The 144,179-nt window shown below is 39.7% G+C and overlaps 6 protein-coding genes across 7 annotated transcripts; 4 read left to right on the top strand and 2 right to left on the bottom strand.

The window, feature by feature from the left end:
* The first annotated feature begins 49,382 nt into the window (after positions 1–49,382).
* On the top strand, positions 49,383–81,342 carry LOC111218889 (potassium voltage-gated channel subfamily H member 7-like). The gene is made up of 16 exons (XM_022741373.1): positions 49,383–49,458; positions 49,835–50,065; positions 59,331–59,486; positions 64,153–64,593; positions 65,848–66,059; positions 67,896–68,321; positions 70,277–70,676; positions 70,955–71,154; positions 71,331–71,333; positions 72,899–73,151; positions 75,371–75,576; positions 75,738–75,825; positions 75,993–76,154; positions 77,804–77,960; positions 80,247–80,427; positions 81,013–81,342. Exons 1-16 carry the CDS (start codon positions 49,383–49,385, stop codon positions 81,340–81,342), a joined length of 3,522 nt encoding a protein of 1,173 aa, XP_022597094.1.
* Positions 81,343–84,825: 3,483 nt separating this feature from the next.
* On the top strand, positions 84,826–95,572 carry ifih1 (interferon induced with helicase C domain 1). 2 transcript variants are annotated; one of them, XM_022740751.1, is made up of 16 exons: positions 84,826–85,389; positions 85,771–85,948; positions 86,189–86,332; positions 86,939–87,004; positions 88,812–89,020; positions 89,709–89,919; positions 90,987–91,204; positions 91,722–91,823; positions 91,934–92,057; positions 92,150–92,365; positions 92,908–93,164; positions 93,257–93,406; positions 93,509–93,670; positions 93,753–93,946; positions 94,077–94,170; positions 94,679–95,572. In XM_022740751.1, exons 1-16 carry the CDS (start codon positions 84,955–84,957, stop codon positions 94,874–94,876), a joined length of 2,958 nt encoding a protein of 985 aa, XP_022596472.1. In that variant the 5' UTR covers positions 84,826–84,954; the 3' UTR covers positions 94,877–95,572. The 2 variants fall into 2 exon arrangements, with proteins under 2 accessions (XP_022596472.1, XP_022596473.1); XM_022740752.1 differs by having other exon boundaries at positions 88,815–89,020; positions 94,679–95,571.
* Positions 95,573–95,827: 255 nt separating this feature from the next.
* Positions 95,828–105,345, top strand: LOC111218472 (dipeptidyl peptidase 4-like). The gene is made up of 26 exons (XM_022740798.1): positions 95,828–96,068; positions 96,340–96,421; positions 96,795–96,884; positions 97,001–97,095; positions 97,216–97,290; positions 97,434–97,486; positions 97,686–97,758; positions 98,016–98,136; positions 99,200–99,354; positions 99,592–99,689; positions 99,814–99,943; positions 100,103–100,141; positions 100,239–100,337; positions 100,440–100,510; positions 100,599–100,652; positions 100,938–101,062; positions 101,361–101,411; positions 102,088–102,186; positions 102,689–102,758; positions 102,852–103,046; positions 103,193–103,247; positions 103,348–103,447; positions 104,219–104,277; positions 104,376–104,448; positions 104,622–104,695; positions 104,883–105,345. Exons 1-26 carry the CDS (start codon positions 96,066–96,068, stop codon positions 104,982–104,984), a joined length of 2,241 nt encoding a protein of 746 aa, XP_022596519.1. The 5' UTR covers positions 95,828–96,065; the 3' UTR covers positions 104,985–105,345.
* A 481-nt stretch (positions 105,346–105,826) lies between these two features.
* On the top strand, positions 105,827–107,456 carry gcg (glucagon). The gene is made up of 4 exons (XM_022741059.1): positions 105,827–105,846; positions 105,990–106,095; positions 106,860–107,015; positions 107,191–107,456. The coding sequence occupies exons 2-4, from the start codon at positions 106,001–106,003 to the stop codon at positions 107,309–107,311; spliced, it is 372 nt and encodes a 123-aa protein (XP_022596780.1). The 5' UTR covers positions 105,827–105,846; positions 105,990–106,000; the 3' UTR covers positions 107,312–107,456.
* Positions 107,457–108,893: 1,437 nt separating this feature from the next.
* On the bottom strand, positions 108,894–132,955 carry slc4a10 (solute carrier family 4 member 10). Its single transcript, XM_022741206.1, has 26 exons — positions 132,743–132,955; positions 131,551–131,592; positions 125,286–125,367; positions 122,997–123,149; positions 122,727–122,865; positions 122,115–122,275; positions 121,851–122,036; positions 120,487–120,572; positions 118,821–118,978; positions 118,554–118,641; positions 117,767–117,913; positions 117,541–117,644; positions 116,407–116,581; positions 116,093–116,226; positions 115,546–115,791; positions 115,280–115,385; positions 114,691–114,852; positions 114,312–114,425; positions 114,052–114,213; positions 113,669–113,920; positions 113,450–113,518; positions 112,339–112,512; positions 111,556–111,675; positions 111,400–111,464; positions 111,171–111,283; positions 108,894–110,022 (listed from the first exon to the last, which is right to left on the bottom strand). The coding sequence occupies exons 1-25, from the start codon at positions 132,788–132,790 to the stop codon at positions 111,208–111,210; spliced, it is 3,249 nt and encodes a 1,082-aa protein (XP_022596927.1). The 5' UTR covers positions 132,791–132,955; the 3' UTR covers positions 108,894–110,022; positions 111,171–111,207.
* A 2,763-nt stretch (positions 132,956–135,718) lies between these two features.
* tbr1 (T-box, brain 1) lies at positions 135,719–139,795 on the bottom strand. Its single transcript, XM_022740861.1, has 6 exons — positions 139,104–139,795; positions 138,652–138,806; positions 138,338–138,459; positions 137,906–138,064; positions 137,529–137,590; positions 135,719–136,857 (listed from the first exon to the last, which is right to left on the bottom strand). The coding sequence occupies exons 1-6, from the start codon at positions 139,793–139,795 to the stop codon at positions 136,014–136,016; spliced, it is 2,034 nt and encodes a 677-aa protein (XP_022596582.1). The 3' UTR covers positions 135,719–136,013.
* Between the last annotated feature and the right edge of the window lie 4,384 nt (positions 139,796–144,179).

Here is a 144,179-nt window from a genome sequence, read left to right as displayed (position 1 = left end):
TTTTTTTCTTTTTTTTTTTTTACTGTCTCCCAAACAGTGAAACAGAGCACAGTGTAACACAAGGCACATGGATGAAAAGTTACTGTACATTTGTATGTTTTTTAATTTTCATCCGAGCTACACAGTAAAAAGACGTACAGCAAGATCTGACATGAGGAAAACTATTCTACACTTGTGTGTATATTTAACGTGCTGTAGATGTTATCATTAAAAATAGTCATTCATTATTGAGGGTGATGTGATGAAAGGGCCTACAGTCACAAACAACACTTGAGCAGAACCTTTGATAAGCACATCGAGTCTCACAGTGATGCTGACTCAGTCACTTGAATCGCTTTTTTTTTCAGAATCTGTCAGTATTCCTGTAATTACATTTGTTGAGAAACTGCTTAAGCTTTTGATTCCATCCTTATGTAGTTTTATAGTCTGGCATTCTTTATAACCATTTCTACCTCATTACTACATATTGTACATGTAGTACTTATGTCCTGTCATTTTGAATGTCATTACATTTGTGGATAAAAAGTTAAAACAACAACAATAAAAAAAAAAAATAATAAAAAGTTAAAAAAAAAAGTGAATAAATAAAAGCTTGCCCTTGAATCTGAGCAGTCTACCTCAAAAAGACTGTCTTTACACTGTCAAGTACAAGTCAAAGAAAAAAAATGAGGCACCTTGAGGGCAAACATGAAGTTAACCTGCACATACTGGCATACAGTTTATTTACAATTCCACCTTTTCATCGAATTGTTGTGGACTGTGTAGGTCTTCTACAAGGTCTCCAATGCAAATTCATTTCCTGAAAAGTAACAAATTGCTTTAATCTTTTGTGAATTGTTGTAGTGCGCATGTTAATGTGTATGTATGTGCACTTGCAATTCTACATGCAAGTATGAGGGGGTAACATTATGATATGAAGAATTTGATTTTTCACTTTTCATATACATGTACAGAGAATAAACTTGCACATAGCTGTATGTATTGTACATTTGCTAATGATATACAGCATACATACGAAAATGCACCACATACATGTTTATATGTGTGTATGTATTGCCATACTTACAGTACAGTCGATTTAAATGTATTTTAATTTCAAGGTACATAAAGGTTATTGAAATACTGAATAAAGATGTTTTCCTTTTTTTCCTGAAAACTGGATGCATTTTGTACCTTTACTTGATTAAATTTGCGTTGGTGTGATTGATTTAAGCCTGTGCTATTTCCATTCTCAGCTATTTCTTGTGCAAAACAATGTTCAATATGTGACAACTTAAATCAGAATTTCTCTATTTCACTGGTGTTTAGCGAAAACACAGGAATGGTAATTGAGTTTTCAGCAGTTTACAGAGGCTGAATTAAAGGCTTACTTTTTATTGCACTCCTCCCACTATATACCTCTTATGATCCATAATATTTTATAAATCCTTACTGGCTGCTTTTTGTTAGAAAATGAACAGCTATGCTTGAAAAAAATCCTCTTTCATGGTATCATTAAGTAGTATATGCGTGGGAAGTTTATGTGCAATTCATATTCATGAGAAAAGACACTGCATATTGTATCAGTGTTGACGATTCTCTTTTTTTCTATCCTGCAAATATGTCAATATCAGATGTAGTGGGTGCAGTTTATCCTCAAATCTAACATATTTCTATTAGTTTACGACTGTAAACATGAGGTGAATAACACTGGTATCACATTTTAAAAAAAAAAGTGGAATACATTTTGTACATGTATTATGTTATTTATGCCAATAGCTGAGGGGAAATATCCATTCTTTGCACTGTGAATTGTAAACAAAACAAAGCTTTCATTTCTATGAAGTCTTTCTAAATAAAGACTTGTACATGAGTTGTACATGTTGTGGAGTAAAATTAACCAATTCACAAAAGCTAAGGGGTGTGAAAAAGGTAATTTCTTATATCAGCGCATTGTGTGTGTCTGAATACTCTCTCTCATAAGCACTGATAAGCATGTCAAGGCGAGAACACCAACACTTAAAAACACTGCACTCTCCCATGGAGAACTGTCCTTGGAGGATGGAATTGTTCACTAGAAAAATGGTCTTATTCAGTATGGGTATTATGATGAAGCACATTACCTGACAAATGATGTCTCCAGGAAAAGAAGTGTAATCAAATCAAGTTCATTCTAAACAATTCATCTTTTAATTAAAAACAAAAAGTTATAAAAATACTATTTTAACATTTCTGATAAAAAAAAAAACGAAAAAAACTCTAACCCTATTTTACTCCACCACTGAAGCTGTAACCACATCCATATTATTATTTTAGCCTTGTGTTAAACAACAAAGCAGAAGAAATGAAGCCTGTGTCTGTGTGAACATGCTGTGTTCTATTAACTTTAAGAAAAACTCATAAACGCATGAATCAATTGTCGCTTTTCAGGCTCTTTGTGTGCATTAGTATTTGCTAAACTTAAACCAATCCGACAAACTGCTGAATGCTAGATCCAGACGCTACAAGGAGGTAAGTATATAAACAATTTATATATCTGTGATGACAATTGAATCCATTTTCCACAGTAAGTTGTAGCCACCACCCAGTGCGCCCTTAAACTGAGTCTCTACAGCCGTGCTTCTCCTTAATATTGTTTCTTTAGCAGGCTGTCCCTTTCACAGCATAAAATGTGACTGGTGTGGGTTGTTTGATAAACAGATCAAAACACTAACTGCATGTGCGTGTGCATGCTTTGTTTTCATGTTTACCACTTCACAGTGTCTGTCTTGGGCTTGTGCCACAGCAGCATGTCTGTCATAAGAGAGAGCCAGTGTATATCTATCTATGTCTGTGTCGATATACTGTAGATGTGTACAGTACACATCCTTTTCTCCACCCTGCTGTCTCCTGCTGTCTCTGAAATTCTAGCAGCAAACACGCTCTTTGTTTCTTTCCACTGAATTTTTAAACAAGAGCCATTTGACCGGGAGGAAAAAAAAAAACAAAAAAAAAACAATCAGGACTGATAAGAGAAAAATAAAGTTGAGTCAAACAAATTACACTCAACTTATTAGTGGCTATTTTGTAAATATCAAAGATCCACTTGTCCCAGTGTTCTGTGCTTCATTTGCATTCTGATGAAACTGGAGTGGATGTGTGTGAACTCGGAGGTTATCTGTGGAGCTGCAGCGCTGAGCAGTCGAATCAGACAGCTCCGCAACCACATGGCTCAAGAGGATGAGCCACGGACCTCTCTCAAATCACTTCCTTCATAACAATTAAAATATGCAAAGTGATAATTTTCCTTAAGTAGCCTTAAATGTGCAATCTATTTAAATGTGAGGGAAATTGCCTAAAGCTTGCGGCGTCTGTGTGTGTGTATGTGTGTATGTGTGTGTGTGTGTGTGTGTGTGTGTGTGTGTGTGTGTGTGTGTGTGTATGTGTGGGGGTGGTGGGGTGGGGGATAAATTATGCAAATAACAGAAAGAACTCTTGAAAGCCTAATTTTTCTGTAATAAGCATACTGTTTCATTTAATTTTTTGCCTCTTATTAAAAGTGACAGTTCTTTTGCTCTGTCTGATGGCTATATCTGACACAAGCCCATGGAACTGACTGCTAGACTAAATGGTAAAGCATTTTTGTAGCTTTTAGATGATGGTTACATTCACAAAGTAATTATGCACTAGAGAGTCCAGAAATAAGGTTTAATTACACAGTAATCGCTTCTGATGGACACTAGGAAGTGTGAGCACTGCCAGACTGCAATCCATCAATGACAAACCTCTGGCCAGTTTTAATTCCTCCTCATTTGCATCATAACCTCGGCACCAAGTTGCACAAATGCTGTTAAATGTTAATAGGACCTGTCTCTCTTCTCAAAATGAATGCTTAAGCCATTTCAATTCTCCTTTTCTCTCTATCTCTTTCTTTCACTCCCTCTCTCTCACCCTCTTTCCCTCATAACACACACACACACACACACACACACTATCTCACACAGTCCATATCTCCTCTCTCTCGCCTCAATTCTCACATTCTCATGAGTCTTCACATAAATAGCCCCTCTTCAGAAGAGAAGCTGAGCACAGGAGACGGTGCACGGTCACTGCTGTGCTAATTGGGAGCAACATGTAAAGTTTTATCTCTTGAGTGCTAACAAACCATACAGACAAGTATAATTCCTTGCCGTATGTGTGTGTGTGTGTGTGTGTGTGTGTGTGTGTGTGTGTGTGTGTGTGCGCGTCTCTGGGCACAACTGAGATAGAATGTCTGAGTGTGTCTCGCTCACGCATTCACACATTCACACAGCTTCCAGAGCTTAAAGGTTTGTTCACACTATGTGAGGGAAGGCCCTCGAGTTATCCCCATCCTAGGGGACTGGACAAAATTATGTTTTTATTAATTGAAAATTGTTATTGGTGCAGAAGACACATTTCTGCTCCTCTTCAGACTTTCATAAGGTCGATTAGAGCCAGGATGTCTCATTATCAGCCAGTCTCTGTCATATATCAAGTATAGCTCTTATTATACATGGGACATCCCAGTGTACTACAGTGTATTTCAAATACACATGACAGCTTGCCAGAGGTGGACATTAGACCCAATAGACCACCTGTGTAAACAGAGTGCACTATGTTTATTTATTGTAATAACATGGAAAACAGCACATTTTGTACTTTACAGATCCCTCTGCAATATCAAACCCACCATATACTCTTAGATACTTATGATGACCTTGTTAATCCCCAGGCATTCAAAGCAATTTTATCTTGATCTAGAAAATAATGAGATGTATGGAAACAAAGAAAAAAAAAAAACATTTTCGTAAGTCAAACTGTGACCCATGAATATAATTAGCATGTGGATCTCTTAAGCATGATTTCCAGTGTTTTTTCTATCAAATTTTTAACTAAGATGAATGAATACTTTTAGAGACATCCGAAATTTACAGTAATCACCGAGAACCATTATCACTTCTCTAGCACGATGCAGGAATATTATTGGAGAGAGAATAAGGTTTAAAAATATTCTTCTGTTGTTTTAAGAACTTTCTCCAGTACATATTATTAACCAGCATTTGAAAACCCTAAAGTGCTGTTCCCATTGTTCCTAAAGCGTGATCTACAATCTGTATCTGAAGCTGCAGCTACATGTGTCTGTCTGTTCTATGTAGTCAGCTAATCCATCCCAGTCACACCATTTTATGCCTCAGCTCAATTGGTTTTATGATGGTTAATGGTGAAAGTATCTTCATACTACAGGTAATATTATGTAAATGTTTCTATTTACAATATATAGTATAATAGAGATATTTTACAATATCAAAATACAGTATTTATCTATAATTAAGGTTTTAAAAGTAAAAGTAGGCTACTTTTGCAAAATAGCACCAGCAATGAGTGTTGGTATATTGTATGTATCATGTGTTCGATATATACTGTATGTTATTCCAGTGTTATTATAGATTCATTAATGTGTAAGTAGCATTTTAACATTATCAAAACGAAGCAAATTGAAACAACTTTGGTAGTTTGAATGTAAAAAATGCATCATATTTCATAAACTCACCATACGTTTTATGTTTAAATGTTTTTTCTTAGTCTCACATTTATGTTCCTTTTAGATTCACATTGTTGTTATAAAAGTGGCGGCCATTTTCACATTCGACCACATACATATATGGAAGGCACCTAGCTCAGAAAAACTTGAGAGGAAATCTGACGACTTTGCCGTTCAACTCATCAGTGACCACAAGAAATTCACAGACAGCACCCGAGACATTCCCAACTGTCTCCCTCTTCAGCCGTCACAGAGAGAACAAGCCGCCTGACTCCGAGTGTAGAGGTCAACATTTTCAGATGCAACCACCAAAGTGAGGAAATATGTGCTGGAATCACCTGTAGTTTATAGCAGTGTTTAATAGTGTTGCGGCAGCGGGAGAGATGTCTCCTCTCTCTCAGCATACACTGGGCTCGATAACAAGCTGGCCCCCTGCAACAGTGTGATCACGTCTAAATGTCGCCAGGTCAGTGCCGTCAACTATCCACTTCCTATGTTTATAACAAATTCTGGGTTGTGCACTGTAATATGGCTTTACAAATGCAGTACACTCGTGTGTGTGATCTCCACGATTCAGATAATTCCATGTCACATTTTCGCAAAGTGGCCAAAGTGGTATAGTTACCATTACTGTGTGATCTCCTTTGGAAAATGATGGGATCACTGAGTATTCCTGTAACAGCAGGGCCAGTGCTGCAGTATTAAGTCAATGGGATGGCAGTCAATAGGGAGGGGGGGTTTTTTTGTCTGTCTTTTATACATTAAATAATAATGATATCACACTTAAATTGGCATAAATTCTCTTTCTTTTAAGGTGTTGAATAGTCAATTAATGTATTAATTGTATTAATTAATGTCTCTAAATTGAGACGTAACATCACAAGTGACCTAAAAGTCTGATCATTTCTTTTCTTAACATCTTAATTACTGTTATGAAATCTCCAACTAATTGTAATATTTGGAGCTTTTATGTGCTGCTGGTCACCACAAATTTAAACACTTCAATGAGGTGACCAATAGGGTGGAATTAATTAGCATTTTCACAGTTTTACAATTTCTTTACTTAAAAGTTGACTGGCGGATCTCTTTAGTCCGCCTTAACCCCTGGCGGGGAACAAGTGGAGCTAATGGGGAGCAAAGACAGTGGAGTGCATGTCCGATAGCCGCACATCCTCCAGTCAAGGCAATCATGGGAAACACAGAACGTCACTCTTTCAATTTCATCCTTTCCACTGTTCAAGCCGCCCTCTATAACGTCATTATCTCCAGCAGATCTGCAGGGTCCTCTGACAGGGCCATGTTATCCAGACACCGGGGAAATGCAAATTGATTTCATATCAGCCATGGCATTTTTAAGGCCTCCACATGTTACATAGACTGTCATTTCAAGCAAAGATATGAAAATCAGAGGGAAATGTCAAACTGTGGAGGGACTATATTATACGCAGTGTGTTGTTTAGTCTGATCACCAGCTCACGGAACAAGATACTTCTTAATGCCACGTTGTCAGTAGAGTATTTAAGAGGTTTCTATAACTGTTATGCTCAGTTCTAGTTTTAGGACTCAAAAAGGCAGAACACAGGCAATAAGACAAGGCTTAGTTAAAAAGTAGTTTTTATTTTCACTTAAGCTGAAGAGTTGTGGCAGGTCTGTTGAAGCAGAGATAAAGTTGAGCTTGTGGTGATTGTGGGAGGGGGGGCGGGGGGTCTGGCCAGAGTAGGAGCTGGAGCAGAGGTGGATTTTGCATGAGGCGCGATCAAATGGCGAGGGTTTGCAGGTGTTGGAGTCGTCATGCGTTGAAACAGACAGGACGAGGCAGGTGAAGCAAAGCCACGGCTGGAGAGCAGAAGCTGGTGGCGGTCTGATTCTGGTGAGACAAAAGGGGAGCGGAGCTGGGCGAGGGGAAGCAGCAGAGCTTCCAGGGAGTTGTTCCTGAGGTATAGGCAGCCGCAGACCTGGTGATGACTGCAGAGCAGCACCAGGCTTAAAATACAGGAGAGGCTTGATGGAGTTGATGAGATGATGAGCAGCAGGTGTGAGAGTCGAGTTGGCGGGAACAGAGACCAGGAATCCACGCCCAGTAGGACACACGCACTCTCACACACACACACACACACACACACACACACACACACACACACACACACACACACACACACACACACACACATACACACAAACAGGGAGAGAGACAAACTGGGAACAAACACAACACACCAGGGAGGGGGAAACCAGAGGAAAAGGGAAGAGGAACCTGCCTAAACATAACAATTACACTTCTGATCCATAAAGGTGTAGATTGATTTTTCACATCAGAATAAAACTAGACCAACAGGAATATGCATGATTAATGTAATGCAACAGCAGCTTACAAGAGGACAGATGCTGAGAAGTGATTAATTTGAGTGACACCTTTAAAATGGATCTCACAGGCATGTTATTAAAGCTGCTATATAATCAATATTTTTATGTTAACAAAGAATCACATGGCTACTTGAGCGTGAAAGGGCTCGCTCCTAGTGACTAACCCACACAGAATTAACACCTGACTCTGCAGTCGTCCTCAGCTTTACAGAGATGTTAGCATCTCCGAGCTCATTGTTTTTGATTTCCAGCTTAACTGTTTTGGTTCACAATCACTGCTCTCGTGGTGTCGGAAATGACAGTAGCTGCAGGATAAAACATTCTACAAACTGAGTGTACGCCACTTGCGTCGCACCAAACATCAAAGTTAATGGCTAGCTGGTGAGTAAGGTGGAGCAAGCAGGCAAACATTTCTCTCAGGAGCTGGTGGAGACCAAAAACAGAGCTAAAAGGAGAGTTAATTTTGGAATAACATTCATCAGGTGACCAGAACACACCGTCAAATGAATGCTAATGTTGCTCTGTATTTGCGGGACGTGCAAACGGGCAACTGTAAGCTGACAAGTTTGCCATATCAACTTAAAAACATTTAATATGTCAGTGTAAGACTTTGAAACCAATAAAGATACTAGCAAATAAGTGTAGCCTGCTCTAATAACTATAAATTGCTGTTGTCTACAATAATTCAACACAGGCTTTGGAGAATAACCTATTTAAGGTACACAAATACTGTCAGGTGAAAATATATAGACTGAGAGGGAGAGGAGGAGGAGAAGAAAGAGTGGAAAACAGATGGCTAAAGATGAAGGTCAAAACCAATTGAGATGTTTGTCAAAATTTGATGACATAAGCAATCTGTAAGCTGTTATTGCACCCAAGCTCTCGGTCTAGAGAAACATATTGAAATTACAAAAAAACACTGCAGCTGCCAGCACACTGCCAGGAATGATTGCCCCGAGTGTTTTTTTCTTGCATTGCCTCTCTCTTTCTGTCCCTTAACCCCCCCCCCCCCCCCTTCACACGCATGGCTGCCTGCCAGATGTGAAGAGAGGCATATCTGGATTTAATGATATTACAAATGGCTTCCTTTATGCTCAATAATAACTCAATTTTGATTGATACACAACTGTCAGCACCTTATCTTGATACAAATAGAGTTGTCTGTCATCCAGTATTGAGTCATCAATTTTAGCCGGTGATGAGGCTTGTTTGCCGCACCTAATCATCTGTCTCGTTGGGAAGCCTCTGAGGCTGATCAGATAGCACTTGTAAATACTCACAGCAACAACCATCACAACACAAGCTTTCAGGGAAAATTGAGTGGGCCCCATTATGCTTGGACTCTTAGCAATGTCCGAGATTTCTTTGTACATAAAGCAAAGCCTGGAATAAATCACACAGTACACCCACATTTCTATTGATTAAAGCCATTCCCATGCCTGCATCTGCTGAATTGTCCACAGAATAAAGAGCAGCTTTATATTTTGTCCTGTCAAAATGTTAGGTCATTCCATCAAGGCCAGCCAGTTCCATACAATAGCACAGTAAGTCTTCTGTTGAAAAACACCAAGAGGCTGAGAATGAATTCTTGTATTTTCTGCAATAGGAACCTGCTAGGAAAAAAGTGTCCTTTATTTTGACCACTAGATATTATAGCTTAGTGCTGTGTGTAAATACTGCATGTTCTGTACAATGAGTAGACAAATATAGACTAATTAAAATTGCTCTAGGGCAACACTTTAGTTTTAATCCCCCTATTTAGCACCCATAAGCTGTGTGTAAACATTTGATAAGTGTTTTATAACACACTATAATGCAGTTGTAAGTAGATATGTATACTTATATGTATACTTATTCATGTATTTGTCAACAACTATAACTCCTGTGGGCTCCCGTAAGTAGAGACTAGGCAAATAAACAAATATATGACAATGGATGTATGTCCTCACACAAGATGTATTTTATTTGCTGACCAATACTATACATTAATAAACACTTATAATGTCCTTATAGCTCCATACAACTACATTTTTTACATTCTTCATTGATTTTTTTGTGTACTGCATAGAAATCCTAAATAAGAGGATAATATTTTTGTAAAGAAATAATGAGACAATACAGTTGTAGACGTAACAATAGTTGGTTTAAAAGTGATTTTCCATCCATCTATAACCACTTATTATTATTACTTGTTATTACTTGACAGTTACTATAACATGGGTACATATTATCACGTGAGTAAATGTATCTTAATCAGACTGATGACAAGTGCTGCCTGGCTTCTCTAAACACTGTCTCGCATTTTTACTGCATCCTATACAATTATCCTGATGAGAACTTGAAAGACCTCTGTTAATGTGGGAGTGTGAGAAGGCCTGTAGCCTATAGACCCCTGCTTTCATTCATCTCACTAACATCAGGGAGCTCAAGCTTGGCGTCACTCAAAGCTTTTTTCCTTTGAAATTCCCCAGGCAGACCCACAAATTAAGCTCACTTCTGTTTGACCAAAGATGAGACCAGCCCTGAAGTAAGACAGCTTTCCCTCCCTTTTCTCACAAGAGTTTGCAATCTATCCCTTAGAACTCCACAGACCTATAAATCTCTTGAAAATCTCTCCATTCATTGTGAGCCCGCTATAAAGAAGCATATGGAAAATTCCTTCTGTCGAAATTTCAGTCACGATCTGACAGCAAAGGACAAACACGGTTTGCTTATAAATGTCGAGAGTGCAGTAGCAACAATATGTCTTACTTTTAAAGCGTTTTCTTTAAACTATTAATAGAACTGTAGCTGTAAACATATCTCGATGCTGAATGTTGATAAAAAGTATAGAAATAATGATCACAATTTTTGAACAGAAAACGTTGCTTGCTCGCTTGCCTTTAGGATGTAAACACGTAGGTCTGCTTGCTTGAGTATGGTACTGAAAATGTGGCATTTTAATCCATAAATGTAAATAGCCTGCTCCCTCATTTGTAATGATAATATATTGTTTGGATGAAGCTTGATTTCCAAGGAGGAAAAAAAAAACACTTTTTATATAAGCTGGTGGGTAGAATTTATTGATTGAGGATTCATGCAGCTTGCAAATAAATATTCATTATAAAGTATGATTTTGAAATCGAAAACTTGCACGGATTTGTTTTTTTTTTCTGTTTTTTTTTTCAGTTGCATCCATATTGCATTTTTGTGGTTTGAAAGAACCACTGTGGTAAGGTTACGTCCTCTGACAGCAGCTGGGTATGTGTGCCCACAAGTTAAAACTCCCCAACTTGGAGGACATCTCATGACAAGCAATCACTCTTAATAGGATTCTTCTCCTCCAGAAAGATTCACAAGGAAAGATTATCTGAATCTATTCTGAGCACATTCAAAGGCAAGGGACCATGCACTCCCCTTGCGAGTTCATTATCATTCTCAGGTTATCCCAGGCCCAGTGAATCTGGAACGCAAATGAATTAGTGAGAATTAAGAAGTCTCTGTGGTCTGAAACCTCTCCAAATCTCCTCCAAGATGAAAGGTACATAGCAATGGCTTATGCACAGTCGCTCTCCTCGCCTGAGCCCCCACGGTAGTGCTATATCTCCAGACCCACCACGGGACACTCCCGGCCCCCCGCTCCACCCCTCACACACACACACACACACACACACACACACCACCACCACCACCACCACCACCACCACCACCTCCTCCTTTTAGAAAATGGAAATGGTATGGGCAGTTAATGTTGCCTAACATCGGCTGACCGCAGGTTTTGTCGTGAGGGAGAAGTTGAGCAGGGCTGCAGGACTGAAGCTGCCATCACTGGCGATTAATTACAGCACTGTGGTGCTGGCACTTCGGCATGGTTGATCCCTCTGCAGGCAGGGCTCCCTCTCATCTCAGCCTCTCTGTAGCCTTCAAAGGGCTCTCCACTGCCTGTAAGACTGAACCTAGGCCAGGTAAGAAAGATGCCATGGCTCCATTGTGCCTGTACTTCACATATTTCAATGGGACTTCAGTCGCAGCCTGTGTCAGTATCACTCCCCCATTGTCCAGTGATTTATCGTGGACAGTTCTTGTGTCATAACAAAGGTGATGATAGCTTAGGTATTAAAAAATAATGTAAAGAATAGATATATAATAATGATAATTTTGTAGCATGCAGTATAAGATGTGACTTTATGGGTTTTTGAGAAAAAAAAAAAATGTCCCCATGTGTCCCCCCCCACACCAGATTCCTACATGTGCTTCGCGACCATTTTCTCTCTGACAAAACAGATGAAATATAGTAATGGTCTGTCTGTGCTCAGTATTTTTCCCTCCTTCCCTACCCGTCAGGCTGGGCCTTTGTAACAGACTGCAGAGTCTGCCTCTCTCCCTCAGCTCATTCAGCATCACACCCTGCCCTTGTGCTGGACATCAAATGACCAGCTCACCCCCTGAGGAGCTCTCAAGTTTCTTCATTTCAGCAGCCGCCTGGCTCTCCCCTGGTCAGCAGCCGGCCACGCAGGGAGAGGGGACATCTGCCTGTCTGAGGATAAGGGACAGGCTGGCTCACTATCCGTCTGTCAGCCCCTCAGACTGGACCCCTCACGTCACTGCTCCACTCCCTCCTTGTTATTCTGCAGAGAACGCAGGGATCTGATATGTGGCATTGTTTGTGCCATACTGGTCAGAAAGACAGAGGGGACTGAGGCTAATGCACTGTAGGCATGATCTGCAACAGAAAATATCGCCGTTTGGCACAAGCTGCTTATAACACAAAACCCTGCGAGCACATTGTTAGAGGAAATTTATCATAAATTTAATCTGTGTGACAGCATACTGAAACCAGAAATATTCCAGCCACAAATTAAAGTCATAAGTATTAAAAATTCTTGAGTAGTAGTATGCAACAGATCATCTTTTCTAGGCTGATGTAAACATGCTCCATTAGTGATTATTCCATAATGATTATCTCTATCTAATTACATGCGGTTTTCTCCATCCTGTTCCATCAAAGAAAGGAAGGGCCAGCGATCAATAGAGATATATTTGCATAAAAATCTATTTCACCGTAACTGAAAGATCAGGACTGAGCTCCCTGGATAAAGATGCCTTTGGCCTTCTCTCCTGTATAACCTGCAAAGTAATTTGTTTGCTTCCTAAACTTAATATTTGTTCTCTTCCTCCACTGATTTATAAATGGGGTTAGAGTGCAATAGCATGTGGCTAAAGGAAGTGAGGAGTCTCACTGAAATCATGTACAAATGTTAATTACCACTCAAGCTGGTAACCTGCTGCTTGAGTTTCTGTTTAATTGGATTTTATAGAAACTATTTGAACACATCCATGTAAAAGTTCTACAAGTGGTGAATCTCTACATTTACTACAAATCATTATATTTCCCCAGTTTTAGCGTGTTCATTCGTGCCCGGCTATTACCAAAGCAAAAACAGAACAATGGTGTAGAATCTGACACCCTGGTGCACAGACAGAAGCAGTGTACTGTAAATGATCCTGTGCGTTTGACTGCTGGCCAGCAGCCACATCTATATGAGCAGTGGAGGACCACTCCGAAGAGCCCACACCTCCTGGACCGAGCCGGAGGTGAAGGAGAGAGTATCACACTCTCCTTGTCAGCTGCAAGGGTAATTACTGCTGGCTGAAATTACTCAACATTTGTTTATTAGCTCCCCAGAGCACACTGTAAATAGATTGTCTGTTATAGTCCGATCACATTAAAACACTGTGCCGCATGAAGCCCCCCCACCACCACCACCACCACCACCACCGCTACCACCACCACCTCCTGTTTGCTGTGAGCCAGCCTGCTGCTCACTTATTGAACAGCTAGAACCAAGGAGCCATGTTAAATGTGATTGTTTTCCATTAGCTACATCCTGTCTAATACCTCACTTGTGCGTTGCAATTACTGAATTCTGCCATGCAACATAACCTTCATTAGCTGACTGGAGAGTCCTGCAGCTCCAATAGCCCCCTCACCATTTTTCATTTTTGTTTTTTTTTTATTCATGAGTGGGGAGTGTTTTAATTCAATATTGATTTCTACATAGACACTCTGTGCCTTTGCTTTGTGTACAGCATGTTTACCATGCTTTAAGTGTATGCAGTGATCGAACAGAAAAAAAAAAAAAAAAAAAAATTCAGCAGGCCGTGTCTTTCCTTGTATTCATCGTGCTGGTTGGTTCCTGTCAAAGATGACATTCTGAAACATTTGACCCACTAAAAATGAATTCTTGGCCAGAGCCCAGTGACAGTGGAGAGCAATTCATTCCCTGAAAATGTAAGGAGATAAAAAGCAGAGGCATGCAATGGTCCTGTCAAAAGAAAAAGGTAGAGAGAGTGAGAGAGAGAGAGAGAGAGAGAGAGAGAGAGAGAGAGAGAGAGAGTGGGAGGTGGAAAAAAGGAGAGAAATGGAGTATATTAATGTGAATGAAAAATGTGAATGAAATTCATATTCACGGCTGCCTGCACATAAAATCCTTTCACACAGTTTGAAACATTACACCAAATAACTCATCTCCAGACAACGCTGGAACACTTTGGTGATAATAGCCCAAATGTTGTTCCATAGACAGAGACATTTGTAACAGAGATATTTAGCTGTAAAATGAACTAAAACAGCATGCTTTGTGTGCCTGTGACAGGTAGAGCACGGCTCCCTGGGAACCAGAGTAATAAAACGCTCTCTCTCTGTGGCATCCTCCCTTTTCCTCTAATGTTACCCTAATAAAAGCAACCGCTGAGGTGACTGCGCACAAATAAAGGCCTAAAGCTGCTGGACATCTATCCCAGCCCCCTGGAGCCACATTACACACACCTAATGGCCACTCGAAGCTTCATTAGGATATTAATTCTCCACGTTTCTGAAGTGATTCCATCCGTAATGTGACAGTATCTGGCTGCTAGCAAGACAACTTGTTGTTATTGTTGTCCCACTCCCTCCATTCCACTCATTTCATCCTCCACACTCACACTCCACCCCCTTCCTTCTCTTAGCATATTGTTATTCTTATAGTGCCACTGTCTCGGTTTTTTTTCTGGGGAAGAGAAATCTGATAATACTGGGTGTCCTTTGAGATGGAGGCCAATGGAACAGCTCTGAGCACTGCCAAAAGCATAGCTCCATCTGACCAGGGGAGCAGATGGTCAGGTCCACCCCGGGTCTGGGAAACAAGCAGCAACGCAAAACATTAGATGTCATTTTGCATTTTTAAATACATATCACCTCCTCCCACCTGCAGGATGTCAGAGTCCAATAGCCACAGCCAGCAGTCATGCGGAGTGAATGTGGCAATAATAGATTTGTTTCTAAACCACACATGGAAAAATTCAACCAGAGATAAAATGAGGACAGCACAGACAAGCACCTTTAAAGACTTACCAGTAACATTAACATACACTGCTCTTATATCTGCTAACAACTGCATTATAATGCGTTATAAACCACTTATTAATTGGTTGTATGGTGCTCATAAATGCTTAACAGGGCAGGGTTAAAAAGTGTAAAATATATACATGAATTAATGATTTATATATGTATGAATGAATAATTGTAAATAGTTCAATTCATTTTAATTGACATTCTTCCCAATTCATACTAATATGTTAATTTTCTTTGTTTGATATTGTTTGTTTTGAGTAAAAGCAGTGTGATTAATTACATGTGGTTAGTTTAGACTCTTGTGTTTTTAGTGTGTTTAGATTAGTCTGTTAATGGATTAGTTGACTGACAGCGAAACAATCAACAATTTGGCATTCAAGTGACTGTTTCGCATTAATCAAGGAAAAATACTGTTTTATGTGATTGTAAATGGACTATCTTTGAGTTTTGGACGGTTCATCATTGTTTTTCCGCATTTCTTTTAACAATCCCATGAAGTAAATTGTTAATCAGTTCATCCGTAGTTGCAGCCCCAGTGATACTGTAGTTGGTACAGCTCACACACAGCTGGGCTAATTCAACGGAAAAACACATTCTCCGTTACAAGAATTTCATCCCGTCACTGCTTTCACACCAATTAAACCTTGAACCTAAAACCTCTCCATCAGTGTGATTCTATCACTTCTGTGCTCTCATCCTATATCTTGAAATAACACAGCAGTTTCTTGGAGAATATCAAAGTAGGGGGAGGGGGAGGGTGGGGGTTGAATTAGGAATATTTAAAATGCAAAAAAAAAAAGAAGAAGAAGAAAAAAAAATTCCTCTCTTGTTTCAAAGGCTGCAGTATCAGAAGGTTCGGGGGTTGGTGGGAGAGGGCTACTCATCTTTGTCGGTGAAGAATCCCATTCATCCCAACAAGGCTCCTGAAGATACAACTGAAGTGTAGGATTCTGACACTTCTGAAGTGAAATGATAATTGGCTTTAAAGAGTAAGGAGGGAAAAGAGAGAAGAGATGAAAGATAAAAAGGTTGGAACTAAAGAGAACATTAGGATGGTGAGAGGGAAAAGCAAGCCACAGACCAGCCACATAAATAGTCATGAAATGAGAACTTTCTGCTTTGTATTGAAGTTAAGAAAGAAACATTCAGCGAGAGGCCATCAGGCCAGACTAAATAATCCTTGACTGAGCCTCCCATTCTGAATCCCATATTAGCTGCCCAGATTTTAATGTAAATATGCCATTACGCTGTCATTACAGTGATCAGACTGCATGGCTTACAGGTCAGCCCAGCCACTGTTAATTTTGCAGGCAAAAGCTTTTTTTCTGTCTTTTGAAATGTTAATAACTTTCTATTAGTTAATGTAGCGTGACTAAAATTCAAATTAGACATAATTTATTTTAATATCTGTGACTAGCTTGTCTGACCATTTAGCAATGGTCTCCCGCTGAATACAACACTCTAAATTGTGGTAATTTGCATTAGATGGTTGAGGCACGCCTTGTCTCACTGTTGTGCCGTTGTGAAGTCAAGGATGATTCATTTTTGCTCCTTGAGGTACAAGTATCCAGAATTAAATAATGCCATCCGTCACATTTAATGCAGGCTCCTTTGTGAGGCTGTAATTCCAGCAGTTGTTTAAAATGGGACATTGTTAAGATTTATTTTAGGTTTCAGAGCCGCTGACCATCAAATATAACAGGAACAGCTGACCTCTTTTGGTACAATATTGATGCTTGTATGGCTGGATTAACCTGTTCGGGGGCCCATGGACAAACAGTTGCTGTTGGGCCCCTGTTGACCCTCAACCTACCTCCCTTTGTGCATTGTGTTTGTACCCTTTTGACTCCAAAGTCCCATCAAGTACAGTGCACACAGCACACAGTTCGTACATGGCAGCTGCCAGCTTCAATATATAACCAGAGACCCAGAAAACATTGACTGCTCGTATGACAGAATAATACTTCCAGGCCCCAAATCTTCTCAGTGTCAGTTAGGTTGAAGTATTTTTTATCAAATAAAACTTTATTTTGGAACATACAACAAAGGGTCTTAATACTAGATTTTGATACAGTACCCTAAGAAAGTGCAACAAGTTAAGCTAATGACGCAAGATCCATTAGTATTAATATTGATTTGCTTGATGAAGAATTAATGAAATCACCAAAGCCAATTTACTCACAATGAATCTGGGATTTCTGTGGCCCCTGGTGGTCTGGGGCCCTTAAATTACCCACTTTGTTGATAATCCTTCCTTTAAAAGTCACTGTGATGTCATTCATCATCTATTTTGTAGGGGTTTCTCTTTGTATGTTCTATTTATTGTTATTCACTACTTATTTTGTACAAGGTTAAAATATTTTCATGCACAAAGCGCTTTATGGTTCTCTAAACAGCATACCATCTAACAAAATTACACGCGCCATTTCCTTGTACTTTGAAGTTTGTCCATGTGTACTGTGAAGGCTGATGTTAAGTGGTCTACATCACACCTTTTTCTCAGTCCCTTCATCGTGCTATTATAAATGATTAGCACTGTTGCTGTGTCTGTTTGACTTAGAGACAAGGTCACTGGTCCGAATGTGCCAACTTGTTTCGGGCACTTTTTCCTCCTACAGTGTCAAATCATAGTAACAGTTTTACTGTTTTACCATGTTTCAGATCACATTCGACACACAGGCAATTTCAGTACACCTTATTATTGTATATTGCAGCTCCTGCAACCTTCATGTTGTAAAAACATGCTTTTAACAACATACACAAATATATATATAAGCTGTGCTAAACTGCAGTTTAGATAAATCAAGCTAATTGGTAATCAGTCATGCTGATGGAAAATACTGTCAAAGAGGGGAAGAATTACTGTCGCTGATTAGCACTGTTAACATGCACAGGAAATGGATATGGGTTAAATATAAAAAGGTTAAGAGGCACAAAAACACACTACAGCACCCACCTAACACACACATAGCCATGCTTACAAAATCATGCAATTAGAGTGCACCTGAAATTTTCATTATATTTCATGACACTACATAGAGAATTTTTAAGTTTTAAAATATTCAATTAAGAATCTGTTACACAGCAAAGTCAAAACTTGCCCACGAACAACTGCTCATTATCTGCACAATACTTTTATTTCATTTATTTGAGTTTTGCTTGTGCCAAGAGTTAAGGTGACAAGTCACATAGGAAAAAAAAAAAAAAAAAAAAGGAAGCAAGTTATCATTGGAAATGTCAGCACAGGTTTCAATTAATCAGATTTTCTCATTCACTTTCATGAAATGTTTCCAGTGGTTGATGGTGGCACTCCAAATCCAGACGGTGCCGAAAGTGGTTGAGGAGGATAGGAGAAGCCCAGCTGATTGGAAACATCTGGGTGATTGTAGGGAGCACTCCCACATCATCCAGCGCTGGCTGAGATTTGACAGTGCCCTCTGAAGTGACAGCTTTGACCTCAGCCAGTGTGCATGCGTGCAGCTGCCAGAGACCAGTCTGGCTGAAAAAGAGGACAGAGCCAGACGCTCTAGGCACTGGATGGTACTGCTGCTTTTGATGGGAGTTCTGTTGACAGCCAGCGTTTCAGTACGGGTAAAATACAACCAGCTTGTTGATGCATTTGGTACCAAAAAAAAAAAAAAAAAAAAAAAGTGGCAATGCAGCAGCTTTTCAGAATATTTGGGGCACATTGGTGAGATGTATGCCATAACATGTTTTCTTTATGATAAGCTGCGCAGTGTGTTTCTTGGGAGAACTACAGATATACAGTGTCACTGTGTGTAGATATCAACATGCCAAGTAGCTCCATGTCAGTGAAATATAATGTATACTTTTTTATTCAATTGTTTTGTTTTTTTTTCCATCATAGACTTGTTTTATGTTGTTTGCCAAAAAACTCCCATGCACAGAGGAAAATGCAGCTGCTTTAAATACAGTGATTTTCAGCAGATGTACATTGTTATTCCAAACAGATGTGACTGGGAGAAGCAAAAACATAAGAGAGCAGACAAAGCTTTTTTAGATCTTACCTGCCTGCAACCCACTGAAAGACTGCAAATTGTAAGTATGTTATGTATGATCTGTATCAGTTTTCCACAATTGTTGTCTTAACTTTTCTTTCGATAAATTGCATATTTAAAGGAACAATTACAAAGAGCATTTTGGTTTCCTTTTTTTTTTCCTGCAAACACTGGCATATTGAAACACATCATTAAATGTTTTAGCTCAGCATCACCACATAATGACATTAATATTAATGTTTATGGTAATGGACTTTTTTTGAAGGGGAACACTTATTCATATTTGATTCATTAATGTAATGAATGCAAAGAATGATCAGATATTATGTTCTTGTGCCCTTGATATGCAATGAGGAGTGTTAAATTCAAGATAGGTATGCCTAAGCTGTATTAATCTATGCTAGAATATAGAAGCTATAAACTCTGTGAGAAAAGACTGCAGAAAACCTACAATGTTATAGATTAAACAAAACAGAGGGAAATGGAGTTCATTTGCATCACCCTCCTCTTTTCAGAGGAGCTAAACTGCTTACCATTATTCAAAGATATCTTTTAAATAAGGCCCAAATATGCGGGTGAAACCAATTTAACGAGTGGCCACCAAAGACGTTTGTCAAATGATCTATATTGAGATTTTGACTGTGTAAGCCTCTTATCATAACTGCTATAAAACACACATCATTCTGTTTCAGGACTGAATTTCAGAGATATGAAAATACAATAAATGTGACATTTTAAAGCTTGGCTTACTTGTTAATTACAAACCCGTTTCAAATTGAACTTGGGGAACTTAATAAGTGCATATTTGTGTTGAGGAATGAGATTCACTCTGAAAAGGGAATGAGTCCTGGCTGATGTGTTCCACAAGAGATCAACCAAAGGTCTGCTATTGCAGGTCATTTGATTTAACTGCTGATCAAGTTGCATCGCAGGTGCTTTCCTTATTTAAGTGACTTACAACCTCTGCATTCCTTAAGTTTCACCCAAAAGTGAAAATTAAAATGTTTAACTTCATGTTGTGTGTGTTCTCTCTCAGCATCTGATGGAATGTGCACGAAAGGCGGCTTCAGTCAACGCAACAAAAGATTGGAGGAAAATCACATTTGCATGAAGCAGGGGACAATAAGGACAACATCACTCATGCGGAAGAGCTTAATTACCTCAAAGAAAAACAAATTAATGCATCCTCTTTAATTGTCTGCTGATAACCAAGACAGAGGGAGGAAATCACCACACACCTTGTCCAACAGCGGCTGCGTGCAGCATGATACAGCATGTGTAGGTTGTGTAAGCTAGCACATTGATTGTTGTATCTAACTCTTAACAACCAGCATCCCACCTATAACAGACGCACTCTGACACTCACCAGCACTACAGGCACCGCCCTGTCAGGAGATGGTGCAGCTATCTTTTGTGCCTTAATTACAAATTTATTCAGCATTTATTCTTGTGTCAAGTGAAACAAAAACAGTTCCTTATATATCAACAGGCCCCCGTAACAAGGCTGATATACCTGGCCAAACATCTGCTAATGAGCTGCTATGACACTGAAAAACTGATTAAAATTCACAAACGTGACGGCAAAACGCGGGAGACTCTATGTGATTGTTATGGATCAGTTATGAAAGTAGCACAGACACTAAGATACAAAATATGATTTCCTTAAATTATGGGGCAGAACAAACTGTCACTGTAAATGCCAGGAATCTAATACAGCATGTTACATTCTATACTTTGTGTCCTTACACCGACTGTGTGGCTTATTAGGCTCTCTGTCTAGCTCAGTAAACACTGCACTCTCCACACACCGCACGGTAAAGATGGATGAGCAACACTCCTCGGTTACTACAGCCACATTTATTTAGAAACAGTGGGGAGAGTTTTGGAGGTGAGGAATAATTCCAGCCAGCGGTTGGTGCCCAGTTTGAGAAAGAGGAGGAGGACCACCATGGGGCACCTGACAGTGATGAAGAGCATGGGCGCATGCTGGCAGATTCATCTTGAGCCACAATGAGAGAGAGAGGGTTTAGAGAGAGAGAAAGAGAGATAGAGGGAGATGGAGCGCGGGGAGGGAGGGCAGACAATGGCTGAACACAGGTTTAACAATAAAAACAGCATAGAGTGTCGTCTTTGAGGTTTGTTCTGCAGCAGCGAGGTGCTGTAACTCTCTTTGCAACCTGCAGGTATTCTTACACATAAGTGACACCGCTGATAAGGAAAGAGTGAGGCAGAGAGGGGAAGAGAAAGAAACAAGAAAAAAAAAAAGACTGAGAGACCTCAAGATTTCATGTGACTTACAAATTGACACAGGGCTTTCAAAACATTACCTGCTACCTGGCTGGTGTTGGTCAATTACCTGTCACTCCACCATTCTTTTTATTCCCCACTTCCTCCACTGTGTCCCCCTGTGTGGTACTGTGATAGGGTTGATGCTGATCACAGTCCCCAGCTCTCTGCGGTCCAGGCCAGCTGTCAGACAGGAGCTGAGCAGTGTGTTGGGAACCCAGGGATGTAAATGAGCGCATGCCTTTGATGACTGAAAGATGCACCCTTCTAGTTTGTATTTATGTATTCAAGCTGCCCTCTGCTGTTCGCATTCCCAATGACAGGAGATGGAACAAAAGGAAAAACGTCAAATCACATCTAACGTGCTCCTCAGTCTGACATGTGAAATCAGTAGCACAACCCTCAGCTTTCATTCATGGCCCTTTGCTTGAAAAATCCTTGCTGCTATTTGATTCACCGTGCTCTCTGTTTTTCTTTTCTTTTTCTTTTTTTCTTTTTTTCTTCATGATACATCTCTATATTCAACCTCTTCCACTGTGTGTCATGATTACATGGGTATTTATAGAGCAATCAGAGGACACGTGTGAAGGGTTATTATCACAGCTTTTTCTTACACACAAGTGACATGAGGAACGTAGATGTAAGAGATAATGGTGGTGGGCAGGAGGCGGGGAGTTGAAGCTGGTGGTGTATTTCGCTGATTATACCTGTGGATAAAACTTTGAGTTTTCCATGTAATTCATCTTCAGTGAATCCTTGCTTCCTGTCTGAGGCAGACAGATGCTTACAGTGGATGGCACAGGTTTCAAGACAGCAGAAGCAAAGACGCTGCATATGTTTTCAGTTTCATTCTTTCTTTTAATCTCTTTATTTTTGTTGATTTTTTTCTTCTTTTCTAGTGTTCTTTCACAGCGTGTTAATTCATGATAATCACTGATATGCATACTGAAAAAAACCTTTAACAACCTCTTCCGCCACCATTTGATTTACAAAGGCATCCATCTTCCCTCTTTTTTCTTTTTTTTTTTACCACATTATCTTTGACCTTACTGAATGAAAATGATGCATTTTTTTTCCTACCTGACAATTAGATTATTACTGTGATTTTCAGAAATGTGCAGGCTGAATCATAATAAGTTTCTGAAATGCAAGTGGCCCATATGCTAACTAGGGCAACATATTTCCCCTTCACATTAACATATCATCTGAATTCAGTTACCTGACACAATTGCAGAGATCAACACAGTTGATGTGTCAGCTGCATGTATGTGTTGGCTTGTAAAATCGGCTGCACTCAAAGTCAAGTGGATGTTAATGCCCCACAGACCCGTCAGTCTGATTTCCCTCATAAAGTAGCAGTGCATTTGAGCAATAGCTCTCCTTACATCTTTTAAGAGAAAATTGTGGAGTTTAACCTCCCAATATTATCTCTCCTTTTTTCTTTGTGCAGGGGACAGGCGTATATCCACAAGGAATTTGGCACAGTCCACACAGTCAAGACGCTGATAATCCCAAGTCTTTGACTACTGATAAGACGGCCAATTTAACATAATTATAAACCAGTAGTATGAATAGTAACGATTCATTAATTCAGTACATAGAGGATGATGATAATTCAAATCTAGCATTTACTCACAATTATCACTCATGATAATGATTTCATTAAATCCTGCTAGGTTTTTGGCATTATAAACATAATTGTTACACAGTAAAAAAAAAAAAAAAAAAAAAAACAGTTTAACATAATAAAATTGTGGAGTGTAAAAAAAGGATGTCTGTGCTGCATTAGAGAGGTGAGGCTGACAAATCCCTCCCTCAAAACAAATGCTGTTGACCAACACTATTATTACCTCCACACTTAATTACTTTTTGCTTTTTGGTTTAATTGCTTCAATAAAAATAATCTATAACGCTTTTTTAATTACACTTTCCGAGTGACCTATGTAAAGAGAATTTTATTATGTGCGCACAGTAATTACCCTGTCACAGTCCAGTTAGGGGCTATTGTCTGGCTATCCTTTGCATAGCTGTTACTGGCATGACCAGCATGCCTAACTACCTATTTACTGAGCTCATAACTTTTTCAGTATAGCTGCACAATATGTTACAATGTGAGCACATTTGGTGTTGTTTTGTGACAGATATCCTGAAAAGGAAAAGAAAAGCAAGAGCAACAACTCAGACACATCTGGATAATATTTGTGGGCAACAACAAGGTTTAGCTACTAATGAATTATAGAAATGAAACATATGATTTCTTAATCAGAGTAGTATTATTAGAGGTTACTGTACAGTAACTATACAATAACTGGTCCACACATTGATTTTTAATGTGGAATTTGTCAGCTCCCAGGTGTTTCTCTGCCTATAAATTAAAAGGGGTGTGTGGGTGGGAGTTGGAGGGAAAGAGGGTGTGTGTGTGTGTGTGTGTGGGGGGGGGGGGGGGGGGGGGGGTGAATGATGAAATCACTTTAATTAAATGGCTGAGGACACTGTGCAATATGTATGCTGCTAATGAGTTGCTAATACATACATAGTAATTGTGATGTTTTGTCAATCTCAGAAATGGCATGCTTACCTAAATATTATTGTGGCTCTTAATTGCTTTTAGTTCAGTTTGGTTGATCATGCAGCTCGAAAGCCACACGCAAGCTGTAAATGATTAACATCCTCTGACTGCCGCCTTGTCAGGGCGCTGCTCCATGATCCTCTTCTACTCCATGGTTGTAATTTTAGAAATCCAAATCCTTTCTTCAGCTGGCAAATGTTGGGAGCAGCACATCGTAATAAGAAGCATCATTTAACAGAAGACATTGTTTTTCTGCTGTATAGCTGCTGTTCGATGAACAAAATGAAAAGGTCTACGGGTGTTAAGACTCATAAAAGACTACAGTACATAGTATGGACAGAAAACAACAAGCAGCAAGTATCAAAGTAATCGTGTGATTATTATTGTGGCTGTACACATTCATTTGCCACCCCTCCCCCAACTGTATCACTAGAGGCCAACCCTTCCTTTGTATGGGTGGCCTTGTCAGTCCTCATCCATTTCCCAGCAGCCATAGCCTCCCAGATTCCTCCAGCTCTCACTAGTAGGTTAACGTCAGCTCCTCTTGAAATGTGTATATCCCCGAGACACAACATAAAGAGATAAATTAGCGAGGTTTGTGCTGTAGTTAATAGCTACTTTAATTATACAATCTACTCACGAGGCCACTTATCACTGTTACATTACATGCAACATAGGTGCATATACAGCATTTAGAAACTAATAACCAATATTTTTGCAACAGTGTCAACCAGGTCCCGAGTCAGTCTCCTCAGTGAGTGGAAAAACTTCTGTCTAAGAAAATTCAGTATACCCCTGTGCTGTACTGTATTTTTATCTGTGCTGTATACATACAAATATTTTGGTGCTTTTTTATGACACTATATTTTGGCAGTAACAGATCACATGTACATTGGAGTATCTAGGTCAAAATAAATATCTATAAAAAATACATTCAGCCTTGCCCTCTAAGCAAAACACAATTTACTGAGGCCTATGTTTTTCAAAAGCTCTGAGATTAACAGGCAAAAGCCAAAAAATGTTAAAACTTGCGAGAGAAATACTGTGTGAAATTCACAACACATTTACGCCACGGATCATAAGCACCATTTGAGCAGTTTAGAATATGACCCTGCTGTAACACTAGCACTGACTATGCTGAAAGCAGGCTTTCAGAGAAATTCACAGTTTCCAGCCGTACTATAGGACGGCCGCAGAAACGTAAAGCCTCACAGCAGATATATATCGTCCTCAGAATCTCGGAGCGAGGGCTGAGTGGGGAGCAGTGGGACAGCCTTGGGACCGGGGGCCTTCTTCATGCTGGCTTGCCAGAGAGCCGCCCAAAGCATGGACAATTAGAGGGGTCCCTGGTGCCTCTTTGCTCTCTGTGCGTCTGGTGGGCTGCTCTGTAAGGCACCGGGGGGCTTGAGGAACCGACTGGGCTGGCTTGGCTGGCTGGGCCAGAGGCATAGAGCTGGGGGAGGCCTGATCTCAATAATCCCTTTGCCCCAAGAGGCTGTCACACCACTCACACTGCTGGAAGCTAGAATGGAAATTGACCGAGGGCTTTCTGAAGCTTTTACCTGCTAGAAGAGCTCATCATTGTGAGACAGAGACGTACGGGGAGCTCAGTGTGGTTCAAACACAGAGACAAGCTGTTTTTATAAAATTGAACAAATGCCTTTGATTTGACATGCGGCACTGTAAAACACCCCTCTTTATATTAAGACACTCACTTGGAATTTCATACACATATGTGTAAATTAATTTTCTGCTTAAGTAGCTCTGAACTCTTCTTCATTTGTACTGCCACAGAAACAAAGAGGCATCATCAGTGGTATTTTACACCCTAGACATCTCCGCCTCTCATGAGGTCTGAGGCTCCTTTACTTAAAAGATGGAGAGGAAAAGAGCAATAACCCTGTCGCAATTCTTCTCCGCAGCCATTCTCTGCTTTCATTAATGTACAATTTCTTCATGAAATTCCCTAGACCACGGCATAATCTATTGGCCTGGTGGAGAATATATGTGCTGTAGAATCACCTTGTTGTACAACTTAAAGTGAGCTGTCCCATATGAATATGGCCACAGTCAAAACCATTGGCCTAATTAGACCGACATGCTTCTGAATGTGAGGGGAAACTTAGTGCAAATGGATAAAGGTCTTTCAGCACTGTGCCACTGGCTGTCTCAGTCCCTTAATGTATTACCACCTGCACCCGCAATCAGCACAGGAACATTTAAATGACTGCGATTCAGAGGAGACCAAGCTCCAAACTGGTGGGAAACACATGAGAGGTGATTTAAGATATTGGCTGTAATGAAGCTGACCGTTGGCAGGTCTGCTCTGAATGTGATGGGGGAAATTAGGGGCGGGAACAGGTCAGAGACGTACGTATACTGGGGGCACGGCGGCAAATGAAATGCAGAGTAGAAGTCTACAGTCCACCTTGCTGTTTACTTCGTGTCAGGTAAACATCAACCATGGTGAGCTTCGGGTGTCTGTAAAGATGATATAATCAATGTTTTGTGTTTGTTTTCCAGCAGCTAGAGTATATTGTGGTGTTCCCTTCTTATCACCTCTGACTGCTCTCTTCCCCAACATCAGCCTTCCCCTTTATAGACTCCAACACAAACACAGAAACAAACAGCCTCCCTTGAGGTTGAAAATAACATATTTCCTTCACCCTTTTTTAAGCCGAAGGAATATATTTCTTTCTTCTAAACAAGCGAGGAGTAAAATAATCAAAAGTGTCCGACAACATTAGTTTATGATGTGTGAAGGCAGAAATCTCAAGAACAAAAAGTAATGGGGGGAAGAAAAAAAGGGGCAGCCTTTAGAGCTAGAACATGAGGAGATGGAAGACAGGCAACATCTGGGTATGGCTTCTCAGACTGATGGCTGCTAACTGATCCTTGTGATTGTGATTGACAGGCACTGACCACCACTCTACTGGCCCCGGCTTCTCCACACTGCTGAGCACAGCAGGTAGTGTGAAGGCTCGCTGAGATTCCCAATAAAATGGACATTACAGGGATAAACAACAGCCGGCTTCGCAGAGGTGAATGTTGGGCACGTAGCACTCCCACTCACACACAATGTACCAGGGTTCACTGACTCTGCACTGTTTCAGGATTGCAGAATATAGAGCCACACTCAGGCAAACATCTTATTGAAAAAGTTAAAATGACCAGTGAGTTCTCGCAAGATGTGCTCGATGTTCAGTCGAACAAGAGCTCACTCAAACGGAAGAGTGAGAGGCAGACACTGTAGTGGTTAGTGTTGTACAATAACGTTGAAGATAGTGTGCATATTTACATCTATATGGAATTAGGTTAAAAAATAAAATAAATAAAAAAAGAACAGAAAAGCCGAAATGCTTCAATTTTTTTTTAAAGGTGCAGTTGTTAAAAGCATGCTTTAAATAAGTGTTTAGTGTTTGTCCTTGAAAATGCTTTCCAAATATGAAAGTATATGTATAATGTAGGTTACGTAAGTGTCGTCTTTATCCGGTAAATATTCCCACGAGCAATGAAAATAAAGGCTCAAAGCCATTTACATCCCTAATTTTCACATCCATTAAAAAGATGAATGCTTTGATACCATTGCAGTGTTTATCTGCGGTCTCCGGGGATTCATTAAAGTGAACACTCCTTTCAAAATATAATCTATTGCTTAATTAAACTTCCCAAATATGAAATTTGAACCCGCATATCTGGAGGGAAGTTACTGCTTTGTTGTTTCCTCATTTGCACAATATTTTAATGAACAAGTTGCTAAGATATATTGCCATTTGCATGTAAATAAAGCTTTTCTTCAAGCACTTAACAGCTTTGATTTGGATTATGTGGGTTTTTTTTCTTTTTGTTTTTTTTTTGTTTTGTTTTTTTTTGTGCTGGATGAACCTCCCAAGAATAAGAATTCAAGCCCACTGACTGCTTAGTAAATTTCACAGCTTCTAGCTCTGAAGCACATCATTACAATGTGTGAAATTTTAATCAGAGATGTTGTGAAGAAACAGCGATCAGCCAACGAACATAATTAATGTCCTCTGTCATAGAGATTACGATGGCAAATTTGAATGTGCAAGTGTTTTAAAGAGCAAGGGGAAATGCATTAACTAAATTACATAGCATGACGTGAATGAGCCATCATGCTTTTCTGTCAGTTTATGTATGCACAGATATCCTTTATTATATAGGATGCCATTACTTTCCTTTTAATTGAACAGTGTTTTGTTTGGCACAGGCCTACTGAACTTTTCATCAGCCATGCATAAATTTTATGCATGGCTTCCTAATGCGTGTCTCAATCAAAGCAGATTTGCAAAGAGCCAGATGCAACACATGACTTGGTGTATATTGAATATACAGTAAACTAAAGCAAGATAAGACAACAAAAAAAAATCCTTTCATGCACTCTATTTAATTTTAAATCGACAATAAATGTGTTTAAAATAGAATTTTAATGATAAGTGATCTGATAAATGTGTTAATAAAATATTTCATTGCTATATTAAGCCATGGCTTTATTGTAAGCATTGCTGTTGCCAGGACAATTTGTTTTATAATGTTCATTTGCTTATTAAAATGCAAATTGTGCATATGCTTTCATTTTCCAGTACAATAATCCCGACTCTTTATCCAATCATTAACTTAACTCAAACATCAACACTATAAAGACAAGCTGGGGTTTACAGTGTGCTGCTGCTAAGGCCAGTTGTATGCACCGAAACATGCACCCACTTGGCCTTGCGCCGACGCACGTGCGCGCGCGCACACACACACACACACACATACACACACACACACACACACACGTACAAACTTTTTCACTCTGCAACACACAGTCATACATGCACTGATATAGTTTCAAGCTCAGGCCAGAAATACTCCAAACTAAAAAAAAGTACTTCAAAACTATACTTGACTGAAGCACAATTCAGGACTCATCGTCAAGGACCAAGTTTAATGCAAATCTAGGAATATTTCTCTATTTCATTAATCCCGTAAAAATTACTTGTTTTTTTTTTTTTTTCTTTAAAATAGAGGTTATACATCCGAAGAGCACTGGCCCACAAGCTTTCTATCAGTGCAATTCAAACAAAGCTGCTCCAATACATAATCACATGCAGAGAGCTAAAGCTGCTGAGTTATCCCAGTGGTCGCATTGTATGTGTCGTTAATGTGTCGCTAATGTGTGTATAAGAGAGAGAGAGAGAGAGAGAGAGAGAGACAGAAAGAGAGAGAGAGAGATGCTGCAAGGAAAGACTGTACACCTGGCACTGTGCCCAACAGTTGCCAGGGCCTTACTCTCGTTTCTGTCACCAACGTTTGTTTCACAAGCCTCCTAATCAATTGGAATGCAGCCCCTGAAATAGAACTTGGCACCAGACTCAACTCCGCTATTGTGCCTGCTGGTCAATGCTCAGAGAATACCACCCGTCACTCATGTCACTTTCCAATTTCCCCCCCTTTAACAGGGTGAGCGGGGAGGACATTAAACAAATTTTATATTATTGGCCTGCCAGCTTGTAAGAGGAGGATTCCTACTGTACAATAATTTACTCTGGAGTTGTCTGCAGCGAGTGTTCTGCCAGGTGTGTGTCCTTTTGTGTTCAGTTGACAAGCAATGTTAATGAAATCAGAGCTGATGGCAGGGAGAATAAAGAGGGCCAGTTAGGTTGGTTAGTGAACACTCCCAGTGAGGACAACTGGAGAAACTGCATTCATTCTAATTTACTTTAGACAGCACGGAGAGGGATCAGCACCCAAGTACACTGTCATTAGTCCACTTGATACACTGTCAGGCATTGGGATGTAAATCGCTGATTTCTCTCACGATGGATAAACAGTGGATAAACAACCCCCAGCAGGAAACTTGAAGACTGATAGGCCATTGCCTCCGTGACATGCCACTGCATCAGCCTCTGCATGTTGCCATGTGTTCCCCAACTAATCAAGGGCATCCTGCTTCTCATTGTTTCCATCTTGGCCTGCCAACAGATTCATCACAGGCTGGGTTAAACAGGAATAAAAACACATTAGTGTCATGTTAGACTGATAGAGAGAAGTGCCTGGATTGGCGCTCCACAATGGTAAAAGTCTGACTGCGTATTGATTTGTGCTACATAAATCTTGTTTTCTGTCTGCGCTAGTGAATCAGTCGTGACCCCTAGGGTTAACAAACATTGTCGAGGCTTTCAGCTGGCGTGTGAGCCAACACCGCCCATGCATTGCAATAGCCATGCCCCATCTTGTCATTTCTCAGCCTGTCTGGCTTTACTAATTGCTGGCAATCAACAGACAATTTGATGGGGCTGAGAGAGGTGGTGGGTTTCTTGTGGTTTTTGGCTCTAACAAGGAGGTTTGAGGCTCCTGCAGCCAAAAACTATCAACAATGGATGTGAATTGGTCAGCAGGAGTCTGTGAGTTACAACCTGGATTAATTGGCATAAGGGGATCCAGCATGGCTAGCGCCAGATCACATTAAGCTGATGAGATTTGACTCAGTAAACTTTCACAAAGGCAAATCCCTCGTTACAGTGACTGAATGACACTATAGCATGGAAGCTCAACTACTTATCTGTTACTCCTCCACTGAATAGACATTCTTATGTTATATCAACTGCTGAACAATGTACATTCACTGGGGAAACTAAGAACAAACAGCTGGGTCTTTAACAAAAGGCTACTGTACGCTTTCTGTCAAGATGAGCTGAAAGCAACAAGGTACGCCATACGTACGTTGAGCAATATAATGACTACAGTATTTTTGCAGGTCCCTAATGGCCACTTTTTTTTTTATAAGTCATGGAAACATCAGGTGTTAAATTGTTTAATCTTTCAGTAGTATATGAAATCCATTTGTTTGTGGGCTTGGGAGATTACCATTGAGAAAGTAATTACATTATTACAGGTGCGATCATCATCATTTATCTTTCTGACATTTTAAGACTTAATAAATGCCAAACTGTTCCTCAGAGACAAGAGCTTGATCCTATGTGATGTGCAAACACTTTTAATTACAGGATCTTGAAATTCTACTGGTGTCCATCTGCAAAATTTGAAGCATAACTGAAGCTTATGACAAAACATTTTTATAACCTTGGGTATCATCCTGACAAAAGAGTTCCTGTGCTGCAATTCTGAAATGGTTTGTTTCCCTTGTATTTGACCAATCTGCCTAAACAAGTGATTAAGTTAATTCCTCATCATATTGGACACACATGGGTCCTTAGGAGACATAAATGTTCATGAGTAGAACAAGCTAACATTGATCAGCACGCCTGCTGAGAGGGAGGTCTGTGTGTGTGTGTGTGTGTGTGTGTGTGTGTGTGTGTGTGTGTGTGTGTGTGTGTGTGTGTTGGTGGGTAGGGAGGGAGAATGGAGTAAGTTAAAGAGAGAGAGGATAACAGAATTAAACAGCTAGATATAGAAAAGGGGGATGGCATGTCTCTGGAGGCCTCCACACCAGTGCTCACCCTGCTGCTAGGCACACTACACACACCAGAGACCTTATTTACCCAGCAGCCCCAGAGAGGCCTGGGCCCCAGATCTTATTTACTCAGAGCCTGGGCAACCATCAGGTGCTGAAGGGATCTGGCCAGCAGCAAAAGCAAATACCCCAGATCAAAACCAACCATGGAGGAAGAAAGGGGCGCTCAGCCAAAGTCCTGGTCAAGCACTAATGTTTACTCTTTGGTTTGAAGGGCTATGGATGGACTCCATTTGAAGAACTCCAAATTGACACCCCACCCCCGCCCCCACCCTATACCTCCTATAAATTTTTTTTTTTTTTTTTTAAAGTCTGATAGCTACCACTGTCTCATATCCATATGTCTAGAGTACCTGCGGTAATGTGGACTTTTCTCGTCTTTTAAACCAGCACTGCCACCGGTCTTCAGGATCAGACACAGTGTCGGGGGAAAGAGAGATGAAGACGGAAAAAAAAGCCCAGCTAATGACTAGCTCTTATGCATCAGTGCACTTACTAATGAGCTTCCAGGGAGAGGCTGGCAGAGCCAGAGCGAAGGCTGAGCCGGGATGTGAGAGGCCTGGGCCATCACTTCCCCGCTGTGATCCCTGCCTTCCCACTCGCAAGGAGCCCCGGATCCCAGCCACTAATGAGTGTTAGAGGGAGAGTCCAAGCTCGCGTCCACCTGCCAGCCTTCAGAGCCCAGCCTGCTGCAAGACAGTAGGGGTCAGACACATTCCTGAGCTCTTAATAATTTACATCATATTGATTTCCTCACTGTTAGACACTCTCACCTGCTCTCACTCCCACTTTCTCTCTCTGCCTCTCTCTCCCTGAAATAAGCACATTCCACCAGAGAGAGGAGTTCGAATGATACAAAAGCATGTAACTTTGCCCTGGCTCCAAACCAGTTAAATACAACATTCAATTTAAAAGACTGTGCACAATGTCTGTGTCAGTGGGGACAGTGGGCGCTCTGTGTATGTCAACTACTGGAGCATGGGCCTTGAAAATGGGAGACTTATTTTGTACTTATCGTTATGGAGTAGGTTTGCTGCACATAAAATAGCTTGCACAATGAAAGTTGAGATACAGCTTTAACTTTATTTGACATGCAATTATCCCTCATTTGCATGCTGTACCTTAACAATGTTTAAGTTTGGAAAAGGGTGGACGTCTGCACAAAGAAGTTATCAAAACCTTAAAAAAGAAGAGCCAAATCAAAAGGTACAAAAATGCAAGAATAAAAATAAATTATGCAGTTTGCATTCTGCTTAACCTCTAATCAAACTCAGAGAAGAGGACATTAGTATTCTCCCTTTGTCAATATGATGATCTGTATACTCAGTCCGTTAAATATTCATCAGCTTAGAACATAGAGTTCTCCTTACTCTGATTCATAATTCAAATGATATGAATGTTACATAGGTATGCCACCATTTCCCCCTCGCAAGCACAACTTTCTATCATCAGTGCCACACTTAAGAATGACTTTTAACACCATCCACCTCTCTTCACTGGAGACGCAGCTTCAAAGTATACTTACTCTGCTCTCTAATAGATTTCTTGCTAAGAATTTCACCAGGAAGGATTTACTTGACATTTTAATACAATTATTTACCAGTTCTATCTGTCTATCTATCTATCTATCTATCTATCTATCTATCTATCTATCTATCTATCTATCTATCTAGTATTTATCTATCTATCTATCTATCTATCCCCTTCTCTCTCCATCTGCACATCTTTGGTCAGGTTACATCTCAGGCTGTCTCTGTACTTCTCACCCTGCCTCTGGCAAGCCTAGACAGGCTTATAACCTTTTTTCTGTTCATTCCCAGTGTGGTAATCCAAGACACACTCTGCCATGGGTTTGGTCCTTCCAGTCAGGTCACTCTGAGAGCATCAGTCTGAAGCTATCCAGCATAATAACTTTAAGCTTGAAATGAGTGCCAAGTTACAATGGAACGATTGTGTGTCGTGATCCATAGCTTCTTTCGCGCATAAGAACTGAAACCTGGTACAAATGTCATGTTGTTGTTGTTTGTGGTGTGGTTTGTAGGTTATTCTGTAATATAAATGTAATTACATGTTACAGTGATCTTACATTGCAAATGATTCAAATGGAGTATCAATATAATCAAGCATTAGAGACGCCAAACAAGTGAAACTGGTTGACCACTTATTTTCTCTGAAGTCTTACTTATGTCTTGGTCAACACTGCCCTCTTCTGTTTTACACATGTTGCCAAGTGAGATTTGACAAATCACAATATCCTCTTACACATTTTTTTTTCTTAAATAACATGTGCCAGCCCGTTTATTAGAGTTGGCCATAACAATAAAGTTTGAGGACAACATCACTTACAGTAATGGAGCAGAGATCCCACACACTTAAATGCTAAACCAAATCTATTCAACACAGTCTAGACTCCAACTCACAACCTACCCTGTGCCGCCCAGCACTCTCTATGCACATGCCAATGGACACATGCACATACAATATGCATGCACAGATATACAGCATGTTTTGAGCCAATTTCCTTGACTTGAAATTCTTTGTTTATTTACTATGTTTTCCATAAAGAACCCTGTGAATTTATTTATTTTTTTTCTTTAAAGGCTTCACTTGCCCAGACTTCATTTGGCATTGGAGAGATTTATGCACACAGTAGTTTATGTGTTTAGAGCATGTGCCACCCAATTACGCCGCCACTCCCCATCACATATAACAAGACAAACTCATAATAAATGTCAAAAGACCATGAATATGTTAAAAAGAGAGTTTATTCAGTCACTTTTAATGAACATCATTATTTTTAAAAACTGTTTTCTGAGACAGATAAATTGCTAAAAACACTTAATATGCGCACCATACATAAAACATGGCTCCAGTTGTTTTGGAGGCTTTAAAATGCAATTGTCATTTGCATACATTTGGAGATTATATGAATGACCAATGTTCCCAGTGTTTCTTTTGGAAGGAGATGAGGTACAACAACAACAACAACAACAACAACAACACATACAAAAACACATCTGCATTTGTAAAACCTTTATTTGCGTAACCTGCTTTTGTTATTTAGAGGTTCTGTGAAAAGTGAAACTTCAAGTCAGGTCAAATAAATTTATATAGCCAGAAACATAAAAATCACTCTGCCAACAATCTTTACAAGATCAGGTGGAACTATTTACACCGGCTTTGAGGTGGGCTTATCTGTAGGTGAAATCATACTATAATACGTGAATCAAAACTGAAGGTAACCTTGGGGTGAGCCGGTGGCCGAGTGGTTTGGGCACACACCATTACACAGTCATTCAGTAACTTTACCGTATATGAAATAAATATCAAGGTTACGTACTCTAAACCCATTTCTATGAGAACAGGCAGAACCCTTGAACTGGCTCTGCACACAATCAGCCCCCACACATGAACTGCACTTGATTCACCTGCACAACCATCACCCACGGCTAAACAGAGGCTCTGTCAGAGCAGCTGCTGTTATTCCAATATTGCAAGCATCACAGGTCGGAGTAGGACAGTCTGAACACAGTTGTTTGAGTTCTTTACAGCAGTGCCATGATTGGTTTGTTTTGAAACTGAAGTACTTCATGGCACAGGCATTCACCTGTAGATGAGAGATCAAATAAGCCTCAAGAGTTGCAGATATTCTAACACACAAGAATCTACACGGACAGTGTAAAATGAAACATGACAGATAAGATGTAATATTTTCTTACTATAGCTCATGTAACAATTATGATATTTTGTATTGCAAATATGTCAGGGTTAGATATAAATCAATCAAACTGAGAGGTCAAACTTTACACTTCCATGGCTAAAGCACAGGATTTAGAACTTAATATGTAGGAAGTATTTCGATTTATTCATGTTAAACTGTAACAGTCATTTAGAAAATGTTATTTTATATAGGTTATAAAATAATATTTTATAATAGATAATAAGATAATATTTTGGGGCCTACCGTATATTTCAATATCTTTCCTATAACTACCTGCAGTGAGCAATTTTCCTTCCCACAATCTTGTCATATAAATATGAGGCCTCTTTATTATCATCAGATTCATTAATATTCATTAATTCATTAATAGCATGTGTTCAGCTGTCAAAAGATAAAAAACATGGCACTGCACAGTCTTCCAGCTACTTTAATTACTCTTTGTTCGCTTTTACTGTCAAAATGCTGCCCTAGCAAAAACTGGAACAGATTATGTCCTTTTAAACTGGTCACATACTGACCTTACTGTCTTACTGTTGAATTCAGTGATCATCCATAAATACACAGAGTAGAGACTGATGATCTTCCGACAGGTCAGAATATTTAGAAATCACTCTTTGGTCTCTGATTGGACTCAGACCCAGTTCAATTTCTCACTGCAGGCAGAGAAGCAGATCGTGAAAATAAAGTGCATGCATCACAGTGTCTTTTTATAAAATACAGAGTAAGATGCAGTGCTCCACTGGGTGTTGGCTTATTGATCCAGAACTAGAATACACAAGGATATAAGGTTCTCCAAGCTTTTACATGGCGATCACATGCTTGCGTCATGTGTTGTGCATGTTTCCAAAGGGGCCGGGATACAGACCAGGGTAGGAGACGCTGCATTTAAAATCTTAAATGTAACTTGCCTTGGTAACCACATGATGTCAGCACAGAGCTATTTATTTTTGCATAGACGACATTTCTAAATTTGAACAGCTTACATCCAGTTTGAAACTCTACATTGTTCATGTTCTACAGTGAGTTTTGTGTAGCCATCAAAGTTTTTTTTTTCACAACATAAATTGTCTTGTCTGATTATAAATTAGCCTATAGTTCGGTCAGTCAGCATTTGAGCTAATCCCAAGTAATTTCTATGATATTTTTGCCGGACATGTATTTGTGTAGCTGTTTGTTTTCGGGTATCTAAAAAAAAGGTTCCCCAAACTGCCAGGACATTGTAAGAGTGCAACAACTAGAACAGTTCCCCATCAGCTCAACAGCACCCCAGCGTGACTAACTCGCAGACCTCTTACATACCCAACACACACAGAGAGTGAACACAAAACAAGCAAAGTCATCAAAAACTGCTCAGTAAAATATAATTCCTATGCAGTAAAACCCACCTTTATGAAGCTTAGATCATTCAAGTCTGGTTGAACAACACAAATAATATTACATACAACACCATGCATCTCAGAAATGACCATAGGCTACACAACGCAACACCAAAATGCAGCATTATAGTGTTAATTGCACAGTTATTGCATTAGACTTTACTAGACTAGAGCTACATTAAAGCTAATGTACTATATAATGAATGAATTAAAAGTGGTGAAGGCTTCTAGAGATTTGCACCATGCCTGCTTTCATCTAAGGCATTTATACTAAGGTCACCTCCTCATTTTTCCTTGGACTTCAGAAGTCATAAACCTCTGTTTTATTTTTAGTCATTACAGATAATTGCATCTGCATGGTTTATAGTACAGTGGATGATAGTGAAGATCAAAGAGACGTATAGTACAGTACAAGGGAATATTCATTAAAAAAATGCTTAGTTGGCTAGTATTGCTGTACAAAAATAAACCTTACTCCTTTGAGGAAAGAAGCAAATATGCAAAGATACAAAGCCTCACTTGCTAGTGTAGTGGATGCATATCTCCTCAATGAAAACACAGTCTTCACTGTCTTCATAATTATACAGACTACATCCTGAACTTACTACATTGTTTTTCATATTCATCATTCAAGTATTTCTTACAGATATATAAACAGTACATATACATATACTGTATATATATATATATATATATATATATATATACAGTCTGTCTGTCCATGGTGTGTGTGTGTGTGTGTCTGGGCTGTCTGAGTGATGCATGATGGCATCTGTGTGTTAGGTAGCTTGGATGTGGAAAATGACTTTCTTTTTATTGGCTGCCCTCCAGACAGACAGAGCTGTGGAGACTATTTACAGTCAGAGTCCCTTATGTGAGCTGTGCCAGCCAGACAGCGCACAAAGAGATAGTGCTTTTTTAAAGCATAATATACATCCTCAAACTTCTCTTATCAACTATACTCCTATCAAGTATACAATGACACAAAGGGTCGTATTTGGTAACACTGAATCTTTTTATATTAGCTACCGCAACCTGTTGTTTGCAATAAAAATCAAAATCTTTTTATTTATTTATCCCCTTGGCCCGTCAAGTTATAGTGTATTTAATACCATTGAATTGACTTAATTCACAGGTAAGACAAAGTTAAACTAAAGTTATAATGAGGAAAGCACCACCATAGAACAATTGCATAAAAAGTAGCCAACAATGGAGAGGGGAGAGGGGCAGTGGCACATCCACTGGGGCACACCAGTTTCCATGGTAACATGGAAATCACAGAGGGAATAACTGAAATGAGGTAATCACTTTCATTGAGCCCTGCCAGCAGTTTGACAACAGTGGTAATAAACTGCTCCTCCTAAAACTTGTCAAGAGGGCGACGATGGCTGGCACTTCTTTCTATTTTCCCACATCTTAATGACATCTATTCTCACCCAGGAATACGGAGACGATGCTGTCACTGTGTCCTTCAAGGATATACTACTAATGATGTGATATAACCATTTTCAGCGACACAATGATCACAAACATATTCCTATTTTTTCCTCATTATCATCCAATCTGCACAGAGCAGGAAACAAAGTGAGAGGATCCAAAGTAGAAGAGACGTCTCCATATTTTGTAATTTGTCATGTGGATGAGTGAAACTGACTCATCACTATCTGCTGTCAACACAAACGCTGTTTATATCAGTGTGTAAACACAGCTAATGAGTTAGTGTCTCTGAAACTATTGTGTCTTTAGAGTCTCTTGACACTCTTAGAGATTCAGTGCTGTTTGTTGCAGCAGCGGTAGCAGAAGACATACAGCAGTTGCTGTTTATTTCATCTTAAATGATTTATCTCCAGTCGGATCAGAAGGTCAACAAAGTGATTTGGAATGGTGATCTTTTCAGTCAGCTCCACATTTTAATTGGCGACATTTTAATTATTCATAAAGGTAAAACTGTTACTTGGTGGGAAAAAGTTCAGTGACGGTGCCCTTTGCATGTCATCTGGCATTAGACCGTCCCTGAATAAATGATCTATTATAATGTTTTGCTGTAGAGAGCATAGAGAGCCATTTCCACCGGAGGAAAAAAAAAGGATACTGCTAATGACCTCAGAGGGAGACTCCAACCATTAGCAAAATATGAAAGGCTTTAAATTCGCTTCCGGTAGTTTTACATGCACCCTAATTATTTCAGAGTGTGAGTGATGATTGATGATGGCTGGTGGTAAAGTCAATTCTGATCTTAATGATCTTTCGTTCAGGTAATCTATGAGAAATTATCCTTAACTCAAACTAATATCTCCTACATGTTTATTTCATATTCTGCTTGCAAATATGTATAATCCATAAATATAATTTGCTTCCAGCTGGCTCTGTGTAAGCTTTATGTATCAGGACTAATTCTCCCTCCACTGCCAGTCTGATATACAACAGTGATGGCTCACCTACAGAAGATGCCTGGTTTTGTGATGAATCAGCATTCACAGCTTGGACAAAGGCAAATGGCAAAGCAAGCCACACAGGCGTGGTGGTTCACTGTAACAAGACTTTGTAGCCTATTTGTGGGTGGCAGCATATGGTGCTTGTGCCTGGAGACTGCAGCTGCATTCACACGGGACCTACCAATAGTTCCCTCACAGTGGTGACACAGGGGACAGATACTGCAGTATTTCTGACCTTGCAAATTAATGGAAACATGTGATGCAGGGTGGTTCAAAACAATCTTTGTGCCCAAGGCACCAGGAGAAAATAATTGTTTATGCATTCATTAATTAATTGTAAAACCATGATGCTAAATTGCGTTGATCTAGTGTTTTACAGTATGTTATTTTGAGAAACACGTTCTCAAAGCACATTTATTACCCTATGTAACAGATCTAACATTTTCAGTAGAGACCATGTGGGGCAAAGAACTGACCTCTGGCAGATTAAATGATATTGTGAGGTCACATACTAAGCCAAAAGTGCAGGGTGGCCATTTTTTTTTTTTTTTTTTGCTCTATTTTTTATCACTGAGGGCAGATGGTGGAGAATGTGTGCAGTGGCATATGGGGTAAGGAACAGCAGCAAAAGCAGCAATAGCACTCTGGTGTTTTGCACTAGTGGATTATTCTCCGAGACAGGGTGGTAATGGTTTATATGGACAATGAGTAAGCCCTGTGATTCTGCTCCATGGGCGTACATGTAGGATGGGCCAGAGTAGCAGGGACGGGAGAAGGGGTGAGAGAGAGAAAGAGAGACAGAGAGAGCTATACTGCCGTGAGACCTGGATTAGGCTCTGGACAGTGGATGCTGCTGCTGTTTTTCAGATTGCTCTAAATTCTAAGAGATTATGTGGAATGAATGAATGAATGACCGAGTGAATGAATGGCAACATGATTTGCAAAACAAACCATAGAGTATCAAGAAAGTGTCACTGCTGTAGCTCTTTGAAACTGCACATTGCACTGTGAAAAAAACAAATGTACCAATATTTATTCAAGAATTTTACTTACTTTTTAAAATTGTATGTAATTTAATAGGACAGTGTTGCTCCTTATGTAGACATTGTTTTGTTTTTTTTCCTTCACCCTCCACATTGTTGAACTCAGCTCTGAAACGGCAATCGCTAACAGAGCAGGGAGGCATTCACCTTTGTTGCTAAAAAGATGGATGCTTGCTGGCACGGACGTTTGAATCTGGGTGCTCCTTCTTCACTAAAGCACTGTCCTCACATTTGAAATCACTCAAAGCTGAAACTATTGTAACCTGACAGGCCAATTACTACTCCCGTAGCCACAAAGTGATGAATCTCATCCTCTTATTCAGTCACAGGCACATCTACCTGTCATTGACTGAAGATTTAATGCGTCTGTGCATCTTGTTTGAGTTGCAGCATTTGAGGATAAAAGAACAGGCACCATCCCATTAGACTAAATGCTCTCTTTCTATCAGCATACTAAGACCTGCGTGGTACGGGTTTGGGGTTTCACTCACTTAATTTCATTCCACATAGCTGAGTGGAGTGCAGTCTGCTCATCAGATTTCTGATCCCAACTTCTATCCTCTTTACTGTAAATTGAACAACAGTCATATCAGATATTATATTTAAACTGCCTCTGAACACCGCATCATACAGTATATGGCACTTTTAACACTCAAAAACCAAACACAACATTCAGCACATACAGTATACTTACAGTAATAACTAACAAAGAACTAAAGCTCACACCTTTGCTCTTTTTGTCTCCACTACTTGAAATGGCAACATAGCTGTGGTCAAATAAGATATCTTTATTTCAAGTGTAATTCCCATGCAAGGTGCAGATGAATTGTGAGATGAGTGAGAATGCAGATGTAGTTGTAGCTACACTATAGTATGTCTTTACCGTAGGGCACACAGCTCTCCATGGGCTATACTTTCCCTTGTGTGCAGCTCTCAGTAAGTATCACCCCTCACCCATAGCTACCCTTTGCTTTTACAAGTCAGCGTATATGCCAGTATTAATCAAGCACATTTCCAGAAGTGAGATACACACAACACACATTTCTCTCATTAGTCACAATACTGTAAGTAATAGTTTGGACTACGGGTAGTAGAATGGACAATCAATCAACTGAATTTTCATCCAAAGACGTTAAAGAAAAAAAACAACAACACGATCTTCAGACTTAATTGTTAGTGAGTAATGGCTGTCCTCTGAAAGGTTCAACTAGCTGTGTTGTGAGTAATGGATACAAGCTGCAGATTGGCTTAATGCAACAGTGATTTAATAAAGTACAGTAGACAAAGCACTGTGGCCCGGGGAGGTCTGTGTTTATGGGTACAGGAGGAGAAAAAAAAGATCATCTTGCATGTTACTTGCAAAGTAAAAAAAATTAAAAAAAATAAAATAAAAAAACTCTATTCAAGCTGACTTTAAAGTAAACTCTTTTCCCAGAGCAGTGCAAAACAAGAGAATAGATACTGCCACAAGTTTTTTCCCGGTTTTCTAAATGTAGGCCAATAAGACTGTATGAAAAAAATGAAATGCTTCACCCTAGGGCACATGCTTACAGCTCCACACAAGCTCCCAAGAAATAGGTACAGTATAAGGCAACAAAACACAAGCCAAGGTTCATTAGTATTGGACAATAGTGCCTTTTATCAGAACACATGATGATGTGGCCAGCCAATTAGAGTAAAACACAAAAATGCATCACATATTGGGATGGTAATTGGTTAAATACAAATAAATACACAAGACATCTTGATGTTCATGAAATATGTATGATCTCTTGTCGGACATAATCATGTTTGTATGTACAGTATGTAGGTGAGCTTTTGCATTATTTATGCATTTTCATTTTTCACCACCAGGCTGTTGTTGTCTTCACAGATTTGTGTGTGTGTGTGTGTGTGTGTGTGTGTGTGTGTGTGTGTGTGTGTATGTGTTTGAGAGACAAAGAACAAGCAACTACACAACAGTTGAGTAAAACGGCTTTTCCCCAGCTCCTAGAGTTTACAGAAAGTGGGACTGAAACTGCAGGACCATGGACAGCGCCTCACTCAAAACTCACCTCATCCAAATGTGAGTTTGACTTCTTTGGAAAGTTTTGTCGATCCTCCATACAAATAAACAAGACTAGGCCAATACCTAGTATATGGCTGGGCCACATATGGTCAGTGTGCAAAGATGATTTTGCCCTATTCCTAGATCAGCAATAAAATTCATGAAATTTAAACACATTTGGCATTGACCCACTTCATTTCTTTGTACAAAAGGTCAGATTTTCTTGAGTTGTATCCCTTCCATTGAAGTATGCGTTCAGATGACACTCAGGTGGATTTGATTTACTCATCAGAGGCTTGATCAAGTAACTCAATTTGTAACTCAGCCAGTGTTCACCTGTTATAAATAAGGTTGTGCCTCATGTTCCCAGTATATCATTGCTTACCAAGCAGCATTGTGACAGTAGGGAAAATGGCATCAGAACTAAGGGAAAGTATCAGAAGTCAAATTGCTATTCTAAGCAAAGAGGGACTTTCTCAGCATCAAGCTATGGCTAAACTAAGTGTTTCTCGGGGGACAGTACATGGAACTCTAAAACGCTCTGCAGAAACTGGATCACTTGTATCCAAAGCACGATCAGGCAGACCAAAAGTGACCACACCATCAGAAGATCAATACATCAAGCTCAGTTCCCTGAGAGATAGAAAAGCAACTTTATCACAGATACAGAAGTTGCTAAATAAAGAATGCAAGTCTTCAATCAGCAAAACTACTGTTAAAAGAAGGCTGTCTTGTGGCGGTCTCAGAGGAGTAGCAGTTTCTAAAACCACTTCTCAGGAGGGGAAACAAGGCCAAATGCTTGGGGCTGGCTAAGAAATACTAGCATTTCGCAGTGGATGAGTGGGAAAAAGTCCTATTTATCGAACCAAAGTTTTAGATTTGTGGCAATAACAGAAGGGTATAGTATATAAGGATACGAGAGAGATTTTTGCCTACACCTGAGTTGGACACCTGCACTGAATTGGTTACAGCCCAACCGAGGAGAAGCAACACTCCATTCTTCATGCTATGCCCTCTGGTTTGCATCTTTGTGGAGAAGGATTCCTACTGCAGCAGGATAATGACCCCAAACACACATCAGATCTTTGCAAGAACTACTGGTAGACCAAAGTGAGGGACAACACTAAAGTTTAAGTGCAGTAGGAGACCCTGGTGTAAGTTCTAAGTACAGCATCTATTCTGTAAGTGCAAAAAGATCAGTTAAAAAAGTGCACTGAAAGACACGTGAGCAGACAGATTGACCCAAGGAAGTGTTGTACATTGTAAAGAGAAGGGGTCCCAGTATTGATCCTTGGGCAACCCCTGTGGGGAGGGGATAAGATAAGGACGTTTGTCCTTGGCATGACACACTGAAGGCACATCCAGTGAGATAGGATTCAAACCAAGAACTTGCTTTCTCCAAGATGCCCATGTCGGACTGTACAAATGGTTCACCGAATCAAAGGCTGCTGATAGGTCCAACGAGTTAAGAACTAAGGACTGAGCTGACTTTAGGGTTGCTGTCACAGACAACAGAGCTGTTTCACCTGCTCCTGAAGCCCAACTGATTTGGAATGAGGGGGTCATTCTGTGAGAGGAATTTTGAGACCTGCTTGAAAACCGCAGATGACCCTGATGAAGGCCATAAGCCTAAACGCATCAGTCTAATAAAGTTCTTTATATACTGCAAGTGTTGCTGGAGTTTTGACCTCTTTAGAAGTTTTCCTTTCTCCATACTTGAAAACTGCTCTTTAGATACACTTACATAACAGTGGAAGTAGTGAGACCAGTCAATAGTTCTCCGCTTGAGCAGGGTCAAGTGAGGGCTACCTGAGCTTGCTTGAATGTGGTTGGAAATGTTCCCAAAGCCAGTGAAGCATTTATCACATGCATGAATGCTGGCACAATGGTGGGAGATTTGGCTTGAAAGAGTTTTGTGGGAATGGGGTCTAGTGCACATGTATTAGGACTATCGGTCAGAGGTTTTAAGTCATCATTCTCATACTGCCTTGCGGGTTTGCCTCAACCCAAAAACTTTACATTGGGATGACATAAGAATTATTCTTTTAGGTTCTGGAAAAGTTTTTGCAAATATAAAACCCATGTGGATTAAAAATTCATAATACAAAGAGTAATAATTGACCTTTTATGCAGTTGGGGGTGTTCTGTCAACAGTTTTACAGACATATCTTTAATAACAGTGGTCTTAACAGAAAATGCTTTTTTGGGCCATAGGGGATTTTTCTGTTCTTCTCATTTTACCAGGAGTGGACACTGAGCCAAACTGGCAGCAAGACTGAGTGGCAGTGCTGTGTCCAGCTCTATTAATACATCCATGAGGTAAAAGCAAATGGATTAATCCACAAAATTTGCTAATTAGGTGGATAACAACAGGAATAGCCACAATAATTTTCTGTATCCTGCATAAAGCACTATACAAAGTACCTTTAAATTGACATTTTTGTATATATTTATACCATTAAATAAAAGGATTACCTGTAATTGTGTTTTGCTACAGTAGTATTTAAGTCACTGAGAATCAACAGTCAGCTGATTGTTTTGGATCACCAAACCTTATGGTTGAGTCCCTGAAACTCTAATTAGGCCCTGATGAAAAACTAGGTAGTTGATTACAACACACAAGATCAGAAAGCTGAATGGATGGTCCTGCCACTATGGGCCAAAAAAGAGCAATTGAAAGTTGGATATTTTTCTCAGGATTTGGTGGACCAAACCAGTACTGAAATCAGTGAATACTGGACAAAACCTGGACTAAAATTTCACTAAATTTTGGATTTCATATGTGTGTAATTCACGGTGGTGCCTAATGCCCTAATCTGTATTTCCATCATCACCTGAATTCACCATACACTTCAGCACCATGGACATAATCTTTGAGAACCTCTTGGCAGTTGAATGTCATAACTGGCTCTTAAAGGTTCTGCACACCTAAGCAAGCATTTTAAATTATTCTGGCTGAATACACCTGTCTTTGGGTTAAAGCTTGGTGAATTATGCTGAGAACAATATAAAGTCATCAAATACTATATACTACTGATTACTTGGGTGCAATTTTGTAATATGTGTGCACCAAAAGTGAGAGGAGATGTCACTGTGTGTGTGTGTATGTGTGTGTGTGTGTGTGGGTGTGTGTGTGTGTGTGTGTGTGTGTGTGTGTGGGTGTGTGTGTGTGTGTGTGTGTGTGTGTGTGTGGGTGTGTGTGTGTGTGTGTGTGTGTGTGTGTGTGGGTGTGTGTGTGTGTGTGTGTGTGTGTGTGTGTGGGTGTGTGTGTGTGTGTGTGTGTGTGTGTGTGTGGGTGTGTGTGTGTGTGTGTGTGTGTGTGTGTGTGGGTGTGTGTGTGTGTGTGTGTGTGTGTGTGTGTGGGTGTGTGTGTGTGTGTGTGTGTGTGTGTGTGTGAGTGTGTGTGTGTGTGTGTGTGTGTATGTGTGTGTGTGATGATGATTCATTCATAAATGGCACAGATGATAGCTTAATCAACGTCATGAATCGGTGGAAGTCTGTGAAGGTTCTCAGTCATCCAGGTCATGAATATCCATGACAAGTTCAATCAGAACAACTGGACTTGTTTGTAGATACTTGAAGACGTTTCATCCCTCATCCAAGAGGCTTCCTCACTTTTGACAGACTGGTGAGGAGACCCAGGTATATAGGCTATAGTCTGTGGGGTCGTTATCAATACCATTGATGTCACTTGATTCGTCAGTGCTCCTGGCTGTTGTAACGACAGTCGTTACAGTCATTGGAATCACCTGAGGCCAAGTGTAAACAAACATTGTTTTTGCAGTCACATTAGGCCAATGCTGAATGCTTGTTAAATCTCCTGGGAGAGGATGAAAGGTCATCCAATACGTGTCTGGAATGTCTGTGAAAATCAGGAGGATCTTCAACAAGCACTGCATTTCTGTGTTTTTCAAATCGAGCAACATACTAAGACAAGAACTGGTCCATCCAAAAGACCGCAATCTAGTGTATGCAGTCCAGTGCAGTGTGGAATGTACAGATCCAACTTCTCAAGTCAAGACTCAGCAGTTTACCTACACCTGAAGTATAAGGGACACTCCTTTGATGACAACTATGTACATACTTAAAATAGGGAGGAGAGTGAAGGAGGTTATCCACGTCAAAGTAAAGAAACTGTCCCTCATCACCCTTTATCTCCCACCTACAATGTAGTCCTTTTATTCCTTTCCAGGAGAAGTATCACACTTGGCCTCAGGTAACTCCAACTACCAAGGGTGTAGGTTTGCATATGGACAGTAGGGACATGTGCCTACCAATATTTTAGGATGACAGAATTGTCCCAACCAATATTTGAGTGAACTCGTTCGCACTGTGTTGGAGGGAAGTCATATAAGATCATTCTGATGCGGACTCGGCTCTAGGCATGAGCATGTTATTGTTGTTATTTTTTTTAACCGATAATCGATCAAATAAAGTGATTTAAAAATGAGCTCTCTATGGTCCACTCTATAGTCTGACGCAATGTCCCGCCCACAGCACGATCTGATTGGTTATACGTCACGAGCAAGCGCTTATCACTCTGAAGGCTAGTGTGTACACAGACGGTCACAGACGAGGGTAGCTCCGGTTAAAGAGCGGAGGTGTGTGTTGAAGGTAAGACAGCAGACGTCACTCAAGCTGTTACAAGCATCACAATTCTCTACACTGAAGTTACAACAACACCACACTCTGATGGACAAGTTTATCTATTGGTTCAAGACACACCGAGAGAGAGCGAGATAGAGAGAGAAGCTAGCGCTAGCCGCTAAGCTAAATTAACTAGCATCTGAATAGCATGTAAACAACTGCTGAATTAATGAAAGTTGCTAAAAGGAGCAGAAAGCTCTGCGTGTTGGAGCAGAACTAGTTTAAGTTTAAATGTACAGCGGGTAGTTAGTAACTGTGATGAAGAAAACGGCAACGTTAACCGTGTTCAGACAGAGTAGCAAAAAACTTTTGGTAACAGAAACTCCAGAGACAGGAGATGAAGCACTACACCCATGACCGCACGTGAACGGCAACTAACTACTGTTGCTGAAGAGACATTTTACTACAGTAGAAGTAAAATCACTGTAAAAATGTTTTCCAATAAAAGTACAAAGTAAGTCAGTTAAAATGTACTCTGAGTAAACGTGTTAAGTAAAATTTTGAGAGGAGAGGTAAAATATGTTAAATTAACGAGCATCTTTAGGCTCAGAACAACTGCCAGGTGAATCAGTGCACAGGTGAGAACAGCACTGAGGTCAACCAATTAATCCCAGTCAGGCACTTTGCAACTATTGAGTACAACTGACAATTATATACACTCAGTTGGCAATTTATTAGAAACATCCAGCTAAAACTGATGTAGTCTAATTCAACAGTCCTGCAGTAAATCCTCCTTAATGAAGATGATAATGTTCCGTTTTTATTAAAATTGTTTTAGACAGTTGTTGATTCAACTGTATGATCATTTTTGACGAATTATGTTGTATGCCGGAACAGCAGCAGATCAGAGAAGTAGAGGAAGATGATGAGGAAACAGGTTCATAGCCAGGGTTTTAGGTGAGGTTTTGAAATCATAGTGTGACTAAATATACACTATTATGGATTAATTGTAAATTACTAAATTATACTTAATGTAACAATATTCACCTATTCTGATGTTAACCTGTAAATTATTTTAACACATGATAATATCCTAAAGTTTTAGTCTGCAGCATTAAAAAGGGGTGGCAATGATGAGACCAAATTTACGCCCTTGCTAATGACCATTAACAGCCAATACCACTGACTAACCAGAGGTTAAATCCCAGGGACTTTCAGGTAGTCAAAGCAGAAGAAGCCTCTTGAATGAGAGGTGAAGTATCTTCTTTCCTCTGAGAAACGGTGGAAGTTTGACATATGCAATGCTGGACATAAAATTCTATAGGCTACATTGTGTAGGAGCTAACCCAATCTTGCCTTCAAAATAAAATACAATATTACCGAAATGTATTATCAATTATTCAGTGAATCTTTAATTAAAAGAAAACAGAAATTTCCATTGCTTCCACAAGAGCTCATTAAAAGTATAGTTTTTTTTTTTTTTTTAAATTTTTAAAAATATTTTTTTTTTTTTTTTTAAATTTTTAAAAATATTTTTTTTTTTTTTTTTAACATTTTGAAAATATTTTTTTGTCTTTCTTGCCAAGAGGTAGATGATCAATCAGTGTCATGCCATAACCTCATGTCATGGTAAAACCATAAAAAGAGTTTTAACACTGTCTGTTTTTAATGAGATGTTAATTGGTGAGCTGGGGAAGAAGGCCAATAACCATATTTCCCTGAACGTTGCACATTTTTTTCTTTACAGTAACTCATTAACTCCTTGTTTAAGAGGCTTAAAATATTCATCAGGCTAATTTACCAGTGGAGGAAGCAAATAAAGAAGAGCTTAAATACAATTTACAGCATAATTTCAGTCATTTAGTGTAGTTATATATTATGCTTGTGTTTTTACTTTAGACTTCAAACCAGTAGGAATTATTACACATGGGTACATTTAGTGGTGTTTACACGAGTGCACTTACATAACTGGAACAACGCTTTGATTGTATGAAACTACTGCATACTGTAAATATACTACAATTTATCAGTCTTCAGTAAAAGTGCATGGTCAGTGTGGGAAAAACGAACTGTTTTTTCACACGGGGCAGCACGTTGTGGGGAATAAAATTCCAAATAAGCGCATATTCCGATAATGCTCAGTCTCGGTGCACAAGGCTGGGACTTATCTTTACCCGAGATGGAGGGAACTAAGCCCCCTGGGAGCAACGTCACTCCCCTTGGCATATCAAGCACTGTCCGCTGTATGCGCCCAACACAGCTCTACAGAGGACGTCAGGATCGCATCCATCCTCAACGCGAAATGCTTTGCGAACTGAGTCTAAGTCAAGCAATCCTCCCCGATTCCGTGCGTTTCGGCGAGGAGGCATTTACATGCTCGGGCATACAAGCGGGCTAAAGAACTCCTCGGCGAAGTAAGAAGGTCATTTAAAGTGGGAAGAGCGCTCGTGTCGAGTATGGTCTTTGCTAAAGGAAACATCACAAAGAGCCATCATCAGCTGTAACTTCGGGATTTACTTGTAAAGGCGCTTTTACCGGAGGTCGTGGGATATTCTGTGTGTAAACATGCCTGTAAGAAGAGGTCACGTTGCGCCACAAAACACATTCCTTGGAATAATAATTCGGAAATTCGAGGGTCAGAGTAAGTACGTTCATGTACATTTTCTGCTAGCAGATTCGGGAAACCTACAAAGTAAATGTTTTTACAAATAAGAACTCATTGGGGGAAATCAGTGGATACATTTATGTTTTTCCTGTAATAAAATAGTTCTTTAGGGTGACTTTCTTATAATATAAACAAAAGACAGGCTGAATTGTTGAGTTTTTTATATGCGGTGTGCTGGACAAAATCATAAGTAGACTGCTTATTTTTCTATACAACATCAGTGAAAATGTTTAAGAAGTGACAATGAACTCAATCAGCTTGATTGCTGATTGGCTTTATTCACTGTGAGGTCATGTATAGTATACCACAGCAGGCAGTAGCTACACACTGCATACTTTTTCTTCTCATGCAGACCGGAAATTTGTGATAGCCAATGCCAGGGTGGAGAACTGTGCAATCATCTACTGCAACGATGGCTTCTGTGAGATGACAGGCTTCTCCCGACCAGACATCATGCAGAAGCCGTGCACCTGTGACTTCCTCCATGGTGACCTGACTGACAAAGAGGCCATCAGCCAGGTGTCCCAGGCTGTGCTCGGGTCTGAGGAGCGCAAGGTGGAGATCACCTACTACCGTAAGGATGGTAAGTCAGTGACTCAGGGCACAAGAGTGTGGCTGTCACAGCATTCCTGTAAGCCAAGGGGAGGTCTTTTGTGACATGTTGCGCCCACTCCAGCTTCTCACTATGTCCATTTCATGAAGTGGCCTGTCAGCCAGAGGCAGTTACAAGATGTACAGCACACATTACCCCTGACAGAGAAAAACAGGAAGGGAAGCTGGCTCTAAAATAACTATTTTCTGTAAGTTTATGCTGGAGGTATTCATGTCTTATGTGAAACCTTGAGCCGCTCTAACACATCAGGAATGTTATGAATAGAGAACAAACAAACAGAACAACAAACAGCACATTGCATATAATAACCAGATCTAAACAATAATACATCATAAACATGCTTCATATTTAGTGCTACTGTTTGAAAATGGTTCCAATTATGGTAATGTGTGCAGCACAGAGGAGGTCTCACTGTCAGTGTGTCAGGTACAACAGTAAATAGCTCCATATGAGAACACTGTGAAACATAGAGGTAGAAGTAAGGGGCACATCTTTTTGGCACCTGCCTCGATTCACAGCATCATGTGCCTGGGTGACACCAAAAGAAAAAAAGGGAAAAAAAAAACTCTGCCTGCCAAAATTATGGTGCACAGCTCTTCTTGGTTTTGGATTTAATATTGAACTAGGAACAGAAATAGGATGAAGCAGTAGGTGCTAGATCAGATGATAACATGATGTACAGTGTTTGTGCTTTGATGGACACAGTGAGAGACAACGGTTGAGACAGAGCTCACCCTTGTAAAGTTGATCATGCTTTCTGACTTTAGTAACTTTAGTAGGCAGTGGATCAATCCACTAATCTGCAAAACTGCTGTATATGTGATGGGGGTACAGCTTTGCCAGCTATGCGTGAAAAATGCTCTCCCTTTAATGCTAGACTGGTGTTAGTCATGCATTTTAGACCAATCCCAGTCCTGGTATGAATGGTGTACTGCAGAGACAGCAATCCTGAGTCAGAGAGAATTAATACGATGTTACCGCTCAGTGGCATAAATCCTCAGATTGACCACCTCCTGCCACGCTCTCACATGAGCTTTTTATGGTCAGCATGACATAGCTGTATGGAGTCAGTCCGAAGGTACTCCTCTTGTAGAGCAACACAACAACAACATGCTTTTTCCCGTTTATTTTTGCACCAGTGTTTGTACCAAGAGAGGCCGTGCGTTTATTAATGCTTTGAACTCATATTATTTGCTCAGTGATAACTTCCAAGACATGTACAAAACAGCAGTGCTGTATGTAAAGAGTTTAAGCTGGGGTGGGGGGGGGGGTAATATTTTATTTAATCATAAGGAGCCAGGGTTTTAATTTTTAATTGTGAGTTTGATTAGATTCTAGGCCATGGATACATGTTTAATCTACTATCAGCAGCCATCAGCTGAGCCTCTTTTTTTCTTTTTTCTTTTTTCTTTTTTTTTTCTTGGCTAATCATGAAGAAACCAAGAGCCAGCTGCTACTCTGCTAAAATAGATTGTTATAGAAACCTGCAAGACAATTACAGAAAACACTCAAGGGTCTGTTTGTGAGAGCACAAACAGCTTGGTTCTTGACGAGCAGGATTTTTAAAGCGACTTCATTTAGTTTCCCATCCTCCCATCTTACTGTACTGCTGTACTCCATCTAAACGTCATGTGCCTGTAATGTTTAAAGCGTGGTGGATGAGCACCACAGAAAACCTTCCAACATAATCGTTGCACCCTGTCGCTTCACAATCCTCCCTGGTGTGCATCACGGCTTCAAGACACAACTCTTAATACTCCTCAGAGGAATTTATGGTGAGCATGTGTGCTCATGAATAAAGATGTCAGGGCTGACAGTGCGGTGACTGGGAATGAGCATCTTACAGGGTAAATGCATTAAACTGGTATGGAGGACACAATCCACACGCTCCCACTGCTATAGAGGAATGAAAGATTCATGGCATCCTTGAGAGCGATGGCCCTATTGATTCAAGTCGCTCTGCAAATTGAAGCTGATGGGTGGGAAGTGGATGTATTCCATGTCTCCTCTCCTAACTGTATTTCAAGTTATCACTCCTCATGCAAATCAGTTAATCCTTTGTATTAAAGCCCTCCATTTTCCATGCACCCACTGTACGTCAGAAATCACTTGGGCATGTTAAAAAAAGAACATAAAAAAAACTGGCAACCTCAGAGAGGTTGCCAGTTTTTCCTCCCTCAATTTCTCTCAGTTTTTCACTCAGGAGATGCAGTTGCTCTTAATGTTGGTTGAATTATGAGAGGCCTTAAATGACAAAGTCTAGAGGAATGACATAGTGTCATTTTGTTTTTGCTGTCCCATCAATAACTACAGTGGGAAATCTTCAAAAGTAAGGTTGGGATGTTAGGAAGCTGTGTGACATCGGGAGCAACAAAAGCTTTTACTCTTTTCACTGAAAAGGCAAAAAGTTAAGCTGCTTATGCGTATGCTTAGATATTAAAGGTAATGGAACAATGGGGACCGTGAGAGCACTGCAAAGGCACAAGGGCATGTTCTTTTCATTTTTGTGCTCCCCTCCACGTGAACGACCAAGAAGGGCCGTGTGTAAAGATACCGCACGCGAAGTCTTCCCCCAACGATGATACCTAATCAATGAGATAAATGCTTTCCCTCGATGGCTTTGTAAAGCTATCCTATTCCATGGGGTGTAATAATACTTTGTACCTGAATGAGTCTTAACAAAAGGAAGCTGACACCGTGCAGCAGAGAGAAGTTAAATGGATAATGGCTACATAACAGCGGCAGCTTAGCTAACCGTGCTGAATGATTTGGACATGTGGTATGCGTGGGTGCAGGGTTTCATAGGTGACTCCCCACAGAGGGGACCGAAGGGACGTGTACCCCTGCTGTGGGTTTAGTGGCGGGAGGGGGTGGAGGGGTGGGGGTGAAGGGGGAGGGGACACAGAACACCTACAGTGCACAAGGTATGCTGCAGGACACTTGGATGACTTGCATCCCATAGAGCACATCCATTTTTCATCACACGCAGCCCTCTTTGGTGTCTCGCAGTATGAGGTGAAACACATACAGAGCTTTCCTGATCAGGTTGCGTTTGTTAGAGAGAAATCAGCTTGGTGCCTCTCATCTTTGCACTATGGAAAGTGTGGATGACATACTGTACCTTGAGCTCATTTCAAAGAGAAGAAATTCTGCTTCATTATTGCAAAAATTGCGTATTTACTCAGATAAATATGGATCGCTTGCTACCATTGCTGTCTTTAAATAGGATGTGATACAAGTTTACTGGTAGTGAGGAAGTGCAGATGGAGCTCTGACCACTACAACGATACAGGTCTCACTTTGCACTGGATAGGAATGTTCATCCACGGGCTATTTTCATCTCATGGGATGCTTGTGGATGAGGTGTTAATCTAATATTCCTTTCCATATCATCTGCCCTTAATCAGTTACTGTATGAAAACTTAATTTTTTCTTTAATGTGCCAACATTTGTGCTAAATGAAATGGAATAAAATATCATGGCGCGAAATATCATGATTGTAATTAATTAAAAAATGTAAGCACAAATGAAATGGAGTTTGAGCTCGAGCTGCTAGTTATCCCTGATGGCTCTGGAGACACTGATTGAAGATGAAATTAGGCCATGCTGTGTAGCTCACAGCAGTCTTAACTGAGGCGAGATATTGCCACAAGGCCCAAGCACTCTAAACAAAGGGTTAGCTTGCATGGCCTCTGCCTACATGCCCTAGTCCCGATTGGCTATGCCCCAGTAACGTTGCGTATTGGCTTAAGCAGAATAGCCCTAAACAAGAAACATGTCAGATTTCATTATACAAGACTTTCTACCAGGCAGTAGTCTGGGGCTGTACTGTTTAAAAGCTGCAGTTGTGAATGGTACATCTGTAGGAAAATATAAAAACAAAAATCAGCGCTCAACAATATTACTCATGTTTCTCCCTCAAGCAGATCAGCTTATGCAGATTAATAGGAATCCTCAATACATCCAAACCAGAAAAGTGAGGTTCAAATAAGAAAAAGCTTCTCTCTTTGAAATAAGATTAAAAGATGTATAACACTACTCGCTTGACTATAAAAACGTATATGCAGCTATATGTTTATGTATGTTACGACGTCTTGCATTTCAGCTCTGCTTGACTTGTGAGTCATCATTGTAATAGTGCCCAAAGGATCACTTGATTAAGCAGCAATGTTTTAATAATTGATGATGGAAATAGAATCTACAGTAATGAAATTTCCATCATGAAAAGGGAGCTAGTCTTAATACACTGTCCATTCATTCAAGCAGGTGTAAATAACATTTCTTGGCTCACGGGGAAACACTATATATAAAGGTCAGGGAATGAATGAACATTCACTCTTTCACTGGTCCATGCTATGGGCATGTTTGGGGAGTATTGTGTTGTACTGAGTTGAGTGTTGGAGAAGAATTGAAGGCTGGATAGCCTAAAACTCAAATGGTCAGCAGTCCTCAGTAGCACACACACTGTATGTCATAGCTTGTGTGTTACTGTTTACCAGGGTCAGATTTTAATCTAACCCTAAAAGAAGAATCCAAAGCATCTTAAGAAAACACTTGCAAATGGACAAAGACAAGAAAATTAAGCAAACATCATTACCTGTCACATTTATGAAAATTAAGCGGCATAAAATAAAACATAAGCCTATTAAAACACACATTCACCAAGTTGAAAATACATGATGCAGCGTAAAGAAAAAATGGAGCATATGCAGACACAAGCAGAAACACTGCAATAGTTAAATAGTTACAACACAAAAGAAGGAAACAGGTGAACACGTCAGGATATGCGATTTGATGTCGGATAGTTAACTGACGATATTATATATTATTGTTTCTGGAGTTATTGGCTGAACTTCTATAGCATTTGTCTACTGATTACTAGAATGTTCATTAGTGCCCCCTGCAAACTCCTTATGTGTTCAGTTCTGTGTATTGTTCTATACAACTTGCAGCATTTCTTGGTTCTTTCTTTACTTGTGTTTCCTTAATTTGCTGTGTGTCTGTATGCTGTGTTATGTTTTGTCAAATCAGTGAATTTGTTTCTTAATTTAGCATAAGAGCCCCCAATTCCACTTCCCTGGCTCTCGCTCCATCCTGCCACCGAGTTCGGTGCAAATCGGTTCAGTACTTTTTGTGGAATCCTGCTGATAAAGAAACAGACACAGGTGAAACAACAACCTCTGTGGTGGAGGTAACAAGAGGAGTAGGACTGCAACATTTCCTTTATAAAATGTAAAGACAATCAGTAGTAACAGGAATAAGCTAAAAAGAAAATGCACTGGCAGAGAAAACAGAAAAAAATGTTTCAGAAAATAAAACAGGAAGTGTATTTATTCCCTGTTGAGATCTTCACTACACCTTGTTTTCATTGTGTATTGATATAATATGATATATTACAATATTTCCCCAAAGCTTTTCCCACTCTGTAACTCTATGCACCAAATGTAGTACACAGTAGTATCACAACAGCTTGTAAATAGGTCAGATTGAAAATCTAATATTATTTCCCAATAAGTCTGGAAAAGGCCATAGCTTCATAAAACTGTCTGACAGTTTTGCTCATCATGACACTTCAACTGAGAAGTAATGTCTGCCAAAGCAATTTGTCACTCAACAGGGGGTAGCATCACAGATCCAGAACTTGGGATCTTTCCTAAATGTAGTTTTTGAGCCATATATTCTATGGGTTGAGGTTGACTTGAAATATAAAGTTTGGTTTTGATTGTACTATATTAGGTTATGACATTTGGTTTAAACTCTCTATAAACCTCTGGATTAATATCTTGTTAAATAATCATTATATAGTAAATTTACACAAGTATTATGGAATACTATGGATCTCCGTCAGTATAACTAACTATGGGATGAAGTGAATAAGGTTTGCTGAATAAGAATATTCAAAAATGGGGACTTGTGAAGCGTTGAGTTCACTTAATCTTCGCACCTAAATGACTTCAGTAAACTATTTGGCCTGGTCAAAAAGGAGATGAATAACACAGTTGTTTCCAATCAATAGACAGTGTTTCTTCAGGTCATGAGTAGCTCTGCTGATCACATGGTTTACTGCCACTGCCTTTGGTTGGAAGAAAAAAGAGATATCCCTATTTTACTCACAAAAAAGTTCCCCTTGTTTAGCAGGAGAAGAGCACTGTAGGCAGATACGCAAATTTACAAAAATGATAAAGGATATCATGACTAGAAGCTAGCAGATCAAATTTAGAAGTGCAGTTTCTGCTTATTTAAGACTGCAGTTATAAAGAAGCTTTCCTTTGATCCATTTTGGTAGAGGTGACATTCAGCGGGAGACCAGATGAGAAGGGACCCCCATGGCTTAGCCTTTAAGCATGACCATTGTTTCCCCATCTGGTTAGGTAAACTCCTGCCCAGAAATATAAATATTCCCAGCATTACTCCTTTTTCCCCATTTTTCAGGTGGGTGATTTCAAGCTTTTAACTTTCTAACTAAGCTTTTTTTTCAGCATTTTGTTCACATTTTGTATTTCTTTGTAGATTCACTTACCGTACCTCAGTCTAAGCTGCCAGTGCAGCTACATCACTTTTCTGTTAGGTGGCTATAAAACACAGGATGCTCGTGTTGTCTAAAATATTCTGTAAAGAAAAACATACTCAAGAGAATGAGTACGGTATGAAAGCATGGGGAAACCCTAATGCAATTAAGAAAAAAACTGTTTTTAATTTATGTGCTTATTGTTGCATTCAGTGAACTTAAACAATTCATATTTAATGCGCCAGTAATTGCTCTATTCAGAAAAGTTTAGAAAAACTGACAGCAAGCAAAATTTAGATCTAATGTACTCACAAGCTGAAGCAGTGAAGCAAAGGGGACATCTGCAGCTTTTCCACACAAAAAGAGAAGAAATGTTGAAATCTCCTATTTTCTTTTTTACAGATAACTAACTCACGTCACCTTTGCCTTGCTCTATATTAAGGCTGACAGACAGGGAAGTGTCACGTTTTGTTGTCTTACCCTGGAATGAACAAGGCCAAACATTTCACAGTTTCTAATACTGTAACTTGGGGCACCACCGTTGAGATTAAGACGCTGACCATGAAAGTTGGAGGTACAATTCCAACCAGGACCCTGGTGTCTCTCTCTCTCTCTCTCTCTCTCTCTCTCTCTCTCTCTCTCTATTATTATCTACCATTGTCTAAATGGTAAAAAAGTACTGCAAGAACTAGCATATGAGAAATACCATATACTATCACACACATCATCTCAATATATCTTATCTCAAGTGGCTGAATTTCCCAGGCCATACCTTTATTAATATATTAAATTATTGTAAGAATGCCATTTGTACATTTTGGTCCTGTACACCCAGCTGCATTTCAACTGGAGACCTTTTTTGCAAATTATTCATGTCTTCTCTCCGTGACAATAGATGCTCCAGAATCAATAATTATTAGTATAGTTTTGGAGGAAAACATATGAAGCTTTTAATTTTAACCATTTTAATTCATACAGGATTTATCCGATAACTCAAAGACAATACTGAATAACTCTCTCACTCACCTACTTTTTCTTTTACTCTGAGAATTGAGCATACTTTAATCAAAACAGATTCAAATAAAAACCAAAAATGCTCCCTTTTATAGAAGGGACAATGTAGAATTAGGTGAAGGATTTCTGCGAAATGCAGGAAAGTACTTTTTATGAAAAGGGGATTTTGTGGGGAAGGACTCGCAGTTCCCCTGCTCTCTAAGCACCGCTCTCCTACTTTAAAACATAACATAACCAGGCGCCAATGACACTAGACAAGATGGGTGTGTAGTCCACACCCACTGGCCTTGTTATCCACATACAGCACATGCACAAGTGTTTCCTAATTTTCATTCCCATCAAATCACATGACGCCGTTGAAACACTGAATTGTACCTGTATTTTCAAATAGCAATTCATACTTAAAAAAAAAAAAAAAAACTTTCCATCATATTAAAATCACATTATCATATTGTCAGTAGTGACAATGAAGCAATACCCACCTCATGAGGGTTTTGATGGAGATATCCTTCCAACAGAACTCTGGCATGTTGAGGCAGACCAAGCTTGTTATATTTAGTCAGACAGCAAGTCTACTGCTAATGAATGCTGCTGGCAGGGTGTCTGTGAGCCCTGAGGAGATTACAGTGAACACTGGTAAAATGTGTCCTCTGTGAGTGGGAGCAACACAACAAGCCAGACAGAAAGACGGACAGATCTACACATTGTGACAGAGGGACAGTTTTAGTATTAGATATTTTGGTGAGAAAAAGGCAAATGCCTTAGCTTAGCCTTAGCTTTATGATCCTCTGAAAAGATTCAGTTAGACTTTTTGATTATGTGCTGAAAATTGGAGCTATTTCGCATATCGCAACAGAAAAAAACTCTGTTAAGATAGCCCTCTCCCGTACCTGTGATATTGCATGTCACCATTGCTGTACAGTAGCTACTGTGTTGGGTCCAGTGGGTAGAGAGTTTTATTATTCGGCTGTTGTACCCACAGGCATCAATAGCTTTTGCTAACACAGCCAAAACCAGTGCAGTTAAAAAATTGTGATATTATGGGCTCAAGACTAAGTTTAGATCACGGATTGGTTTCTGCTCCACTGCCTCACATGACACTCAGTTCTGGTGATTATTCCTATGAGCACATGGCAGTCCTCTAAATTGGCTGTAATCTGTCCTGCCTGTTTGATCAATCCTGCTAAACCATGCTGTCTACACTTTACTGTGGCTCTTGCATCCTATTTGTCTGATTTCTGCAAGTTTAGTCATTTTCATGGTGTGTATTGCTCATTAAAATACACATGGTCTATACATATATATGGGCGCAGATGGGCATGCAACACACATGAACACATAAGCACTCACCTAAACTTTGTTTAACCCCGGGGCTTACTTATTTTATCTCAACTATGTCATTTGTTCTGACATGCAGGCATTGACCTTTTAAATCACATCAACGTTTTCCCAACATTCATGTGAATTCAGACGGAGGAGTTAGCCATTTTTTAAGCTTTCTGTTTAATTAACATTCTAAACAACGATTGTGATAGTACATGCTTATAAATCTCCCTAGCATAATGTTTTTTCTATAGTTTCAGATTCAATACAATAAAGATAAAATATATCTTAGAACATGCTAATGCTTTTAGAGATGGCAGATAGAGAGGTGAAAGAGAAAGATAATGTATGATTCAGCTGTTTGGCACTGACACTTTGTTTCTCTTTCAGGAACTGACTTTCAGTGTAACACTCACATAATTCCAGTGAAGAATGAGGAGGGCGTGGTGATGATGTTTATCTTAAATTTTGATTACGTTGTGGATGAGGGAAGTGACAGCTCAACAGAGAAGATAAGCCCCACGTCCCCTACAAAGTCAGATCAAAGTGAGTATTTGATGGTCCATTCTCTCCTAACTATGATATAACAGTAGTAAAGCGTTGCTATAGAGTATAAAAATTGGATTTTGTTTTGCCTCCACACCAGAGTTTTCTGCTTCTGCCTCCAAAGCTAAATCATAACATGATGCTGTACCAAAAAATGGTTTCTTGGATTGTATCTCTTATACATTTGTCACCTTTCTCTTATTCTTTTTCAAATTAAACCTGTTCACTTTTTGCATTCCTAAAAAAGCTCCCTGTTTTAACAAAGGGCAGTTGCGTAAATGGATGGCTGTAACATCTGTTAAACACTAATTAAACACTAGAGCGTTTGATGCAGTCCCCTGTCTTCTCAGTGTAACTTCCAAACTTGCTGCAACTTTCTATCATTCTCAAAAATGGAGCATTATTTTGTTTGCATTATGCACAATGCATTTTCAGTACAGCAGTAAAATACATAGTGTGCATGCAGGGAGGGAATGGTCGTCTTACATAACCTTATCTAGTTGAAAATGTTACATTCTTTATATCTGTTTCATGTCTTTTGGGAGAGCAGCATATACTGCACTCCTCATTTTTTATTTGGATGTGTGTCAGGAGGTGTAAATGTCAGTGAGACTTTCCTGCTCCTCCCTGATTGGAGGCACTCAGCATCTCTTCTCTGACTGGGGCTCAGCTATCCACTTCACTCAGCATGAATTCCTCCAAGGCACTGTCATTCGGCTTGTGCTGTACTGTGTGTATTTAAGTGTGCACGTGCATGCACGTGTGTGTCTGCCCGTGTGTGTGTGTGAGTGCCTGTGCCTGTTGCTAACGTTGTTAATCAGAGTTGATTGGTTGTGACCACACTTCAGCAAGGGCACCTGTGGGTAGATGGGTAGATAAACATATGATGTGACTTGAGATTAGAAAAAGTCCTGATGCCATGCACACATCACACTTAAAGTATGACCTTACCATTGTCTTTGTCTTTGAGCAAGCCCTAGATAACAGCAGGAAATTAAAGTGTAATTCTATGGTATACATGGTATGACTTCAATCAGATTTTAAAGACTGAGACTAATAATCTTGTATTGAAGCTGCATGCTATCAAACAACAACATATTATGTGCAGATATTGTCATTCATATTGACCATTTTCATGCCATACAGTATATTCAGTATTTCTTAAGATGTGTATTAACAACACTTGTACAGTATTTGACTGCATTTAGACCAATGGTAGATTCTATAAAGTGGCACTGGAACCCAAATGTAATTATTTTCAGGTTATCAGGCCTTAAATGTAGAATGACAGAAGGAAGCGGCGGAAGAACTTTGACACGTCACTGATTTAAAAAAGGAAACCCTTTTTTTAGAATTTCATCTGAAATGATCGGGAAGAACATTTGTACATAGCCTGGTCCTACATTTCAGTGTAGCAGCCTCTGAAAAGGGATTTTTTTGACATTGTGGCTATAAGCCGGCAGGTGTCAACGAGCACAATATTCAACCTGGAAGAGAGTTATCCCTCCTTCCCTGAGCTGCCACCCAGAGCACACCATTCAGCAACATCAACATGCCTTCAAGGCTCAAACTAAAGACAATAGTTATAAACTACACATTAGAAAGATGCACTTAGAGATTTGAGCGCGTGCATTCACAATACACAGAGATTTGTTTTTACGGTTCAGTCAGTGACTGAATGTATCATACACTGTACAATATGTAATGAAGTTTGATTTAGAAATTCTGTTGTAGATGTTCCCAAACATTATGCTTATCTTTGATTTCATTCTGAGTACATATGAACAAGAACTTGATAGATTTTGAGTACAAACACAATCAAAATGCAGAGTAAATATAGAAATCATACACTACAGCAATGGTTTCCTGAAACTATTAGTATAAAGGACCAGCAGATCTACTCCGAGCTCTATGTAGATATTCACCCTATCCATGCACCCTGTGAAGAAAACTGATGATGTCCACTTGTATCCACAATCTTATTTTCTGTTCAACTATCCACAGCTAAATCAGGAGCTTTGCCTTCAGGCTCAGATAGGCTTTTTCACCACAACTCTCTGGTACACCATCCATATTACTGCCAATGTTTCATCCATCCACCTGTCAATCTTATGCTCCATATCTTACCCTCACTTGTATAGACATTGAGATACTTGAACTCTGTCACTTAAAGTGGCAGGATGCTCATAGTTCAAAGGGCTCAACCCTTTCTCACTCACCTGCAAACTGTACCTGTAATAAAAAAATTAAACAAACACATATTTTGTAGAGGACCGGTTGACATATCTACAACAGTATCACAGGAAATCAACCTTCCTTGTGAACATTGTCTGTCATTGTGGTAATAGGGTATTTAGAAGAACTAAATCACAGGCAGGTGGAGGTTCTGTTTTCACAGAATCACTGTGTGTTTTAATCCCAGCAACAAAGGCAGGCACCTGTCAACCCTGATAACCATAAACCCAACTGTGCACACAACAATATTCTATAATGATATGCATCCAGTGAACAAGCCCAATATGAGAAGGGCAACTCCAACCAGCAGGTGGAAAGCAAAGCCAATGTTAACTCTCGTCTCTGTCACGTCTTTTCATCTACCAAAGTTAGCACGCTAACCAGCTAGCCTGTCTCGTCACATTCCAGTAGCGGCTCACTGTAACTTCCAGGTATAACCTCTTGTCTTGTAAAGGCAACGATGACTGGAGCTCTTGTCAAGGGATAATCACCACCGCCACCCACAAGAAACCACATTTATGCGGCAGAGAAAACTAGCCACTTTAATCTTACCCACTCTTATGTGACGTCAAAAACCCAAGCCTTGGATGCTCCATAAATCATGAAGCCTCTTGAAGTGACATGTCTTCAAGACATACAAGTCTAGTTGTCTTTGGTTTGTGATGTGTGGATATCTGACTCCCCTCCTAAATTTACTTTTTCTGCCTAAAATATGTGTAATACATTTTTGTGTGACTAAAATTAGTTTTGGTTGACTTTGATTACCAGCAAAGCTTGTTTTCCCTGTTTTAGCGTTAAACAGGTTAAGAGTCTACAGCCATGCTCTGCTAGGATGTACGTGGTACTTTGCGCTAAATGCTAACACTAGCATGATAAAATGCTCAAAATGGCAGTGCTAACATGCTGAGAATGAGCAGGTGTAATATTTACCTTTGTTGCCATCTTAGCTAAGTGTCTTAAAATGCAAACATTTGCTAAGTAGCATTAAGTATATAATAAAACTGAGGCTGATAGTGTCATTAGTTTTGCACGTATTTGGTCATAAACCAAAGTACTGGACAATTTGGACAATTTTGACCTGAGGGTGGCGTGAGACGAACAGTTAAAGAATCACCAAGGTTATGATAGACATGATTGTATGTACGACACATTCATGTCTATCAGCAATCCATCCAATAACCTAACCTTCAAAAAAATTTCACTCAGAAACACAAATGTCAACTTTATAGTGGTGCTAGAGAAAACAGTTCCTGAGATATCTTGACTGAAACACTAACAGACCAACTGTCATTCCTAGAGCCGCGCCACTCGTGGCTAAAAATAATTCTTTACTTATAGTTGCTCTCCATTAAATGTACTTACAGAATAGAAATGTGATAACACTTAACAATTTCATTCCGAATGAAGATGATATTGGCCAAGTTGAATATGAGTACTATAAGTATGTATAGTATAATGCAAATTTTACTGTAGTACCATACATATATTTTTACAAGATGTTGTTTGCGTGCCACTGATGATTATATAGAAGGGCTCAATTGTGATCATTGGTACTACATTGCACAAGAAGGATAGGCTTATATCTTGCACAATCTGTTTTCCTTAGGGTACTCTTACAACAAACTGCATCTTATTGGGTTGATATGAGCTACACTTTTCCAAGAGCACTCTCAGGTCAGATGCCAGAGTCTCCCTGCAGAGAAGAGACGGCAAGGTCGGCCATATCTCCTGCCAGCTCAGGATGTCATTAGGTTCCTCTCCAGGAAACTTGTTGAGTGTCATTGCTCTATTGTAAGCTGCTATAGTTGTAACATCAGCACATTTGGCCAGGGGATGGAAACAGATGGCTATGATGTTATGTAAGGAGGGTGCTGAGGGATGGGTGCCTCAGGAGTGAGGCAGGGTTCACTTTCACCCTCTTTCTATTGTTAATGAGCCAAAACTTTCGCTCTGTCCTAAGAGGTCATTAGTATTGCTACTGTGTCTATTCTGAAGATGTGGCTATGCACAAAAATTGGGTTCCTGTCTAAAATCAATGAGGCCTAGAAAAGGGATTGCACAATCTGCTCCTTCTCATCCTTTTAGCCACTGAAAAGAAATATGTATCAATATTGTCGAATCATTTGTTTTTCACTTTGTCTTAATTTTAAAGTTTAGTGCACTAATCCACTAAGAGTGAACATATTTAATAAACAGTAGAATATAGAATATGCTGCTATGATATGATATATGATATATGATATGATATGATATATATATATATATATATATATACACACACACACACACATATATATGTGTGTGTGTGTGTGTGGCTGAAGAAGCCTATTATCCAACCATGCATGATTTGATGCTTTTGGGATACTTTAATTTTTAATGCAGTGTACCAAAAACTTAATAAGGTCTCACATCATTTCTTCTCAATTTTTAGGGAGGAGTAGATTCTTCCGCTTCCGCCAGGCTGCTTTGAGCCTAATGAATACCAACAAGCAATCTCTTCCGCAAGAGGACCCAGATGCTGTGATGGTGGACTCACCCAAAGAGAATGAAGACTCAGTGGCCCTACAGAGCTTCCCTTCACCCACCAAGAGCATTTGTAGTCCCATCGAGGCAAATGACACACATGCCCTCATAGGCTCAAGCCACCACTCTTCCCAGGCAAGCGTCGGCCCCGAACCACTTGACCATTCATCCCCTAAACTCCCCTGGGAGAAGCTGTACCAGACGGAGCCGCACCAATCCTCTACCTCCCTCTCAAACACCTTCCCCAGAGGCAGCATCAGCAGCATGAGGCGAGCCTCATCGGTTCACGAAATTGAGGCTTATAGCTGCAATTCCAAAAGCATATTCAGGGATCGGCATACAAGTGAAGGTATGTACTACAGTAAAACTTCTGTGTTTAGTATACAGTGCAACATTGAACCAACCTATCACATTATGACTGAGTTTGCATTTGAACGCAGACCCGTGTTAACTTGACACACACTGGGATCAATACAGCAATGTTCAGAAATAATGTTTAAGAGTTTTTGTTAACACTGCTATTAATTTTGCTCTTATGATTTACTTTTTATGTATAGGTTTATTCAAATGTTTATCCTTTCTCTGTCCACACAATGCTACCGTTAGACAATTGTAGCCATGTCAGAGGTAATCATGTATTTCTGCACATAATTTCATTGCTGTTTTGGAGCATGACTTTCAAGCAGGACAATCAAGCAAAAATGCTCTTCACAGATCCACTTTTGTGGGATAGTTTGAATGAGCTTACTGCACTTAATTATGTGAAATTATTGTACACTTGTATACTTATGTAGTGATTTTATTACATCAACCATCTATAAAATCACATAACATAATCACATAAACTTCATATCTCATAGCTTTCATCGTATGCTAACCAAACCATTGCTTTTGAATTAACCTGCATGAGCATATGCTTGTATTATGTGATATTGTTGTAGCTCTTCTAACTGACTAATGTTCCAAGCTAAGCTAGCAATGAAGCATACAGTATCTGTGGGAAAATCCCAAACAGTTGAATAGCTGTCCATAAACCAACTCAATGTTAGGTTACAGAAAAACTTACTCTGTACTCAACAGCTCACTAGTCCACTATACAGTTAACATTTTACATGTGCATGTATTAACAGTGATGCTGTAATACATTAGTATTGTGGTACTGTAGAAGTGTGTAGTATCGTAGGCTGCAACTGTACAGTTGGCTACATTAATACATCTACATTTTAAAGTTATATCACAGTTTTGCTACCTCAGTATCTAAAACATGGAGATAAGGTTTAAAATCTGCAAATTGTTCCTTAAATATTTGTTTAAGTCCATGCTTTTAAAACTATCTCACTAAAACTGTTACTTGTAAATGCTTAATCTCTGCCCACCAAATCAATTTCATGACCACATCATTTATATATTGACGTTTTCGTTTTTAGAGCCATCATTTCGTGACGACTTATGTCGTACTGTATAATTTTAACACTGTCTATTGATGAATTTAAAATATTGTGTCACATTAATGGCCAGTCTTACAGCATTTAGTTAATTTAACCTAGATATGATAACTTTACCAAGGGTGCTAATGTGTCTGTTGTTCGTTCTAAACCATCAGGCCCTTTTAATCACGTGAAGTCCAGCCTGCTTGGCTCTACCTCTGATTCTAACATCAACAAGTATAGCACCATCAACAAGATCCCTCTGATTGCACTCAACTTCTCTGAGGGGACTGATAAAAAGACTCATTCGCCGCCAACATCTGAGAAAGCCATTATAGCACCAAAGGTCAAAGACAGAACTCACAATGTCACAGAAAAAGTCACACAGGTGAGTGAGGAAGTTCTGCTTTTTTTTTTGATATTGCAGTATTTTGCCATGTGTCCTGTGGCATCTGCAGGGGGTCATTTTGAAATGCACACGTACATAGGTGACACAATGGCAAGTTTCTCAGCCACAGTCGCAGCACTGAGGGTTCCAATTACCTAAAGTCCTTGGTTCTGTATTTCAAAGAGTACAATTGGCTGTGTTTGTGGGTGGAAGGCTGGCAAAAGGATAATGTCCTTGTCACTACACTAATGAATCCTAATGTAGTCACTGGCTGGGGTGCCTCCAAGGAAGGATGTGGGATAGCGTGATACACTGATACACAGCACATGTTACACCCTGCCAGTGAACTTTCCTGCTGGCAGGTTAAAAAAGCAGCTGGTGATCTCATGTGTCACGTAGGTAACACATGGCTGTCTGCTGCCTACCCATGTCAACAGTGGAGCAGTGACATTAAAGACAAGAGAGAGGGGTAATTGGGCATTCTTAATTGAAGAGATAATATTGAGGTAAAATTGTCAAATTCATACCTATTAACATCAGCAGTGGTTAGTAGAAATGAAATAGAAATTACATTTTTCAAATCAAAGTGCAGGATGCTATCACCCAGCAGACAGCAGGGATTCAGTTTCTTGCTCAAGGACATTGCAGAAGACCCAGTACTTCCTCTCGTGTGGCCAAAACAAGGGCTATCCGGTGGCACAACTCCCTTTTGACTAGACAAGCAGCACAGCTGATGCCAACACATCAAGGACAGATGGGAGTCCAGATATTCAACACAGTCTCAACTACAACTACAACAAATATCCATGTTTCATGGATTTAAATAAAAGAGAAAGACACAAATGTATATGTTTGTGTTTTGGGGTTATCTTGAATCATTCTGACAAATAAAATGTGCACAAATATGCGCCACAAATTTTAAAAACTGTGCGTAGGTCACACCACTGCACAAAAACAATACTGTCAATACCCCCTGGGCAATGTTAGCGACAACCAAGCACAAGAGAGGCCCAGAAACCTTATATTTCAATGTCTTTCAATACAGCTTTCTCATTTATAAATAAAGACAAACCATCATCATGATTAAATACCCTCTCTCCCTGCTGACTATAGTTTGGAGTTTGGAGACACCGCTGTGATGTGAACACTGCATCTACTTCCTGACTCCTAGCATGGGGAAATATATAATTCATGTGTTGAAGATAGGAGGATGTGCCGAAATGAATAGAAAGACCCGTCGCCCTCATCCTCACTCCTGCACTATTTTCTGCCATAAGTAGAGTCTCTCTTTTTGTCTGCCCTTGCTTATTAAGCCCAAAAACGGGACAGCTTGGCCATCCTGGGAACACTGAATAATTTACCATCCAGTCCAGTTCATATGGTGAAATTAAAACAAATGTTTGCTTACTGAAATATATGAATAAAATATCTATGAGCACAAATCTATACCGCTTTTCTCCATCTGTACAGTAAAGTGCTCACAGTTTTTCCAGGAGTACACAATGTACCTCTTGCAAATATAGAACAAGTCAGTGGCATTCACATTATTTATGATGACATGACATACGCAATCTGCTTGTCATACTAGAGTGGCTGCCTTTACTCAATACAGTTTGTACCCAATGCAGAGTGCTTACATTAGACTGTCACAATTGCTGCAGTCTGTGAGCTGGGTGAATTACCTGCTGTGCTTTACTAATAATTATCATAAAAATAAAAAACTAAAGCTGTCTATGGTAAAATTGTTAGAAGGATCCACAAGCAGATGCTCAAAGTGGAGTGGTGTAATCAGGTGGTTTACCTCGCTGCTCTGACCCTCTCTTACCACTCCTCCAGGTCCTGTCGCTTGGAGCAGATGTGCTGCCGGAGTACAAACTCCAGACAGCCCGCATTGACAAGTTCACCATCCTCCACTACAGCCCGTTCAAAGCCGTGTGGGACTGGCTGATCCTGCTGCTGGTTATTTACACAGCAATCCTCACTCCCTACTCTGCTGCTTTTCTTCTCAATGACCAAGAGGAGCAGAAGAGACGTGAATGTGGATACTCCTGCAGTCCTCTTAATGTAGTGGATTTAATGGTGGACATTATGTTCATCATTGACATCCTGATAAACTTCAGGACCACTTACGTAAACCTGAACGAGGAGGTGGTCAGCCATCCAGCTAAGATAGCGATCCACTACTTTAAAGGCTGGTTCCTTATAGACATGGTGGCAGCAATCCCCTTTGACCTTCTTATCTTTGGCTCAGGATCTGATGAGGTATGTTCTCTCTAATGCATTTTTTCTTTACCTGTTTTTTTCTCCCAGGGAGCTTTACTGCACATCACCCAGCAATGCATGCACTGTTCTGTTCTGTTGCACTGATCCATTTACTAAGTCCAGACTTGTGCCCCTGGGCCACTACTTAAAGCCTGAATCGTCATGTCTCGGCTCTGAAAGGATTACTTTAAATTGCATGTTTTTTTTTTTTTTCGTTTTTTTTTTTTTTTCTTTTTCTGAATGGCCCTCATTCTAGAATACATTACCACGGATTAATGGCTTACCAAATGGCAATCAATGATGCATTTATGTGAGGAGCAGGCCAACAGGGCTGTGTGCACAGCTTACATGCAGATGTGAGATGGCCATTGGTAGGCTGGCTGCCAGGCCTCCTGGCTTGTTTGTTGGTAGGATATGTCCCCCTCAGGATCTGGATCCACTTCAGTGCTTTATCGTGCTTTGTAGGCACTCCATTACACCAGAAAAGCTCCTGATTATAAACCATAATCATCTTTTCCACCACTGCTGCTGCTGCTGTTGCTACTGCTGAGTCAGTTCAGTGAGTGACAACAAATAAAAAAGGAAATGGATGGTTGTGTCTCTCACAGTAGAGGCTGTAACAAAAACCAAATCAGTCCTGGAAAATTTGCAAATGAGTTGCAAGAAACATATTCTACTTTGCCTCGCCATAGCTATTTGACACCATTACCTTGATTTTCATTTGAAAAATTATCTTTAGTGGAGAACTAGTCTTTTCCCTTTCTGGTCTCTACATGGATTGACATATACTGTGATAACATGAAGATACATTACTTCTAAATATAGCTTTACAGCTTGGTGTTTATACTTTTCAGACCGAGCACACAAAGTCCTGCTCAACTGAAGCCTCATTCAGAAAATAAAAGCAACCGAGGCAGCGGCAGATGGTTTCCACAAGGCTCATTTAATTTAGCAGCTTAATAAGATGGCTTTAACCTACAAGCGCTTAAGTAAACCTTTTGATAAGGGCAGGGAATATTTGAAATAATTTTCAATCAATGTCAGGTTGCTTTCAAAACAACTTAGTTTTGCCAGGAGATTGAACATACCGTGAGGGGTATTATGCAAAAATTGGCATCAAGCAGTGTTTTGTTCACAATAATAATTATAGAATAAAAAAAACAAAAGATTTTTTCATGCTGTTTTATTGTGAATACAGTGGAAAAGAAGTTGAGTGCTTTGTCCCCACTTGAACCACTAAATGATGTTCCCATTAGAGAGGGAGAGAGAGCACAGTGGGGGGGGGGGGGGGGGGGGGGGGGGGGCTGTGCAGCTATATTATGTAATTACTTTTGCAGGTACATTTAAGACTCAATTTAACTTTAATTAGGTTGTAGTGTGCTTGTAGCTTTAACCAAAACAATATCAGTGAAGTAACAGAATGTGGAAGATTAAGCACAATACTTACAGACTTATTAAGAAAAAGAGTCTCTCTCATCTGGAGACATTAACTTTATTTTCGAAGGCCTTTCTGTCAGGGAGATAAGTGACTAGGCTAATGGGAATGGTGGTTAGTGATTCTTGATGACACACAAAAGCAGCTACAAACTCCCACGGACCCACTAAGTGAGTGTTACTGCCTGTTCGATGAGGATTCACCTGTGGGCTGCCACTTTCTTCACTTCTGTATTAATTGCAATTAACCAAAGGGCCGTGGGGATAAAATCTTTGCCTTTTTTTCCCCCACTGTTCAGGAAACTCATTACTTTAGTTTGTCAGGTGACTCTCTTTGATTTGTCACAGCTTGGATTTGTTGTTAACATGTCAGATGTGGTGATAGATGTGCAACAAATAAGCTTGCTTCTTAATGTGAGAAATTTTTGACAGTAGGGTTATTGTATTAAAACACTGACATATTAACATGAAAAACACCAGTGCTTTTACTAATAAAATGCCCTGCTGTACATTTTGTTTAGACTACCACCCTGATTGGCCTGTTGAAGACAGCTAGACTCCTGCGATTGGTGCGTGTAGCCAGGAAACTGGACCGCTACTCTGAGTATGGAGCTGCAGTCCTCATGTTGCTCATGTGCATCTTCGCCCTCATTGCCCACTGGCTAGCCTGCATATGGTACGCCATCGGCAATGTGGAGAAGCCCTACTTAGAGCACAAGATTGGCTGGCTGGATAATCTGGGCGTGTCCATAGGAAAGAGATACAACTATAGCGATCCTAGCTCTGGTCCATCTATCAAGGACAAGTATGTCACAGCGCTTTACTTCACCTTCAGCAGTCTGACCAGTGTGGGCTTTGGAAATGTTTCCCCAAACACCAACTCAGAGAAGATTTTTTCCATCTGTGTCATGCTGATTGGCTGTGAGTATGTTATGGTCTTTTTTTTTTTTTTTAACATCTTTTATTATCTTCTAGCAAAACTTAGTTCTGCTTTTATCTGGCATAGCACTTAAAACAGTTTAAGGCGTAGACGTTTATTTTTAATCAGATCCCGGTCAACAGATTGTCTGTGTTTATAGCAACATTTGTCCACATTCATTCTAGTTAACAGTGTGTCTGTGTGAGTGAAGGCAATGAAAATGCAAATCAGTCAGTAGATTGTAACCCTCCTCATTTATTGATCACTGCCTGTGTTTCAGCCCTAATGTATGCCAGCATTTTTGGAAACGTCTCTGCCATCATCCAGAGGTTGTACTCGGGTACGGCCCGTTATCATGCTCAAATGTTGCGGGTGAAGGAGTTCATCCGCTTTCACCAGATTCCCAACCCACTGAGGCAAAGGCTGGAGGAGTACTTCCAACACTCGTGGACCTACACCAACGGCATTGACATGAACACGGTAAATAAAGAAAATCAACACATCTGTATTCCACTGTTATTGGATAGCATATCCACCCAAAATGAACTAAAGTTGTTGAATAATATTTAATCATCATTTTGCAATACTCTAAAAAGAGCTTTCTTTCCCTTGTCTGCTTTTCACCTGGATTAACATCTCTTCATTGGTAAGAGCAGGAGGTACATATTTTTATTTCTTGTCGTTTTCATGGCAGCATAACCTCTTATAATAACCTCATATATACTATAAACATTAGAAATTCCATCAGTTATGCATGATTTTTTGTTCATTCCATAGTTTCATCCAATAGCAAAGAAATAACAAAATGTCTCTGTAAAAAAAACTATATGTATGCATTGAAATGGCGCTGATATAAGGCTTCTGTCTTGTCTAATTTCAGTGTCCATCTGAAATTTTGTTTGCACTAATTTTTATCAGTAACATTCATTTGTGGTAAACTTAATTTTAACTTAATCAGCACTAATAGCTAAATACAGTACATTTGTACTACAAACTCTTCCTCACTAAACTTTATTTATATACTGTATAAGTAATTTATATATTACTTGGACATTTGAGTAAATGAACTGCAATTGTCATTAAAAATGCAGTTTTTACATTTTTTTGTTATACATTTTGGTCAAACTTCTTCTCAGTCTCACATTAGTTCAAGAAACAATAGCCCAAAAGGGTAAAATTAAAGCATTACTTGAATTACTTCCCATGAATTAGCTCCTCATCCATCACTGTGATATTTTGAAGTATAAGTTATGTACTGTACAAGTGTATCTCTGATTTTGAGGCATGCATATTGCACACTACTATGGACACATCTATGGATCCACACACTTGAAAGAAACATTATTTTACAAGATAAACAATAAGAAGTTTATTAAATGACAGTTTTTATTAACAATAACATCAACAGTAACTACGTTGTAATTTTCTGTCGACACCATGTATTTACCTTAATATCTAGTAGTTACTGTTTCCCATCCTTGTAATGTATGCCATATAAACATATGTGATGTGTTTTATTAAGGAGTGGGATAAAGCATAAAAGTTGTGGCTTATTAAATGTGTTTACTGGCCAAACTGGTAAACTCTGCTTTTCTGCTTTTTGCTAATGATAATATTAATGATATTGCATGCAGTCAGTTCTTTCCTTTTAAGGTGGATGCCTCCATCAAAAGTCTGGATTTAATCCTTGGCTCCGACAAATGAATGGATTTAGAATATAAAAATGATGGCTTCGTTCTTGCTCACATTTATCACACAATACACTTCCTCCTCATTCTGATATTATGCGTTACCAGTTCAGCCAAAACTGAGCAGGCATTGTGCTGTGTGTTTAGCTCAGGGGGCGGTTACATAAATCCAAGTGGCTTTTATTTTTACATGCTACATTTCTTTCAGCAATTATTCCATCTTGATCATTTATACAAATGTGTCTTAGATAACAGTGTCTACATTGCTCTCTACATTTAAGATGTATTGTATATTTATTGGACTGTGTTTAATGGGTCTATGACTCTGTGACGTGTTTGTTTTCATACCATATCCTCATCTCTGTGCTGTTGTCGAGCTTAATTACAACTTCTCTTAGTGAAAGTACACTCATCTTAACACATTTGCTGCTCTCACTGTCCACCGGGTTGCAGAGCAATTACCCAAATGCATCTCTTTGAAGGATATCAAACCAAAATTTGGTGCATTTTGCTCACAGATTTTCTCTGCATCATAGGTGTTAAAAGGTTTTCCTGAGTGCCTGCAGGCAGACATCTGCCTTCACCTCAACAGGAATCTTCTTCACAACTGCAAAGCATTCCAAGGAGCCACCAAAGGCTGCTTGAGGGCCTTAGCCATGCGCTTCAAAACCACTCATGCCCCTCCTGGAGACACCCTGGTCCACGGTGGTGATGTGCTCACTGCTCTCTACTTTCTGTCCCGCGGCTCTATTGAGATCCTGAAAGATGACATTGTGGTAGCCATCCTGGGTAAATACAACCCTTTGTCGGTTATGTGTTAGTGCCATGTTGTCACATCCAGAGGCAAATTCTTTACTTAATTGAACATATTGCCTGAATTTTAATAAATAATCCTGTGAGGTATATCCTTTATGAAAACTTAATTCATTCTGATCTTAATGTTGGTTTGGCAAATCTTAATCAGTAATTTTTTTAGCTTTTGTTTTATATAATCAACCAGGGAGCACTTATGAAGAGGTCACACTGAAAGTATGCTTTACATGATGTCAGGAAATTGTCAGAAAACAGAGAATGGGCTAACACAGATGTTGGATTCTACCATTGGCTTTTTTGTGAAGGGTATTAAATATGTAGTTTGTTTTGATTGATTGAAATATTTGAATTATTGATTGAGTTAACCACCCACTCCACTCAGGATGCTTGATATTTGCAAATATGTGGAGATTGGGCTGTCATAAGCTCTGGAAAAGACAGGCAGTGGATTTTCCCAGTGGACACAAACTATTTTAACACAGTAATTCTTACAAAGAGGCTCAGCGTGACTTGTGTGCACATCAAAGAATGAAGTGTTATAATCGGAGTCCTTCCAAACATGAATAATTTTCAAGTCATTACAGCAACTAAACCACATCATGTTCACACACTTTGACAAGAATAGCAAGGTGTGCCTGCCACCCCCCCGCATCCTCCCATTTATGTCCTCTGGGCAATAGTGCTGTTCATGTGACAGGTTTGAGACTCTGACATTTCTATTAAGTGGCTCCATGAAAGGTTGTTTGGCAATTTCAAAGACCACGGTGAAATAGCTGCCATATTTTTGACAGCACAGGGAAATTAGTTAAAGCTGCAACGGAGGAATTATAAAAAACGGCAGTAAAAGACAGCTCCGACTAAAACGACTGCTTGCTCTTAATTTGTATTCATATTTTGCTGTAGTAATATTGTGATACTGAATACTCATTACTCTTATTAGGGTAACGAGTATTTATCTTTTTTTTTCTTCGCGGGTAAACCACAACCAGGTGCTACAGGCCAAGCCTGGATTAAACCTGCCATTATTCATGAGATGAATGCTCTCCAAAGCTGCGCCTGACAGAATGGGGTTTAAGCTTAGCAAAAGCTGCTGCATCACACAAAAAAATTAACAAACATGCTGGAAAAGTCACTGATCTCATAGATAGCTGAGCCCATTTGTATTTGATACTAATATAATGCTCCATCAGCACTATGTTTGCTCCAATTTCTTTGTGAAAACTTGTATATTGCTTGGTCTGTTATCAGCTACCAAACCTCCCAAGCCTGTAACAAGGTAGTGGTCAGCCAGTGGTGTTAAAGCATTTTTCTCATGTAATGATATCGGGTCCAACAAGGCTAATAGCATTGTTCCACAGGTGAGGAATTAGTCTCTCGCGCTGCCATCCAAGCTAATGACTATCTAAATCCTCGTGGTGAGCGCTGTGTGCACAGGAGAGATACACCACTCTGTGTGAGGCTGTCCTCTATGGTGGAGAGGTGTCCGGTGCATGCTGTGAAAGCCACACTGGCCGCTAACATATCATATCTCTTTCACCTGAACCCCTGCTTACAGTGTTGGCATTTAGTGAACCCAGGGACCAACAAAGGGATTTTTCACGATGGCCTTTAAACTGGACCTCTAGTCCTTTGCACAATGGATGCTCATTTCAGCAGAGAAAAGTCAGTTTGAAAACTAGATTTTATGACTTGCTGGAGAACTGGCTTCATTATGTGATAGCCATTATCAACACAAGTCCTTTGCCTTTGAAGTGCACAACATTTAAAGTGTGTCAGTCACAATCAAGCCCTCCTTTCCCTCACACATCAAAGTTGGTGCGAGTTAGCAGTTATTCCTCAGCATTAATAATGGATCAAAGATAGAAAGACAACTGATGCATGGGCCTTGGGAGAACATCTACACAGAGTGGAGAGTCTGTTTGATTTTCATTATCCACAAAAACAAACACGTCTGCTGCCCTTTAGTGAGAGCCTGAGGAATATCTAGATAAGTCCCTATAGAGAACACAACACAAATTCTTCTCTACAATATGCATGAATACTCGTAGAAGTCATTGCAGGTAAAACTGACGTTTTCCCCTATTCCCAGTGAACCTTTTGAGAAGATTTATTGTGTGTGTGTGTGTGTGTGTGTGTGTGTGTGTGTGTGTCTGTGTGTGTCTGTGTGTGTCTGTGTGTCTCTCTCTCTCTACCAGGAAAAAATGACATCTTTGGAGAAATGATCCATCTGTTTGCCAAGCCTGGGAAGTCCAACGCTGACGTGCGAGCTCTGAGTTACTGTGACCTCAGCACCATTCAGAGGGAAGATCTGCTGGAGGTGTTAGACATGTACCCAGAGTTCGCTGACTGCTTCTTCAACAACCTGGAGCTTACCTTCAACCTCAGAGATGAGTCTGCCAAGGTAGATAATAAAGTGCTGTTTAACAAGCATTCACATTGTCATGACCATGGACATTTATATACTTAAAATTATATTATATTCATCTTCTAGCAGTATGAGATTGATAAACACATACTATTAACTGGTTTAACTAATAGATTTTAACACTCACATTTTTATAGGCCTCCGGTTCCCAAGACGATGATTCAGAGGACGAGGGCACTAAAAGCATTAAAAGAAGAATTTCCTTCACCCCAGATCTATCTAAAGGTAAATTGAGACTAATCTGCACAGGTCCAGTACAGCCTTGTTCAGCTTTGTGGTTGCAAATCCTTTATTTATATTGTTCACAGAGCGTCGCTGGCTGAGAACAGCTGTTCTCTGTGGAATAGAGTACTGTGTTATTCCACTAACCCTTGTTGATTGCAATTCTGCAGGGGAAAACAAGGAAGTGGTTAAAGACATGGGGAGGGAGAGGGAGTCCAACTCGTGCCTAAAGAGATGTTCAGGAGTCCTGGGTCCCTCTTCACCCACTCCCCCAGTCCTGGACTCAGATCTTATTGTCAGAGACAGTTTAGAGAGAAGTCCATCTTTTGAAGGTAATGTTCCTTGTTTTACTAATGAACTGTAATTATTTTTTACATCTTTTCTCCTAGGTGGTGCTAGGCAAAAAACATAGTTGGCAGTCAGGGGAAGCAAGTAGGGGATCGTGTCCTTGTTACCACACTACCAACTCCTATTGGTTGGTTAAAGCATATGTATGGAGGGTATTGAAATCTTCCCAGGAATCCAAGCCTGGTTTGAGTAACAAATCTGTCCTTTTCTTTGCCGAAACACTGCACAGCGGTTTATTATAGTATGAGAAAGGGTTTCACATCTCTGGACAGTTACCACAATTATTTTATCCTCTAGGTAAATGTTAAAATTCATATTACAAAGTTATCAACCGGTTGATTAGTCAACATAGTTGAATTGAATAAGAAGGCTGCTTTTTCATGAAGTGCTAATGTGAACAGAGCATTAGGAGTGACAAGGACCATGGTGCAGGTGCATTAGCCATTCCTAATCAGGGAGGAGAAAAGAGGAAAATGCGATGGTTGAGTTGAATCACAACAATAGTTTGATATAATCATCATCCAGTTATTGTACACAGCCAACAAAAGCCTAACATTACAAGCTTCACAAAAGCAGTTTTTATTGCGTGACCATTGACATGAATAGCTTCATATTTTTCTGATGTTTTTGTGTCCACACCTGTGTACATATCAACAACAGCCAATCCACTGACCTATTTTTCCACAATAGAGATGTGACTATGACACAGGCAAACATAAACGGGAGACGTCATTCAACTCTGTGCTAATTTCTGAGTTTCGGGTGTCCACTTTGTATAAGTGGGCCAAACTTTAAAGACATAAATTTGCAATTTGCATACTAAATAGGATACAGAATGTCTTGCTAAAGCAGTATGCTGCATATTGGTTTTCAAATGTTTCTTCAATTAAAACAAACTACAGAAAGTGTTAATTACAAATTTACAGCCAGATTTTCTTATTACATACTGAGCTAAAAGAAGTAACATACGCTACAATAACTGCAAAACTTTGTCCTCTTACCATAACTAAACATCTGACATGGAAATCACAGGGTTTTGTGTGGACATAGTGCATTCTATTAACAAGACTCAGTAGCCAGCTATTACAGCTAGTCTACTAGTCAGTTGGGGATATGGAGAAACAAACTGCTGAGTGACAAACCAAAGCTCTTGTTAATCACTGCTGAAATAAGGCCATGTGAGAAGGAAGTTAAGTGCCATCCATAGTGAAGGCACACTGAACAGCTAACACTGATGCTCATATCTATACGGCTCAACATGGTAGTACAAAGCCTCCTGCACAGACTGCTGCATGAGATAGTGTAATCACAGAACTAGTCATCTATGTTTTTCCAATAACAAAAAGAAGCTCAACCCATATCACCGGACAACAAGCTAAATACTACCAGGTGCCCAGCAGAGATAACAGCGGGGTTAGTTTGCTACTGGAAAACATTGCATTAACAATTCTCCCAGTACATGGGCTTGATAGATTACAACAAAGAAGCTACACACAGCTCTTCTGTGGAGATTAATTATATTCTATTTTAGTAGGATTTTTTTTTTTTTTTTTTTTTTTTTTTTTTTTAGTAATGACGTTGTTCTGACCCACATGTGAGGATGTAAAGCATGCGTGTTGGTTTGGCCCTCCAGATCTGTGCTGTGATAAATGGGCCTGTAAGAAGCCTACGGACTACCTGGATGAGTCAGCACACTTCCAGGACCTGAGAGAAGATGATAACTCTGCCAGCGAAATCACGTATGGAGAGGTGGAACAGCGCTTAGGTCAGCTCCAAGAGCACTTAAACAGGTACATATTTGTGGAGTCAGCATATGGACTGTTGATCCTCCTTCAGTTGTCATCAACTATGAATAACCCCAGAATGTGAACTTAAACCTTGAACCTTTTTTTCCTTCATGTGACATATTGTCAGACATCTCAGGTCAGACACTCATATTGGTTGAAATTGCAGCATCTTGGGTTTGTCTTTGGTGCCCACTCACTACACTTGATGTTAGTACACAGTGAAACAGTTTACCAGGCTTACCAGGAGACTGTATCAAATAAAGGTGGTTATCATCTTCACTTAGGCCACCTGCAGGATAATTGTAACTGAAACAGATCTGACAGAGCACAGTGCTTGCACATAAATGCATCAGTAACAATCATTCATTCTTTTACTTTGTAAACTTTGTATACATTTTGATGATAAAGTATGTACGGTAAGTATTATCTCGTGTTATTCTATACATCTTAAGTAAAGATCTGAATGCTTCTTCCACCACTCTTAGACTGGCAAGGTAGCATTTTGCCACAGGTGGGAAATAGACATCAACAGAATTTATTCTTTCATCCATTGCAGCCTCTTCTACAACTCTGTAAACTTTAGCTTGCTGATTGGCTCAAGTCATTCTTCAACTGAAGGGTGGAACACTTGTTGTTTTACCTTAAAAAGACTTGGGGATACACTACCAAATGCACCTATATGTCTCTGGTGCTGTCTTATAAACTGGATTAGTTACAATTGACTCATGCACCTCTAATGTAGCCTGAAAAGCAGCACACCAGAACACCATTTTGGCCATGCTCGTGGCCCATTACAGATCAAACAAATGGTAGTGGTTGGAAACCAGCCTGTGCAGACATTTCTAAACACACCTTTGAAGCCAGGAGGGCAGGACATTTTGATAGATAAAATTTATTTTTATTCTCATTTATTATCCTATCATTACATTTTCAGTTAGTGACTTAATTATTATGGAGTGCGTTGTTTTTTAAATTTGTCACCTCCCACACTGCTAAAAGTAAGCCACACTTCCACTGCCATCACTGGCAGCGTGTAGTTCAATTGCTGATGTACTGTACATGAGTAGGTGGGGGAACTAGCTGGCAGAAGCTGTTGCTGGACTCAGAGTGGGAGGCTGGATCTGCTGGAAGCAGGATGTACCGCTGTAGAACCGGAACATATCAGACTTGAAAATGAATTAGTACAAAAGGTTTTGTTTGTGAGATTTTATAGTGTAGCGCTCAGAATCTAAAACTGATGACTGAGAACAAAGTGTATCTGAAATGTCTTCGAACAAAAGCCACTCTCTAGCAAAACTCTGTGATTTAAACAATAAAAATGTAAGCACACTATCCCTCCATTTTAGTCTCATCATATTCTGTAGTTTACTGGTTGGCCATCGTTTTAACGACATACCTGCAGCCAGCAGGCCACCTGAAATAGACACTCAAATGAACAGCAGGTGGTATTTTTAGCTGGAATTATCACAGACAACGGCAGACAGCATCGGGCTGCCTGAAACACTGGGCTGGCTCATTTTATTCAGCACAAATAAGACATTTTATCCACTGCACTCTACCTGACCTTGTTTTTTTTCCTCTAATGCTAGCTGGCTGCAGGATGAGCAGCACTTCTCTGTCATTTTGTGTTTTTGTGGCTTTGACTATTCTGAAAGGATATGACAGGGGAAACAAATGTTTGTGTTGCAGTATCCTCAACAAATCCTTATAAATAACCAAGAAAAATTTGGTTTGCTGCACCTGCACTGAATATGTACTCTGTCTCTTTAATTTACACATCAGTCTTTACCTCAGAAACAAATGCTGCCTCGCTACAGGAACACAGTAAACCAGGAACATAGCCAATTTGACATTGTCTATGTATATTAAATGGGCTATGGGTAATTAAAAGGTTATTCTGCATTATCCAATTTTGCCTGATGCCCTAAATATAGAGCTTGGATGAAATCTAGTCATAATTAGATTGACCAAATGAGTGTGATACAGTCATTTCCCCAGTAAATGCTGAATTCACACCTCCCACACAAAGCTCATTATCACTCCTAGCAGGAGGAGCGTCTTTGGTCTACTACTCTGGCAAAATGTGTTTCCACACCTTTGCCATCTCTTCATTTGTCCACTGTTGAGGAGCAGAAGCTCCATCTAGTGCTCAGTGAAGTACAACTGTGTGTTTTCTGCCCTTAAATGATCAGACATGACAGGTATCAGACAAAGTATGGATTTGTCTCTTTTCTGGGATAAATTTTCTTTCTGCGCGTCTTACTCTTTTCTTCTCTGTTCTTTTTTGAGGCTGGAGTCTCAGCTGATGTCAGATATTCAGACCATCCTGCAGCTGCTACAGAGGCAGCCGACTCTGGGACCTCCAGCCTACAGCACTGTGACTGCCAGTCCAGACTATCACAGACCTGCAGTGAAGGTTCAGCCAGTTGCTCTGACTGCAAGCCATTTTTTCAGCCATACAGGAACTCAAGTAAGGATGTTCTTGCGTCTTCATTCAGTAGAGTGTTTTTTTTTTTTTTCACACGAGTCAGGTGATTTTTACACATAGGAACATGAAGCATTGTATTTTTCTCAACTGAAGCCAAGCATCAGCCGGCCATCACAGTCATCTATCACAGTCTCTGTAATCTCACAAACTCCCACTGTTTCATAAAGCTTTGCTCCTAACTGCTTCACACTGTTACTGATGAATGTCTTGATGGATCGGTTTGTCTGCCGCGGTTTTTGCAATAACATTTGGACAATCACAGGAAAGAATCTGAGCCTATGTCTGAGAATATTTTCTAAGGTTATCAACTTATCTGTTTTTTTGTGCTGTTGAAAAATAAAGTTTTGTAAGCTTGATATACAGTACATTATTAATATTATTTATATTAGTTATTTCATTCGGTCAATTAAACTTATTTGCTGAGAACAGGTTACCAGGTTGATATATCTTAAATGAGTACAAACACTGAATAAAATGAATTGGATTCACTTCTAGAGTAAATAAAGTCCATTTTCCCCAATGCTGACCTTTAACCTTTACCTCTACCTCTGTCACTCTTTTTGATAGGGCCCCAACCACAAACTAGAGAGCACCATTCAGGAATCCAAAGACTCTCTGTCAAGCTTGGCCAACGTGAATGCACCCATCGACGACAGCCTTACAGCACTGCTTGTACAAAGACATACGGGGCCACAACAACAGCAACAACAGCAACAACAGCAACAACAGCAGCGACAACAACAGATCACAGGGCATCAGCATTCTGCATTGATCCTTCTTCCAACTGAAACCTCCTCCACCTCCTCCTCCTCTTCCTCCCCATCCCCTTCTGACTCCAACCTCAACACCACTGGACTCCATAGACCTGTTTCAGACCCAGAGTTTCCAGGACCGTAAACCTTTCAGCAGCACAGTGCTCTAATATCTGGGTTGTAATGCTGTAATTACTACGTAGCAACTTTTTTTTATCAGCATGCTGGCACAGACATCTGTATTGTTAATTTGCAATGCCTTGGTAGTAGAAATAAGATGTTTTTTTTTTCATTATGCATGTGGATAAAACACTGTTCTCTGCAGTTAACAGTGTGATAACAAAATGTTTTCTGCAGTTATCAGTGTAATAATATTGGTTACATATTGTAACAGTAGTTCTAGCTACACAGGAGCCCTCAGATTGAATCTATAATCGTCATCACTCACTCACCTTTCTGACTGAAAATGTTGATGCCCAACCAATCAGGATGAAGCGGTTAACTAAATTCTACTTAATCAGCAGAGGTGCCGGTTAAAGGGCTCCACCTGGTTGTGATAGAACTAGCACTACAACAGCTAACAAACTTACCAACCAACCAACCAGGCTTTATACTCTAATGGGCTCTAATGGTTTCTGTGCTACTTCCTGTCCCAACATACAAATTGGTCTCACTGGAGTGGGACACCAGGATGAACATCACATGACCTTCTGTCATAAAAAGCTGGTCTTGGTGCATAGCACTGCCAGACAAAAGCACCTCTATCAACATTCACAACTTTACTCATGGAGCTAGGGAAAAAGCCTGACACACTTGACGTTCACCCTTGACCTTCCCTCCCTCAATCGTTACTTGCGAAGTCAGAGGAGCTGACTGACCTACCTCACACTAGGCTGGTCCCCCTGTCCAGACACTCTAGGATAAAGGAACTGGTCTGTCATATCACCTTGGGTTCATCCTGCTGTCAGGTACAGAGCCAGAGAATGTACCTGTGGGTGCTGATGATGCTTGGCAAGGATCCAGGAAGAGAAAGGGGGGAAAAATGGACGGACTTATGGCAAAGACAGACACTCAAAAACCTTCCGCAAAAATCCTTTCTGTTCCAGCAGAAGGTGAGGGTGACAGCAGCAGCAGCAGCACGCTGAAGTCTCATGACCATCTCTGCATACTGAGACCGGGACACAATAAAACATACAAAACTCATTGTTGCAACAACACAACAAAATTACAATGGCACTCCCTCAGTTTAAAGCAGTATTAAAAAACAATTAACACAATTACTTTGGAAGCTGCCAATCCTCCACTAGCAGGACTGTGCAGAAAGCAAGGGAGAGTGGCAAGAAGTTAACAGGGATCATTTCTTTGGACAGGAATTTGCCAAAAAAAAAAAAAAGAAAAATCTGCTGACCTTTTTTCCCACCTTTTCACGCCTGTGGTCAGATGAGGGAATAGTTATCTGAGTTAAGCTGAGTGTCAACAGAGAGCAGCTACTGTACCATTCACTGCCAAAGTGGCCGTAGAGACGGGGGCAATGCAACTGACAGCTCAGCTTCCTACACTACAGTCATTGCAACAGGCAAGTAGCGCTGGTGAGGCTACGACTAGAAACTGTAAATGCGGACTGGAGGCAGCCCACCACTGTCACCAAGATACTCTGGCAGCTGATGGACAAAGAATTGGTGTCCAAGCGGTTCGTAGGTGCAAGCCAAGACCTGGAAGCAAGAATGCACAGGTGTGAGCGCCTGTATGAGGAGGGGAAAAGATTACACAGCCCCAGCTATTCGTCCCCCGGCAGCTGAAAACTTTGCCTAGCCCCTGAAACTGAGGCACTGCAGTGAATTTTCTCCACTGTGACAGAAGATCCTGCCTGATACTGGCCAGCAAGCAGTCACTGATGAGCCTGGTCATCGCTGTTAGAGCTTATTAGAGTCTAAAGCCTGTGTGCGATACGTAGACAGACTCTACCTCTTAGAGGGCCTGAGCCTGCATATAAACATACTATATGAACTATTTTCTGCAGCTATTAGTGTAATACAGCATTATTACAAAGGTGTGAGAACTGTTTTCTTATCCTTAGTTGTATGCCTGTCTTCTCTGAAGTGTGACTCAGGGGTTATGGACAATTGCACTGCAATATACAGTACAGTATCAAGTATACTGTAGTTTTCTTTAAACAATGTGCATTATTTCTGCGGTCACTGATGTGCACCTACTCTATTACATTAAGCCAACGGAACACACCATACTTGCTTGTCTGGGCAGATATCATAACATGCAGATTGAAAAGTATTCTGCTGTTATCCCAGAGCTAGTCCTCCGACAAACAAGTATGATGTAGGCATTTCTACAAGGCAGTGCATGTGTTTTATATCTATATATTTACTGTTTTGCACTGCTTATGAGCCCAAAGTAGCACATGACGATATAAAATGATGTCAGCATACTTGTCTCTTTTAGAATGCACTGAGAGGGTGTGTTGGGAGCAGAAGGTGGGTGTGGGATTTTGAACACAGGAGAAGTTAGTACTTGCGCATAAACAGGTGCCTATACAACCAATCCAAATGCTAAGTCAGCATCTTCATGTATAACTAACCATACAAAAACAAATCACATTATTTCCCTGAACTCTTTTTGTTGGCGATGTACATTAAAGATGATATGTTGTTAGATAGCTGTTAGAAAATAAATACATCCTATTGCCAGATGTAAAAAAAAAACAAACATTTTTTTTAACTTATAAATTATAAGAGAAACTCTTTAGCGAAACAGTAGTACATGTTTGTTTTGAAGCTGTGGGAGCAATAAATTAAAACACACTTATAGTTGTATCACTGGTTTTGCCTTTTTCAGACTGAATGGCCAAATTCATAAAACGATTATGTACTTCTGCAATATGTAAGGAATCAGAAATAGCATGAAATGACCAGGGATTCTTGAGTGTTGCCTTAGGAAAGTACTCTCCTTCGTGGTCATAAATTATTGTTAAATTAACCTGTAAGCAGCACTGTATTGCTGTAGTGGAGCCATGTCTATCAATACATAGCAATACATATTTTTTGCATTCAGTTTGTCTTATAGATATGTCCTGACCTGCAGCAGTAATAGTAACTACAACTGCAGCTAATTAAGACATTTCCTCAGGTTGATACTGGGCAGAGCTCGACTGGGAATTACATGAGGTCATTGAAACCAAAGGGGCCAATAACAATTGGAAAGGTGTTAGGTTGTCCTTTACAGGTGCAACATGGGAGTGAGAGAGAGGAAGTCCAATCAGCCACAACTGAAAACAACAGTGTGTGTGTGTGTACAAATGGGTGAGTAAGGCCTTTAAAAAAGTTCCTTAAATAAGTATATATATATATATATATATATTATCGTGATACAGAGGTAAGTAGTGCCCAAATGCATATTCCCTTACTAACAGCTGGGTACAAACAATAGTCCTTATAGGTCATTGAAACATTTGTCTAAAGTGTTTTACAGGAGTGAACAGCTGTATGTGCTTCAGTGTAATCCATGGGAAATGTTGGGAGGCCTTAGTGTAACGTGCAGAAACTCTACCCACTGTGTTCCAACACTGACATCTGGTGGCCACTTTGAATTCCTGATCGTTCTGGTGAAACGAAAGTGAAAGAGTTTCGTTTTCTTCGTTATAATCGCAATGAATCGTCAAGAGCTGTAGATAGTTTCAAACTACGCTGCAGCCGAGTCTGTCGCACTGTTACTGCTGTCAGAGTTAAAGGTGAGGTGAGTCGCAATGGCATCTGATAATGATGAAACATGGGAGACTCTCATTGAAGACTTTAGGCCGAGGCTGCGAGAGCTAGTTGTGGTGGAGCGGGTTCTGGATCACGTTCATTTTATCGAAAAGGAGCAAAAGGAACAGATCAGACAAAAGGCGAGGAGCGAGGGTAACATAGCGGCCGTGGAGCTCCTCATTAACGCAGTCGTTAAGAAACCTCACACCCTCGGCTGGTTCAGGGCGTTTGTGGACGCGTTGCAAAATGGGGGTTGCGAATATGCAGCGGACTGTATGGAGTGCAAGCTCCCGGGGCCTGAGGAGGAGGCAGAGAACGATTACTGTGTCCGGCTTATTCAAGTCCTGTCTCCAGGTCTTCTGAGCATGAAGACCGATGACGTGTGTGAACACTGTTACTCTGAAGAGCTGCTCACCCATGAGGACTATGAGATTGTAAGTACACTGTAGTGAAGGAGATCTGTCAAAACACTGCTGACATTTATTTATTTATTTATTTATTTATTTATTTATCTATCTATCAGCCGAGAGAGATCGTGTCAGGCTCAAAGGGTCACATTGTGCACTCAGAACAAATGTATAATACAAACTGACAGCACATGTAGTTTGTATGTTCAGTTTGAACTTTTTCTAGTTTGACTGTTGAACTGAAACTTTTGTCCTATACATGTGTTTGTGGTTGTTGACCACAAGGTGGCAGACAAATGCACACATCCGTTTTGTAGAGCTCTGCATTTCACTCTGATTGCATAACCAGTCTGCTCCACCTATTATGTTCATCGTGTTTCGTCTTTTTTTTTTTTCTTTTTTTTTTAGATTAGAGCTGAAATAGCAAACAGAGGATCCATAAGTGGAGCTCGTGAACTTCTGAGAAACATCGTGAGAGGTCGACCAGGGTGGTTTTCAAAATTTCTCAAAATTCTGCGTGACACTGAACATCAGTACCTGTTTGAGCTGACTGGAGGTGGAGCATCACCTGACTGTGACAAACCAGGTGACTAATTTTACTAAAGCACACATTGATCATTGGGGAATTCCATCAATCTTTTGCAATCTGTTGGTGTAGAAACAAGTCCTCACCCCAACTTTATTAGAGCTCATAAACTTATGATTCATTAAAGTGTTACGAGCAGTTATCAATGATAATATCTAATACACTCAAAGCTATTTTCTTACTGTTGTTTAGGATTCAATTCTCCAATTCCAAAATGTTTTTAAATTTATTTATTGTTAGGCTCAGATGAGAAACTTCCCTCTCAGAAAGATGAACCCAAAGGAAGCGAAGGCGTCACAGGGGAGAATCCGGCATCAACTGAAAGCCGCTGCAGTAGCCCAGACTTTATGGACACCAGCACAACAGAGGATCCTGAAGACACAGGTGTCACAGAGAACCTCTGTACAATGACAAGTGAAAAAAAAAACACATAAAGATATCACCTATAACAGCTGACAGCAGTCAGAGGGGGATCCTGATTGAGTACATGTTGAACAAATCAGGTCAAGTAACTGGGTGTGTTACTCTTAGTGGTGTCTAACCACATAGATGGTTTTCATTTTATGTATAAAGGTGTTACAGGGTCATGTTCATCAGTATTGTATTGAAAGTACTTTTTTTTTTTTTTAAAGAAAAAAACTGTAACCATGTGTGTGGGTTATCATGGGTAATTGGGGCATTGCTTCAAAAAAAAAATGTAATGTAATTTAAATGTTTTAAGGGAATTCAGTTCGCCTCCCTTTTATTGGAGAGAAAGCAGAGGCTGCAGAGACAGAAGTCTCAAATCCCTTGTAAATCTGAAACTAACTGTATGGCTAGGGATAAGTGGTGAAATTAGCTTTTTGGGGGTTTTATTTGTTTGTTTTTTTTTAGTAATTTGGGTGAACTGACCCTTTAACAGCTGGTGCTGCCAACTACAGTGACAATGTTTAGACTTATCTCCTGCCTTTCTCGACTGTGATGTTTACACCTCAGCTGATATCTTTTCAGACCTGTACGAGGGAGCGAGCACTGACTCCAGACGACTGCCAAACAGCCTGGAGCCCTCACAACCAGGTGGGACTGATTCAACCTCACTCACCCTTGATGCTGTTAATGTTGTTTAAGAATGTTGGTAATCTAAAAAGAAAAAGCTTGCTCTTGTTCTGCCTCAGTAGGCCACACCCAAAAACAAAGCTCAAGTCATAGTAGGAAAACTTTATGTTGGATCTGCAGATGCCTTATAGTATCATAAAGACATTGTGTAGTAGTGGGAATGTGCTGCAAGTGGAACATTTATCTGTCCTGCCGGCTTGACACCAAAGAATATGTTCCATGTGTGCATCATGATGAACCGCATAGAGGCCAAAGAGGTACAGAGCATAGCCAGCGCTACAAATTAAAACCACATGCTGATTCTGTATTGGCGGATTGTAGAGAATTGTAAAGGAGCATTTTAGTTTGAGTCGCTGTGTAGTGGGGCCCTCCGCTACACCTCTAGGTTTATATCATTTCTAAATTCTTTGATTATTTCATAGCCACTGCATCAGCATCGTCTGTCTTTGCACTGTCATCATATGAAGTGTTTAGCTGACATTCTTTTCACACAATGAATGATTGCTTCAGGGATAACCAGCCCAGAACAGAGTAGTGGCGCATAATGTGGACTAATGAGACAATGGAAATGATCATACGAAATGAAGAAACGGAGGAAGTGTCTTTGCTTTCATTAATATAAGGTTACAGTACCGTTTGCCTCATTTATTTGAGTAATAGCTTATACCTGACCGTTGTCGGCCAGACTGCTTAGTTTGAACAGAGAAGATTACATATAAGATTGTTCCACCAGTCTGTGAAAAGTGCAAAATTGTTTGTGGGTCATCAGAAATAAACTGAGTTCAAATTGACTCACACACAGACTGACTCACACAGGCCCATGAGTTTTCTGTTCCTCTCGCTGACTGTTGACTTTTCTGTAATAAGTTTAGCATCTGGGAATTGCTGGTAGAATTTCAGGGGGCTACAAAGGCCACTGTTTCCTTCTTATTGTTGTTAAAGCTCTATCTCTCCATCGGCACAGACATGTATTTACTTTATGTAGTTGCTTGAAAGAGCACTTTAACCTCTGGCATACTAAGTCTGAGGAGGAAAATTAAAAGCCGTCTGCACTGCTGAGAAAAAAAAGTGACGTTCCGGGGGTTTGAACTCATAACTGGGGGGAAAGGGTTATAGGGTGGAGGGGCAGGGTACATGAACATTGTGCATGGTTCCTTAGTCATGTTTTATCCCTGGCCTAGACAGAGCAAGTGAGTTATAGCTTGCCAGCGACTTAAGGGCTGACTGATGTGGATCATAGCAAGTCTGCTGTCCTTAAAAACAATACCAAAATGACACAGGATGAAATGATACACCCCAAGCAATTTGACATAATATGATTAATAAATACATATAGATGTTAGCTTGTGTAAGGAAAAACAGTGCCTGATGTTTGATTATTTTTGGAAAATTTCAGGCAGTTCAATTGGCTCATGTGAATTGCTGTAGTAGATTCTGGCATAGTTTAAATCTTGGGAATTTATGGTTTGAATGAAGCAGAAATGGTCCAATAGTGTCTCTCAGTGACATGATTTATAGTGAACAGTGTTCATGTCTTAGATAAGACATGGTTTTATGGAAGTTCCACTCTGTGCTTATGTTGGTTTTGTAAATTGTTCAGACGGTTCAGAGTTGGGTGTGTTACTCTATGTGTTTTGACACTTTAATAGCAGCATTAAGAAAACATTCCACTACAAGACCAAAACCACCAACAATGACATGCACAGTCTTTTCCTGCCTGTAATTGTGGGCTGCTGACATGGACATAAGTTTTGTCTGTCTGACCCAGCAGCAGCCAGAGGCCGAGAAGACGCTGATATTGTTCTTCGAGATTATCAGATGGACGTCGCAAGACCTGCCTTGAAGGGGAAAAACATCATCATATGCCTCCCAACAGGAAGTGGTAAAACCAGAGTTGCAGTTTATATTACCATAAAACATCTGGACTGCAGGAGGGCAGAGGGGCAATCAGGAAAAGTGGTTGTCCTAGTGAACAAGGTACAACAACCAACGTCTGGTATACCTGACTTATGGCTTTGTACTATTTTGGTAACCTACTTCTGCCCTTTTTATATCCAAAGAAAACAGTCTATCTTTCAGTCAGTTTGCACATGTGGGTCAGCTCACCACAAATTGCATACCGTAAGGTTTAGATATTCCCCAGCACTTTGTTACTATCTGGCACATGTGTGATCTGCTCTGCACTGGAAAAACATCACTCCTTACTCCATTTTGGACTAAAGCTTTTCCAGCTATAAAACTATTAAGCTGAGTTTTAAAACCGCTTGAGAAATAGTGAATGGTATGTGACTGAAACTCATCACCGTGCTTCATTCTCCAATACTAGAAAGAACAGAGTCATAACTTGGCTCTTGTTGTGTCTCTTCCCTGATCCTTAAACAATGAACAATATAATCTCCTAAATCATTGCACCACTAATTTGAAACCCTGTCCCAAGCAAAGTTTAAACAAAAAAAAAAAGTTCAGGACATATTTATCTTTACCAAACTGTTATAAATAAATTCATAAATGCTGCAATTATTGTGAACACAAACAACCAACTCTCAAATCACCAGGAGCTTTGTAGTAACAGAAACACTGCAGACATGTCTTGTTTCTCTTTGTTACATTTCTTGACTTTGTAGCGCCATCGTCATAAAAATGAATTTGCACTGTTGTCTTACAGATTCCTCTTGTTGAGCAGCACTTCACTGCAGAGTTCTTGCCATTTCTGAAGCAGAACTACAAAGTGGAGAGAGTCAGTGGAGACTGCCAGCTCAAAATCTCTTTCACAGAGATTGTGAAGAAAAATGACGTCATCATATGCACGGCCCAGATCCTGGAAAACTACCTGGAGAGGTCTAACAAAGGGGAGGACGAAGGGGTGAACTTAAGCGGTATGATTTTACAGTGTTTCAGTTTTTTTTTTTTTTTTTTTTTTTTTTTTTTTTAAGTAAAGTAAATTTGATCACACAAAAACCGATGAGCATTCAAAATTAGATTAAGGCCGTGACATCCCAACATCGTTTTTTTTTTTTTAAATAAAGCTTCCTAAAACCTGCAGCTAACATCTGTCCAGACTTAAACCACAGACACTGACAGGTTTTGGAATAAGAAGCCACTCAGAGGATTCATCTCCGCAGCGTCTCCCCTGATGATACCTGACAGGATCTTGTCAAAGTATTCCGGCTCTGCTGTTCACTCCTGTTGGCACTCACCACTCCAAGGTGGAATAGCCACCTCAGTGGAACATATGCTGTTTGTTGAAACGCCTGAAAGCGTGTACTTTTTTTTTTTTTTTTTTTTTTTTTTTTTTTCCTATCTCCTGATTTCCAGGCCACACGTCTGTTCAAGCCATCAGTGTGTGGCTGATCAAATTCACATGAGAGCTGCTATCACCCACAGTACATCAAGCTGCCACTCTCCATCCTCTTTCTCTCCAGGGAGATATTTGTATCACTCTGGGTAAACTTGTATATGCGCATTTACACTTTTGTAAAATACAAAGTAGCTTAAGTTGTTCTTGAAGTCGACACTTTCCCAGCGTATGTTATTGTGTGGCTTAAACTGCTGCGTCAAAAATTCCTGAAAAAGGCGCCAGTTTGTGTGGGAGGATCTTTCTTACAGAGAGAAGCTATAATCTGTGAGGGAAAGAATCACCTCTATTTGTTTAAGAAACGTAAATAAATAAGATTAGAATAGCACTGCTTGGTTGAGAAAAGTCTCATCTTACTTAAGATGTAAGCTGTGTTGTCTCTTGATGATAATGTTACAGCCCCCAAAAAAAAACAGAAATGTAAATATTGTTTTAAAGCAAGAGGTAATCTGTCTTTGTCTCTGTTTATTCTCCCTATACTGCAGTAAACTGCTCATTTGTCTGTAGCAAGCACATTACCCAGAGCCGACTTTACGTCACATACAATACATTCGTTTATGTCTGTTGTTGTGTCTCCTGCTCACGTAGATCTGACACTGATCGTAATAGATGAGTGTCACCACACTCAGAAAGGAGGAGTCTACAACCACATCATGATGCGCTACCTGAAGCAGAAGCACAAGAACACAAGGCTGAAGAAGGAGCAGAAGCAGACCGTGCCCCTCCCTCAGATTCTGGGCCTGACCGCCTCACCGGGGGTCGGGGGAGCCACGAAAATGGATAAAGCGGTGGATCACATCCTGAAAGTAAATACCATTCTCATCTCTCTGTTCCTACCCAAAAGTGTTCATAGTAAATATAAGCTAATGCGATTTAATATAACACCAACAACACAAGGTTTGGCCTCAAAAATCAATTTAAGAGATGAATGACACATGAGCAAACATTGAATATATGCAAATCAAAAAGAGTATTTTTATTGGATTGGTTTACATTCTGCAGCTTTTAAGTGCGTCCAGCATACTCACGTGTCACTATAAACAGTTTCTGTTTTTCATCTTGTCTACAACTAAGCCCTGCCCCACTTTCTCTGACTTAGTCATCAAGGTTCCTGTTCGTCCAGCCAAGCTGCTTCCAATGTTCCACACCGCCTGTGCACTCAGCGCAGCCCTAAAGTTTCCTACTGCCACAGAAGACGAAACTTGAAAACACCCTTTAGATTTTAACTCCTTGTTATACATGCAGAGGTTTAGTAGAAACAGTGTGACAGACATGTATGGTTTTGATTCATTCTTACACTATAAATCTGTGTCTATTTGATAGATTTGTGCAAACTTGGATGCTTCCAAAATCATGACAGGGAGCCTTGGGGAATACAAAAAGGAACCAAGGAAAAAAACTTTAACTGTTGAAGACAGAAAAGAGGTATGTTTGTTTAACAGGAGATGTCAGCGTGGTAACCCTTTGATACAGTTTCTCTATGGAATGTGATTAAGAGTTTTGTATTTTTGTACAACCAAAATGTATTTTTTCAGGATCCCTTTGGTGATGTCATTAAGAAAATCATGAATGCCATTCATACCCATGCCGAACTGAGCCCAACCTGCGACCTTGGCTCTCAGAATTATGAACAGTGGGTTGTTCAAAAAAAGGTAAAAGGTGAGTAAAACTTAGAAGTGGCTGATAACTGATAACAAACAGAGATATAAAACTTGTTTCAATTATCTTTTTTTTTTCTTTCTTTTTTTAAGCTACAACAGACGAGGATCACAAAGTGCGGGTTTGTGCGGAGCACCTTCACCTGTACAACGAGGGTCTGAATCTCGGCAACACCATTCGCATGCGTGATGCTTTCAGTTTCCTCAACAAAAGCCACGAGGAGGAGTTGAAGAAAAAAATATCCCCAGATGAGGATCAGAAGATACAAATCACAGAAACTGAGAGATTCCTCTTCAATCTGTTTAAAGGTATTGTAGTGTTCTGCTCGCAGCGGCTTCTTGTGTTGCCAAGAAAACTGAAACAAAGTAGTTTTTGATTTTATTATGATCACGTCCTTTAGAATTTTATCGCGGTAGTTTGAGGCTTTAGGAAATGCGCTTTTTTAGAGGAAAAGATGGATACTGCTGTCATATCTGTTAGGTAAATATAAAGCTATATAAAGCTGGTTAGCTTATTTTAGCATAAGAGACTGGAAACAGAGATGAAGCAGCTAGCCTGGCTTTGTTTGAAGGTAACAAAATCCACTAACCAGCACCTCTAAAGGTCATGAATTAACTATTAACTATAACTATTTCTTGTTCAGGAGCAACAAACAAGACACAGTGTGTTAATTAGAAGTGCTAAGGATTTGGGCTAATTTCCCATATTTTTGCTGACAATGTTATCAATCATCTCATCTAACTCAGCTAGGAAGCAAATGAACATATTTCCCAAAATGTCGAGCTATTCCTTTAATCTCAAAAAATGACACAAAGAATTTACCTCGTTCTTCAAAATCTATGTCTTGCAGAGAACAAGGAAGAGCTGCAGACGCTCGCACAGAATCCAGATTATGAAAATGACAGCCTGTCGAAACTACAAAGTAAAATTCTGCACGAGTTCAGCAGCAGGGAGGAGGCCAGAGGGATCATTTTCACCAAAACACGTCGCAGTGCCATTGCTCTCAGCCAGTGGATTCAGGAAAACCTTAAGTTTGCTGACATTGGAGTGAAAGCCTCGTATGTCATTGGCGGAGGAGACCAGAGCGTTGTTAAACCCATGACCTCTGTGAGTGCACACCTCACAAACCACCCTACATTTGCTTCTTGAATCCTGTGCAACTTAAAATCCAATTTACACTTTTGTTTGTTTTAATTCAGGCAGAGCGAAACGACGTGTTGAGCAAATTCCGCAGTGGTGATGTCAACTTGCTGATCGCTACCACGGTGGCAGAGGAAGGTTTGGACATACCGGCCTGCAATTTTGTTATCCGGTACGGCCTTGTGACCAATGAGATCGCCATGATCCAGGTCAGTGATTACAGCAGTCAAATGAGTAAGGACCTGTTGTCTTTCTTAATGATTATTGCTGTTACATACTGTTTGTATTGACTCAGCCATCACCTTTTTCAGGCTGAAGGTAGAGGAAGAGCCGAGGACAGCACTTACACTCTGGTCGAGGTGAAGAACTCTGGGGTGGCTGGAAAGGAGTATGTCAATGAGTACCGCAAGGACATGATGCACAAAGCCATTGACAAAATCAAAACCATGAATCAGGGGGATTATGACAAACAGGTATGTTCACTTCAAAGTTTTATATTTATATTTATATTTATGGAAATTCCTATTCTTATTTTTTCATTTTTTCTTTCATCAGATCTTAGAGTTTCAGATGCAGGCCATATTGGAGGAAAAGGTGAGAGTGACCAAGAAGAAGCACAAAGACATGAAGACTGAGAACCCATCCGAAGTGAAGTTTAGCTGCCGAGGCTGCAGCCTAGATGTCTGCTCCGGCGAAGACATCCAGGTCATCGAAAACATACACAGAGTCAATGTTACGCCAGAGTTTAGGTACCAATTACAAGTTAACATTGACTTTTACATTATCCTGTACCTTTTATGTATGTTAAGTGATGTAAAAACTGTAAAGCACTATTGTTATTCTGCTCTGATCGCTAATTACACTTTTTTCTTTTTACAGTGAACTCTTCAATCTGACGGAAAACACCACTCTGCAGGAGCGACTTCTAGATTATGAGACCAATGGCTTCATATCTTGCAAGAACTGTGGGCAGGTAAATGTATTTCGTGATATTTAGTTGATTTAGTAGATTTGCTTAGAGAAGAAGAAAGATGATTTTTTTATGAACCTTGAAGGAACAGTTCAACATTGTTGAGAAAACCTTTGTTTGTTTTCTTGGCTGGATAAGATACATGCAGCAACAGTAATCAGAGGAACTAGTTTCTGTAATAGTGTACAGCTGACTTTTTAAACAGAATAAGAAAAAAGCAGCAAGTGAGTCAAGGTCAGCTGTTAATTAGAATAAGCTGCTCAAAATGGGAGAGAGCATGCATCATACGAATGATATGATACAGCTACCACCAGAGAGATCATGACCGCCTCAGATTATTATTTGGAAACCGCCCAAAATTATAGCCGAGGGGAAAAACGGCATGATTGTAAGCATTCATTAGTGCTGTCATTGAACAAGCATTTGCTTACTCAGTAGATAGACATGCATATACTACCACATCATCCCTTTTATTGTTTTTTTAACTTCTCTTTAACTTCCTCCATCGCAGAGATGGGGTTCGATGATGATGTACCGTGGCATCGAGTGCCCCTGCCTCCATGTGAAAAACTTTGTGGTGACGTGCAGTGGGAAGAAGATTGGCAAATGCACCAAGTGGAGTGAGCTGGCCGTCAAGTTTTCTGCCTTTGACTACGCTGAAAATGCAAGGCGGGTGGCAGAGAGCTCTGACGATGACGAGACAGCATGAATTCAAACTATGTAGAATCATGAAAAGGCTGATTACTTAGGCTCATACAGCATGAATTCCCCATCACACTGTGTTTAATGCAAACGCTTTCTTTTGAGTGTCACATTGTCATTAGAACTGGACTAGCCGATGGTGGTGGTGGAGCAATTTTATCATCTTACAGATATGTTAATCCACAAATCTCTGCACTTGTCAAAATGTGGGTTTGCACTGTGATTGTTGTTGATCTTTTACTATAAGATATTTACTGGTGAAACACTTGAACAATCATAAAATATACAGTATATGTAAGTGTGCATATCTGGTAACAACTAAACTGGGGGGGGGGTCGAAAAATAAATAAATTTCCTCTCAAACCCCTGAGGTCTCATGAGACGGGAGCCACTGAGCCTGTGATAGCCCCTTAGAGCCCACCTGTCAACACACATGCAGACAAACAGATGCTGATGATTTTCCATGAAACCCAACTGTTCGTGATCCACTACTACCGAGCTATTTATAGAACTGGTTTTTAACAATTGTTCCCGGCATACAGATAAGATACGTGATCTTATTGTCTGGGATGTACGAACCTATAGATCCTCATGTGTAAAAACTGTGTCCACTATTTCACTTTTTTTTTTTTTTTCTCCATTTATATTTTGAATAACTAATCCACAATATAATAAAACTCTTTTCCCCATGAATAACCTGACTTTGCTCAGAGTGAAAAAAAATAAATTAAAAAAACCTTATTATTCTTATTATGGTGAATTTGACAGTGGGAAAGTATAAATAAACATGTTGGATTGAAGTGGGAGGTAAAGCTGTAGCCGTTACCGTTTCTGCGTTCTCACATGTTGCTGACTGGTTGACTCGCGCCCTCGGTGAAAAAGCCACTTCCCAAATACCAGCAAGTTGTGCGCTCTTGGAAAGTTGCAAGCTGCTGACTTCAGGGAGTCATCTCTGCCTGGTGTCGGACTCCTCTCAGGAATGCGGCGGGAAGAGTGAGGAGTCTGCCTCAACTGAAGTAGGAGCAAGCTCAGTTTTCTTTATGTTGCCATGTTTAGTTGAAAGTCATTGTTTTCTGGAGTGAGTGTGTGTTGTAACTGTGGGCTGCTTGTCCAAGAAGTCACTTTTAAACCTAACGCCAGCGACCTGTGAGGATTATTACAGGCTGAGATCTTCACTGCGACTCCCATCTGGCATCATGGTCAGTAAATCGATTTACTATTCGCTTGTAGTTGTGAAAAAGAAGTTTTATTCATACAAAGAAAATATTTGTAAATGAAGGATTAGCTCCTGTAGACGGTGTCAAACTCTCTTTTAGGGTAAATTAGTTGGCTGCTAAACGGGAACCTGCAACGTCAGCTTGTGTTGTGTGATTCCAGAAAATTTCAGGGTGTGTGTGTGTGTGTGTGTGTGTGTGTGTGTGTGTGTGTGTGTGTGTGTGTGTGTGTGTGTGTGTGTGTCACCTTTCACAGGGCTGCAACAAGGTGCTGTGGGGGGTGGTAGGAACTGCTGTCGTCATCACGTTAATAACGATCCCGGCAGTTTATTACAGCAGTAAGTCAGAGCTCAGGCCTGTCTGTTCATTTCTGTCTGTCTGTCTGTGTTTGTGCTGCCTGTCAGTGTGACAATAACCAAAAACAGTCTGTGTAACAAAGATGCCTGCATGTTGTTCTGCCGAAATGTGTGTGTGTTTTTTTTTTTACACAGTGACAAACTTGTGACAGAACAGAAGGCGATTATATGATTTATATTAACTGTGTTTTTATGGGGGGGTCATCAGTGTAATGCCATGCCAGCGCCACCGTGTGGAGGGTTTCTCTTTTCAGATTTCACAGTAAAACTGTTCCACTCGTCACTTTCTGACATTGTTCTGAGCAGCAAAGCTCTGGTGCTAAATTAACGCAGCATCTCATCTGCATCATTTCAGAATCTGATGGCATCAAAAGGCCATTCACCCTTGAAGATTACTTCAATAACACCATAAGGTGGAGAGCCTACAATTTGTATTGGATATCAGGTACCAGTCAAGTCACCTTTGTTATACAAGTAGTTCTTTTGGGCAGCGTAATATAAAACTCTCCATGTTGTGTACAAAGCTCTCACAAGAGTATTCGTTGTCCTTCCTGTCTGCAGATAAGGAATATCTGCATAAAACAACAGAGGGGAATGTCTTTCTCCACAATGCTGAAACAAATGAGAAGTCACTATATTTGAGCAATTCAACCTTTGTAATATATATATATATATTTTTTTTTTCTTCCAATATGATCATTTTTTGAACAACAAACAATTTTATCAATGCTGAACAATATTTCATACTAATATTTCCATAATGATTTTCACTGTAGGCCCAAGTGGATGCCGCACATTACATGCTGTCTGGTGATTATAAATATGTCGCTTTTGAAAGCAATTACACAAAGGTGAGAAAGCCCTCCAGTTGCCTGTTTTTTCCCCAATAGTTCAACTTTTCAAGCGATTCAATGTAAATGTCACCTGACGTCTGCGCATAACAAACCTGATCCCAGAAGTCTGAAAATGAGATTTGTGCTTTAACATCCAACAGAAATGGAGGCATTCATTCACAGCCTCCTACTCCATCTATGACAGGGAGCGTTCGTAAGTACCCACGCTTTATTGTGAAGGTATTGCTCTTAAATAGCAGGATTTCAAAACTCAAACAAATGAAAAGCAGGTGCAACTGAATTTTTTTGTTTTTTTTTGTTACAGTGGCAATCTGTTAGATTCAGACAAAATTCAAACATCAGAGTGATAGACAGTGATTATGACCCTCAATCATTTTCATATTTCATTGCAGAACATTTGTTACGCCTGTCAATATTCCAACTGTTGTGCAGTACTTTGCCTGGGCCCCAGCAGGACATAAATATGTAAGTTTACACCATGCCATCATGTACCCTTGTCCTCACATTCAGTTGAAGTGAATAATTTTGCAGCTACTTCTACATCACTGGTTTTTACATATGTTTCCTCTATGAGTGATGCAATAATGGGCTGATTGCATTTGGCAAAATAAATAGAAAGTCCTGTAAGACTGTGAAAAACATGTCTGTGATTATGTTTATGAATCTGAGTATGGATTTGGATTTAAAGTAATTGAAAACTGAAACTACATCGTATTTCGCAGGCTTACGTGTCAGACTTCAACGTTTTTTTCAAATCTGACATCAATGCTGAAGCTGTACAAGTGACTCACAATGGGAAACAGAATGAGATCCTTAATGGTGTCCCCGACTGGGTGTATGAGGGTAAGTAATGTTCACTGTTCTAGAGGTTTGCAAATTTAATTCAAATTCAAATTCAAATAAGCTTTATTGGTATGACAGATCCGAAACCCATATTGCCAAAGCAGTACAGAAAATTATAAACATTGACAGATGATTGATTAATGATTATACAATAATATGCAAATATCAACAATAATGTTAAATACAATATAATAAAAGGCATTTTTTACAGATGTAATCACACAGAAACATGTACTACAGAGCTTGTTTCTCTCAAGATTTACCATATTTTCCAGCTATTACTGCATATTGACTTTTCTCCCTACATACAGTAGATAGGACAGTTTCTGAAGTTCTAAAAGGTGGATAAACTCAGGATATAAACATATGTTTTTTGTTTGTTTGAAAACTTCTCTCAAATCCTTATATCTGTCACAATATAATGGGAAGTGAGATTCTGTCTCAACTTCTCTTTTATGACAAATTGAGCACAGCCTGGCCTCCCAGGCTTTTTCCACTCAGTCTGCACATTGTCAGCCTTTTCCTTAGTTTTCTATTAGTCACGGTGGTCAGGTACTCTGCCACCATGTACTCTCTGTTTAGAGTCAAATAAAATTCTAACTTTGTGATTTGGTGGTTTCATTCCAATATTTGTGCAACTTTTGTTGTGAGATGATTTGGTTGGGCCAGATTGTTTTTGGTGTGTGTGGGCAGAGCTTCAGCAGCAGGTGGCATAAGGGACTCTGATCTTTGTTCAACTAGTGGCACTGAAGGGCTTTGTACTGGTAGGAGTGGGGGTCGCTAGATTGGAGGTGTATATAAAATTTGATGGCTCGCTTCTGAATTTTGATTATTAAAGGGTGTTGACCTAGTTCTGCCCTGCATGCATTATTGGCTGTGTGTCTGTGAACTCGAAGTATGTTTTTGCACAGTTCTGCATGCAGGGCTTTTAGCGGGTGTTTTTCTCCTTTTGGGAGGTCTTGGCTGGTAAGTGGACCCCACGCTTCACTACCATATAACATCTCTGTGTAAGATAGTTACTGAGTGTTTTTTTGTTTGTTTTTTTTTCCTCCAACTATTTCAGAGGAAGTGTTTGCATCTAACGGGGCAATATGGTGGTCGACAACTGGAAGATTCTTGGCCTATCTGGAGTTGAATGATACAGAAGTTCACAAAGTGGAGTTCTCTTGGTATGGATCTGAGCAATATCCTCAAACAGTGGCTGTTCCATACCCAAAGGTGGGATTTGTATATGTCTTTCTCAAGCATGTTAGTGGAAGTAGTTATTAACAGGGAAGATACCAATTAAGAGATCAGATGTTGTAGTTTACACTAAAAGTCAGTATCTACTTATATAGCAGAAACTCTAGAGGCAGTTCTCTGTTCACATTGCCCTCTCCGTAATGAATCATCCTCACACTCTCATGACATATGCTTATTCATCAAGAATGTGTCATATCATTGTGTTTGCTGAAGGCTGGATCGACACTTACCAAGGTGAAACTGTTTGTGGTTGATACAACAAATCCATCCCGCCGCACACAGGTGCTCCCTCCTGCATCCATCGCGTCCGGGTCTGTAGATTCTTCGGTTCATAGCATCACTTAAATCCTAAAACATTTAAAGCAGAGGCAAATACAATATCTTCATGGTCTGCCTTGTGTGAAAACCTTGTCACTTTCTGTTGCCTTTACTCAGTGATCACATTTTGTGCTCAGTGACCTGGGTTACAGACGAACGCGTCGCTGTGCAGTGGCTCACAAGGAAGCAGAATTACGTGGTTGTGCAGATCTATGACTTTGATGGGAGCAGCTGGAAAGAAGTACAGGTATCTGTCCCCTCTCTAATCACCTGTCTGCTCAGGGTCAGTCTTAAATGGTGTCCAATTAGATGATTTCAAGGATCATGATCAATTAATTGACTTTAATGTTCATGGCAGTAAATGCTGACGAACCGGACAATGTCTTCATGTGTCTACTCTCTATAGAAATTTGAGCAAACAAGCAGGACAGGTTGGGTCGGCCATGTAAGTTTCCAAAAAAAAGTTACCACCACTGATGCCATTAATTGATCCTCAGCATTTGATTTGATGTATGACTATAAGATATTTCCTTGTTTTTCAGTACGTGCCCTTACCTCTTTTCTTTGCTGAAGATAACCTCAGTTTCTACAATGTGATGAGTGACACTCAGGGCTACAAACATATCCATTATGTGAAAGATGTAAGTATTTTCAATTATAATCACACGAAAATATACTGTCCAGTTGCTTTCATATGCCTTTAGTCTTGAGTGTTATATTCATATCAAGAGTGTTTTGTTAAGGGCAAAGCACAACCTATTACCTCTGGGAAGTGGGAAGTCATCTACATATCCAAATTAACAAAAGATGCCATGTGAGTAATCATACTGTACATTTCTTGGAAAACTACATTAAGTTTAAAAGAATATTAGAAAGTAAATATGTAAATCTCTTTTCCACAGATATTTTGTGAGTAATGAGTACCAAGGAATACCTGGAAAGAGAAATTTTTACAAGTAAGCAAATTGTTTTTATCTGTGTAATGGCTAATCTAATTCTTTTTTTATATTATTATTTTCATTTTATTTTTGCAGCATTTTGCGTTCTTCATATTAGTTTTCCTTTTGTACCAGTTAATGTCAACATGTGCATTTACTCAAGGATCCCAAGAAGACTAGCAGACACATTAGCCAAAGCTAACTGGGATCAATGAACAAGAGAGAAGATACTACATATTGCAGCATTAGCACAAACTGAATTTCATAACTGACACGAGTTGCTACACTTGTGTTGTTGATCAGGGTTATGATTGGAAGCAGCCCGTCTACCCCTCAGTGCCTCACCTGCGATGTGTATAAGGACAGGTGTCAGTACAACTCGGCTTACTTAAGCTTTGACGCCTCTTACTTCCGAATGGACTGCTTCGGTAAGTTACCCCCCCCCCCCCCCCCCCCCCCCCCCCCCCCCCCCCCCCCCCCCCCCCGCCCCCCCCCCCCCCTCCCCGCCCGCCCCCCCCCCCCCCCCCCCACCCCCACCCCCCCCCCCCCCCTACTCCTCTAAAGCAATGATTCATCCACGGTCAATGTGTGGAAAATAATTTGTGGTGTGGAGCATGTGTGAACCATAATCTGAGCTAAATTAGGCATCGCTAAAGTCGTACAGAAGAACAGATGTGTCATCAACTATTTGTACATTTCCTGTTTTTTTTCTTTTCTTTTCTCCAGGACCTGGATTGCCCCTCTACACACTCATGGACAACAGGGGCTCAGGTGCACGTATGTATGCTGGCAAGATTTACCAAGTTTCATGCTTTGACCCCAAGCCCACTGTTGAATTACTTATCCCATTTTCTGTGCTGGTCAGATGTTCACAGATAGACAGATTACTATTTATATATATATATGTATATACATGTACTAACTGTCTTTGGTTGCACATAACTGATTGTAGGCTACACTAGACCAGGTTTGGTTCCAGTAATCAAAAACAGTTACACAGATTTTGTTTCTTATGACTAATGCAAACCTGCCCAAGTTTCTTGTTGTTATTTTCACACCTTAAAATGATCATAAAGTGTAATAAATCTTTGAAAATGCACTTCTGCAAACCACACTAGATGTTTGTGGTGGATTTGATGGACTGTCATTTTGTTTGTAGACCTGTCATTTTCATGCATTTACTGACTTTTGTAACCGCAGTACACATTGGTTTGAATACGGTTCCAGCTTGAGAAACAAACAAAGTAGGCTGAGAAAAAAAAAAAGAAGAGGACCACAAGAAAGGGAAGGGCTCATTGCATGGCGTCACTGGTGATGATTACACCAAGCTCTACAATGTATTTTGTATATGTTTTTGATGTAATACTTGAAATGATTTTCTGTTTGCTTTTATATTTGATATATTATATAAAATTATATTTGTTTTTCTCTTATTTTTTTTTTTTTTTTTTAGAGCTCTCCGTCCTTGAAGACAACAAGGAGCTGGAAGATATTCTGTCAGAAATCCAAATGCCAAAGATGCAGCACGGCACACTGAAGATTGCAGGATTTGGTGAGACAGTACATGTTTGAACGCCCCCTCCAGAAATGTTCGAAGACATAAAATATTCTGCTTTGAATGATAATTTGATTTTTAATGGTTTTTCCACAAAAAAAAATTAAGAAACTAGTTAAAAATTCCTTAAAGCACATTTCAGCCTCCTAGTGTCCAACTCTGCACATACATCACTGTGCAGGGTGAATGTCAAACATCCAAGTAAAGTAACACACTCGTTTGTCGGGGTGGGGGTCGTGTAGTGTAGGGGGACTACAGTTGATCATATAGGAAGTTCCAAATGAGGGTTTTACTGTTAATGATTTAAAAAGTGACATCCTCCCTTTTAAAGACTTAAATCATGTAATATAATTGGTGGATTAGCACTGGAGTAAAGATTTTCTCAGAGCAGAAACACTGATGTTTATAAGAGACTAAATTTAGATGGATACATGTTATTTCATTTTCTAATTACACCTTCATATTTGACATTTCCTAACCTATGTTTTTCTCGCCACAGATCTTTGGTACCAAATGATGTTGCCACCAAATTTTAAGAAATCTAAAAAATATCCTCTTCTCATCGATGTGTGAGTGAACGACCCTGCTCGGCACAACATCCCATTATAACCTAGGTGAACATCTGTTAATGAGACGATACATGCTGCCGCTGTCCTGTGCAGGTACGGTGGCCCCTGCAGTCAGAGAGTGGACTATCGATTCAAGCTGAACTGGGGCACGTACCTCTCCAGTTCACATGGGATCATCTTCGCCAGCTTTGATGGAAGGGGGAGCGGCTACCAAGGTGATGAAATCTTGCACGCAATCTACCGGCGTCTTGGGACGTTTGAAGTGGAAGATCAGATAACAGCTGTGAGGTAAACATCCAGTCACCTCTGTGACATCACACGCATTGCACCATTCATAAAAACATGATTACTGGGAAGGTAAAACTGTGGTTTAGTTGATCTCCAAATATGTCTCTATTGCTTTTGCTGGATAATAAATGATTTCTGTGTTATAGGAAATTCATTGACATGGGTTTTATCGACAAGGACAGAATAGCAATATGGGGCTGGGTAAGTTGTGCTATGTCTTGTTGCTCTCTGTATTTCTCACATACTTATCTTTGTATTTAATGTTGTTGCACTAATTAATTTCATCCCTTCTGATCTTCAGTCATATGGTGGTTACGTGACCTCAATGGCCTTGGGTGCTGGAACTGGGCTCTTCAAGTGTGGAGTAGCAATTGCCCCAGTTGCAAAGTGGGAATATTATGGTGGGTGTACATGCGTGCATACTGTAGTATATATTGCTACAGTTTATTCTGCGAGCACAGTACTCCTTCTTTGACGTCATTTCTGCACTGGAATTAAAAGATTAGACTGATACACTTCCTTTTAACTGCGTGTTCTGATGTGCATCATGGCTACGTCACATGTCCTGTACTCGTTGGGAGCATGGGTTCAGGAGGTCCTCAGAAATAAATGCCATGCGTCCAAGAGGTGCAATTCACCACATGACCGGGGGGGGGGGGGACTATCGAAAAGCAACTTGTCCCCATGACATACCAACTAAAGTGTCACCGCTGCCGTTCCTCTGCCGTGATCTCAACATCACCAATATTGTAACCCCCTCTAGTGTCTTCATGGTTTTTGTTTACTTTGTGCCAAAGTGGAAATTCAAATGGAAGCTGCTCTTTTTTCATCTGGGGATGATTGGGCCACACTAGTAGGCAAACAAGAATGTGAACAGACACTTGTTATTGCAGCTGTCGTCTACGTGTACGCATTGAAAAAACGCAGCGACCTTATGGCGTTGTCAGACTACCCGTGGACAGTTTTGGCAAACACACTACCCATAATGCAATTCGACTGCTGACAGTTCAGTCAGAAATTTCATCTTCTGGGAACTTCTCTGCTTGAGGGTAGCAGCTTTAACGCTACTTCCCAAGACCTGTAAACAGGCTTTGATGTGTGAAGTCAGTGTGATATAGTTTATGTTTGCATAGTGTGCACTGTACAGTTGTGGTATTGTTTTTCTTTTGCAGATGCAGTCTACACTGAACGCTACATGGGGAAGCCCACAGAGAATGCAGACGCTTACACAGTAAATATCAAACTGTGATAATCAGCTTTTCAAACTGCAGCACATTTCTGACTAGAGGCACATGTGGTTAACTGTAACATGTTTCTTTTGTTCAACAGAATTCCACAGTGACGGCCAGAGCGAAGAACTTCAATACTGTAGACTATCTATTGGTTCATGGCACAGCAGATGGTATGTTCATTCGTTTCATTCAAATACTCTTCACCTTGACATGTGATAGCTCTATTTCTGATCAGTGTACCAAGTAACACACTAAAGCCTTGAACAAACAGACTCTGATTGCCTTGATGGAAACTTGAGCTTCGATGTTCAGTCACGTAGTGACAGCACTGTCTTTCCTATAGACAATGTCCATTTCCAGCAGGCAGCACAGATCTCCAAAGCTCTGGTGGACGAGCAAGTGGACTTTGAGACAATGGTAAATATTGGCTCAGGGAAGTGGGAAGATTGGCAATGATGGTGTTGATTTAAAGAAGGTTTCAAATAGAAAAAAAAGTGTTATTATCTAAAATATACATTTTTCAAAATGTGCATGCGATACATATGCTTTACATGTGAATCTGAATTTTGCTCTATGCACCAATATGATTTTGTGTTTATTTCAGTGGTACACTGACAAGGACCATGGTCTCAGTGGATCAGCCCTGCGTCATACATACAACCACATGAGTCTCTTCCTGCAGAAATGCCTCCTTCATCCCAAATAGATGTGAAGAATGTGACAGCATTTATAGTGAAGATCATCACAATGTTATTTTGTTTTCTAATTTGTGTATTTTTTTTATGTTATTGATTTTCTGAAGTGTCCAATTGAACGTTTTGTGGACGTTTTTATGTGCAATGGATATTCGATTATTTGTACAAATGAGCGTTTGTATTTTTTGTGGAACTTTCGTCAGAATATGTGATGTTTAAAACATACTAAATCCATTGCATGCATTTATAGTCATTTTGTGAATATGATAACATACAATATCAAAATTGCACTGCACTGATTTGTTGTAGAATGGTGTCATTTATGTTGCAGTCATGTTGTAATGAAGGTAAAATAAACATAATTTTGAAATATTCATTATTTATTATTTCATTATTTTAACATGAAAATTATAAAGAAAGAATATTAGGTTAAAATATATATGTCTATAATATTTTCTTTAATAGAAAAAGAAATAACTAAAATGAACAACAGCTTTTGTTTTAATTTAAACACGTATAGATTCCAGTATTTATTTGTCAGAGTAGAGGTCATGTTTGATTATGACACCTGAAGTAGCAGCTTTCATCATTCAGATGTTGGAACTTGTGTGGAAATGTTTTTTTTTTTTTCCAAGTCAAATACATTCAGTGGACTGAGACGGAAGCTGACTAATGGGTTGAGAGTAACAGAGGACATGCTGAGGTTTCTGTGACGGGGGAGTCACCTGGGAGAGTGCTGCTCAGCTCCACTATATAAGACGGAGCAGATCAAGAGGGGACCAAGAAACAGCTCCAGAAGCCGAGAGAGAAGAAGGGCACCAGTCAGCGCACTTTACAATCCCTCTCTCAGACGCTCAACAGGAAGGAGCACAGGTGAGGATTTTTTGTACCTTAGTTCTTTCTAAAAATCCAGAATATCTTGTCAATATAAACTTTATTATTCTAATGTGCTTTAGTGAAATATTCTGTTTTTCTCTCTCTCTCTCTCTCTCTCTCTCTCCTTGCACATCTTTCAGAAGCTCAAACAATGAAAAGCGCCTACTCTTTAGCTGGACTCCTGCTTCTCATCATCATCCAAAGCAGCTGGCAGGTGCCAGACCAGGACACAGATCGAAACTCCATGTAAGATCTACTTTCAGCTTGATTTCGTTCTCACATGGATCATTGATGGCACCATCCTCAGCTGTGTTTTATCAAAGATTTAGATCTTTGGAAGCAATCAACCAGATGTTAATATTGTTCATATGTCCCAGTGGTTCAAAGCATGTTTCTGAGGGTTGCAGCATGGTGTAATAGCAATTCAGTAGAGCTATCGTCAAAACTATTCAGGCATGCTACATTGCCACTGACTCTTCCACATGTTGCATCAGTTAGGGAAAGTTTATTTTTTATATATATATATATTCCTTTTTTCAACAAATACGTTTGATGCATTTTAAAGACTTCTTTCTTTCACAAATTGTCATTTTAATATTTTAATGTTGCTAGTTATAATGTGGTTTCACCTGTTGCTTGTAAGTGTAGCACCTTCTGATGCATGACAACCCTTTTCCAAAAGCATTGCTGATTGTTCACTGAATCTTTTGAAAATGCAATTTCACAAGCAAGGACCAGAGCATCAGTGAGATCCAAATTACTACACTATTACAGTTGTGACGATTGATTATGAAATGCACGAGTAGTGATTGGCGGATTAGAATGATGGAGCAGGATGAAGAGCTGTGACCGTACAAGAGAGAAAAGGGGGCAGGGAGGCTAGGTAGGGCATGAACACTGAGAACAAACAGGCAGGTATGCAGGGCAGGTAGGCAAACAGGAAGGGGGACTGTTTGATGTGAGAGTGTCTCCTGCTCGGATCATTCATTTCTTTTCCATGGCTTTCCTAGGTTACTTACTGAAAACTCCATGTTGACCGAACCCATTGAGCTCCCATACATGAAGAGACATTCAGAGGGAACATTTTCCAACGACTACAGTAAATACCTGGAGACAAGAAGAGCTCAAGACTTTGTCCAGTGGCTAAAGAACTCAAAAAGAAACGAGTGAGTGTCTCCTTTTCTTACTCAATCTCCTCAATTTGGTTTCATACTTTGAACTATTTCAAATATACAGTATTGGTTTTTGCATCTGAACCACTGATGTGAATTCAAGTGAAACAATTTTAGTTACATATACCGTTATTGTGACTGCATCATCTATATGCATCTGTTTGTACAGGAGTCTATATAGACGCCATGCAGATGGCACCTACACCAGTGACGTGAGCTCCTACCTGCAGGACCAGGCAGCCAAGGAGTTTGTGTCCTGGCTGAAGACTGGCCGAGGCAGGAGAGAGTAGACTCGACCACAGAGCCCCACCAGCTCCCTGAATAATGCAACAGTTCCCACCGACTCTGTGCCATTATATGTGTCACAATCTGTACTTGCCTTTTCCTTGGTCATGCTATTAAATTCAATAAGGAGCTCAGTCGGCCTTCAGTGGTTGAAGGTAATGTTGTCAAAATGCAAAAAGTTACTGTATGTTTTAAATGTGTCTCTATCATAAATGCTGTGTGATTTTTTATTTTTTGATCTAGCGTTCACATTATGATTGTTTCTCTTTTTTTTTGGCATTTTCATCTTTCTTCTCACATAAACTTGGAATAATAAGATACAATAACGTTATTGGTCTGAATTTCAAGTTTAATGATAATGTTTTAGGCACAGGATCCACCTGTTAATGTCCGTCAGTAATTGAATAAAAGTGTCATTTTAATCAATAGCAGTTTCAGAGAGAATATTTTTTTCATACACAGTTGGTTAATGAGAATATAAAAGCTGCTGAGCATCTTCATCAAATATTATTTTTGAATACCAATGTTAAAAAACAAGATTTGACGGTGTGCACCATTGGTTTGTCTTAATCCTCCTGTTTATGGGGGCAGAACAAAAATCAATAAACACGCTGCTCTCCAGGGAAAAATGTGCTCTGGGATTACTACCTGGTAACAAGATGATGTGTGTCACCTGTCAGCTGTTCACTGGAGAAGGATTTCCCAGCGATGCTCTGACAGCACGCCAAGGAGGGTTATGCTAAATGAAAGAAAAGGAAATTATGTCAATCAAGTCGGACTCAATGGGAACACTGACTGGGTCGACACTCTTGAGTTGCTCCTGGCACTGAAACAAAACAATAATTCACGAGCCAGCAGTTTGACATGCTGAGGGATGTGCCACATCTCGAAACTGTCATCCGTGGCGCATCAAACCATCTGTTGATTACAAAAGCCCTGCCCACTCCTGTCTGGGCCAAATCTCTGAAGGTTAGAAATGGGCATTCCTGCTCAGCGGGTACTATGTCAATAATTACCACACATGTGCACCCACTTAATCATTTGACAGCTGATCTGATGTGGTTTGGGCCTAAACAATATTGTTTAAGTAGCTAGGATACTGTAGAAGACTGTGTTTACTGATCAAGAATTGATAAGCACGCATGACGCATCTTTGTTTGAATTTTTGTGCGATTTTTTTTTGCAATATTGGGCCTTATAAATAAATTTGACTTGACCCAGTGTGAACAAGGTGCATGAAGTGTTCCTCGTTTTATTATTACTTCACACAAAATCACCATTACTCACCAGTTACCTGGTTGACTTCTGTCCCCTCAAGTAAAGATGTGTCATGATACTAATTAGCAAATTATTACTTGCAGATTCACTATAAGCATAGTAACCAATTGCAAGTAACAAGAAAGCATAAATTCATGATATATCCTGCATGAATTCACGTATTAAATCATGAGCCATGCATTAGTCACACATTACATTTGTGTTTTGTACTAGTACTGTAAAATTTACCCATCTTTCCATTGTTGCAGTGCACAGTTAGGATTGAATGTATGTGACAATAACAAGACAAACGAGTGCTCTCAGAAATTTATTAATACCACTGACAAAATATACATAATAAAATTGTGCTTGTTAAGTTTTTTCCAATATTACAACCTCACCGTAGTTCTCAGATTAGGATTTGAATGTTTTAGGCTTAAATTCCTTTGTCACAAAGCTTTTTAATTTATGACAAACTAAACTTCATACCATCTTTGAAACACATTATGAGATTATTTAAATGTACATTTACAATATAAGCAATACACTGACATAAGGAAGCAAAATACTGTAAGTCTGTGTTAGGCTACAAGGTATTCTGTAGCAAACATGTTTATTTTATTCCACAAAATAAATATAGATAAATCATTTCTCATACAAATATTTGAGTATTGATATTATAGCAAAAGAAAAGTGCTTCTGTATTTGGTTCTGAACAGATGTATATTGTCCTTTAGTAAATGTATTTTAAAGCATTTAGGCTTGCTAGTCACAATCATTAGGTGGGAATAAAATTGGTCCCATAAACACACATCAGAAATATGTGTTTTGCAGACTTTTGCATGTTATAGAATTTTATACATTTACATATGGCTTTTCAGAAAGTTTTTACATGGTTATTGTCAAGAATGACCTTAGACTTATAAAATATTTATTAGATCTTCATATTTAATTTCACATTATATTCAATGTCTAAAGAGAACTTGAAGATTAGAGAATTATAGGGAATCAGTATATAAATAGATAAAGAATCCAAGGATATGTTAATATGATGGTATCTCAAAATACAAAGTATATACTAAAATAAATACAAACTTGAAAACAGACCAACCTTTTCCATTTTTGTAGTTTACATTGAGTGTAGCAATAAAGTATCTAGATTTAGAAAGTACAATTTGACCTTAACAACATGAGAAAATTATAAAGTAGGTTTCACTGGTAGGCAGAATAATAATTTGTGACACATCAGATAACACGGTTATTCACTTACACACATACATTTACAAAACTAAACTGGAAGGATTCATAAATTGCGGCAAATGATGCAGATTTGTCTACGAACACACAGAAGGGACAGTGACAAAGACTCACAACACTGTCCTTCATCTTCTTCATCTTACATTTCTCATCTTGCACTTTCATTTTGTGGGGAACTGTGACTGTTGTGGTATACTGTTAGCTTTAAGAAAGAAAAGATGAATGTATAATCGGGTGATATACAGTAGGCTATGTCAACACTGTGTATATAACTGTGAGTAAAGATACTGTATTACAAGTAAAAGTTAAAAAAATTTAGCTGAGTAAAAGTATTAACATTCAAATGCACTTACAGTCACAAAAGTAAAATAACTCATCATACAGTACAGCCCCTTCCAGAGTGTCATCCTACTGTTTATATTGTATTGAATTATTAGATCATATTGTAAATAACAACTCTAAATCTACAAAGTAACTAGTACAAAGACCAAAATGTAAAAATGATACTGCACCTGGCCAAGAAATAGTCCAGCACATAACACAGCAGATCATTTTTACTCATGGTTTTTTGTAACCGTTAAACAAAAAAGCGCTGGTTGGCAGACTCAGTTACCCTTGGACAGAGCCAGGCTAGCAGTTTCCCTGTGTTTTTCCGCTCTTTGTGCTAAGCTAAGCTAAGCTAAGCTAACTAGCTGCTGGCGACAGCATCATATATTGTACATTCATGAGAGTGGTATTGACTGTCTCATTTTATTTTCGGCAAGAAAGCAAATAAGCATATTTTCAACAATTTGAACTATCCCTTTAAATTCCTTTTGAATCTAATTTCCAAAAACTTGCATCAATTAATAGTGAATGGGCTGTGTTCATATCAAGAGGGGTGGACTTAACCTAAAACAGCAGGTAACCAGCAGCACGTTGGACCTCTTCACTTCACTGCATTAAACAGACATGGATGGAGAACATTTTTGAAACATGTACATAGTGACTTTTTTTTTTTTACTTTTATGGTTTTAAAAAAATATAGCTGGACTTTTATTGGGACTCTCACACTGCTTCCTAGAAAGATTTCTGTAAATTAAAACAGTCACAGATAAACATGAAGCATATGCCACCAGGACAGGAAGCCAAAGATTTAATGAGCAAATGGCAGCCAACCTTGTGGATAAATACTAGCACTATTTCCTTATTGAAATGTTTAACTCAGCTTATTAGTGCCCACACATAGGTTTTTGGGATTCTTTTTTTTTTTTTTTTTTGGATGTTGCTTGAGTAGCCTAATTTGTAATAACCGACGAGGGGTTATAATGAATGAGTTTTCTGTATATTCAACAGTGCAAAATGTCTTACCATTATGTTCTGAAGTCTTGATTCTTTCTCAAAAGTCTTAGCCGTTGGCATTCCAACTATTTCCAAAAGAACCCTTTGACATTTCATCTGTGATGTTAATAATGGGTATTCCTCTGTGAAAAGAGAAGCCAGGTAATGATTTACAGGTTTAAAAAATGTGCTGTTCATAAATGGAATTTGGTGAAACCAGCTGACTGGTTTGAAACTTCACCTGTGTAATATAACTTACTTGTACCCTTCTAATGGCACTTGCACTACTCCCTCATCTTCTGCCAGTATACTCTGCTCCTCCTCCTGAAGATTGAATGAAACACACTTTAAATGCATGTGAACATCAATAAAATGAAATTAACACCAGTATATAGTTTATGATAGACAACAGCACCTCTTCAGCATCCTCAAGCTTCTTCTTCTTGCTCTCTGGCATGAGGTCATCCAGCCAGCTCAGCTCTCTCTTACTGAAGATACAGTCCATTAGCTTCCTGATAAACACCAGAGCTAACACCTGCAGGTCACACAGAATCAAAACAGCTGAGTGCGCAAAAATCACATGCGTTAATGAAGGAGCGTGCTACGCTCAAGACATAAGATGGAGTTAAATTTAATTAAATGGGAAACAGGAAATGGTGGCAGCAACAATAGGTAATGCTGAAAAATGGGGTATATGCAGAAAGAGAGACAGCCAAATCAGTTTAAATTTTCTCAATTTGAGCTAGGTCATGGATGTGTATAGTTAGAAGGTGTAAGGTGTATGTGACTTTCAACAACTTCCTCATAAGATCAGTGCAAGAAACGCTTCATATATTTTTGACCACACGAAACATTATATATACGGTGTTCTGTTTTTTGGGGAAAATATCTCTGACAACCTGCACATTTCAAAGCAATGTAAGACTAAGAGGCCAAATTATTTGTGGCAGGTGCAATGATTAACAAAAACCTGCAAAGTTGTCTTTATAATGTATCAAGGAGAAAAGATCCTTACCAAAATTTTAAGTCATTTAATAATGTGTCTACAATTTTAACTCCTACACTAGTGCTGAGCTGACCCCACTGACATACCTGTACTCACACACTGAGCCCTGTTAACACTAGTTAGGTGTGTAGTGAAAGGTGTGCGTATTGTGTGATGGGCCTGCAGATGGTATAATTGGAACAGTTTACACACCATCATAGGAAAGACAATGGCAGCCTTGGAGGTCTTGATGACCCAGAGCATAACCAAACAGGTGAGCTGGATGATGGTGAACAGGTGCACCTTCCTCAGGGGCACATGTCGTAGATAGATGAAGTCTGGCTGGTGCTTGGCCGGCATACCAAACAGTGTCAGGCGGTCAAAGAACTGGAGAGGACAAATGATTAACAATTCTTAAATGATCTTTCAACGATGTTTTGTATTTGGGTTACAACAACTTACGTATATACATGTGAAATAAAAGTCTTAAGAGCAACAAACATCAGTAAAACACGGCTGAGTCTGCTCTTATCAGCTGTTTTAAACAAAAAAGCTCTTGTAAACCTACGATACACTGCCTCCCCAACATGACACCAAACAGACAAAGTTATTGACTAGCTGGTGGAGAAAGTCCAACACCTAACACGCTAAAAGTAAAAAGTAAATGCTATGTTTGCTTATAGTGTAACTACAATGGGCTGGATCCCCTGATAAGAATATTTTTGTCTTAATTTAAATATAATTTTCAAAACCAATAATAGAAAGTATTCCAAATTGAAGAAAAGAAGAAGTAGGCTAAACAGGGCAGGCAATTAAATCACAGTCAGGTGTTCTGTAAATGCTGGGAACACACTAGTGGCCAATTAACACTTTTTTCTAGGCAGCCAGACAATATGGAGGCGATCCCCTATTGTGGCTTGGGGAGAGTTAACAGCCTATACAGATTATCTGGTGAAAGGGTCTACAAATTAACAAAACTGACCAGTTCTGTTTCTAATCTCAGTCACACAGATAAAAAGTGTTATGAACAACTCAAATTCAGTACAGGTGTTTCTTAATCACATTTATTGGAGCGCAGATCATTGTTTTCATGTCAATTGTGAGCATTAAAGCAGAGAAACTAACAAAATTTACATGATAAAAAAATTCTCATTTTATTATCACTTAGTCAGATGTAGTATTAAAACCATTGAAAATTGCAAAGGCATTCATGTCAAACATCAAATGATGCAAGTGGTACATCCTTATGTTCCCTCATGTAGTGATACCATATAACGTGTCAAAAAAGGCTGCATTAAATACAATAAAGCTCCCATCATTTTACCTGAATGCCTCTGAGAGAAGACGCTCCCATGTAAAGGAATACTCCATATAACACAGGCATAGGAATGAACTGAAGAACAATAAAAGCATTATATTAGCCAACAGATCATAATACACCAAGGAATATCAAAATGCCTTCAAGAAAAAGAACAGATAATACAGGGAGAATAACTACACACACATCGAAACAGTCAAATAATAAAAACAAAATGTGACTGACCTTCAGCACAGATGTCATGAAGACAGAACTGCCCATGAGGGTGAAGATCATGAGGCCAGTAAAGCGTTGCTCTCTGATGCCAAGGAACTTGGGCTGCTCACCAGGAGCTGAGCACTCTGACTCAAGCTTCAGGCTGTTGACGTGAGTGATGGAGAGGACGGTGGCTGCTACAAACCACGGCAACCCCATCAAAGAGCACACACCAAGCATCACCCCCACCATGAACAGATCCAGGTGGTACCCACAGCCTTTCTGAGAGGGAGAAAGAACCAGCGCATGAAGTTGAAAATGAGTAATTCTGATGTACTTTCGGCAAGACACTACACCAGCCATCTTACTAATGCAGCCTACTGCCAGAGTTCAAAGCTGGGACAGGAATGTACCTTGAGTTTGTGCTCCTTCCTGTTGATGATGACGGCTGTGATTTGCTGGTCCATGAAGATGAGGATGGTACAAAGCAGAGCTGGGAGCACTGTTATGACTGCCGTCCACCAGGGGTTGGGCCCCAGCGGGTTGATGTACCAACCTCGATCATCTCTGGTTGGCTTATAAAAAAATGATTTTAGTTGGTTTGACATAAGTAGTAGATTGTTGAAAAATGATTTGCAATTTGTAAAATAAAATCTGACAAACAATTTCTTACCTTAAACACACTGGGAACCTTTAGCTTTGGAGAGGGAATCCCTAAGGCATAGTCGATTAAGACCATTGTAAGGATTGCGAAGAAAACAGCAAAGTCACTGATGATGGACCTCACCTGATGAAAAATGATTCAAAATGCTCTTCATTAATACAGTTTCCTTTATTTTACCTAATGTAAAATCAAACAAAAAGGTTGCAGCAAACTGGACTCTTCATTGTCAATTTTCCTTCTATCACGCAGTACCCACATCACACCACTAGAGTGTACCACTGCACCATACTGCATGACCAAAGCCCTGTTTGGCAGAAAATTAAGCCTTGTCGACATGCTTAGAACATTTAAGTACAATAATGTGAAGATCATGAAGGATGCACTATACCTTTGTGGGAAAGTAATTGCTGAACTTGAACTCCTTGAGGAAGGCGGACATGAAGACAGTAGAAAAAAAGAGAATGACACACCAGAAGAGGACATCAGGAACATAGGGTCCATCCGGGCCACAGGCGCTGCCCACAAACTCGCCTCGCTTTTCAATACAGTCCTGCAACAACAGGTAGAGGGCAGTTATTCAGGGTAATCATATGATTAGCAATACACCAGCTTCAGCAGATTCCAGGCTTCCACAAACAGGGGTTTATGAGCATCCATGGCTGCAAAAAAAACAAACTTAACGAAGTACCAAAAAAAATGTGCTTTTAGAGTGATTTGCAATGAGTAATCCAATATAATCCAGCCCACATGCCCTTAATCTGCTCTGTTGAGCTCTATCTGGGAGAGCATGCCACTTTAAGGTGGAAAAACCTAAATGTATTCTTTTCAGTCTGTCTTTGTGTAATTTAATAATCCCTGCTGTTGTGTGCATTTAAAACTCCATGGATGAATGACAGATTCCTATTGTCCTATTGTTTTTTTTTGTTTGTTTGTCTGTTTGTTTCATTTTGTTTTTATACTGAAGGCGTGTCTAGTACCTTGACCTCCAGCGCTTCCCAGTAGATTTCTGAGGCAGTGACGTTGTTGATCTCCCAATACTTCAGGGTGCCATTGGTGGGGTCAGAAGGCTCAACGCATGAACATCTGTGGAAGCACATGAACATCTGGGTGACTAAATAATCCCTTATCTGTCAGGGATTTACTGTACCTCCAAGAAATGTACTCAGTAATCATTCTTTTTTCTTTTTCTTTTTTTTACTATTTTAAAACAGTATAGCCCCTTTGAGAATAATTGTGCACATACGAGTACATGCTGAGTTTGTCCAGGTTGTTGTTCTTGTTAAAGGGATAGTGTTCGCCCAAGTGAATAAGTTTCTCCAAGGCTTCGTAGATAAAGATGATGCAGATGAGAGAGGCGAAGGCTTCCTCTGTAAACCGCGTGATGTAACAAACGAGGGAACTGGCATCTGTGGCCACCAGCACAATACAGAGGAAAGCTGTCCACAGACCAATACAGGCTCTCAGTGACAGATAGGATAAGCCATATTCCCTACGTGGAGATAAAAAGGGAAACAATCATTGTGGAACATATCCAATCACATCATATATTGATTATTTACTATTTGCAGTGTGGCAGATTGGAGAAAGTCATTATCACAATGAAATGTGATGCAATAAATGATCTATAGAAGGCCAGATGTTTGGGAGATGGTACATTGATGTTCACAGAATTTATCCAGCAGCAATCTGATAAGCATCGGACATGTAATCACAAAATGATGCAATGATCCGAGTTCACTGGTCATTTAGTGAATGATTTATATGTGCAGTCACATTAAATCAAAACGTACTTGCAGAATTTGAACAATATCTTTTCAAATACAAGCACTGGCCCTGTGCTGCCCAGGATGGTAAGGGGCTGCCCAGCAAATAGGGAATAGGCTATTCCAGTCAGCGAGGCTCCAAACAACGACTCAATTGCACTCTGGAAAATGGAAAGAGGACAGAAAGATTACTGAATGAAAGTTACCTTCAAAGGCTTTATCATACTGAACTGCAGCTGTTTCCTGGTTTATGATCTGGAGGGCTAGCACAGTGCACAGCAGTGTACAACTAGTCTTGGCAGAAAGCTGTGAACATTTAGAGGAAAGAGCAGGTGATTTACTATGCGTCCTTCTGTTGCCTCGCCCAGTAGTCCTCCAAAGGTGATGACAGGGGACATGCAGGCACAGTAGAGGAACAGGAAGGAGGCCACGCACTGCAAACTAAACGCATCAGTATAGTCGGACAGGTAGTGGGGTGCCTTTCGCTTGATGTCCAGAATGAGACCACCAAACCACCTGGGAATATAAAGAGAAATTTGCTACTTGTGTTGCTAATTGACTTGTGAAATTTTCATTTTCAAAAGCATAAATAATTCTCTCCAGCAACAAAAGAAGTCATTATTCAGTATTCAGCGTTTTTTTTTTGGAAAAAGTGTGCAAGATTTTTTTTTTCGGCTTCCTTAACTTCCCTTCCTTCTACCGCCACCTTCCCAGTGTTCAACTGTGAGTATGGTTTAGTGTGATTTTCCCTGTAATAGAGCAGGCTAGTTGCAAATAGAGAGCTCAAGGCAGGATGTTTCTATGGAAACCACTTTATGACTACAACTACAGACCATATTTACCCAGAAATAGACGATGAGTATTACAGCATAGAGTCTGCAGGGTTTTGGGATTTTTCAGTTTTATGGGCTTGATTTTTGTTTTTTGTTTTGTCCAATGTAGAAAACCTGCAGTAAGTAAAGAGTAGTGTCAAATAAACCTTGAAGCGCATTAATTTACTTAAATCTTAACCACATTTCCTGGCAATATATAGATCCCGATGCCAAATGACTATATTTCATGTTACATCATTTCTATGAACACCTAAGTAAAAGCTCTACACTACACTGAAAAAAATGCCAATATTTTAAAAAATAACTCAGTTGAAGGAGCAAACAAACAACAAAATCTTATATCCTATTTAGTAGCACTGCTTCTTCTTTATATATTACAAATCACAACAAAATAAATGTATTGCAGTGTAAAGCTCAGGAGGCTGAGTTGAGATGTAAATCAATTCTCTGCAGCAAAGTAGTGACTGTAGTGAGTAGGTTGCATGGTGTACTACATCAGCACTGCATATTCACAGTTTAGTATGAGGTTACTTAAAATAATATTTCTTTACTTCTGTTTATAGACTTTATGCTATTCTACTGATCAGATCAGAATTTCAACACAAATACTGCACATTGTCCTTCCCTTTGTGACTCCCCCACCTTCCAGTGCGTTCCAGTTCTGGACCACCATGGCCATCGTGCTCCTCCTCCTCCTCACCCTCTACTAATCCGTTAGGCAAAATGTTACTTTTCTTCCTCTTCTCCTGTTTCACAAAGTGCACAGCAAGTTAGTTCTTTTTTCAAGTACAGATTGTTAAAGTTGACATGTTACAGAAATCTAAACCAGAAGAAAAGAAGGTAACCAGCTAACTGAAGTCATACTAACCTGTGATGGTACATTTTTTGGTGGCTCTATCCGTATGGATGGGTCCCACTCGCCTGGAGGCAGGACTGTCACTTGATCGAGGAATTCATCGACCCCAGCGATCAGATCATTCCGGTCTTTAGCTTTATAGGCAACATCATGGAAAACCTGGAAACAGAAAGGTAGGTTGGGCTTTTGTATGTGCATGTGCATTGCACTGTATGCAAGCCTCACAAGTCCTATTACATTTGAAGCATATATACTTCGATGTTCGATGTCTGCCAACTTCAACCATAAATTCACAGTGTCTCTAGTTAACTTAAGTCCATATAAACATGTGTTGAACATACTATACAAACTCTGTACAGACATAAGCAAGACTAGGACACTAAAACCTGGGACCTACTCACTGTGAGGCAGTATTAATCACTTGCTTGCTGAAATATTGTCAAATCTCATTCCTCAAATCTACTCATTCCAAAGAGTGTATAATAAAGCCCATCTTTTCCTCAGTGATGGATGGCAGCCTAAATCCCAGACAGAAAAGGAGGATATGATGACTGACTAATGGCCAAAAGCATGTCATAGAAGCTCTGAGCTGTGTTTCATGCTGAGAAATGTTCCATCACTTCAGTAATTTGTTGAGCTCTGCTGGACTGTGAATTTATGCAAAGTGCCTGCAGAAAATCTGAGTTCGACATCTGGTTGACATTGAAACCAAGCCACCCTCCTTTTGAAAACATTCGTGTATAAAAATAATAAAAAATCCATAGGATTGGAAATAAGGGGTTCAGTGAGGAATTCTTACCTCATCTGTCATAAGTGTTGCAATGGATCTTCCAATCTCATGATATTGAAGCGCTCTACCCAAGGGCCCCAAGAGAATAAACAGAAACCTAAAGGCAGAAACAGATCTTTGAACTGTCCTATTTTTAATAGCATTATCAAATCAAAATTGAATCTCAACCACCATAACGGCATATTTACTATAAAGGTCATAAATGGGTCAGCGGGGTTAATAAGAGATATTAGCAGAGGAGGTCGAGTGGGTGTTACAGTATCAGCCTGTATTAACCTTGTGGCGATGGGGACTTCAGCCAGCCCATTGAGCAGAACCGCTGGTGAAAGGCGGACAAACGCCACCACCGGCTTGTTCAGACATTCTAGCTCTCCCACTAACACATTACAGGCTTCAGCTCCCGCCGGGATCTTCTTCATGAAATGAAGGTCTATCTGAAAGAGGACACACAATACACTGATTAGAGTATCATATAAAAGTCCCCAACACCCTTTCCAGTTAGCTTATGGTTTAAGCGGCTTTGACCGAGAGCATGCTTTGACAAGTAAAAACAAATCATTCTCGTTTGAAAGTGCAATCTATAAATATGCCATTATTTTTTACTGTTTATCCACACATTAAGCCATAAATGCAATGATTTCACTGGATTGTCATCTAAATATAGTCCAGCTGTCCAGGCTTTATGTGTCATAGAACAATTCATATAAGTGTTACAATTAAATATTACAAAAGATTATTGAAATGTAGCTATTAGTTCAACTTACTGCATAATATTTGATTTGAAGATGAGGTATCTTTCATTTCCTATAAATATGATGCCTATACAGTAAGTGTGTAAAAGCTGACCCTGACTAAGACACTGATCCTCTTATAGTATATCTGCTTTTCACTCTTAAATGCAGCGGGACTGCACTGAACAGGAAATCTCTGTATATTGAACGTGTTGATTTTTCAGAGATAATTATGTGGAGATAACAAGTGTTGACTGGAGTGTTGTTTGTTCATACAGCTCTGGGGGAACTAGATCTATACAAAATAATTGCTTTGATACTTTGATGGGTCATCACTTACATCAACTCTGGAATAGTGCTAATTTTGAAATTTTCATAGTTAAAACTGATTATTTTCCCATGTGTGTCAATTAAAAAAAATATCTGTGGCCGGCCCAGGAATGTACAGTATAAATTGTAAGAAAAATACTCCCTTCCATTGGGCATGTGGTGTCAGTGAATGGTTTGATGAGTATGAAAATTCACATGCATTCACATGCCATGGCCTTCATGTCACCAGATCTCAACCTGATTGAATGCCTGCGGGAGATTTTGGGACGACGTGTTAGACAGCGCTCCCCGCCACCATCATCAAAACACTAAATGAGGCTGGATCTTTTGGAAGAATGGAATGGTGTTTATCTCTCCAGAAGAGTCCCAGAGACTTGTAGACTCAATGCCAAGGTGCACTGATGCTGTTCTGGTGGCACGTAGTGGCCCAACACCTAACTAAGATATTTTATTCGGTTTTTCCTTTAATTTGTCACCTGTCTATATGTATACAAAAAACTACTATGGATTGACATTCATTTCAACTGTTAAAAAAATACATTCCTTATAGGCAGTGCACGTTTTATAACTGTTTCACTAAACAGGCTAAAGTACATGAAACTGTTCAAAAATTGACCCAGACAAAAGGTTAAACTCATATACATTATGCAAAAGGTTTCAACAAGGATTTTATCTTTGTCTTTGCTGTGTGTAGTTGTCATGTTGTTATCATCAGTACTGAATGACTTTTAGAATATCTAACATGGTTATAATCCTAATCCCTGACTAGATGACCTGTCCATTAAAAAAGATCAAGACCTGCTGTTCATTGTTTGAAACATACAAACAGGTGAAACAAACATTTAAACAGGACAACAAGCTGTACAAGCTTTGTACCATACCTTGCTGAAGTCAACTGAACTGTTCTCTCTACTGTCTCCTTTGCCATCTGCACCCGCTAACTGAGACTGTGAGGACGACATCTGACCTGGATGATCCAGATAAGAGAGTTATAACTCAACACTAAAAATGTCCCGACAAAGCAGAAATGATTTCTGTAAATACCTCTACAAAGGAAAACAACAGAGAGGATCACACACAGATCGTGGAGGCCAGCTTCTACCAGTGTTTCTCTGGATAAAACCATACAGATTTTCATCACCGCTGTTGTCTCAAAAAATCCAGGCTCATTACTGCCAAGCCAGCTAAAAGGTCTGGCCTAATTTCTGTATTCATTAAACAAGAGGGGCAAAAAAATTAACACTAATTATAGTGTTTAATATGCTCACAAAGCATGAAGTGAAGTTTATCAGTTTATCATTGCTTTGAAATTAGCTTTAAAATGCCACACTAGGGAAATTATACTGCATAAAAGAAGGATTTAACAAACAGTTTGGTGTGTTCTGCACACCTAATTTTGTCATGTGGAATTCTGGCAGACCTGAAGCTTGTAAAATGTAGTTGGCAATGATATGGGCAAGAAATGCTTCCAATTATGAGTCAGTCCTGGTCTAAATTTATCCCAGAATGCAACCAAACAGCTCTTGTACTGTGAAGATCAATAACAAACAAATTTGTATATTTATAGAATGTACTTCTGAACATTGTTTTTTAATCAACCTTAATTCAACCTAAGAAAAACAACCTATTTTGAATTGCCAATATCAACACAAACCATGAGAATACTGCCCTCTAGAATATGTTTTTAAGTATGAGCTGGTGGGGGCAAGTGCAGGCTGTGTAAATCAGCACCTGTTGATTTCAGTGGGGCTGTGGCAGGTGGGTGGGCAGATGGTGGATGGAACATACGCAAGTTAAGCCCATATGCATATAAGACACATACACATATTGCACATTTATAAAGTATCCACACTTAAATACTACTGACCAGATTCAATACAAAATCCAATAAAGCAATGGGTACAAAATTTGGGACTTGCGACCCCTTAAAACAAAGTTATGTCTATATAGGATCCTTCCTCACAGTTTGCATATGGTACATCAACAGGTGGTGACCAGTTCAACTGATGACTGATTCCTCCAACTGAGAGTAATTTAATTAATTATTTAGAGACTTGAAAAAGTAAACTTGTTCAATAACATACAGGAAAAAAGTTTGATAAACATGTTTTTTTCTGTTTTCCTATCTCCTATCTCATGGCCCCTCAGATGTTTTGATGATCTTGCAACCCCTTAGAGGGTCCAAAGCCCAAGGTTGAGGACTACTGCAACAGAGGACAGAATCTCAACTCTCTGGTTTTCTCACCATTCTTGTCCAGGTGGAGCTCCGACGTCCGACGACTAATGTCAGCAAAAGAGCGTACAATTGGTAGCCGGTTAGCAAGCTTCTTCTGGTTCTGGTGATGGTGCTGCTTCAACAGTGTTTCCCGCACTTTCTGTCTGAGCTCATCCCCCAGTGGTGAGTATAACTCCTGGTGGTCCAAGACCATGTCTAAGGGAAACACAGACAGGCTACTTGCATTCATGTGTCAGGGATCTAAGTGAGAAACTTCCGTGTTGCTGTAATTACCTGCAATCTCTTCAATGGTATTGGCTCTCATGTCAAGCAGCACAGTGCTGTTGATGATGCAGCTTCGCAGCTCAAACAGACTGTGTAGAGAAAGAGTGGCTACGTAGGGTTTACTCCATCGCTCTCCTCCATCTTCAACATCCTCTTCAAACTTCAGCCACCTGAAACAGTAGTGTGAGTTCCAGTAAGGAGAGACCAGCAGACGGCAAACTGGCCGTCAATCTGTTCTAGCTGTAACAACAACACTCATTTGTTCAGGGTCCCACTTTCCTTATTGCTTCTCATCAGGGTATCGCTGTAAATAAAATATGTCTGATTTTCCATTTCAACGGAAGACCATAATTCACATAATGAATATATTTTACAGCTTGATTAATGCTGACAAGAATCAAAGAAAAAAAGAGTAACATGAAGTGAATTCCTCTATACAACAGTGAAATGCAATTACTTAACGTAATGGAAACACAAACATGAGACACACAGCTACAGCTCTCATCAGTATAAGTGGGATCACCCGCATGACAGGTCCATTCAATCACAGCTTTCAGTAATGACATGTGGGTCATGATTGTGTGTAAATGCTATGTCAGTGACTTGACAGTCTAACAGTACCTGGCACTTTCCCTCCACTCAGAATCCTCTCCATCCCTCACACAGATCTCATCCATCTCTGTGAAGAGGTCATGGGGAATATGCTCCTCATCATCATCCTCAGTGCCCAGCAGGAACTGCACTCTCTGCGAGGGAGTGTCTGGGAACATAAGGAATTGCATGAGTGGTCAAAACTGAAATGATCATATCAAGTATCTTAAGATCACATGAGGTAGAAAAAAATATGTGTCTATGCTATAATGCATACAAGTTCATGATTGTGGCCAATACCATAAACAGGAGACTCTCTACCCTCAACCAAGGTGAGGGCCCGGTCCCTGCTCTTCCTCCTGTGCTTGTTTCCATGGTGACGGTGCCTGCGATGGCTGCGGTGCCTGGTACTGCCCAAGGGGACGTGGACCCCAATGTAGAGAGTCCTGTGGCCTGCATGGGGAAAAGTCCCACAACAGTTAAAGAAGGCACATCAACTGTCTTGAGGTGTGTGTGTGTGTGTGTGTGTGTGTGTGTGTGTGTGTGTGTGTGTGTGTGTGTGTGTGTGTGTGTGTGTGTTCTCAGAAGCTTTACAGATAATTATTATGATTTCACTGATCATAGTTAAGCACTACGTCTTTGCATTACTCTATTAAGCTTTTTATTATTCACCACGGGTTTCTGCTTCATCCTGTGTGGTTTTACTTTAATCAAGTGCATTGCTGAACAGATAATATGTAATAATGTAATGCTTACTGCTACTATATAATTTATCATACCACGCTGAGTGTCAGTTTATACACCACCTGTTATAGCTGTACAATGAAAACTTTGTCAGAATTACCTTGTTGACATGAAAATGAAGTAATTGAAGAGTTTTCTACTAGTGATGTTTGGTTCTGTTTAATGACAAAGAACTTTTATTTTATTATCATTTAAAGGTTTTCAAAGAAGATTTGGGAAGATTCTGTAAGAAGACATTTAATATTGACTTCTTAACTAAAAACCAATAGAAACAGGAACAAGAACAAGCCATAATAATCCACATCTACATTGTAAATAAACCCGTCCCCAGTAAAAAGAAAAGGGCATTTCATGAACTCTACAGACAAAAGTATAGTATAGTAATAAGTAGTATTAGTATTCTTGGTCAGCAGAGGCATTTAAGATGACAGTATATAAACTATAGTAAAGGAACTACTGTATATACTGTATTTCCATGACAATGAAAGTGTGAATTTACAGATCAAATAAATGATGTGCAAAATGTTGCAATTATCTAGTCAGGGCTATGTGTTTGTGTCTTTGTTTGTAAATTATCTTGGTTATGTGCACGGCCTGCAGCTGTGTGAAATTGTGCTGCCTGGTTGCTAATTCGTGTATCCTTTGTTTTTACAATTTAAATGCCTTGCACAACTGTGTTTGTGTGTCGAAAGTTTGTGTTTGTGCAGGTGTGAGACTGTGTGAGCAAGATGGAGAGAAAAAGAAGCGAGAGTGTATCTTTTTTTGCAGTCATAAGTCAACCCACTCAGCTCACTCCAGTATGATACAAGGATTCAAACAACCACATAGAGTATATACCGTGCTCTCCAGTATGACTGCTACAGCTATGCCAAAATATTAGACATAGGCATAACACAAGTAATTAATTAAGGTATGGCTTTTTCTTTTTGAAGTTTAAAGCCAAAACACGTCACTACCAATGCACAGGACACAGGATGTTGTTTATTGTCAATAAAGAAAATCACTGTATTAGCTATTGAAACACATCAAACCTTTTCAATTTTTATTTTATTTTTGGTGCATTCAATTTGGGTTTAATATAGTTGCATTCTTTAAAGAAATGCCACACACAGTGTAATCCTTTTCTCATGTTCTGCAGCATCTCAATAGCTGCGCATCATTATCTGTGTCTGCAGATTAGGGGTGTCGCAATATACCGCTATTGATGATAACCATGATATTTTAAAAAATAAATAAAAAATGTTGATATTGTGCTAATAATATCCAATAGTATTGTGATAGAAGATGTTAGATCTTGTGGCTTTTTTGTTTATGAGTTCATATGGTTGCCAATATCACTATCCATTAAGTGTAACTGTTCTTTTTGTATGCATTAGTACAGTTATGGTTATGGACTCTCTCGCCAACTCCCTACACTTGTATTTGGGTCCAATTCATTTGCCAAAAAAGAGACAAAACACTCAATAAACAAAGTTAAAGTCTTTTTTAGTAATTTTCTATAGATGTCGCGATAATATTGTTATTTGAATTCTTTTAGCCATGATAATCGTATAGTGTAAATGTGATATTGTGACAGCCCCTCCGCAGCTTACTCAAGTTACTCAGTGGTACTGTTTGTATCTTTGTTGTGATTATCCATGTTTTTCAGTGCTTATAAAATTACTGATGTGAATTCATCTCACCCACAGTTTCTGCCTCCCACTCTGCTCTTATCTTTTAACTATGAAAAAGCTGTCAAGAGGACTGCAGCAGTTGCGAGGACAGAGTGGGCGGACTCAGCTGCAGCAGCCTTTTAGTGCTTCAAGCTCTTTGTGTTCCTGACGCGTTCAGTGTCAGTCAAGGTACCTTCAAGATCTTCCTGCTCAAAGTTGGTTCCCTGTTGGGACCGTGCTCCTCCTCTGTCCACCACAGCCTCATCGTCGTTCCTCTGTTGGACACATTGATAAACACACACGATCACATATTCTATACAATGATATTATAAGCACTATTCAATACGGTGTCTGATCAAGCACACAGCTGGAACTGGAACATGATACAACATAACTTCCAGTATACTGATGTATTCTGAATATAACATGTGATAAAATGTTTGTTGACTTGGTGTTCCCTCACAGTCGGGGGCATTATGAACAAACACATTATCCCACAGAATAGCATGGTTTCCATGGAAACTAATTGCACAACTCATCTTGAAGAGTATCTTAGTCCAAACAAAAAGCTTTTCATGATGGGAACAATAAATTACCCACCTACAATTAAAGTTTTGCTGCTGTTCTAGGTGCTCCCTTTGCAGTGACCTGTGCTTCGTTGTAAATGGAACCTCAGTTCAAAAGTTGAATCATCGCTTGACTTTCTTTTGAAAAAGTTAGAAAAAGTAAGACAGTATTTTTCTAAAGTGGCTCTTTTCTTGTTACTTATTTTATATTGTTGCCAAAAAAAATTATTTTTTAAATTTTAAATCACTAGCAATCTTTCTTCTACCACCTCTACCATCACATTTGTTCTTAACTGGTGGAGAAATTTAATAACAACAATTCATTAAACTATTGTATATTCCAAAATAAATAGAATTTTTGATATGATGATGAATTTACTTTTTCACTGCAGCTGAAATGAAGATAATAGCACTGGTCCACACAGACCTTCAAACGTGGAAATACCAGGGAGCAAAAAAAAAAGAAAAAAAAAGGCATAATCCTCAGTGCAGAGCTTTTGTCAGATTACAGAAGAGAATACTGAATGACCGCTGCAAATGTCATAAAGCTGTTTGAGCATTTCCTATGGACCTTCCTGTACAACAGCATCACTAAGCTGCTCGTTCCACATGTGACAGCAGTTAATGAGCAGTTACCAAAACTAGCTACAATTTTTTGACTGCTCAACAAGAGAAATGCAGCAGGACAGACTGAGAGACAAACATTGCCATAGCAGGAGACGATTTAGACTCTCTTTGTGTGGTGTGAATGTTGGCCTGCTTATGTAATCACAGAAAAAGAATATGAGGGGGAGGAGGGGGTAAGAGAGAATTGGTAAAACCAGGAGAAATGTTTATTTGTCATTTACTGGTGCACATGCAAGGATAGAGTTTCAACACCTGCTTGTGCTTATTTCCTTAAAAAACAAAAAAACAAATGTAGGTTAATCATGAAAGTTTTATAGTTTTTTAACATTCCTTTACAAATCTGAACACACTACCACAACTCACCATGAACATTCACAGCTGAATTGTACAGCCTTAAACTGTGAATGGCCACGCTGAAGAGAGCACCAGACAAAGGTGACATAACCACTGCAGAGGTACATGAAGAGGCTTATAATAGGCTAATAATAACAATATAATGAATACAAAAACATTTAAATCTGGGTTACTACGATGCTATGAAAGTAATTTCTAAAAGCTTGAGAGGCTGGACTTTATATGGATAAGTGGAGAAGTAAATGTCTAGATCCATGCTAGTGGCTATAATTCATGACACTATTAAATATTAAAATTGTTTTGGTGGACGAGAAATTAAGAGATAGGTGGTATTCTAATATCTTTTAAGTTGGTTCAATGGGGCTGCCAGGGGAAAAGCCATGATATTCCTTCAAAAAGTAATTCAGCATCCCGGGAAATACACTCATGCTCTGTCAAGGGGAACAAAATCCAGCCACTGATTAACATGTTATATCTTGTCTGTTTTATCAGTACACAAGCCGAATTGTTAAAGCAATCTGAAGTTTTACAAGGGGTTATCCATCATTTCTTCACAGGTTGCAGGGATTTCGTGGCTTACAACTTCACAATGACAAGAAAGACTCCAGCAAGTCAGTATACCTATTAACTATGCGTTCAACTGTTGCTTTTACCCTCATTTCACTAACATTTGATTCTAGCATGCGAAATTTAGCAACATGTTAAGATGACAAGCTAACTGGACACGTGAAACTCGAGAGACAACTTCCGGGGCATCCGTAGGCTGAAAACAGAAGTTAGCACGGAAGTGCCAAAAACTGCAGTTACTCGATTGGCAACTTGAAGTTGCCTCCAAAAGCGAGTCAGTCTTTATAGGCTGCCGTATTAAAATGGCCAACTCAAAAGCAGCGATGTACAAATTCACAGCCTGGCACAGAACGGTTTTGGTTTCTGTAGCTAATTTCCCACTACATGACAACTTTACGAGGGGAGAATTTTTATATAACTCACCCATTTAAATGGTATTAACGCTTAAAGTTATGCATGGCCACTTTAAGTGACAGGTGGGAGCCTCACTGTTGGCTAGCCGCTTGCTATCGACCCGGCGTCACCTGAGCTAATTCGAGGGCTAGTCAATTACCTCTCGGCCGTGTTTGTGATGTTTGGAAGATTTTTCATGGAAATATCGGACAAACACTGTGGTTTGACGAACTTGAAGACAAACGTGAACATCTGCTCCTGCCTTTTGAGGTGAGTGAAACTGTAGTACATATATTTTATTTATGTCAACACTAGTGAGCAGATCTTGGTGTCTACACTCACCATACCTGGCTTGTTAGCTTAGCTTGTTTAATAGTTAATTAGCCAGCAAAGGCATTAGCCATGGTTTAGCTTTTGAGCAAGATGTCCAGACGCCCAGCTGTGCTAACGATGCTAACGGGAGCAAATGCTTTCCGCAGTTATTAAAACGTCATGCACCGATGTCTCTGCTCCTCATATGGCCCACCCAGGTAGAGTCTAGCTCAACCAAAATGGCGACGGCGGTGCAGCTCATCCAAAACTGCTCTTAACAAACCAATAAGTAATCTCACGGAGGCTACGTTCATCTATATACACAGTCTATGGGGAAACAGTGATCTGACAGAGGATCTCCAAAGTCTTTGGGATTGATCCTCTATGGACCATGAATCTCTTTACCACTTGTCATGAGAATCCAGTAGTTCTCTCTGGACTTAAGTGTTGCACTGACAGACTGAGCAGCTGCCACTGCAGACAACAGACTATAGCCTTTAGTTACATTGTATACTTTTACGTGTTTGATCTGAGAAGTCTTAAGAATGTGAACAATGAATCAATACATATGATAAGATCAAGAATATTGTAACGGACCGGGTGACATGTTAATGTAACTGTTCTGTTATAGGGTTACTGTGTTAAGGATGTTAAGTGCAGTTAAGGTAGAAATGGCTCATAATTGTAGAATTTTACAGGTTGTCAGTGAATGTGTGTTATGCTTAGAGGCTGTGAAGCCTGTCAGTTATCTCAACAACCTATGATTGATGTGAGACAACGTACCTGTGATTGGCTGATAGTGTGGGGGACAGGTTGTTGTTGTGGCTGTTATCTGGGAAGCGGGAGCTAGTCTACGGTGGGAGTTGTTGAAGTTGTGAAAAGCGCTGAGATTACATGGTGAAAGCAGTAAGGGTTTGTTGTTATGGCGTTGGCTACGGCCTACAGTAGCCTGTGTTAAGTGAACGATTAAAGTACTGCTGAAATAAGCTCAAGACTCGTAGCCTCATTATTTAGGGACGCTACAATATTACTACTACAAGCTTTCATCAAATAACTGCTGTAATGTTAACAGAACAATCTGTGAGATGTGTGATGAATAAACATTAACATGACATTAACACATGATTCCGTATTAGAGCTGGGTACTGTGCTGGTGTTGATTAGTGCGCCAGTAGTATGGACTTAAGTGTAAAACTCATTTGACACTGCCATTCACTGTAAATCCAACCAGCATCAGCTGGGATTCAGGAAGCAAAACAAACACACAACTGCCTTTACTAAGTGCTGAAGGGAGATGTGCTAAATTTTTAGGGTTGGCTGTTCCTCAATAGAGCAAGATTTAGAGCACTTATTACAGTAGGTATTTTTATCCTGTCAAATGCTTGATACCAGCTTTTCCCTGAGCCATCTTGACCACCAGATGACCATCAAAGCATTTTGATAGTGAAGGTCGCTGCTGGTCACATCTGCAGTGCCACATGGGCTGGCCAGGCCACTTGGCTGATGTTGATAATCTGTCTAAAAATACACAGGGCATGGATCAACATCCATGCTCAGATTAAACTGCCACTATTTGTTACTAAAGCTCCAGCCACATTAGCCTATATTAATTGTGTTCTGTGCTGACACACAATAGTAACATTTTAAACATTGTATAATATCCAGCACCTTCAATATAAATTAAAATGCATCCTTTTGGGAAGAGCTTGTATATTGTACCCCTATATTCTTGAATAAGTGCACCATAATCAGTTAAGCCCTCTTAAAACAGATATCCACTTGAAGGGGCTGCCATGACTCATACACTAAGCTGTGTTATGTTTTTGTGCTATTTAAATGGGTTGACTGGACAAATGGATAGAAGGATGTTAACACCTGTCAGAACATACCCATAGCAGATTGATACTATTTATTGATTGATTGATTGATTGATTGATTGATTGATACTATTTTCATACACCCAAGTGAAAAAATGGGCTCTGATCTGAATTAGATCAGATCAATGAACTACATTCTCAAGATATATAAGAAAAATAGGAATCCAAAGAAAAGTATTGTATATACAGACAGGTGACAAATCAAAGGAAAACCAACATAAAGTGTCATAGTATGGTGTTGGGCCACCACATGCTGTCAATACAGCTTTAAAGCTCCTTGGCATTGATTCTACTTGTCTAAACTCTACTTGAGGGATGAACACTATTCTTTCAGGAAATATTTTTCATTTGATGTTTTGATGATGGTGGTAGAGAGCGCTAACATGTTGACCCAAAATCTCCCACAGGTGTTCAATTTAGTTGAGAACTGGTGACTGTGAAGGCCACAGCATCTGATTCACATCATACTCATTAAACCATTCACTGATCCCTCATCCCCTATGGTTGGGGGCATTGTCACCCTGTCTCCCCACTCATTTTTCAGGTTTTTCCTTTAATTTGTTACCTGTGTAGTACAAGTGTATAGGTCCACTCACAGCTCAGGCAAAACTAAAGCCCACTGTTGCTTTTTAGACTAATGATCAACTACTCACCATCAAAATCATGCTAAAGGACTAGCTAGCCGCGCAGCTGTAGTGATATCACAGGATGTGGGACATTCTTGGATCTGATCCCTACAGAGAGCTGTGTCAACTTTGGAGCCATCAGTTGCAGCAATGTCATGAACTGCACAGGCTTTCATGTGGCGCAGAATGCACTGTAATCCTTAAATATTTCTGCAATAAACTTCAACATCCTGTAAGAGGACGCATTAATCCTATTTTTTTCAGAGCTGCTATTTAAGGTATTTTACAGCTTTGAGCCCTCATTTTGTCAGACTCAATATCTACTTCCTTTCATTATCCCGCCTTCCTCCTTCTTAAGATACATCAATTGTGTTCAATTGGTATGTGCTATTTTTTACTTTTGCACAGTTTTATCAGGCTTTACTCATTTTGGACACGTAGAGAGAACGATATCTATAGAAACTGTCCTGGAATTCTGACCTGAGAAAGCATACACCTTCCCCTCTGTTAACCACAACAATTAGAATATTAACTCCATCGTGTCAGAACAGTGAAGATCCCTAGGGTCAAGTCTTGTCCTACCTGATATTTGAAGAGCCAAGGATCCTCTGAATTTTCAGGATGCATGAGCTTTCCCTCTGTGTCCTCTGCCATTATCAGTTTAGTTGGAGTGCAACGCAGTCTAAAAGCTGAGCTCTGCAGCGCAAATTCCTGCTGCCCTGGTTCATACCATGCCTGATAAATACTGATGCCCTTCTGGTGTGTCAAACAGCAGTAATTTGTGATTGAGCATCTATCAACAGAGCAACCAGACTCACGAGATTATAGCTGTGACATCAGTGCTGCTGCCCAGCAGCATCTTATCAAAGACTAAGCCTGGTTCATACTGAGCCTTGTCTCTCTCCATACTGTAAAGATAAAGAAAAGCTTGTCATGTAGCATTGAATCAACTTGGTCACACCAAGGGAACTGTTTCTGCAGCTCCACCAGTGAGCCTGTCTTCTACTTGCCCTCTTGAGAATTTGATCAAAGAAAAATCAATTACCTCAATGCAATAACAAATGCACATTAGTTTTTAATTCTAACTTTGATCCTTGTGGTAACAGAAGCCATAAAATCTAGGGAATGTAACTCACCAAACTTCTACGCCCAACTGATGAGACAAAGGAAGAATTCACCTGAAAGATAAAAAAACATCACTTTAGTTCAACAGGTAGAAGGTTCATGAATATTTTGCAGTTTTATTCAGTGTAATCTAGAAAGTTCCAAACTTTAGGAATCAGCCACCCAAAACATTTTCACATTTGAACATATTTTTCTCCACATCAGATAAAGATTAACGCTGAAATGTTATTTTTAAATTCTTAAATGACTTTTGAGGTCACATTGTGACCCAACATTTTGAAGCCAAAGCCACTAAAGTAGTACCAAAAGCCTGTGAGTCTAAAACCATCAGCTAAATGGAAAAATCTGTTTTGATGTAAACAGCAAATGGATAATGACAACAAATCTCCTCCAAAGTGATCAGCAAAGACCAATGGGAATGGGCCTACTTCTCTTTGAGAACATCCCCTGAGAGACTATTTTCTTTTATCTGGATTGAATCTAAGAATTTCTACAAAAGAAAATATTAAAATAGCACTTGACTTTGTGAGGATATCTGTGTGTGAGTTGCCTCAGTTTGCATTTGGGCAGCTATGACAGAGCAGCATCCTCTCATGATACATTTACTGCATTTTACATTAACTTTAATCTAACCAACAGTGTATTTACATGATGAGATGACACAAGGTCACTTCTGTCTGAATTTACTATATTAACAGGACATCTGTCACAATAGCGATTTGTTTAAAATTATATAGCACAATATAATGGGACCTCATTCAATCACTGCTACAGCATAAATGTTCTACTGTAAAACTGCATCACATTGAAACCTCCTACCTCCTGGTAGTGAAAGTAACTTTCTCATCATGCCTCTAAAGATGAACTCACATTTTGGCTTCACTAAATGAATAAGATTTCAATCAATATTGCAGCACCAGCATGTTGAAAGCTGACACACTGTCATTGCTGTTGATTAAAAAGACAAAGTAATTTTCTGTTAAGTGAGTATCTAGAGCTATGCGGGTAAAAGCTCCACAGTGAGCAGCTGTATCATCACCTGTGGAAGGATACTGACTTTAACACTCTGCGTCTGCCTCCTGGAGCATCTTTTACATTTTTCCACTAGACACCCCCCACCCCCCCATATAGCACACTAGCATTAAGCTTGACATATTAATCTACATAAGTAAATATTTGTCCCAAGAGATCAGTGCTCTTTACCGATGGCAGCAGCGGCTCTATCTGAGCACCCTGGTCCGTGGTGTCCATGATCTTCTCTCTCAGCGCTTCACGGCAGCAGAGGGATGGAGCAGAGCTCTACGCTGTGTGTAAATCCCTGTCAGGTGCGGCAGTGACTGAGCGACCACACAGCCGCTCACATGTTTAAATCGGCGTCGCTCAGCAGCTCGGAGATGATTAGCGCTTCTCAGACGCTGTCCCACTTCATGAAAAAAATAAATATATGCGCATAGCTGACGTGGACGCGTCACTCCTGAAATGTTCAGCCTTTGTTTCAGACACAGAGGGGATGAAGATTGACATATGATGAAGACAGAAAACATTAGGCTACTGAAGTCAGAAGAGACCGTGTTTTCCCTCCAAACGATGTGTTGTTACAGGTTATACAAATATTTCATATTGTGACTCAGTGGGGATAGGCTTACTCATGAGGACTATTTTAGCAGAAAAAGCTGCAGCCCGACTCTCATTTTCCACACAGTGTCTCACTCATAGTTCATAGAAATCGAACTTAAAAAAAAAAACAGATATAGAAAACTATAAGATACTAATTTTAAAAAAAAAACCCAAATCAACTGCAAATACTTGACCGGTAGGACTATTTACAAATTCTCCGGGGATTTGTGTTAAAGGATAAAATTTAGACTTGTATGACTGATACAGCTGCCTATCTGAGTCCTCTCAGGCATTTTCCTCCAACCTTAAAATGAACGAAGTATGAAAAGCAATAGATCTGTGTTGACGATGTATTACTGCTAAATCAAAGCCGCATGTAGAATATCTCTGTGGATAAAAATAGTGAAACTCAGGGCAATGCACACACAAATGGATCAAGGCCAAATTCTTAGAGATGTGAAAGGATTTCATAATTTTAAGTCTGAGAGAGACATTTATTATTGTCTTAAATTGTCTTTAAATGATCACCCCCAGCGTCAAAGGCAGTGGTCGCTGTGTTGTTGGCACATTTCCACCTTTCCTCCTCGACCTCCCTCTGAGGACCAATATCTATATTATTGTTAAAAGACAAATAAGTGTCCATGGGTTGTATTGAAGTTACTGAACCTGAGGATGACCAGGCCTACACATGTCTCATTTAGTCCGACTGAGTGCAGGTATTCCAGCCACCTATGCTAGCAGATGATCCAGTTTGTTTGTTTACAAAAAAACCTTGTTTTTGTTATTTTCACATTGGTATTTGAACTGTGACTTGACTTGTGAGTTCTTATAGTTTTACTTTTTTATTATTGTCAGAGAGTGTGTTTACAAGCCTGTTGGTGGTGTTCATGAGAGCTTGGGGATTGCTGTTGAAAACACATTTGGCACCGCAGTTCTGAGTCCTGTTAACAGCAGGGATCCCTTTAATAATAGTGAAGTGCCGCCATCTGGTGTAAATCACAATCCATGTGTGGTTGAATCCAGAGGAAAACCGCAGTTAGGCTCTATAATTGAGACATAAATAGAAGTTATTATTAATAAATGGTAATTTTAAAAAATCCGTGCGCTTCCTCATAGCTGCCCCTGGACTGTTCTGACCTCCCGAGATCCCGGAGCCACAAACTGAGGAGCTGCTCGATCACAGGACCTGCATTCATTTATCGCCATCTGCTGTTTATCCCTGGGAAGGCCCATCGCTGCCTGTCAGAGGTAGCGTTTGCACACACACACACACACACACACACACGCATACACACACTCTTTGTGACAAGCTAAATAGCACAGCTCTTATCGACAGCTGTGAGCATCTCCTTCACACTGAAATTCCAATTAAGCGCACACTGACTTTATTATGCGTCAGCTTTAATTATATGTATTCTTAACTTCATTAATTTGGTATGTGTTCAATCATTTTTCAAATTACGCTATTAAAAAAGACAGAGCATAAACAGAGGTTGAATGATTCAATCGGCAATTAACCAATCAATGTGCAATCAATTATATTTTAAAAGATTTCGCACTTTCACCACATATTTTATAAAATCACGTGTTGTTGGTCCCCCCCCCCAACCCCCCCCGGCTGCTGCGGGTCTGTGCACATTTTCACACAATCGAGACTTTCTTTTCATGTGTCACTTCCTTTGGACGTTGGACAGAAAACTTGTCAACTTCACAGTTTTTCAGATATGACCATACACACACGCACACACACACACACGCGCACGCACAAAAGTTTTCACCCTCATAAATTTCTTGGCAAACTATGGAAATGCCAAATTAATTCTAACACGCTGCTGCAGCAAAAATTATTGTTGAGTCAGTCTATAGGCAGATCCATTCAGTCAGGTAGGGACCTAGCCTACCTTGAAAAAAACACTTGAATCACTTTGAATTATGGAGGATATCATAGACATTGTACAGTCTCGCTATGAAGGAAAAGTCTCGCGGAGCCTCAGAGTAGACTGATTGGGATCATTAACTCAATCACCCGTTTCACGGCCGCCTAATTCAACCTTCGTATTTGTGGAAAAATGATGCGTTCATGAAAATTTGCCAAATATAAACTCTTTGCCTTTTTAAAGATAAATAACTGAATGCATGTCGGTTTTGATATGACACTGAATAAAACATTTCTTACTTGTCCAGATGATAACATCGTTTATTATGTTTCAATCACGTTACAGCAGATACAGAGATTTTCACAACAGCAGAGCGTACAGGCTATGAAAAATAACCATCTGAAATGAATAAATAAATAAATAAGACCCTAAGTCTACATTAACCAACATTTATAACTTCTTTAACCACATGTATCATGAATGTAGCAGTGATCGTCATAAACTTTTGGTAGCCTACAGCTTTGATAAAGTACAAAATACATTGTTTTTTGTTTTTTTTTTCACTGACAGAGATTATTATGCCAGTATATGCTACACAAGAACATTTCATGTACAGATCCTCAATATCTTTTTTTTTTTTTTTTTTTTTTTTTTTTTACTAACAGTTTAGGCTACTTAACAGAATTAATCAGATTTAATCTATTTTGTGTACATCCAATCACTATCACCAAATGTCCTGTAGTATGTACATTATTTTCATAATTACAGTGTTTGTATTTTTGATTTAACAGTGTGAATAGAAAGTGCCCAATCCATGATAGGGCTGAGCAGTCAGTAGAGGAAGAATTTACACTTTGGCCATTAACTGAGGAGGTGGCAGTTCTTATTATCTTTTTTTTTTTATTGTTGATGAACCGATAGATAGATAGATAGATAGATAGATAGATAGATAGATAGATAGATAGAGTTTTTTCTTCGTTTTAACTGTGAGGATAGAAACTGTAATAACCAATGTCCTTTGTGCAGTTCTTTTCACACTCTCTCGGTGCCAGTAGCTCAGATTTTAACGGGGACACCGTTTCTGAAACCGGCGTGGCAGACGGTGAGATTCTTCTCCTTTTCGCCTGTTCAAAGATACCAGAATCACTCGAATCAATTGACTTAATGGAGGACGGCGTCTCTATCCAGCTTGACTCAGATGTCATGTCTTTGGGTTTGGCCTCCTCAGAGCCGCCGATCGGTGATCTCTCTGTCGGGATGGAGTCTCCCTCCTCGGCCAGGTAGTTGGTGCCCGCTCTGGCACCGATTGAGTTAGCGGGCCAGCAGGAAAAGACCGAGCTGGATTTGCTATTTACGCCACAGTACTGCGGCGGCGTGCGTCCTCCCCAGCCTGATGGGTCTGCGTAATAGCCAAGAGGCCGGTTGGAGCAGCCTGCAGTCGGCAGGGGAAGAGCCTTAACTCCGGCCGCTGCGTAGGACAGCAAGGTGGCCGCGTTACCGGCGAAATCAGCGGCGTCGTATGCCGAGGCAGCAAAGTCCAGTCGGTTGTTGGCAGGGGTGACAAACCATCGCTGCGGGGGGGTGGCAACAGTGGGCTCCTCGGTTTGCTGCGGGGATAGCAAGCTGTTGCCGAGTGGGACGCTGCGCTCCGTGCCAGGACCAGTCCCCACGCCAGGGTGAAAGCGAGATTTGGCATAAGTGCTGACAAATTGGTCCTGCAGGAAAGAGCTAGGCATGGCATATCTCGCACCCGGCACGATCTGTGAACGCGGAGAGTCACCCGGTGATGGAGTTAGGCGGTCAATGTCGCAGCCTGTGTAGACACTGAAAAGATGGAGAGAAAAACAGAGAAACAATTCAGCAACTACACTGTGCGCTATAGCTGGTCATCTAGAAATCAAAGATATGTAGGATCCATTTGACCAGTTCATTTATTTAGTGTGGAATATCACATCTAGTGAGAGAAGAAATCTCCCTTCTTTTAGAGGGGATGTAAAAACATTTCAATTGCCTTACACAATGAAAAAACATCAATATGTTAAATTATATTTTCCATCGCTTATCATTAAGATATCAATGTATATCTTCAACATGCAAACAAGTCGAATTTACTGAATGAACAGATTATAACGGAACGTGTTTAAAAATATTTGGTTATTAATGTTTTTTGTTTTTGTTGTTTTTTTCTCAAATATTTCCACAGTCATTCCTATCGGTTAAAATGCAAAATGAAAACTCCTTGTTTCATTTGCAATTAATACAAAATCGATTCATTTTCGAAATCATATGAGCCCCCTCTAATTTGAATAACATTTTTAAAAAATCAGTAAATAGGATATTTACTGTAGAAGAATTATAGGGCCCTTTTAATGAGAAATAGTCTGATTGTAAATAAGTTTTTAGAATGAAATCACAGCAACGTGAAACAGTATTACAACTGAATTAAAAAAGAAAAAAGGAAAAAAAAACTAAAAAGGAAAACAGGATTATCTTACGTGTCATAGTTGTCCCGAAATCCTTTAGCAAACGGGTTGTGGTCAATTTTTAGTTGCGTAATCTGTGGAAAGAGGATGGATTCATTAGAAAGACAAAGACTTGTGCATGGAGATTAGAGCACTGCAGAGTCAATCCCAAAATATATTCTTTATTTAGAACTGTGTGTGTGTGTGTGTGTGTGTGAGTGTGAGTGTGAGTGTGGGATGAGGTCATTCACAATCAACCCCTTGTTAAAATGAAAGACTTTTTTTCCCTCGATTTGTATTTAAATCCACTTTGTTATGTTTTATTTTAAGATAAAAATAAAATGTAAAAATGCGATAGACTTGTCAGGGTGTGAATTTGCAGTGTGGTGTCAGATATCACGCGGTCGTACATCGGTGTTCTGGTAAGCTGTGACGGCGATGAATTGCGTTTCTGTGAAGGTGAAAGTCTGGACTCTTCCCGGTTGGCTCGTGTCCTCTGTCCCATCCTCGTTTACTTCCACCACATGGAGCCTGGGCTGGTACTTGTGAAGAGACTGGAGAACCACCATCTGGAGATCCGGTTAAAAGAAACTTACTTTCAAACTTTTGATTAACGATTAAAACATCATATTAAACAGATCTACCTTAGGTTTTTTTTAATCTTTATTATAATAAAACGGAGAGCATTGTTGCGCTAAAAATGATACAGTGAGCAATAGTAATAGTAAACGCCCTCAAATGAAAAATAATCATCATTTGTCATTGCATATTTCCAACTGATATTACATTAATTGTGCAAAAAAATAATTGCTATTGAACCATTGGATATAATGTTGCATTACCTGCCCCGTGTTGTTGGAGGCACCTTTATTGTTTGTAAGCTTTAGCTTTCCAAATGATATTTCTTGACGCATCCAGTGCGCACCGGTGTTTGGTGAGTCCGGGTGCATGTAAACCCTATTTCCTATAGGAATATACAAAGAACAGAAAAATTAGACAATATATTTGATTAATTATTATTAAAGAATTTAGTTTTCCACCAAAATCTTAAATCTGAATTTTTAACCACTTGCTGTGGTTTAAACAAACGACTTTTAAATTTATTTGTGCAATGAATGTGCAATAAATGTAATAATTTAAAAAAAAAGTATGATACCTATTACATTTGTGTCTGCTTTCCCACATGGCACCCACTTCCCCCCTTGAAATCGCCAGTGATTTGGATCCGCAAGTATTACATCCACAAATATATTGTAGTGAGCAGTTGGATCAAGGCCAGAAATGTTGAAGCTTAAAAATGGGAACATTCGTCTGTGGAAAAATAAAGAAACACAGATTTAGAAAACGCCTCCATAACTAAAAAAAGAAAGAAAGAAAAAATGCAGGAAAATCAGATTCGATTCCCCGTTTTCTTATCAGCTTACATGGGTCACATGTCAGGTCCGATATCCTTTTTTTTTTTTTTTTTTTTTTTAGCTGGGGAGAATAGGGATTTGATTCTAAGAGAGATCCATTACAACTTTAAAAACAAAAGCTTCACAGTGGTGTAGCCAAAAATGGACTAATTCTGCAGGTGTATGATAGATCAGCCCGTGTGCGCGAACTTACCGTCCTTGCTTTGTGATGATCATTTCTGTTTGGTGTCTGTGAAACTTCAGCCACAGGGCCCTGTTGCACAAATACACCTGCGCTTTCCCCGGAACCAGTCCTGCTTGCGCCGAAGAGAACTGGTAAAAAGCTCCTCCTTGGTAAGTGTGTCCATACTGTTGCGCGTAAGGGTAGCCCGCTGTCGGGTAGCCTTGAGGAGAAGTGTTGGTCAGAAGGCTGTTGTAAGCTCCATTGGTTATGACCGGGTGATGGGCCATATAACGGCTGGGACTTCCAATAGAAAAAGCCGGGTGCGCTGGTCCATGCTGGCTCGGGTAAGGAAACATGGCACTGGGAGCTGCTGAGACTGGCTGCGGCTGGGTAGATGGAGAAAAGATGCACCTTTCTCCTGCAGATCCATCGAAATTATGACGGATGTCAGAGACTCCGTGAAGATCAGGAGAGAGTTTGCCCCTCTGGACGTCCCCTGATGCGTCCTTGGAGTCGGGAAAATTGTCTGCCTCTGACTGATTCGTCATCTCCCTAGAGTTTTTTTTCAGAGGTGAACTTCTCTCCAGGTTGTCACTCGCAGATATAATAGGATGGTCCTGTAACGAAAGCTCTGATCCATCGGAGCTCGAAAAGCCACTGCCCACATTCATAAATTTCTTGGAGAGATCACTCGCTGGCGAGATGCAATTCTCGACCTGCATAGCTCAATAGGAAGCCACTATTAGCTCAACCTATATCACAAGCATTTGCGCACGCCTTTCCTAATCTAACACTATGAAAACGCCTTGCTATGACTTGAGGAACCAAAGGCAGCAAATTAGCCAATTGACACTATCGTGCAATCAGGAAGGATTTTCTTTCCATCACTCTCCCTGCTTTGCTAATGAAACAAGTACTGCCATTGGTTAACTCAAGGCTGTAATTTAATTAGACAGCTCTTAATTAGGACAATATGAGGAGCGCTGTGCGCAAAGTGATTTGTTTGTAAAGTGACATGGGCCTATATTTGATATGGACTCCGACTTTTCTTCTAACATGTAAATATATATATATATGGAAAAAGTAACATAACATGATAAAATAAAAGTATAATGGTTTTAAAGATTGTTTTCTACTGTCAGCTGCAGGTCCGCTGCGTTATTTACCTATTTATCCGCGTTATTTACCTATTTATGTGCTATGAGTGCCAAAGTATGTCTGCCCAAGAAACCAAGATATATTATTAACACACCAAAAATGACAGTCCATGACAGGCAGTGCATCTGATGCCTTAAAATGTTTGTGATATAGCGTGAAATCATGGCGTCCCACTGAAGATGTGTTTATGAGTCCCAGTGCTGGTAAATATTTTATGCACTAAAGTTATGAACCAGTGCACTGATAACTGGGACTGCTGTGGCAAATACAGCTCACACAGAGTAGAGGAAAACCTTTGAAAAATGTGTGTTTGGGACTGTTGGTTTTAAATTATTATTAAATACAATTTAGTTCAATTTCTTTTTTTTTATTGTAAGACTAAACATCAAAGGCCTATTGAAACCCATCAAGTCTGATGTTGAGAAAAAACATCTTTCTGAAGAGGATATCTCACAAAATAGATCAAATGTGATGTCAGCAGGATGCAGATCTTTCACATAACTAACAGAACAAGGAGTATGTTTAGCGAGTTTGTTAGCAGCTAGAGTTAATGTAAAACCTCTGAATTTTCCATCATTGAATTACTTTTATAGACCACCTGAAGTCAAAACTGATGAAACGTCATCAGGATGATAATGATTCAGGATTTGAAATAAAGTGTCTGTAAGTTCTTGTGCCTCCAATGCAGCGAGAGTGGCTGCAGTCAGTATAAACACCTTCCAGCTTAACTTACTAACAAGGTTATTACCAAGTTAACACATAGGCCTACTGCTGTTCAGGGGGAGTGGTTTGATGTACAGTTGATTCTTTGATTGTAAGGCCTTTTTAAACTCTGCTGAAGTTTCTGATACACCTGAACAACGATTTAATTCAATGCAACATTTATGAGGCTTATCGTGTCAGAAAGGTGTTGATTCAACACTGTAGTGTGTTTTTTTTAAACTGTAGTTTGTAGATGTAGATATATTCAGTTGCATTATATTAAAAGATGTTTATCTCTCCCCGTCATGTATGTAAATGAGGGCAGGCAAAATATTAGAAACATCTTTTTCATATAAAGCTGTATTGTACAACATACAATTCTAAAAATAGATCATTTCCAGTCCACTGAATAAGTTTTGGTTTAGTTCTACTGCAGTGTGATTAACCAGCAAGTGTGCGTAGAACAATCTGTACCAGACAAGGTTAAGACAAAACCGATCAAGGCCTGATTCACTGTTGGGTACATCCACGAGTCTGTATCTCTAATGAACAGCCATGAATCTCTGCAGCTAACAAGAGGGGTCATTACAGTAGGGCTATAGGGTCCAGCAATCTATTCCTGTGAAATATACAAGCACAGGCTTGTCTGTGCCCAAGCAAAAGAGGTCAATCTCTGCTCTCCTCATTACAGGATTATGGTTCACTTCCAACACTGATCTTTAATAAGCAAAACGAGCTTGCTTCCACCCCCCACCCCCCACCCCCTGAATAAACCAATTGTTGAATCACCCATGCAGCAACTCGGTGTGCTTCCCCAGGTGCTCTGGTGCCTGTTTATCAGAATCCTCTCTTTTTTTTTTATTGGCTCAGTCAGCTAGTGGACATAAGCAAAGAGGAGGGGGCTGATTTGTTATGCCCATGGCCAACCTTGTCCCTTGGGGAGATTGTATTGTGCAGGTTAGGATCTCTGCCCCCTGCCTTGCGCAGACTCTCCGTTGACCAGCTGAGCTTAATGCACAGGCTCTCTGTGCTATTTCTGCTCCAAAAGAAATAGATTTTTTTTTAATTTAAATTGTAAAAAGTGCATGTATATGTCTACAATTTGTCAGTGCAGGTATATTATTCATTTCAATGACAACAAACCTCTTTGAAAGAAACATCCTACAATAATCTGAAAAAATACAACAATAGACTGTATAATTATGAAAAAATATATATATATGTTTTTCTTAACAATGTTCAGTTAAGCATAAAACAATGTCCTTTTTTCAAGTGCGTTGTATCACCATTTTTTATTGTTGTGCCAAAGGAATCTGCTCGCCACCTGGGTCTAATCTAATCAATGTGAATGACAAGGAGAGAAAAAGCCTGAAAGTGAGCACCAGCTTAGGGACTTTACCTAATGCCCAGTACTGTCACTTCAATGATATGATCACAGCACACAAAATGACAACAAAATTATAGCCAGCAAGGATATGGGGACATAGTGTGCTGCTCCAGTCAGGTGAAATTGCTTTTTCCGACTATGAAATGGCTTGTCTCTTGTCGGATGGGTAAACATTTCCTTGTCAGGCCAGTAATAAGGAATGAGGCACAGTGGGCTGAACTAAGAGGATAGAGCCAAGGTTATTTGGGATTCATGACAGGTAGTGGCTTATATTACAGCGGCACTAAAAATTTCATGGGAATGCATTTAAGATGGCCTTTAAGTTATTTATATGTTGTTTGCCAGACGTCACATTGCAATTTCCATCAATAAATCAAAGTGAAGTATTTCGTCCCTTCTTCCTGCAGGTCTTTGATTTTTTTAAAAACACACAAAAAAACAAAAACAGAAAACAAAACCTGTATTTACCTTAAGTCTTTAATTGCCTAGCACAACTAATCTGACCAAGTGTGGTGGTGCTTTGTGCTATGCTAACATAACTATCGCCCCCTGTGGTTTCCTGCCAGCAGTGATCTGCTCTGTCAGAGGGAATCAGGGTGCTCTTTGACAGAAAAGACAGCTGGAGGCCTGCAAAGGGGCGGAGTGGACAGTTGTGGCTTTTAAACCCTTATTAGCCGTCCTCCCTGGACACACCAAGACACGCGTCCTCGCAGAAGTGCACTCCTACACCTGCTCATTATTGATGGCCTTTAAGGGTCGCCCAGCCATACCAGACCCAGCCGTGATTTTTCACCACAAAGCTCACGGCAAATTAACCTCAAGACAGGTGATTATGATGTTCAGGGAAAATACAGGTGACATGGCACCCTGTGCTTATACCATACCTGAGCCTGCACTGAAGGGGCCGTTCACCCAAAACAAATATCTATACATGTGTTTCTTTATCTGGAGCAGAGTAAAATAAAAGCATGTTTCTAGCTCATTAACAGTCACCAATCCAAGACAGGTTGTAGCCCCTGGTTCATTTTATCCCTTTATTCTTACAGTATTCCCACCCATTTAAATACATTACTCCAATTACTTTCATACTAAGTGAACACATTTACACTGTTTTCCCATGCAATGTAAAGCATAAACAAAGATTTTTGTTAACAGCATTATTTAGATTTATTTTCTTTTGATACTATTTGTCTGACTGTGCATTTATTCAGTTACTGTTTTGTCATCTCATACACGCTTTTTTTTATTATTCAATATACAATTTGTTGCATGGTCATAACCACAGTCCTGCGCGACACATCATTAATATGCCATTTCCTATTCAATACAATTATTTAACACATGTCTTAAATTAGGCAGCGCACATGTTGTAAGATATTTTTAACTATAGTCTTTCTGTTGCTGCCAGTTGTTTCTACATCACAGGACAATGACAGCACGATAATTAACACACTCCTATGGAAATGATAGTATAAGTCTATGGGAGAATGAGCCATGAGCTATCCACGCTGCTCAGCTGAGCTCGCCCCTTCATGAAAACTAAATAACGTGAATACAGATGGTGGAATGTAAAATTCATGCATAATTATAGATGTGTGAATTTTGTCTCATACCAATTCTGCAGCAAAGTTAACACCTGTAAAATGTAGTAATCCTTCGGGTACTACTATCCCTGAGAGTAATGTTGTGTATTATTTGTCTTAACAAATGGTGAGAATATAATGTCAGGAATCACAAAGTTAGTGGAGAGGCTAATGTCCCAACGAAAACTTCTTTTATCACCTGCTTCTGAACTGTTATCAACTGTTTGGTTTGTTGCTAGTCTCTTTAAATTTTAAAGAGCCTGTGTGACCCGGCGA

This window comes from Seriola dumerili, unplaced genomic scaffold, assembly GCF_002260705.1.
Source record: "Seriola dumerili isolate Sdu_G_001 unplaced genomic scaffold, Sdu_1.0 BDQW01000052.1, whole genome shotgun sequence".
NCBI lineage: Eukaryota > Metazoa > Chordata > Actinopteri > Carangiformes > Carangidae > Seriola > Seriola dumerili.
This window is presented reverse-complemented; position numbering and strand designations above follow the sequence as displayed.

What these genes read in the sequence shown, in the direction of transcription:
- tbr1 (XM_022740861.1), bottom strand. Translation starts at nt 139,795, where the DNA reads ATGCAGGTCGAGAATTGCATCTCGCCAGCGAGTGATCTCTCCAAGAAA. An exon ending in AGCAGACACAAATGTAATAG is followed by an intron (nt 138,460 to 138,651) that starts GTATCATACTTT and finishes ATATTCCTATAG; the next exon opens with GAAATAGGGTTTACATGCAC. An exon ending in TTTCGGGACAACTATGACAC is followed by an intron (nt 136,858 to 137,528) that starts GTAAGATAATCC and finishes CCATCTTTTCAG; the next exon opens with TGTCTACACAGGCTGCGACA.
- gcg (XM_022741059.1), top strand. Translation starts at nt 106,001, where the DNA reads ATGAAAAGCGCCTACTCTTTAGCTGGACTCCTGCTTCTCATCATCATC. An exon ending in GACACAGATCGAAACTCCAT is followed by an intron (nt 106,096 to 106,859) that starts GTAAGATCTACT and finishes TGGCTTTCCTAG; the next exon opens with GTTACTTACTGAAAACTCCA. An exon ending in AAGAACTCAAAAAGAAACGA is followed by an intron (nt 107,016 to 107,190) that starts GTGAGTGTCTCC and finishes CTGTTTGTACAG; the next exon opens with GAGTCTATATAGACGCCATG.
- LOC111218889 (XM_022741373.1), top strand. Translation starts at nt 49,383, where the DNA reads ATGCCTGTAAGAAGAGGTCACGTTGCGCCACAAAACACATTCCTTGGA. An exon ending in CACCCCAGATCTATCTAAAG is followed by an intron (nt 75,826 to 75,992) that starts GTAAATTGAGAC and finishes GCAATTCTGCAG; the next exon opens with GGGAAAACAAGGAAGTGGTT. An exon ending in GAGAAGTCCATCTTTTGAAG is followed by an intron (nt 76,155 to 77,803) that starts GTAATGTTCCTT and finishes TTGGCCCTCCAG; the next exon opens with ATCTGTGCTGTGATAAATGG.
- ifih1 (XM_022740751.1), top strand. Translation starts at nt 84,955, where the DNA reads ATGGCATCTGATAATGATGAAACATGGGAGACTCTCATTGAAGACTTT. An exon ending in CTGTTGAAGACAGAAAAGAG is followed by an intron (nt 91,824 to 91,933) that starts GTATGTTTGTTT and finishes GTATTTTTTCAG; the next exon opens with GATCCCTTTGGTGATGTCAT. An exon ending in CTTGCAAGAACTGTGGGCAG is followed by an intron (nt 94,171 to 94,678) that starts GTAAATGTATTT and finishes CCTCCATCGCAG; the next exon opens with AGATGGGGTTCGATGATGAT.
- LOC111218472 (XM_022740798.1), top strand. An exon ending in CCCCGACTGGGTGTATGAGG is followed by an intron (nt 98,137 to 99,199) that starts GTAAGTAATGTT and finishes CAACTATTTCAG; the next exon opens with AGGAAGTGTTTGCATCTAAC. An exon ending in GAATAGCAATATGGGGCTGG is followed by an intron (nt 103,248 to 103,347) that starts GTAAGTTGTGCT and finishes TCTGATCTTCAG; the next exon opens with TCATATGGTGGTTACGTGAC.
- slc4a10 (XM_022741206.1), bottom strand. Translation starts at nt 132,790, where the DNA reads ATGGACACCACGGACCAGGGTGCTCAGATAGAGCCGCTGCTGCCATCG. An exon ending in GCTCCACCTGGACAAGAATG is followed by an intron (nt 120,573 to 121,850) that starts GTGAGAAAACCA and finishes TGGATCATCCAG; the next exon opens with GTCAGATGTCGTCCTCACAG. An exon ending in GACAAACTCAGCATGTACTC is followed by an intron (nt 115,386 to 115,545) that starts GTATGTGCACAA and finishes GTGCTTCCACAG; the next exon opens with ATGTTCATGCGTTGAGCCTT.